Source organism: Vigna umbellata, chromosome 4, assembly GCF_029865625.1.
Source record: "Vigna umbellata cultivar VRB3 chromosome 4, Vumbellata_1.0, whole genome shotgun sequence".
Lineage (NCBI taxonomy): Eukaryota > Viridiplantae > Streptophyta > Magnoliopsida > Fabales > Fabaceae > Vigna > Vigna umbellata.
Window position 1 is genome coordinate 44,191,275 of NC_142168.1, and position 144,179 is coordinate 44,335,453.

At 38.7% G+C, this 144,179-nt stretch overlaps 7 protein-coding genes, 1 non-coding gene and 2 pseudogenes across 8 annotated transcripts; 6 read left to right on the forward strand and 4 right to left on the reverse strand.

Annotated features, from left to right (window-relative positions):
- The first annotated feature begins 22,510 nt into the window (after positions 1 to 22,510).
- On the forward strand, positions 22,511 to 24,520 carry LOC148200331 (pentatricopeptide repeat-containing protein At2g44880 pseudogene; annotated as a pseudogene).
- Positions 24,473 to 37,922, forward strand: LOC148200332 (DEAD-box ATP-dependent RNA helicase 36-like). Its single transcript, XM_088112536.1, has 6 exons — positions 24,473 to 24,611; positions 26,040 to 26,243; positions 26,330 to 26,411; positions 36,763 to 36,861; positions 37,031 to 37,198; positions 37,295 to 37,922. The coding sequence occupies exons 2-6, from the start codon at positions 26,062 to 26,064 to the stop codon at positions 37,466 to 37,468; spliced, it is 705 nt and encodes a 234-aa protein (XP_087968662.1). The 5' UTR covers positions 24,473 to 24,611; positions 26,040 to 26,061; the 3' UTR covers positions 37,469 to 37,922.
- Positions 37,923 to 52,328: 14,406 nt separating this feature from the next.
- LOC148200333 (uncharacterized) lies at positions 52,329 to 56,345 on the forward strand. Its single transcript, XM_088113479.1, has one exon. The coding sequence runs from the start codon at positions 52,329 to 52,331 to the stop codon at positions 53,877 to 53,879; it is 1,551 nt and encodes a 516-aa protein (XP_087969605.1). The 3' UTR covers positions 53,880 to 56,345.
- Positions 56,346 to 75,344: 18,999 nt separating this feature from the next.
- Positions 75,345 to 76,196, reverse strand: LOC148200334 (uncharacterized). Its single transcript, XM_088112903.1, has one exon. It carries the CDS (start codon positions 76,194 to 76,196, stop codon positions 75,345 to 75,347), a length of 852 nt encoding a protein of 283 aa, XP_087969029.1.
- Positions 76,197 to 76,268: 72 nt separating this feature from the next.
- Positions 76,269 to 77,768, reverse strand: LOC148200335 (uncharacterized). The gene has a single exon (XM_088112904.1). The coding sequence runs from the start codon at positions 77,766 to 77,768 to the stop codon at positions 76,269 to 76,271; it is 1,500 nt and encodes a 499-aa protein (XP_087969030.1).
- On the forward strand, positions 77,092 to 77,194 carry LOC148200336 (small nucleolar RNA R71). Its single transcript, XR_015786450.1, has one exon. It is a non-coding gene; the product is annotated as a small nucleolar RNA R71 (small nucleolar RNA).
- Positions 77,769 to 84,749: 6,981 nt separating the features above from the next.
- On the forward strand, positions 84,750 to 88,145 carry LOC148200337 (uncharacterized). The gene is made up of 4 exons (XM_088112905.1): positions 84,750 to 86,752; positions 86,832 to 87,055; positions 87,127 to 87,384; positions 87,465 to 88,145. Exons 1-4 carry the CDS (start codon positions 84,872 to 84,874, stop codon positions 88,033 to 88,035), a joined length of 2,934 nt encoding a protein of 977 aa, XP_087969031.1. The 5' UTR covers positions 84,750 to 84,871; the 3' UTR covers positions 88,036 to 88,145.
- A 1,306-nt stretch (positions 88,146 to 89,451) lies between these two features.
- On the reverse strand, positions 89,452 to 89,992 carry LOC148200338 (uncharacterized). The gene is made up of 2 exons (XM_088112448.1): positions 89,801 to 89,992; positions 89,452 to 89,724 (listed from the first exon to the last, which is right to left on the reverse strand). Exons 1-2 carry the CDS (start codon positions 89,990 to 89,992, stop codon positions 89,452 to 89,454), a joined length of 465 nt encoding a protein of 154 aa, XP_087968574.1.
- Positions 89,993 to 94,745: 4,753 nt separating this feature from the next.
- On the reverse strand, positions 94,746 to 95,318 carry LOC148200339 (pentatricopeptide repeat-containing protein At5g47360 pseudogene; annotated as a pseudogene).
- Positions 95,319 to 131,337: 36,019 nt separating this feature from the next.
- Positions 131,338 to 132,794, forward strand: LOC124835657 (BAG family molecular chaperone regulator 2). Its single transcript, XM_047310623.2, has 2 exons — positions 131,338 to 131,684; positions 132,318 to 132,794. Exons 1-2 carry the CDS (start codon positions 131,435 to 131,437, stop codon positions 132,542 to 132,544), a joined length of 477 nt encoding a protein of 158 aa, XP_047166579.1. The 5' UTR covers positions 131,338 to 131,434; the 3' UTR covers positions 132,545 to 132,794.
- Positions 132,795 to 144,179: the final 11,385 nt, after the last annotated feature.

Genomic DNA, 144,179 nt, shown 5'->3' on the forward strand with positions numbered 1-144,179 from the left:
CCATGCAAACTCAGTTCTGGATCGTGCGTTGTTTTTCCTTCGTAATAGTAGGAGATCTGATAGTGTTGGGTGTCGCTTGTTGTAGTTTGGATTAACAAGCGTTGGCAGTAGGTGAATCTGTGGTTGAGAAGTTGTGTCTCTACGTTGAGAACGTTCGGTCATTTTAGAGGTAAGGGAAGCTTATTTAATTTAACTGGTTTGATGTATGTTGTGTGAACGTTCGTTATTTGACTGCATGAGTATGATGCATGATATTTGATGTGATTGAAGTGCATGAACGTTCATTGATTTGGTGAAATGATATATATGAATGTACATGATATGGATGGTATGAAATGTGGAAGTTGGTGTTGATATGAACGAACGAAACTATGATATTGTATGATGAGAAATGAACTGGAGAATAAATGAATATTGAATAAGAATTTTCCCTATGATGGTATGCGTTCGTAGCTGAATGGTCATTGACCGTTCGGTTTTATTGGTAAATATAATAGAAATGGGATTCTGTCATCTGGGTAGAATCCTGGTCGAGGACGAGCGTCCTCATGCTGAAATACTTTGCTTGAGCGTTCGGCCAAGCACTGTTGTATCTGGTATTTTTTATAAACTCCATTCTTTTGTAATTATATATATATATATATATATATATATATATATATATATATATATATATATGTGATAGTATACCTTCTCATTCGTAAACATTGCTTCGGAAGTCCCTTAGTATATTTATTAAAGTCTGTTATTTTTAAGGCTATTAACGTTCGGTCTCACACCTAACGTTCGTACTGAGTAGCGTTCGGTCTCACACCAGCGCTCGTACTGAGGAGTGTTCGGTCTTATACCTAGCGCTCGCTCTAAATGGTGCTCGATCTTATACTGAGCGCTCGCACTCATTAGTCTTATAAAAGAACGTACGTCCAACTTCAGATTTACCACGCTCGGTCATTGACTGGCAGTGGTTTCAGTATGAGAATTACTATAAAAACGTTTCCTTGAAGTCTTTATATGTTCACGTTTGATGTATTCGGCCTAGGGCCTCCACACTAAAATTATTCTTGAAATATTGGTTTGAATTCCCGAGAGTCAGTTCATTCAACTGATTTTCAGGGTAAATAACGTTCGTCCAATGAAACAGGATATTTCTTGATTATTCCCGAACGAAATCGTGACTCTGGTATTCGGATCTGAACGGGCGTCTTTTGGTCCCGTTCACAGCGTTCGTCCTCGGTCTTATTGGGGACAGAACGTTCGGTTTTTGATGGTCTTCAAAGTAATGAGGAAAATGAATATAAAATGATAAATGATAAATGTTGAGGAATATATGAGATGGAAAGAAAGTTGTGACTTTTGAACGAGCGTTCCGGGTAGGAACGACTCATAGATGAATATGGAATGATGAATAGTGAATGATTGAGAATCTATGAGATGGAATGAAAGTTATGATTATTGAACGAGCGTTCCAGGTAGGAACGACTCAGATGAATGTTGGAATTTGTAAAGTATGACTGTGGGAAGTTAATGCTGGCTGTTCGATCCTGATGTTCCGTGAGTGATCGTCCTCAAGTAGAGGGCGCACGTCATGCGTGGGAACGGCAGGAGGTCCTCGTCCTTAGGGGTACTTTGGACGGAACGGACTAACCTCAGGTGGCAGCTGATGAGGATGCCAGTTACCATACCACTCGGGTGCGTGAGCGCCTGTAACTACGCAGAATTCATACAGTCCGGACGGTCAGTCTAGTGTTGAGTTTTATTTAGTACGTACGTAAATTGTGTTGATGTGTGATGAATTGTTATATTACTTGATATGTTGATGCATGAGTTAAATTACATAAGCTTACCCTGCGTTTTCCTTGTGTTGTCTCATTTTGTACGTTCGTCCTGTCATTGCAATGATCATCCGTGTGGATGTGAGCAGAGGGAGACGAGCGTTTGGAAGATGCGCTGAATGAAGAGAATTTAGTGGAAGTTGAAGTTAAGACCGAGCAGTGAGACGCTCGGCTAGTAGTGTAGGTTTGTGACTGAGTGGTCGTTCGACTGCCTCGTCCTTTTATTCTAGTTGTGTTCGACCGTTCGGTATTTTCCTGTGTAAACCGTTCGGTCAGGTTTTTATTTTACATTCGGCCTTAATTTGTAACTCTTATTTAAAGACGCGCGACTTTGCCCGTTTGTTCGTTATGTTGTAAGACTGTACTCAAGGACGTTCGTCCTTGAGCGTTCGTTCGTGTTGTTTTTAGTTGGAAAACTGTACTGGATTATTATCAAAAGTGATTTTCTAATTATATGGTTTATGACTGTATTTTTGGGACGTCACATAAAACAACAATTGCAAAAATAAACACAAATAAGTAGACATATCAAACATAGATAAGGAACAATTATTTCAAACATAAAGAAAAAGTAAAAGAAACTCACATGCAATTATTCTAAATATCAAACATAGATAAGGAAAAAGGAAATAAAAACACAAAGAAAAACCACATCGAATTCGCTTATCTAATTAAATGGCCTGACTCTCTGGCTTCCCTAGTGGAGTCGCCATCTGTCGCAACCGGAAATCGCGACGGGACGACGATCCGAAAAAATAACGAAATGCGTTTTTGAAAAAGAGACTTTGGAGTCGCCACCATAGTTTATTCTGGAAAACTACGGAAAAACCATAAAATGATAAAGCATGGTCTGCAAAAATGAGATTCTTGGTTCGGGAGTCGGTTACGCGTAGGGAAGGTATTAGCACCCTACAACGCCTGCCTGAAGGCAGTACCTTTAATTAAACGTGCAAAGTCGATGTGGTTTTCAAAATGATTATTATTCCCCGAATATAAGATTACAAGATGATGCAAAGAAAAATATATTTTTTATTTTTTAGGAAGCCCGACAAGGATTGACCTTGCTCCTACGTATTCTCATGTGACAAATCAGGGGTACGTAGTTCTTTTAGAATTTTCTTGAAAACTTTGTTTGGGAAATTGCTTGGAGATTTGTTTGGAAAATGATTTTGGATTTTTGGGAAAATGAACCTGACAAGGGCTAGCCCTGCCCCTACGTATCTCCACTTCTAGTGGAGAATCAAGGATCACGTAGTTCTGGCCAGGCGATATTGATTGTTGTTTGAAATTGTTGATATTTTTTTGGTTTTCGAAGATTTTATATTTTTTTGTATTTTTCTTGTAATATTTTGATTTTTTGCGTAATGAGCACTAGGCTGATGCATACGATCGCACGAGCACTCACACGGCTTTTTTCTGTTTTACGTAATAAGCACTGGGCTGATGCGTACGATCGCACGAGTACTTATACGGCTTTTCTGTTTATTTTTATTTTGGGTAATGAGTACTAGGCTGATGCGTACGATCGCACAAGTACTCATACCAATATTTACATTATATGTTTTTTAAAGTTTTTTATGTTTTATTTATTATTTTTTTTTCTTTTGTAACTTTATGCAAAACAAAGACACAAATCTAATAGATATAAATAAAGCAAAGGGGTTACATACAGCAGAATCTAATAAAAAGAATAAAAGCAAAAATTTATTAAGAATAGGAATGCAGAGATAAAAACCAGGAGTTGCGCGCGGAGTTAATATTTAAGCTCTTTAGTTGCCAAAATCCCTCTTTTCTGTTTTGTATCTGCCGGGTGAAAAATGGAGGTACATCCTGTTCAGGCCCAATTGAACGTAAGGGTCCAATGGTCAATTTGGGGTGCTGCTGGTGAATGTTGGCCGAAAACCGAGGCCCATTTCTTTTCTCTCCCCTTTTGTTTTTCTTTTCATTGTTTGCATAGGCTTAAGCCCAAATAAAAGAGGTGCCATTTGGAGTTGTGCGGATGTGCAAAAGGATTTTACGTTCCCAGAAAGATGATTTAGCCCACAGCCGGGCCCGAGACTTTTTTCAGAACACTTTCAGAATTCTCACTCTCTTCATTGAAACACCAAAGCCTATAGTTTTTTTTAGCAACCAGCAGAGGAACCCCCCCTCCAGTCACGCACACACGCCACTGTCAGCCAAAACCGACCTCTACCAGCTGCAGTCCAGGTCCAAACGATAATTTGGTCTATGAATGAAACATAAAGATGCATGAAAAATGGGGCCAAACATATCATGAATTATAGGGGTGTCCATAGAGAGATGAGTTAGAAACGAAAATGGGCCACGACCCAACCCTTTTTTTCAGATTTTTTAGGAGCCAAAACGGGCTCAAGGCCCAAGCTCCCTCTTTCAGTGTTTTTTCTCCTTTGAGTGAAACGAAAGGGAGCAAACTCCCTTCTTCCCAGACCTGGGCAGCCATAGCGTGGGGAAGCCCTTTCCTCCATGGCCGCCGCGGTGCAGCTCGCGATGAGGAAGTGATGGGCGGACATTGAAGAATACGAGGGAGGCGAGAAGAAGATGGCGACTACGGAACAGTGGTAGCGGTGCCCTCCATAATCGGTAGTTGTCGACGAAGATGGCAGCAGTGGAGAATGGCGACGGCGAACACCATGGCGCCGGCGAGGGCTTTGAGGTGGAGAATGGAGGTTTCCGGATCTGGAATGTGCTGATGATGGGTCCTCATTAGGAGTGGCAGGGATGTTGGTCCAGTGGCAGGAGCCGGAGTTGACGATGAACGGCGGTGATCGAGGTGGACCTGGCGGTAGTTGTTGGTGGTGATTTGGGAAAAGGGTTGGGTTGTTTCTTGTATTTCTTGCAGGTTTGGTGTGATTCACGGTGGTTGCTTGGTAACGGGTGAATGTTGAGGGCGGAGAGAAAGGTCCTAAGTTGGCCGTGGATGTGCAAGGAATGAGGAGATGATGATGCTGGAGATGGTGGAGAAGAAGACATTGTGGTGGAAGTGTGTCGGGAGTGATGAGCCGAGGAAGGTGAATGTTGTTGAAGGGGAAGGGCCATGAGGTAAGGTGAAGGTGATGATGTTAGGTTGATGGCTTTTGCACCAAAGTAGGCAAATATGCCTCTAATATTACCAAAATGGGCAAATTCAAACCATATTATGAAAATGGGGAAGTCGTGGGGGGCCCAAACGACTTCAATTGAAGAAGTCGTGCCCCCCTTGCACGACTTCACATTGTTGATATGAACAGTGTTGAAGTCGTGCACCCAAAAACGACTTCTGACGACAGTAATCGATTACAACGTAACGGTAATCGATTACAGAGTGTTGAAATCGTGACCACCCTACACGACGCCCGGGCGCGAGCTTCTCGAAAAAATTGGCGCCCGGCGCCCTTCTTTTAGTTGGACGAGCATCCTCGCTTGCGTCCACAGGGCGAGCGTTCTCTTTTCGCTGGACGAGCGTCCTCTCGTGCGTCTTCGCTGGACGAGCGTCCACTTCTGCTTGCAGGACGAGCGTCCACTGCGCGTCTTTGCTGGACTAGCGTCCTCTTCTGCTCGCTTGACGAGCGTCCACTGCTCGCTCAGATCGTAGAGTGCTTCTTGCTACACAATCAAGCTGGTAATCGATTACCGAAATGTCGTAATCGATTACCAGTACGTTTTCTGCCTGGTCACCATTTCAACCCTCTGTAATCGATTACCAAATCAATGTAATCGATTACAGGACCCAGAAGTCGTTTTTGGGGTGCACGACTTCAACACTGTACCTATGAACAGTGTGAAGTCGTGCAGGGGGGCACGACCTCTTCTTTTGAAGTCGTTTTGGCCCCCACGACTTCACTTTCGGTCAAATTTTGCCTATTTTGGTAATAAAGAAGGCATATTTGCCTACTTTGGTGTAAAAGCCTAGGTTGATGGAGGGGAATAGAAGTTGGAAAATGATGAGAGTCAGATGATGATGGCCTCAAGTAGCCATGGGTATCCCCCCTTTGCAGTGAAGATGATGGGCTCCTTAAATTGGCAGAAGGGGTGCCATTGCCGGCAGCTATGATTAGAGGATGTAGAAATTATTGGGTTGGTGGAAGATTGTAGGCAGACATAAGTGGAGGGTTGGTAGTAGTGGAAAAATTTGTTAACTGTCTACATCCGATGACGTCACACGGCCCAACCTTTTTCAGTTTTTTATTTATTTATTAAAAATAAAGTAAAAGCATATACGAACGTCTCATCCTACTAGGTCGAACGTTTACTAATATGACCGAACGCTACGTTGACAAATATTTAAGAACGAGCGCTAAACTACGAGACTGAAGAGTCGAACGTCCGTGAAGAGAGGAACGCCGAACGTCAACGAGACCGAATGGCTGAACAGATGAGGACGAACGACCGAATGTCTTTGAGGTCGAATGGTTTGAGGCCGAGCGGACGAACGCGATTGAAGTCGAACGTCCGTGAGGCTGAAAGTGTGGACGCGTGAGACACTGCATGGACGAGCGGTAAATGAGGAGGAGTGATCTGCCCGAGCGAGCTGTAGATGAGCGAGCGTCCTCAGACAATTTTAAAACACAAACAGCACGACCATTTTGGACGAACGCCTGAACACGTTGTTTGCTGCTAGGCCGAATGCACAAACCGAACGCTGGAAGAAAATGACCGAACGGTTGAGGCTAGGAAAGGCCGAACGTCCTAAAGGACCGAAAGGCCGAACGGGCCAATAGTGGAACGCATGAGGATGACCGAACGGTTGAGCATGAGCGGCCGAGCGTCATTGAGGTCGAATGGCCGAGCATCAGTGGGGAAGGAGCCGAACGGCTCACGGTAGAGGACGAACGGTCTCATGCAGGGGAAGGAGCCGAACGCGCTCGGTGGAGGAAGAACGTTTTCTTTTGTTTTATTATTATTATTTTTTTTCATTTTTTTTATTTTTTATTTATTCTACACTCATGATGAAAATAAAACAAATCTATTAGTCAACCCGGACGAAATTGGGTGTTGACAATTCCGATGATTTGTTCTTCAGTATTCTCTCTTTTCTCCTGAGCTAACATCACATAGCAAGTAGCTCCATCTTTGATATCTTTCGCAATGACCCGAGTTGAGCTCAGTTCTAAATCATTCAAATTTAGAAACTCTATCTTTTGTTTCCCGCAATCAATAAGAACGTGATTGGCAGTCAACCAATCCATTCCCAAAATATTGTCTAGATTTTGAAGGGGTAAGCAGATCAAGTTCACTTTGAACTTGCGTCCTGCAATTTGGATCGGGCATCCGACACAGACTGAACTGGTCGTAACTGGTCCCGATGCTGGTGTAGAAACTACTAATTCACACCCTAGATCACGCATCGGTAATCTGAGTCTTTCTAAACATGTTAGGAATATAAAGGAGTGTGTAGCTCCAGAATCAAACAAAACATATACGCATTCTCCTAACAACATACAGATGTGTAAGATTAATGTACCTGGCTTAGTAGCCTCTTCTGCATACATTGCGAATACTCTTCCTGTTGCACGGGGCTTTATTTCAGCAGAATCTTGTTGTTGTGGTTCACCCACTTTCTTTTTCTGTGGACAAACATTAGCAAAGTGTCCCGGATCATTGCAGATGAAACATCTCTTCCCTTCAACTTTTTCCCCAATAAGTTTAGGGCAGTCACGTTTGAAATGTGCTCCTCCACACTCAAAACACTTCACTGTTCCTCGATAGGATAATTGCGGTTTTTCATAAGGCTTTTTGTTGAATTTCATTGAAGATTCTCCCTTTGCATGTCTGGATACTCTATTTGGATCAAACTCCAACAATTCTATCATTCTGGCTTTCTCTACCAATGTTGGAAACTCTTGTATTTCCAATGGTATAAGTACCTTCTTCAGTTCATGCCTTAGTCCTCCCTCAAATTTTTGACATCTCCATTCTTCTGTAATATTCTGAGTATAAAATCTTGAGAGATAGCTAAATTTTACCACGTACTCTTGCACTGATAGCCTTCTTTGTTGTAAGGTCAGAAACTCCGCCTCCCTTGAAAATTTTGCACTGTTTGGAAAATATTTTTCCAAGAACCTTATCTTAAAGTTCTCCCAATTCACAGCCTCACCACGAACCGTCATCAACTGTTGCGTACTTTCCCACCAATATTCAGCCTCACCCACTAAAAGAAATGATGCATAAGATAATTTTTGTTCTTCTGAGCAAGTTATTACTCGAAACTCGAAATGATTTAAGCTAGAATGATTTTGAGGTACTTGATCAACTTGTTGTTGCTGCATCTTTGTCGAGTTTTAAATGATTTCTTCAAAAAGATAATAATACAATTTAGCATATGATATGAATTTCTTCAAATCGTCATTTTCATCATAGACCATTAATAGTTTTACTAAGAATAGTAATTTCACTCCCCACTGTCCCAAAATAATTTCGAAAACCATTGCTCTGATACCACAATGTAACACCCAAATAATTTAAAGGGTATTACTGGTAGTAAAGACTAAATTAATTTAATATCTGATTTAAACAATCAAACTTTATTTCAATCCTTTCAAAGTACAATTTCCAAACTTACAAACTTTAAATAATATAGTCTTTACCACTTAACATAAATTCGAAATTAAACTTATAAGTCTTACACAACATATTTTTTTCAATGCAAACTTATTCTATTTACAAAAAATCCCTGAAAGTTTTTCCCGCATCTCTCTCATCATCTCTAAGCTTTTTCAACCGTATCTGTAACATTATCTGCTCACATATAACATGAGTTATATGATCATAGCACAAACAAATAAGGGTAAGCTAACCATATCATACAATCATTAAACTTACTTACAATATAAATGTTTCAATCATGTATTTCTGCAATTTATAAATACCATTATCCCGATGTCATTAATTCATCATTTTTTTTTCTTAACTTCTTTAAAATCATCTTTCCCATTTTCATAAACCTTACAAGTATACCATGCTTACTCACGAAGCCTTATGGTCAGACTGTTCTCTGCCTGCTTCCTTAAGCCTTACGTGTATACTATGTCTTACTTTCTGAAGCCTTATGGTCAGACCTCTCTCTGCCTGCTTCTATAAAACTTACGAATCATATGTTTATGTCAAAGCCTTATGGTCAGACCACTTTCTGCCTGCTTTCATAAACCTCGGGTGTTACTTTGTTCATATCAAGCTCTCATGGTATAAACCGAACATACTACTCCCAGTAGTAAACATCATTTCATAAGTAATGATTTCTCATATCCAATCCAACATTTCATAAAATCAACAAGTCATACCCTCTTATCCACCTAACTCAATCATGTTCATTCTTTAATTATAAATTGACAATAACCTGTTTTGATGTCAATACCCAAAATAAAGTAAACATATTACCAGATATATAACTTCATATTATAAACTCATTTGTTTTTAAAACGAGTATAACTCAACATATTTTCACCAATCAAAGATCATAGATCAGCCAAAATACATCAACATGTCTTAGGAACTACATATTAAAGTTTGGGCTCAATGTAGCGGTAAATGAAATATATATGAAGTTTTTACCATGATAACTTTATGCATCTTCAATCAACTTGTATTATTTTATTTTCATCCTAGTAGAGATCTTTCTTTACCCCAATTGGTCACCGGAGAGGACCCATATGTCTGAACGCATCAAACTCACCTTCGACGCCAGCACATATGACTAGTCACAACTGGCTGGACCAGGCCAGGGCTGCTCTATGATCAGGGATGTGCCAACTCAGGTTTTTAAGGTTCCTCTATCCTACCAACAAAGAAAGGCCCTCAATAATTAACAATTAATTTATTTAAATTATCTACCCTGTTCTCTTATGCTCTAAATCTGAAATGCCTAATTTTAATATTTTGACTTACTCTCACAGCAACCTCAAACAATACCTGTACATTTATTTAATACCCATATACAAGCTATTCCAGAACCCTTACTCCAGACCTTCCAACAAGATCAATTTCAGCCAACAAACTCATTCAAAACAGATTAAATTCATCACATCACAACATGTACAATTTTACAGTTTCAGTTATAACACCCAATATAATAAAAGTCATAAAACAGTTTCACAAGAGCACACCAATTCAACATTCATATGCATATATTTTTATAAAATAAATTCATACAAAAATAATTAGCTCCCCCTTACCATCAAAATAATCTTAATATAAAATTCAGGGGAAACAAGAAGTTGAATCTGGCAGAGCCGGTTAGACAACTTCTCATCCTTCCAGAAAGAAGGAATAAAAAAAAATAGATAAAATAATAAAATTTCTGGGGAAACAAGAAGTTGAATCTGGTAGAGCCGGTTAGACAACTTCTAATCCTTCCAAAAATACAATGTAATTAAATAATAAGAACAATAACAGGTCTGGGGAAATAAGAAGTTGAATCTGGCAGAGCCGGTTAGACAACTTCTAATCCTTCCAAAAATAAAACGAATAAGGAAAACAATAAAAAGTATGGGGAAACAAGAAGTTGAATCTGGCAGAGCCGGTTAGACAACTTCTAATCCATCCAAAAATAAACAACTAATAACATACAAATGGCATAACATAATCCACATCACATTTTACAACTATCACACTTGGATCTAAACACAGAAGCATGTTCTCATTCAAAATTCAAGATCATACAGAAACAAGATACTTCATATTCAAGATTTAAGATCAGACAAGAGAAAAATATTGCATATTCAAGACTCAAGATAATACAAAACGAAATACTCAAGGTTAGCTCCCCTTACCTCTATTACAGACTTAATCTCCTCGTTCCCCGAAAACTTCCAGAATGTCCCCTTTGCAACTAGAAATTCTTCCAACTCTCTTCTCTCAAAATTTTTCTAAGTTTTTGGTGTAAATTTTCAGCCTTCTCCCCTTGGCTATTTATAGCAAAAAAATTTACTATTCATTTTGACTATTCATTTTTCTATTCATTTTACTATTACAAAAATAATTTTTTATTCACAATTTGATGAATTCTGATCTCTTATGACTCAAGAAAACGTGGAATACTTATCCCTTCCACAAATTAATTTTTTTTTTACTATTCACTTTTTACTATTCACATTTTACTATTCATATTTTTTTTTATAATATAGTATCTGAATTAAAAATATTTTCAAGGGTCTTACAATTCTCGCCATAAAGTATGGAGACAACCTCACACTGAGCCCTAATCGGAGAACCCTCTGGTGCCTCAGCCTGGTTGTCGCTCCCCCTTTTCTTAACAAATGTGGGAGAACAATCTGAATAGGAAAAAGAGTTCATGAGTTACCTGTGTGCAAATGTCAAAGGAAATGCTAAAGAAGGAGAAGTGAAGAAGTTTGTCGAGGAAATGGGGTAGAAATGACGGTTGCGCTAACCAGGGTTCCTCAAAAAATCCTTTCACATTAACGAGGGGAAAACTGATATAACCGCCAATCGTTTCTCTCCGTAGGATCAGAAAGAATCCAACGGTCCCACTTTCGAGACTCTACCACTACCCAGAGGCGGGAAAATCAAAACCCAAAATGGTGCGTAACACGAAGCCCTCATAACAAAAACCACCTTACAGTCCTATAGTTAACCCAAATACATAAGACGAACGGTTAACTCGGACTTTGGGGGCATTATGTACGGTATGATATTATTGGTCAATACCACTTGGGCCACTATTAAGCCCGCGATCGTATAACTAAGCTAATGAATCCAGCGAAGGATAAAACGTTCGCATATGACGCAATTAAAATCTAAGCGGTTAGGATAAGTTTATATTTTATTCTGTTTATATTTTTATTCTGTTTATATTTTATTGGGCTTATGCCAACTTAATGTCCATAAAACAACTTATAAATACAAAGCCAGGACCGCAAGGCCAGGTAAGTCCTATTCACGCTCATATTTACATCAATAGATTGTTTACAGCCAAAAAGTATTCAATCAAGAACTACGGTTCGTTTAAAATTCGCCTAACTTGAGCGTCGGAGTACCTTTGCAGGTACCTCCCCCCTCGGTTGGATATTGGAAAGTTGTTGAACGATCGAAGTGCAGAAGGAGCGAGCGTTAAAAGATAAAGGACACCGAATGATCAGAAATACGGAGAGAGCGAGCGTCCGGTTCAGTGTCAAAGTTGCATCTGCCAGGTTAGTATCTCGGTCCCACTAAATTCATACCGAAACAACTACTGTTCTTGATGTTATGTGTTGTATGTTTGGTGACTCTGTAATCTTGATTTTTTTCCTTTAATTCTGTGTTCTTGATCGATGATGTGCGAGCATTTCTTGTGTGTGTTGATTTGAAAATGAGTTGAACTCGTAGCTCTGCACATTGTAATTCCTTTTTGGAATTAAACGACCCCAAGGTGGGCGTGCATGACCGAGATGTCTTCTCGAGTCAGAGTTGAGTTCAACGATTAAAAAAAATATTGTTTTTAGCTTTTGTAAATTCTTAAAAAAATCTGATTTAGACTATGTGACTCCACATAGTTGAAATTCCTTAGGGAATTACATGACTCCATAGTGAGCATGACATACCGAGATTTCTTCTTGAGTTTGGAGATGAGTCTAATGAAAGAAAAAAAAATACTGTATGTTTTAGAGTAGATTGCATATGTTAGTAAGTTTCCATCTCTGACATTGATTAGAAGCATGAATTGGATTTAGATTCATTGTGATTTAGATGAACTGAGTGATGATTATTGACCTTGTGATGGGCTTATTTTACCAGGATGTCTTCCTGATATATGATCAATCACTCTGTACACTGAATCTATATAAATTTGATTCCAGTTCTTGAATCTAACCAATTTTCCTTGCTGATTCTTTGATTTTTAAGATTCCTTTTGATTTTAATGTTCTGCTAGTTGATTTGCATCTATGATAGTTTGATTTGGTATTGTTTTAAATCTGCATATTTCATTTAGTTGTTGATTTCAGTTTTAGTTGATAGTAATAGCATGATTGTTTTGATTAATTCTGTTTGGAGTATAGGATTTGATGTTTACTTTAGATTTTAGGTCTTACCTTTTGATTCAGATTTTATGCTTAGTTTAGGTGTATCTCTTGATTGTTAATGCATTCTTTTAGAATTAGGGTTAACTTCTGTTATGCAGTTTTGCTTCAAAGAGTTTCTTTCCTTATTTTTTATCATTTGAGTTCTGTTTAGATTGTATGATATTTGTTCTGTTTAGATTGTAGGAAGTTGTAGTAAGTAGATTTTGTTGCTGTTTTGATAGTGTAATTTTCTTCTATTTCATTACATTTCAAATTCTTTATTCTTTTAAGCAGATGTTAGTTTAGATTAGTTTCAATTCTTTTATTTTAGTTTCATTCATTTAAAATGTCCCCACCTGTTTAGTAGTTAGTAAGTAAATAATTAGTAAATAACTACAAGACCTTAACCATACACTTTAATCTTAATTAGCTGAGTTCTAGGATTCATACCTAGGTTGTCCCTATACTTCATTAGTGGGGAAACTTAGTTTGTTCTGATTTTGTGCGACCAAATATCAGTTTAACAAATGACGCCGTTGTCGGGGACTCGACGAGTTAAGTTTTAGAGTGTTAGGTTAGTCTTGTCTAGTTTGTTTCTTTTTTTTGATAGATTTTTGCTTGAGTTCTGTATTAGAAATTTTAGAGGTTGATTGGTGTTCTTCCATTGAGCCTTTGGTAAGCATGAATTACTACTCTACATATGATAATTGCTATTTACCTTATAATGCTCAACCACCACAATTTATCTTGTTCTGTGAGCCTTTTAGTGAGTAACCTCCCTGTTTTCAACCTTATTGTGAGCAGCCACCCTGGCCTGTTCAACAAGAGTTGTCTCATTGGGACCAGTATGCTGAACCTGAGCAGGAGAATTATCAGTCGCTGCAGCCATGGCAGGACCAACTCTATGACCAATTGCAGCAGGGAAATCCAGCTTCTGAACTTCAAGGGATGACCAATCAAGTAGCTCAGTTGGTAGCTGCTGTCCACAAGCTGACAGGGAGATCTGAAGAGGAAGAGGGCACACTTGCTGCCATTGAGTTTCAAACTTTTGAGAGTCAAACCACTTCAGCCATTGTGAGCTCCACACCACAGTTTTATCAAGACTCAGGTCAACCTTGGCAACCTCAATTTGGTGAATCAGAGCAACAAGATGCATACTCTCCAAATTGTATGGCACACATGTGGAAGGTAGCAGCAAAGTTTGCTAGGAATGAACCTGAAAAGGTAGCTGGTGAATCAAGAAAACAGGTTTTCTCTGAACTGAATATTCAAATTAATATTGATGAGGTTCAAATTCATTTTAATGCTTTTGATCTAGTTAAAGTTGAACCCATAAAACCTGCCATTGATACTGCTGTTTTTGATGCCTGCACACACTCACATTTTAGATTCAGTCTTTCACATAGAACACATTGATATACCTGATGCTGTTTATGATGTGTGCACTGAGCCTGATCACAGTTTTGATGATAATTTTGTGCAATGTGCTGACTCAATTGATTCCGTTGTTGTTGCTGAAGACAATTTCTATGAGTCAATACAGGTTTATTCTAACCTTGAAACTCCCACTACCACATCTGAATTTCCTATGCCATTTGATGCATTTGATTGTATGTGCTTAGATCTTATAGAGCTTGTTGTTAACACTGCTGAACTTATTGCCTCTAAGGTTATTAAAGCAACATTTGAAATTGAGCATATTGATGTGTCTATTGTTGTTACAGAGTTATACACTGATTTTGACACTATTTCAATTGATGGTAGCTGTGCAGAATGTGATGTTGTGGCCACTGAATCCTCTCATACTAGTGAGGTTGTCTTTGATGAATTAGTCCAGGTTAACTCTGAATTTGATATTGCTACTGGTATAGCTGAAATGCACACTATTTTTAATCCTTTACTTGAGTTACCTGTTGTGCTTGATGCTCCTTATAATTCTGAATTGGTAGAAATAATATTTGCTGTGAGTTATATAAATGCATCTACTGATGAGTGCTTTGATTCTGATGCTTATATTCTGGATGATCTGTTAAATGATTCTGATTTTTCCTGTGACAGTTTTGCACAATGGGATGATTCAATTGTTCATATTAACTTTGATCTGGATGTTGCTGATGATATACTTAGTGCAGGTACTAATATTGAGGAGGTTGCATACACTGAAGGCACAAAGGTTATGTTAGGACTTGGAGGGTTTATGAGAGGCGAAAGGTGCTTGGAGGGTTTATGAGAGGCGAAAGGTGAGGCAGAGCACTTAACTGTAAACAGTTAAGTGGGGCAGGAAAAAGGTCTCTATAAAAGGACCTCTGTTATTGTTTTCAGTTAGACAGTTTTTTACTCTTGAGTTACAGACCAGTTTAGACTTGGTGAGGGAGGTTAAGCTCCTGGTTTCCTAATTGTATTGTTGATTCTTTGATGTGAATACAAATCATTTCTTTTACAATTGCTTTGTGTTAGAGACTGAGGTGTGAGAGTAAGGGAGATAGATATGATTCTTACAAAGGTTCCTAACAAAGTTGTCCGACCTGTCGGATCCAAATCGAAGAGAGAACGCGATGGAAGGGAAGTTACATGCTCTGGAGAACAGAATTGAAGGAAAAATGAACGTAGTTGAAGGACGAATGGAACACCTGGAGATGGCAATAGACGGGTTGAAGGCGGAGTCAGCGGCAAACCGGCAAGACTCGATAGCGATGCGTAAAGACATCCAAGAACTGTTACGGTTGATGGGTGTGCGAAGCAAGCCAAACGGGGAGAGCTCTAACGGGAGCCATGGGTCAGTCAATGATAATGGCGGTGGCTGGCGCGATGAAGCCGAAGGAGAAAGAGAAGGGGAACGATCAGAGAACCAACCAAATTGGAGGCGATGGGTGGAGTTACCAGCGTTTGAAGGAGCCGATCCTTTGAATTGGATTAATAGAGCCGAAAAATTCTTTGAGATACAGAAGGTGGAGGAGGTGGAGAAGATCGAATTGGCTCACATCAGTGTGGAGGGAAGCGCCGGTTATTGGTTTAAATTTTGGAAGGAAAAGGCGAGCGACCGAACATGGGAGGGGCTCAAGGAAGCGTTGTTGATCAGATTCGAGAGTCGATACCGGGGCGGCATTTTTGAGAGGATGGCGGCGATCAAGCAAACAACCACGGTGGAGGAATATGTGAAGGAATTTGAAGCTCTGGCCGAACAGACGAAAGCGTTTTCGGACGACCAGTTGTTTGGATACTTCCTGGCGGGCTTACGGGAGGAATTGCGATGCCAGGTGAGACCCCACGACCCACAAAACTTGATGACGACAATGAAACTAGCGCGAGACGTCGAAGAGGCTCTACGCGGGCTAGGTCTGATGGGGTGGACGACATCCAAGAATCCCCCATCATGGGGACGAACGACAGGAGGAGGAGCGGGGGTGGTAAGAACCGATCCGCCGAGGAGCCAGTCGATGCGAACGACCCCAACCGAGAGCGTCGGGTCCGTCAGACGTGACAGTGCTACGGCAGGCGGTCTGGTGAGAGGTGGAATGCACGGAGGAAGTGATAGCCGTGGAAGAAGTTCAAGAAACCTGCCTTACCCGGAGTTTCTGAAACGCAGAGAAGAAGGAAGGTGTTTCCGATGTGGGGGGCCATTTAGCCCAGGGCACCAGTGCCTGGAGAAGAGTTTACGGGTGGTGATACTGGCTGAAGACGAAGAAGAGGATGTTGAAGGGGAAGAGGTAGAGTTGGAGCCCCCCTACATGGAGTTATCGGAGTTCTTGGCCGGTGGGTTGACGCAACCTGTGACATCCCAAAAATACAGTCACAAACCATATAATTAGAAAATCACTTTTAATAATAATCCAGTACAGTTTTCCAACTAAAAACAACACGAACGAACGCTCAAGGACGAACGTCCTTGAGTACAGTCTTACAACATAACGAACGAACGGGCAAAGCCGCGCGTCTTTAACTAAGAGTTACAAATTAATACCGAACGTAAAATAAAAACCTGACCGAACGGTTTACACAGGAAAATACCGAACGGTCGAACACAACTAGAATAAAAGGACGAGGCGGTCGAACGACCACTCAGTCACAAACCTACAGTGCTAGCCGAGCGTCTCATTGCTCGGTCTTCACTTCAACTTCCACCAAATTCTCTTCATTCAGCGCATCTTCCAATCGCTCGTCTCCCTCTGCTCACATCCACACGGATGATCATTGCAACGACAGGACGAACGTACAAAACGAGACAACACAAGGAAAACGCAGGGTAAGCTTATGTAATTTAACTCATGCATCAACATATCAAGTAATATAACAATTCATCACACATCAACACAATTTAACATACGTACTAAATAAAACTCAACACTAGACTGACCGTCCGGACTGTATGAATTCTGCGTAGTTACAGGCGTTCACGCACCCGAGTGGTGTGGTAACTGGCATCCTCATCAGCTGCCACCCGAGGTTAGTCCGTTGCGTCCAAAGTACCCCTAAGGACGAGGACCTCCTGCCGTTCCCACGCATGACGTGCGCCCTCTACTTGAGGACGATCACTCACGGAACATCAGGATCGAACAGCCAGCATTAACTTTCCACAGTCATACTTTACAAATTCCAACATTCATCTGAGTCGTTCCTACCTGGAACGCTCGTTCAATAATCATAACTTTCATTCCATCTCATAAATTCTCAATCATTCACTATTCATCCTTCCATATTCATCTATGAGTCGTTCCTACCCGGAACGCTCGTTCAAAAGTCACAACTTTCTTTCCATCTCATATATTCCTCAACATTTATCATTTATCATTTTATATTCATTTTCATCATTACTTTGAAGACCATCAAAAACCGAACGTTCTGTCCCCAATAAGACCGAGGACGAACGCTGTGAACGGGACCAAAAGACGCCCGTTAAGATCCGAATACCAGAGTCACGATTTCGTTCGGGAATAATCAAGAAATATCCTGTTTCATTGGCGAACGTTATTTACCCTGAAAATCAGTTGAATGAACTGACTCTCGTGAATTCAAACCAATATTTCAAGAATAATTTAAGTGTGGAGGCTCTAGGCCGAATACATCAAACGTGAACATATCAAGACTTCAAGGAAACGTTTTTATAGTAATTCTCATACTGAAACCACTGCCAGTCAATGACCGAGCGTGGTAAATCTGAAGTTGGACGTACGTTCTTTTATAAGACTAATAAGTGCGAGCGCTCAGTATAAGACCGAGCAACATTTAGAGCGAGCGCTAGGTATAAGACCGAACACTCCTTAGTACGAGCGCTGGTGTGAGACCAAACGCTACTCAGTACGAACGTTAGGTGTGAGACCGAACGTTAATAGCCTTAAAAATAACAGACTTTAATAAATATACTAAGGGACTTCCGAAGCAATGTTTACGAACGAGAAGGTATACTATCACATATATATATATATATATATATATATATATATATATATATATATATAATTACAAAAGAATGGAGTTTATCAAAAATACCAGATACAACAGTGCTTGGCCGAACGCTCAAGCAAAGTATTTCAGCATGAGGACGCTCGTCCTCGACCAGGATTCTACCCAGATGACAGAATCCCATTTCTATTATATTTACCAATAAAACCGAACGGTCAATGACCGTTCAGCTACGAACGCATACCATCATAGGGAAAATTCTTATTCAATATTCATTTATTCTCCAGTTCATTTCTCATCATACAATATCATAGTTTCGTTCGTTCATATCAACACCAACTTCCACATTTCATACCATCCATATCATGTACATTCATATATATCATTTCACCAAATCAGCGAACGTTCATGCACTTCAATCACATCAAATATCATGCATCATACTCATGTAGTCAAATAACGAACGTTCACACAACATACATCAAACCAGTTAAATTAAATAAGCTTCCCTTACCTCTAAAATGACCGAACGTTCTCAACGTAGAGACACAACTTCTCAACCACAGATTCACCTACTGCCAACGCTCGTTAATCCAAACTACAACAAGCGACACCCAACACTATCAGATCTCCTACTATTACGAAGGAAAAACAACGCACGATCTAGAACTGAGTTTGCATGGCTGGAAAACGAACGACAAAGAGCGGGGAACACTTACCAGTCCAGCTTCACAAACCGAACGGTTCTTCTGGAAACTCTTGACGTCGTGCGTCCTTCAGCGGTGCCGGAAATACTGATGGAGGAGATAAAATGGGTGCACACTTAGAGAGAAGGCACAGGGAACGTAGATAGAAGGAGGAGAGAATTGAACTCTCAGGAATGAAGCAGGGAGGTGGGTGCAGAGAGAGTGGGGAATAAGTTCAGAAGTCTCAGTTTTGTTCCCCATTCTCGTCGAGCGCACGTCCACTCTGGCAGCCACGTTCCCATTCTGCCAGCGCACTCCACTACGTTTCTAACAGCCCATACCGGACGGTCGTCCACTCTGAGGTCGCCACGTGTTTTCCACTACCGCCGAACGCACGTCTACTCTGGCCAACACGCTACTCTCCACTATCGGTTCTGACTGCCCATGCCGGACGTCCACTCCCAGGCGGACACGTGTATTCCACTACCGGTTTCCACTACCGGTTCTGACTCAGCTCGACATGCGATAGCTGGCGTCCGTTAGTGGTTGTCAGGTGCTGCTGTCTCCACGTGCATTGCTGATGTGGCACGTTCTCCAGCTGCCACGTGGACTCCACCAACGCTCGTCATTTTCGAGGCCTGACACAACCTAAAACATTGAAGTTGCAGGGGAAAGTGGGAGGAAAAGACGTGCTAATATTGGTGGACAACGGCGCAAGCCACAACTTCGTCAGTAAGAAATTGGTGGAGGAACTAAAGCTCAGAATAGAAGACACTCTTCCATATCACATAAGCTTAGGGGACGGTCATAAGAAGAAGACCCGAGGATGTTGTCCGAGGGTGGTGGTCGACATGGGGGGAGTTGAGATTGAAGAAAAGTTCTATTTGTTTGAGGTGGGAGGAGTAGGCATGATCCTCGGAGTTGAGTGGTTGGCCAAATTGGGGGAGATCACGCTGGATTGGGGGAAATCCACCATGTCGTTCCGACAAGCGGGGAAGAAGATTGTCATAAAAGGGGATCCGACGTTGGAGAGAAGGGTGATTGAACCCGAAAAGTTGTTGAAAATAAATGAGGCCGAGACATGGGCTCTAGTTTGGAGCTTGGAAGGTAGACGAGCGGGACGAGAGGAGGATAGAGAGGAAGAGGGGCTGACGGTGGAACAGAAGGAGGAAATGACGAGCGTATTGAAGCAGTATGAGGGGGTATTTAAGGAACCCCGTGGACTGCCTCCTGACAGGGACGAGCGACATCAGATCATTTTAAAAGATGAGGTCAACGTACGTCCATACTGCTATCCACATGTCATGAAAGAGGAGATCGAACGCCAGGTGGCAGAAATGTTGCATGCAGGGATTATTCGACCAAGTACAAGTCCTACTCCAGCCCAGTGATTCTCGTAAAGAAGAAAGACGGAAGCTGACGATTCTGCATAGATTACCGAGCGCTCAACCGAGCGACCGTCCCCAACAAGTTTCCCATGGTGTTTTTGTGTTTCAAGTAGGTGATGGTGGCGCAGTGTGGCCTGAAATGGTGGGGCCAGAGAAGAAGTTGATGAAGAAGAGGTTGGTGAGACCCACTATGGCGTCGTCAATAGCGACTCTATCGCCGTCAAACTCTGGCGTGTTGCAGTTGACGGAGGAGAGCAGTGATGGAGGAAGGAGCTCGTCGTCTTCATCAACTAGGTCGTGTGGGAGTAGTAACGGTGGTTTCTCATTGTTCTTTGGCAAATTCATGACTTCACTTATGAAAATCGATTTTTAACTTGTTTCAATTAATGAAACTACTGTTTTCATGAGATTTCAACTTTGAATATTGTCCTGGATTGTAGCGCAGTCCTGTATCTCAACTTTCTGTATATCTTGTATAGTTATTTGATCTCTTGGGAATTATTTATCTTAAGTTGTCTTCAAGTAGTATGAACAAAATAGCTCAATGGTTATCCGTTTCTATTCCTCTGTCTATCTATCCATCTATCTATCTATATATACATATCTATCTACATATATATATATATACATATATATATATATATATATATATATATATATATATATATATATATATATATATATAAAGATTAAGGCAGAGCACAGTAGCACCTTGGATTCTCTGATTCAATAATACCATCTCACCATTAGACATCATATGGTAGGCAAAGTACAGATAGAAATGTAACTATATCTTTCTTTAAAATATCGGAGATTCTCTGCAACAGGACTTCTTTATTTACTACCACTTTCTAACATTAAATCTACCCCTGGGCTTCAAAACTAGTGTGAAATGAATTTGGCATGCCAGAGAGGCCCAAAAGATCGGCAAACATTGAGCAGGCTGGCCACTGAAATAGTAAAGCCACATTGTTTGAGATTGCAACTCCAAATTCCTATGCTTCATCCTTTAAAAAGTGGGAGGAGAGAGTATTTAAAAGTAAAAGAAAAGTAGAAGCGAAAAAGAAACTGACAAAAACCTGTATTGTACATAAAAATAGAAAAAATTAGAAGAGAAAGAAAAATAGTTACCGTCGTCGTTTGTACAGATCTAACAGAAGGGATTTCATTGATATAAATTCTATTAAGTGAGGACTTAATTGATACACTTTTTAAAGGTTAGATTAATTTGACATTTAGAGCGAAACTAGAGACAAAATAACATATTAAACCATTTTTTTTACTCAATTGAATTATTATTATTATTTTTTAAAAAGTTGAACAATGTTGAATTCAATTTACTTGTAATTTATTTTATTTTATTTATTAAAAAGTATTGCAAAATATACTATTTATTTTATAAAATTGATTTCTTCCTTACCAGAAACTAATTCATCTTGTATTGTGTGATTACTGTGTTGTTTAAAATAAAAAAAAGTTTATTTTCTGTGTTGTTGTTTGGAAATGTATAAAGTTGTTTTTGTTCTTTACATGAGTGGAAGTAATAAACGAATGTTGGAAGAGAATTTAGAAGGCAAAAAGGGTGCAAGAGGAAAATTTGCATGTGTCATAAAGAACTATATCTTGATTTTAAAGAAGAAGAACTTGAAGAAGACACGTTGAAATTTAAATAACCTATGATAAAGTTGAAAAATAAACATTTGGAAGAACATATTTTCTCGAGGCTCACGATACTCCATAAAAATTGAAATTCAAGGAATATAAAAATCATAGTTTGAAGCATAATTATACAATAGTTTAAACAATTAAAAATATTTATAATTCTTTTAAATACAAACAATTTGTTTTCATATTTTTTAAATTTAAAGTTATTTTTAGACTTAATGTCTTTATCTCCTTTCTTTATGTCTCCTTATTATAAAAGAAGGAGATCTTTAACAAATTACAAAATCTTACTCCAAAAAATATGAGCATTGAATAGTATGTCCAAGAAATGGAAAGTCACTTTGATGAAAATCAATGTAGAAGAAACATCTATGGCTATAATGACTAGACTCTTGAATGAATTAAATAGGAAGATTCAAGATGCGGTAGAAATTCACCATTTTTTATATTTATTTGATTATTTTTTATTTTTTGAAAAATATAAAAAAATATTTTTTTATATATGTGAAATGTAAATGTTTTCACCTTATTTTTATCCTTGTTTTTAAGATGTAAAATGGAAGAGTTGAGGAAGAAGTAGAAGAAGGAAAAATAATGGGAGATGAATACCAACTTCCACAAAGAACCCTATGGAGCAACGCAGAGAGAAGATGCTTAAACCTTCTCCAATGCAAGACAAAGAGCGTTACCACCCTTCTTCAAATCCACGCCTTTATGCTCCGACATTCTTTCCACAACAACCTCAACCTCCTCACCGCTTTCATCACCACCTGCGCCTCCCTCGCCGTCGTCTCCCCTACGCGCCATCACGCGCTCGTACAACACGCGCGCTCCTTCTTCGACCTCGTCCGCATCCGCGACACCTTCCTCTGCAACTCCATGATCGCTACTCACTTCGCGGCTCGCCAGTTCTCCGAGCCTTTCACCCTCTTCCGAGACCTTCGCCGCAAAACGCCGCCTTTTACGCCTGATGGGTACACCTTCACCTCGCTCGTGAAGGGTTGCTCGGGTCGTGTGGCCAGGCGGGAGGGTTCGCAGCTTCACGGGGTGGTTTTAAGAAACGGGCTTTGCTTTGATTTGTACGTGTCAACTGCTTTGGTGGATATGTATGTGAAGTTTCGGATTTTGGATGATGCCAAGAAGGTGTTTGATGAAATGTCTGTAAAGAGCATGGTTTCGTGGACCGCGGTTATTGTGGGGTATGCGAGGTGTGGGAATATGGGTGAGGCTAGGAGGCTTTTCGATGAGATGGAGGATCGGGACGTTGTTGCTTTCAACGCAATGATTGATGGGTATGTAAAGACGGGATGTGTGGATTTGGCGAGGGAGTTGTTTGATGAGATGGAGGAGAGGAACGTGGTTTCTTGGACTAGTATGATTTCTGGGTATTGTGGTAATGGTGATGTTGAAAATGCTAGGTTGATGTTTGACGTTATGCCGGAAAAAATTTGTTTACTTGGAATGCCATGATTGGAGGCTATTGCCAGAATAGAAGGTCTCATGAAGCGTTGGAGTTGTTTCGTGAAATGCCGACGGTATTGGTGGAGCCAGATGAGGTAACTGTTTTGTGTGTTCTTCCCGCTGCGGCTGATTTGGGTGCGTTGGATTTGGGGGGCTGGATTCACAGGTTTGCCCAAAGGAAAAAGTTTGATAGGTCTGTTCGTGTTGGCACTGCTTTGATTGATATGTACGCAAAATGTGGTGAAATTATGAAAGCGAAATTGGTTTTTGAGGAGATGAATGAGAGGGAAACGGCTTCGTGGAATGCTTTGATAAATGGTTTTGCAGTCAATGGCTGTGCCAAGGAAGCATTGGAGGTGTTTGCTAGGATGATGGAAGAAGGGTTTGGACCAAATGAGGTAACTATGATTAGTGTACTATCTGCTTGCAACCATTGTGGTTTGGTGGAGGAAGGAAGAAGATGGTTCAACGAAATGGAGAGATTTGGAATTGTGCCTGAGATTGAGCATTATGGTTGTGTGGTTGACCTTCTAGGAAGAGCTGGATGCCTGGATGAGGCTGAAAAATTAATTCAAGCCATGCCTTATGATGCTAACGGGATAATACTGAGTTCTTTTCTCTTTGCTTGTGTTTACTTCAATGATGTATCGAGGGCAGAGAAAGTTCTTAAAGAGGTGGTGAAAATGGATGAGGATGTTGCGGGAAACTATGTGATGTTGAGAAACATGTATGCTACGGAGCAAAGGTGGAGAGATGTGGAGGGTGTTAAACAAATGATGAAGAAAAGAGGAACAAGTAAAGAGGTGGCTTGCAGTGTTATTGAGGTGGATGGAAGCTTTAGAGAATTTGTGGCTGGTGATTACTTGCATTCACATATGGAGGCTATTCAGTTAACCTTGGGGCAGTTAAGCAAGCACATGAAAGTTGAATTAGTCGGTTGACAATGGAAACACAGAAAGCTGAAAGGAAAGGTCAAAAGGAAGTAAATGAAAATTGAAAGAGTCACAACATGTGTATTTCTGTATCCCTTTCATAATTTGTTGTCCATTTGATAATCAGGCTGCTGACTCAAGTAAATGGTGCGCAAGTTGGAAACACACCCGGAATTTTATTATCAGGAGGCAACTCCAAAAGTAACAAACAATAGCATGTGTTAATTCCAGTCAACAGTTCAGATAGAATCCTGAGGTAAAACTACAAATCTATATAGAGAAGAATACAAACAGTACCTATAGTACTTTCTCCATAAAATTGCAATTACTATCAAGCACCAGATACATACATTACACTAGATGATTCCAACTCAGATTCATGAAGAGTCTCCTTTGATTCATTAAGCTCAGGTGGTTGAATTTCCTGCAACGGTTGACAGTGATAAGTGCGGCCTGTTTTTCTCAAAATTTTGGGTTTCATTAAAATTGCAAGGATGATCATCGGCAGGCTTGCTTGAAGGATTGCACCTCTATTCCAGCAAATTGATCGGCCCAGTGTTAAAAAACTACTAATCTTAAATAGAAACATCTAAAACAGTGGATGAATAAAACAAACTTGACACCTTCGTATCATCAGAAGCTAATAGAGATTCAGATTTTACTGGTGAACCAATAAAAAAATCATCTTCATCCATCGGACACATGTCATCATCGTTGTCGTCTGCTCTCACATAGGAATCTCATATAGGAATCTGCTTTATGATACACAGTTGAGAACTATATGCTATGTATACAAGGAATGAAAAATGGCCCCTATAATTTGTATATATAAATAATTGCTTGCTTTGCTTTCACTTTTGGTGTGTAACTCCCCACACCAACCGATGTTTAGCATGGCTTTGTTGACAATCCAAGCTGTTTTTGTTCTACTAAGCTAAATTTAGGCCTTTATGTGTGCAAAATATAATTTGATTGTTATTAAATTTTGAAAGCGGTTATTATTTCAACTAGGTAAATAATTATTAGGCATTTGTTGCCATCCTCTTTTTCCTCCAACAATAGCTTATATAGACATCTTTAGTTGAATAATGAGAGGCATACCTGATTCACATGCATTTCATTATTTCATTTATTTGGAACTGTTTAACTGTGACCAAATCTTAGTGCTCAGGTGTTTGCAATGTAAATGAACAATGTTCTGCTATCATGAATTTGACAGGACTCTGAAAATGAGGTCATTGACTCTGTTGGCTATTTTTGTTTTCTTTATAGAAAGGCTATTTTGTTTCTAAATTCGTATTCAGATATCCCAAGTTAAAAAATGGCAGCAGTTACGTTCATCTTTTATTCCTGTTGAAATATGATATTAGATAATGAAGGAGGTAAATAGGTTCTTGAATTTATATAGTGTATCCTGATGTGATGTCATAAAACAATGCTCACGCACTTATGCCTTTTATACTTCAAGTTAGATTGCATACTGAAATGCTAACCCTAATCAAAGGGTCAATTAACTTGCTGTAATTGGCTAAAGAAAATCCCTTTGAATAAGGATCCTAAATGATAGAATTTCTGAAAGTTAGGTAGCACAATGATAAGTAAAATAATAAAAGTGATCCTACCCTACTATTGTCATTCTCTTGTAAATAGTTTTTAGATGTTCCTAAATGTTTCCAAATTTCAGAGATTGTCATCGTTTAAGTTTAATGCTGGAAGTTCTTGATCAAGAAGCAACAGCTCTTTATTCATTCAAATCACAAACTCAGAGGCTTGAAGCTCTTCATCAATTTAAATCAGGAAAGGTTTCTGTACTGCTAGCAACTGATGTTGCCAGTCGTGGATTGGATATTCCTACAGTTGACCTTGTTATCAACTATGATGTTCCAAGGTTACCTTTTCTTGTGCCAATTTCTTTACCTTCTTAATAGACATTTGAAGCATTTCAATTAGCATATTGCAACTATTCATCTCCAGGTTTCCACGGGATTATATTCATCGGGTTGGTCGAACGGCAAGAGCCGGTAGAGGTGGACTGGCTTTGAGCCTTGTCACCCAGGTTAGCACATGTTATATTTAAGGCTTAATTACCTACTTAGTCCCCATGTTCGGAGGTAATTTGCTGTTTAGTACCCGATTTTAAAAATGTAGGCATTTGATACCTATGTTTTGAAATTTGTATCAATTGAATCCTACCCACTTAACGCCGTTATAAATCTAACGTTTTTCTGACATCAACTTTGAATTGTGGACGAGCGGTAGTGGACGAGCGTCCGAGCACCGTTGGACGAGCGTCCTCTTCTGTTGGACGAGCGTCCTCCACTGTTGGACGAGCGTCCTCCACTGTTGGACGAGCGTCCTCCTCTTTTTGGACGAGCGTCCTCCACTGTTGGACGAGCGTCCTCCACTGTTGGACGAGCGTCCTCCTCTGTTTGGACGAGCGTCCCTCACTGTTGGACGAGCGTCCTCCACTGTTGGACGAGCGTCCTCCTCTGTTTGGACGAGCGTCCCTCACTGTTGGACGAGCGTCCTCCACTGTTGGACGAGCGTCCTCCTCTGTTTGGACGAGCGTCCTCCACTTTTGGACGAGCGTCCTCCACTGTTGGACGAGCGTCCTCCTCTGTTTGGACGATCGTCCACAACCGCTCGTCCACAATTCAAAGTTGATGTCAGAAAAACGTTAGATTTATAACGGCGTTAAGTGGGTAGGATTCAATTGATACAAATTTCAAAACATAGGTATCAAATGCCTACATTTTTAAAACCGGGTACTAAACAGCAAATTACCTCCGAACATGGGGACTAAGTAGGTAATTAAGCCTATATTTAATATTAAAGCTTGTATATTTGTTTGTTATTTGAATTGAAGTTTGCAAGTATTGAATTTGTACCTAATACCTAAGAATTTTTGTTTGTAATAAATTGTTAAATTTGAGAGGCCTGTTGCTTATGCAACATCACACTTGAGTGTTGATGTGGCGACTAAACTCATTTAATACTATAGTCGAGAGATACAACTTGTTATTCTGGGTAAAACCTAGGATTAGCACGTCATTCATTTTGAGTGAGCCATGGAAATGGGCATGACACAACCCTCCTCATTTGCCCAAGCTTGAAATCAACAATGTTACCATAGACAGTTATATAATTCAACAATTAAATTGATAAATTTTTGCATCTCTGAAAGTTATTAAAGGTGTCATTTCACTAATTTGACACTTAATGACCATTACCATCTAAATTTAGCTTAAAGGGGATATTATGAATCTAACCAACTAAACTATAATACCTGCTATGGTTGACGTGAATTGGTTTCTGAGATTTATAGGGGGACCATAGGTGATGGAAGCATCCTTGCAATTCAATCACAAGAACTTCCAAAACCAGAGAAGGCAGCGGTTAGTTGGATGACGATGAGGTACGGTAAGTGTTTGATGAATGTTTCAATGAAGGTGTATGAGTAGATCAAGGAATCTCAAGCTCCGAAAGCCTTCCAATAGGGAAGGAAGCTAGAGGAGAACGTGCAGAATAGGCACAAAGTGTTTGAACTCTGAAAGAATGTCTGGAGAAATCTCAACAGCATATCATTATCAATTCAAAGTTGATTTTACAAAGGATGAAGCCCCCTATTTATAGATGAAGGAGAACTTCTAAGACGTGTGATGCAAGCTATTCTAAAGGCACGTGATGCAATGAAAAGAAGCTTGGGAAGCAAGCTAAGTTTGCCAGCTAAGCAGAACTGCAGAGGAAGATGGAGTTGCTGTCTGCAGTGTTCATGCATCTGAGCGTAACAGCAACATCTTCAATTTTATCTCCTTTGCTTTTCCTTGCTTGGTTACTCCTCCAAGTGTTTTGCCAAGCTTTATTTAATGACCTACAAAACAATGTAAAGTTATTTAAAGAGGAAGAAGATTTTAGTAATTAATACTCCATAAGAGCAAAGTAGTTAGTGCTCCCTCTTCCTCTTGGATTCTCTTAGACATGGCTCTTGTTAAAGGTCCTATGTTGAGCTTGGATGGTCCTCCATCAGTCCCTCCCTCTTGAAAAAGATCTGTCCCCAGATCTTGGGAACCCTGTTGGGCATCTCCTATGAAAGGAATTAGATCACAAATGTTAAAAGTAGGACTGACGCTATAACTTTCAGGAAGGTCTAACTGATATGCATTATCATTTATTGTCTTGATCACTTTGAAAGGACCATCACCTCTAGGGCTTAATTTGGATTTGCGTTGAGAAGGAAATCTATCCTTTCTCAAGTGAAGCCAAACTAAGTCTCCTTCTTTTAAGAGTACTTGTTTTCTCCCTTTGTTGTTGTATTCAGAATACTTTTGAGTTTGTTTTTCAATATGTGTTTTAACCTTTTCATGCAACTTTTTGATGAACTCCGCTTTAGAAAGACCTTCTTTATGAAGAAAAGAAGATGTTTCTGGAAGGGGAAGTAGATCAAGAGGTGTGAGAGGGTTAAAACCATAAACAACCTCAAAAGGAGAAAGTTTAGTAGTTTTGTGAACTACTCTATTATAAGCAAACTCTATATGAGGTAGATGATCATCCCAATTTTTAATATTGCCCTTCAACATTACCCGTAATAGAGTAGATAGAGACCTATTTACTACTTCTGTTTGCCCATCAGTTTGTGGGTGACATGTAGTAGAAAATAGTAGTTTAGTTCCTAGCTTGGCCCAAAGTGTTTTCCAAAAGTAGCTAAGAAACTTAACATCTCTATCAGAAACTATAGTTTTGGGTAAACCATGCAATTTAACAACTTCTTTAAAGAAGAGTTTTGCTATATAGCTAGCATCATCTACTTTGTGGCAAGGTATAAAATGAGCCATTTTACTAAATCGATCAACCACCACAAAGATAGAATCAAAGCCCTTTTGAGTTCTGGGTAGACCTAAGACAAAATCCATACTAATGTCTTCCCAAGGGGTACTAGCTATGGGAAGAGGAAGATAGAGTCCATGAGGCATTACTTTAGACTTAGCTTGTAAACAAACTATGCAACTAGAACAATGCTTTTGGACATCTATTCTCATGTGTGGCCAATAAAATTTGCATTTCAAAGTATGAAGAGTTTTATCAACTCCATGATGACCCATGAGTCCTCCACCATGACTTTCTTTGATAAGAAGCTTTCGAATAGATCCTTGGGGTATGCATAGTTTTCCTTTATTAAAAAGATACCCCTCAGAAATATAAAATCCATCGAATGGCTTCTTAAGACAAGATGCATAAGTAGATGCAAAGGTAGGATCAGATTCATAAAGTTGTTTAATGTCATCAAAACCTAGTATTTGGGATCCTAGAGTAACTAGCAATGCATGTCGTCTAGATAAAGCATCCGCAACAACATTAGTACTCCCCTTTTTATGTTTGATGACGTATTGAAACTGCTCAAGGTACTCAATCCACTTTGCATGTCGCTTGTTCAACTTTCCTTGCCCTTTAAGATACTTGAGAGATTCATGGTCAGTGTTTATTATAAACTCTTGAGACACTAAGTAATGCTCCCAAGTTTTCAATGCTCGAATGAGGGCATAAAGTTCTTTGTCATAGGTAGGATAGTTCAAAGTAGGTCCCCTAAGTTTTTCACTAAAATAAGCTATTGGATGACCTTCTTGTATAAGAACAGCGCCTATTCCTACCCCAGAAGCATCACATTCTACTTGAAAAGCTTTGGAAAAATTAGGTAAATGTAGAATGGGTGCATGTGTTAACTTATGCTTTAAGGTCTCAAAAGCTAGACTTTGTTTCTCATCCCATTTGAATGACATATCCTTCTTCAAAAGTTCATTAAGGGGAGCAGCAATAGTAGAAAAATTTTCTACAAAGCGTCTATAGAAACCTGCTAGACCTAGAAAACTTCTTACTTCTCCCACTGTTTTGAGGATAGGCCATTCTTGGATAGCTTTGATTTTGCTAGGATCAACATGTACTCCTTCTTTCCCAACTTTGAAGCCTAGAAAAGTAACACTCTCTTGACAAAAGGTACATTTGTCAAAGTTGGCAAATAAATGGTGTTGTCTAAGCAAAATCAATACTTTCCTCACATGATGAAGATGTTCTTTAAGACCTTTGCTATAAATTAAAATATCATCAAAGTAGACTACAACAAAGCTGCCTATGTATTCCTGAAGGACATGATTCATTAATCGCATGAAGGTACTAGGAGCATTGGTTAAGCCAAAAGGCATGACTAACCATTCATAAAGGCCAAATTTGGTCTTAAAAGCGGTTTTCCATTCATCTCCTTCTTTAATTCTTATTTGATGATACCCACTTTTAAGATCAATCTTGGTGAACATGTTTGCTCCATGTAATTCATCTAGCATATCGTCCAATCGAGGAATAGGGTGCCTATACTTGACTGTAATGTTGTTAATAGCCCTGCAATCTATACACATTCTCCAAGATCCATCTTTCTTAGGTACTAACAACACTGGCACCGCACAAGGGCTAAGGCTTTTCTGTATCCACCCTTTTCCCAATAAATCATTAACCTGCTTCTCTATCTCTTTGGTTTCTGTGGGGTTAGTCCTATAGGCTGGCCTATTAGGAAGACTGGCTCCTGGAATTAAATCAATTTGATGTTCAATTCCCCGAAGAGGTGGTAAACCACTTGGAACCTCTTTAGGAAATAAATCATCAAACTCTTTCAAAAGCTTTTGTAACCCCTTTGGATGAGAATCAAGTGGATGATTTATGGAAAGAAGTGCCTCCTTACAATAGAGGAGAAAGTGAGGTTGTCCAAGGAAAAGATTTTTGGAAGTGTGTGGTGGAACAACTTCATTGGTTGAGGCACTTTCAACCAAACTCAACTTCTTCTCTTTGGAAACTTTATTAGAGTAAAGTTTCTTCTCACCATCCAACTTCTTCTTAAGTATTATTTGATCCTCTCGCACTTGTGATGGTGTAAGAGGACTCAAGATAATCTTTTTGCCTTTATGTTGAATGGTGATCTTGTTGGTGACTCCATCATGCAAAGCCTGTTTGTCAAATTGCCAAGGTCGTCCAAGTAAAATGTGACCCGCTTCCATTGGAACAATATCACAAATGATTTGGTCTTCATACTTGCCTATGGAAATGGGAACACTTACTTGTTCCTTAACAACTATTCCTTCATCCTCTTTTATCCATTGAAGTTTGTAAGGGTTAGGATGAGGAGTAGGAGTTAAGCCTAGCTTTTCAACCATTCTAGTGCTACAACAATTACAACAAGAACCACTATCCACAATCATAGAACATGTTTTATCAAGAACTTTGCAGCGAGTGTGAAATAGGTTTTCTCGTTGAGTTTGTTCTAACTCAACATGCTTTGCCTCAAGGAGTCTCCTAACCATGAGAAGATCTCCATCGCAAGGTGGAGCTTCATGTTCCTCTTCAGATGAGGACAACTCAGACACACTAGAGGATGACTCCTCACTATTACTTTTATGTTCAAGGATATAGGTTGACTTTTTAAAGTGACACTCAGTTGAATAGTGTCCTCTGGCCCCACATTTGAAACATCTAGTCTCCCTACCTCTGGTATCTCTGGGTGGTTCTCTTGGAATTCTTTGATCTTTTCCTTTAGAGCTTTCTTTTTCCCTTTTTAGCTCTCTATCTTTACTTTTGAACTTATCTTGTGTCCTTTCTTGCTCTCTCTCCTTTGTTTCCTCATATCTGGGAAAGCTACCCTCCCTCTTAAGATCTCTCCTATATGATGATGTGGTAGGGTAGGTTCTTTTTGTGGAAGCTTTTCTCCTGTTTTGTTCTTCCACTCTCACACATAGCTGGACAAAATCATTTAGATCTAAGTAAGGTAAGAGTTCTACCTTATCTCTAATCTCATAGTTTAAACCACTCTGGAATCTAGCTATGGTGAATCTCTCCTCCTCTTTGATTCCCGCTCGCAACATGAGTAACTCTAATTTTTGCCTATATTCTTCAACACTCATGTTTCTTTGTTGAAGTCTATGGAGCTTGTCCATGACTTCTCTAGCATAATAGGCTGGGACATGTCGCCTGTGTAAGGCTGCTTTCAACTCATTCCAATATTGGATTTTGTAGTCGCCATTCATCCTTTGGTCCCTTATGATGGATGTCCACCAATAAAGGGCTGCACCTTGAAAGGTTAAGGTGGCTAGGGTCACTCTCCTCCTATCATCTATGTTGTAGCATTCAAAAATTTGTTCAACCTTCATCTCCCACTCAAAGTATTCTTCAACATTATCTCTACCATAGAAAGGAGGAAGGTCAAGCTTAGGTTCTCCATGATGTTCTCTATGGTTGTGATGTCGCCTAGGAGGGTGTTGATAGTGATCATAAGGTTGGTAAGTATGGTGATCACTATGGTGGGAATGATCATCGTGATCATAATTTTGCCTATGAGAGTGAGTTCCCTGTGTGTGCCTGCTTTGATTGATAGTAAGAGTGGCGACTATTTGCCTTAGCTCATTCAACTCAGTCTTGGTTCTATTGAGCTCTTCTCGCAACTCTATGTTCTCTTGATCTTGAGTGACATTACCTTGAACACTAGAGTGACTCATGCTTGTGAAGTAGAGAAATTGTTTTCACAATGATTTGAAAACCTTGCACAAGTATGAATCAAAACTTTTGAAAAGAGAATTTGAGGTGTTTTTGGTAAATGACTTCTATAGAGATTCTAAAGGTGATGAAACCGAATAGCTCCCAGGAAGGAGAGGTGAGTCACAATGGACAAGCTTAGAAACCTTGTCCTTCCTTAGCCAGAGTGTCTCCTGACGCTTCTCACCCAAGTTTCTAGATAGAAGTCATTCAAAACCTTTTTGGAATGCAAAGATGTTATGCTCCTAGAAACCAAACGAAGGTTTAACTATGTGAAACGCGTTCCTAAGTATCACGGAGACTTAAAACATAAAAGACAATCAAGCAAGAAAATAAATGAATGGAAATGGAAGACAATGATAACCGGCCCTATGTGAAAGTGCAAGTGACACTTGGAGCCCCTTGACACACTTTCACTCTAATAAGTGGGAACTAACTATTACAATGTTGCTTAGTAGACTTGGAATTGCTTGGATAGCATTTTTCCAAGTTACTTTAAGTTTGAGAAATGTAAAGCAATTAAACTCCAAAGGTTCCGTGATACAAAGCTGAAAATTGGAGAAAAATGAGCTATTCTATTATACAAGGAAGGCTACCAAATCTGAATGTAGTGTAGCTCCAAAAGTATGTGAATTTTTTTTTTTTTTTTTTTTTTTTTGGTGTGAAGGGTGGGGAAATGCTGCTGAAACTGCACAAGAATGCAGCTTGGAGACAACCTTTGTAGCCAATTCTACAAACTCTCCACTTCCTAGTATGCTACCCTCTTGGAGGAAACTTGTTGGAACTTGGATCACCTCAAAATGAAGTCACACTCCACTGTCAAACACTGAAACCGTGAGGTGATGTAAAATCTGTTGCACTAGAAATTAGTTAACCAAAAACCACTAGAAATTAGTTAACCAAAAACCAGTTTTTAAACATAGTTTGGAAGCCAAAAATGATGAATGCAAGTGATATACGGCTAGAACAACAGGTAGCACTCAAAAGGAACCTAGGATAGGGTCTAGAACAGATTATAAAAGCAAGAAAAGACTCAAAACAGTGAGGAAAATCTGTGCTGTAAAACTGTTTGATGTAATTTCCAAACTGTTTGTCAAAATGCCACAAAGAACTGTAGAACTTGTGTTTTCTGGTTTTTGATGTGTAAACTGGATTGCAGTGATTTAATTGCCTTTTTCAGATTGGTTTACACCTGTGTATGGATTTAATTGTGTTTGGGACAAGATCCCCAGCTTTTGCCAAACCAGTTTACAATTTGAATATGAGATGGTGGCTAAAAATATGACAACAGCAGTATGGAATTTGAATGGCAGTGAAGTCAACTGCTCAATGACACTTCAAGCAGCTTTAGATCATCTTAATAGGTGTGTCCAAGCACTCAATCAGCAAAGAAATTGACTGCTGTAAAAGATGACAAGTGCACTAATTAAACATGAGGAAAATTTGGTGATGCAGCAAGTCAATACCAATTTGGCTCAAAATTTACCATATGAACAGTAACCAACCAATTTCAATTCACCAAAAATGACTCCAAACTCAATGAAACTGATCTAAAACAGACAAGATCTCAATATGAGGTGTGCACTTGCATATTTCAAGTAAAATGATGGTTCAAGATGTGAAATGATACCTTGGCTATGAAAAGAGCAATTGGACAGTGCAAACAGGTTTTAAATGATCAAATGAATGTGTTCAAACAGTGGCAATGCACAGAAACATTCACATGCTCGAAATCATAGTCAGAGTTGCTAATTATGCAGCAAAAAAAAACTAGAAATCTGCATTAGAATTGAAACAAAATTGCATAGAATCAAGGCTGGCTGGATCAAAAAAGATAGAAGAATGGTCCTATGCACTAGATCTAGCTTAGAAAAGATGAGCTAGAAGATTAAAATGGCCTAAGACAGATCAATTAAATCAGCACGGTGCAGAAAGCTTTGGAACAACTGTGACAGCACTAGAATCCAGATTTAAATCAACTCAACTACTGATTTTACAATTCTGTGAGTATTGTGAGTTGTTATACTTCTAGCAATGCTTAAGAACATCACAAAAACTCGTACAAAGCTTAAGAATCAATAAATCTGAATCAAAACAGATTACAAAATATAAACCTAGAACTTGACTTTTTTTTGCAGAATTTGTAACCAATAACAGTGTGCACTGCTGTTAACTCAAATGATCAAGCTGATTTGATGTCATTGCTTTATAGGATCAACATAGAGCTTAGTAGATGCACACGACTCAAAGAAAACGGAAAAAAAAAACGAAGCTGAAAACAGTAGCAATTACTTGACAGAATTAAAACTGCAGTAATTTTCTGCACATGACCGTGAGACAAAACGGAAATGATGAATTTAGATGAATTGGATTCAATTAAAAGAATTGCACCGATTAAAATGAAGAACAAACACTAACGAACAGTGAATAGAATCAAACATTCACTCAAACACATAATCAAACCAGAAAAACAAAATGGAACAGTGACATATATGAACAGTACAAGACGGGAAAAAAAAACAGAGGAATGGATACGAGACACTTAGCTCTTGAAGCGTGACTGAAACGACTGGCTCTTGATGCCAAATGATGGAAGCATCCTTGCAATTCAATCACAAGAACTTCCAAAACCAGAGAAGGCAGCGGTTAGTTGGATGACGATGAGGTACGGTAAGTGTTTGATGAATGTTTCAATGAAGGTGTATGAGTAGATCAAGGAATCTCAAGCTCCGAAAGCCTTCCAATAGGGAAGGAAGCTAGAGGAGAACGTGCAGAATAGGCACAAAGTGTTTGAACTCTGAAAGAATGTCTGGAGAAATCTCAACAGCATATCATTATCAATTCAAAGTTGATTTTACAAAGGATGAAGCCCCCTATTTATAGATGAAGGAGAACTTCTAAGACGTGTGATGCAAGCTATTCTAAAGGCACGTGATGCAATGAAAAGAAGCTTGGGAAGCAAGCTAAGTTTGCCAGCTAAGCAGAACTGCAGAGGAAGATGGAGTTGCTGTCTGCAGTGTTCATGCATCTGAGCGTAACAGCAACATCTTCAATTTTATCTCCTTTGCTTTTCCTTGCTTGGTTACTCCTCCAAGTGTTTTGCCAAGCTTTATTTAATGACCTACAAAACAATGTAAAGTTATTTAAAGAGGAAGAAGATTTTAGTAATTAATACTCCATAAGAGCAAAGTAGTTAGTGCTCCCTCTTCCTCTTGGATTCTCTTAGACATGGCTCTTGTTAAAGGTCCTATGTTGAGCTTGGATGGTCCTCCATCAATAGGTACTTTTAAACTGCATGGATCCTGGGTTAATGCCCTAGGTTCTTCCTTTTTGAATTATGTTAGTAACTAAATCGGTACAATCTGTATCCCAGACATACCGATGTAAGTCTGTACTTTTAAACTTGATTGTGGGTGTTGTGCAAACCTTAGAAAAATGAGTTCATACTCTAGATAATTGCCTGCTTGTCTTGTGGATGGCAGTGTCTAGGATATCTTGATGTATAACCATTTTTAAGTGTGATGACATAGGTTGTGTGGCCTCTGAATATTCATACTCTAGATAATTGCCTGCTTGTCTTGTGGATGGCAGTGTCTAGGATATCTTGATGTATAACCAATTTTAAGTGTGATGACATAGGTTGTGTGGCCTCTGAATATAAATAATTCCATTCTATTGGGAGGAGTTATTACTCAAACATATTCAGAAAATATTTGTTGATCTGTGGTTTTGCTGTGTTTTTTCGGAGGAAGTGTCTTAGTTTTTTCAATTGTTACTCATGTTCGTATAAATGAAATCATTTTAGGATTCTGATGTTGAACTTATTTGTTTGACATTTTCAGAATGATGTTGAAATTATTCATGAAATAGAAGCACTTATTGAGAAACAACTTGAAATGATTGAATACAAAGAAAGTGAGGCGCTTTCTCTCATGAAGAAGGTATGTTTTTGCTAGGCGATTTTTTGTTCTAACTATTGAATTATATATTTAATTTGTTTCCTTTTCTGTGTCTAAATAATTTTTGCATTTTCAATTATGAGCTATGTAAAGGTTTGGTTTTTTTGTTCTAAATTTCTATTTGACTTCTTAATTCTATGATGTATTGTAGGTTTTCAGTGCTAAGAATGTAGCAGAAATGAGAATCATAGATGATGGCTTTGAGGAGAAAGCTAAAGAGCAGAAAAAACAGAAACTGAAAATGCTTGCAGAGAAAGGACTGTTGAAGAAAAATAAAAGGAGAAAAAAAAATAAAGAATTCTCAGAGCAAGGGAAAGAGGTATAAAACACCGAATATCTTCTTTCTCTTCCCGTTATTGACTTGCATAATTGGCCATTTTTCCAATCGACTTGTTTACTTTGATGTATTGTGTAGGTTTTCGGTGCGAAGAATGTCGAGGAAATGAAGATGGGTAGCATTGAGAGGGAAACAAAAACTAGTGCTAAAAGAAAAAGGTTTGTTAATGAAAAAAAGTTAAATCAAAGAAGTAAAGAATTTGCACAGGGGAAGGAAAAAAACAGAAAAAAAGAGAATAGAGGCATCAGCTGATATAGCAAACTCCAAAGAAAAGGGGTAAGAAGTACATTAGTATATTTGAGTAAACGATGATTTCTAATTATGGAAAGAAAAGAGCTTAAAATCAAAAGCCGAAAGAAAAGAGAGGTATCCCGGTGGACGTAGAGAAGCTAAAGGTATTTTGGTAAATGGTTTGTTATTGTATTCGTGTCTTCCTGACTGTTTGTAGAGGTGAGATTAAACACATCTAGGCAATATTCTTCCTTTGATTTTGAGCTCTGATTTTGCCTCTTTATTTGTTTAATTTGAAGTGAAAAAACCAAACAACTGAATTTGAACCTGATGAACATTCCTAGCCGTTGAGAAGCAGGGTGTCATCAATCAATTTTGTAGCCAATTAAATACGTTGCTGATTTAGCTTCAGAAAATTGTACAGGTGGAACAAAATTGTCATATTTTGTGAATTCAATTGTTTTATTAATGTGTTGATCCTTTGTATTTGGCTTTTTTAAGAAAGTTCGTAAGTTCAAGTTTGTGAATGGAAAAACGTGAGATGGTGGACATTTTATCAAAGGTTTTTCTCAGCATTATATCATTTTCCTATCATTTATTGCAGATTTTGGGAGGATGAGGTGAAAACAATGAATAGGATGGCTAATAGTAAAAGTGACTAAAATAATCTATCCATTGAAGTGCGGGAGGCCAAGGGACGAAAGACATTAAATGACTTGTAAAGTGTTTTTATGATAATTAATGTTTTAGAAAAATGGTAAATGATGATTATGTTCCAAGGGAAGTTTTTGTATTTGGAATCAAGAAAAATCGTTTATGAATTAATACAGATTTAGTATTTCGAATTTATAATTCAAAATGTATTATTTATTTTGTAAAAGGAGAATAGAGGGGGAGAAAAAATAAAGAGATTCTGGTGGTGAGCTTGAAGAAGAAGAGGCTTGATAGAGAAGGGACACCAGTGGAGGAAGAAGGAAAAGAGAGGTGTGCCTATAGAAGAGGAAAACATTGAAAAACAAAAATAGAATATGATTTCAATTTTGACACAAAATTAGAATTGATTTTGTCTCAAGTTTTGATATATATTAATTTAAAATTTAATAAATAAATGAATATAGTTTTTTTTTAATTTAATTATATAATTTTTTTTTGACATGTTAAATATGTATTATGTTAAATTTAACTTTTAATTTGTTTATGACATTAAATTAAAAAGATTATATTAATTTATTTTTAAAGTTTGGAGATGTCAGACCTCGTAAATATATATACCCAAAACCCCTTGTGTCAGACCTTAGACACGCAAACCAAAACCTCTCCTGTCAGCTCATTAAAAACGCACCCAAAATTCTCTGCACTGACGTCAGGTGTCAAGAAACGAGGATCTGAAATTAGATAGTGGGATGCAGGTGTCAGCAGAAAAGCGGACGCTCATTTTACGTGGAAAGAAAAATGATTTTCGGAAACCTTCTTCCCACTCTCTCTGCATGCACCCTTCTTCTTCCAAAAATCTGATCTTTCATTTTCTCCTCCTTCTCACTAGAAATCCTATCTTCTCTCTAAGAAAACTAACCTTTTCTCTTCTCCGATCATCATTCAGAAACCGTAGAAGTGTTCCCGGCGACCCAAGCTTCATCTTGAACTGAACAAGTTTCAAGTTTGAGCTGGTAAGTTTTCTCCCCTTAGTCGTTCGATCTTTTGTTACATGCGAAACCAAGTTCTGGTTGCATGCAGGGGTGTAGTCTAAGTTATTTTTGATTTTTATGTGGTTCGGTTTAGTTGGAAGAGTTAAGTGATCGTTGAGGGTAGAAAGCTGTAGTCGGGCGAACCAAAAACCTACTTTTAGACCGTTCAATCACGTATCCAGGTAAGGGAAGCTTATTTAATTTAATTTGATTTGTTTGCTGTTGAACTGTCTGAACGTTCGTTTATTGGATGAGATAAAATGAAATATGAATGAATTAGGTCATAATGTATGAAATATATGAAACTTATATGATATGTGCTGTATGAGATATAAAGATTGATTATGATAGGAATTTTATAAAGTTATGAAGTTATGAAGTTATAAGTTAAGAAAAATGAGTTGGAATGTGATGAGAGGGTCGCACCTCCCACAAAAGTTGTGCATAGAAGAATGTAGTACAGTGCTAGGAACTGACTCCTAGGTCGTCTCTCAGGGACCAAATGTGGTTCAGTCTCGAGTCAAACACGTAGTGGAGGGTTTGATGGTTTTGGTTGCGCATAAAATTAAAAAGCGTTGAAATAAAATTCAAAACAGTAAAACAAAATTAAAACAGTAAAAACGAAATTGCTACAGTAAAAACGAAATTACAGCAACATAAAACAATAAAAATAAATCTGGAATATAAAACAAAAATACAGAAAACTGCAGTACAGAAAACGAAAATACAGAAATAGTAAATACAGAAAACAGTAAAATTCAAATATGGAAACAGAATTAAAATTACAGCAGCAGAATACAACAAACAAAAATACAGAAAATCATTTCAACATAAAATATAAAATATTTAAAGGCAAAAGAAATCAAAGAAAATAAAACTTATCTACCATGACCCATTCATCTACCAAAAGGAATTAAATTTTTAAATGCTTATAAAAATGACTCTTTGGCCGTGAACTCTTCATTAATTCCCTTTAAAGAAAATTAAAAAATGAATTCTTCCTTTGATGGCTCTTTGGCCGTGAGAATTTCATGAGGTGCATCCAAAGGAAAATAATGGTAACTCTTCTTCCTTCTTAGCAAAAATGCACTTCAACATAAAATGATATTTTAATCACCATAGGCTCCACTCACTTCCTAAAAGCAATTCAAAACCATGAAATGGAAAGCAATCAACGTGCACTACTCCTACTAAAGTCACCATCCTAAATAATTAAAACCCTCCATATGTTACAACACACCTCTTTCTCCTTACTAAACCGTGACACCACATCTCCTTCAACATACTTCACTTCTTTTCCCAATTAAAAATTTCACACCTCTTCATTCAATGATTAATTAAAAAGAATAAAACTTTCTAGCCTCTTGAAAGTGCTAATCACCGCATGTCTCCTTCCCCAAAACATCCCTATTACTAAATGCAAGAAAATTTAAATATACTCTTCATGCAACTAGAAGCCAACGTTGGAAGCATAGCATGTGCAGCAAGAACGCATTTCAATTCCCATTAGCTTAAATCCACTAAAATGCAATACATAGAAATAAGATAATGCATGACATATCATATACCAATTCACGTAACCACTAAGATAGATTAAAGAAGCATTATGATTCATTTCTTTGAGATTAAAAACATAACTATTGAAAACTTTTGTCCTTTTTTAATGAAACCAACACTTAACTTCTTCCCATAATAATCACCATCTATTCCAAAAGAAAGCAAAACCGGTGCTGCACCTCCTCTTCAATCCATTTACGTTTCTCTTGATGTTAAAAAGAAAACAAAGTAAAAAGGTGTAAAAGGGGCTGCTGCTGGATCCAATTATCTGTACATCATATAAAAGAAAGGCTAATAAACAAAGCATGTTCATGGCAAAATGGAAACAAGAGTGTCCTCTAATAGGACCGTCCCACTCTTAAAAGCAAAATAAAAGTGCATTTGCTGAAATCAAAATCACATCACCGTGCAAACAAGCTAATTGAATTGAAAGCATGATATACTACTACTACATGGACCACTTTTTCCGTGAAAATCATGTGCTGGTGGACCAAGGCTGCACTTCTTCAAATTGCAAAAAGGAATCACAAAATTCTAGCTACTGTGACCGAGAATCACACCTCCATATTCATCTACTTCTTCAAGAGTTTTCTCCAAGTAAATCACCGTGCTCAATTCCTCTAAAGCCCATCACATATGCGTCTCTCTTCACCAAGACAGCAGCTTCTTCTCTTCATCTCCAGCTCAGTTCATGCATCTCAAGAAAAGAAAGAAAAGTGTACTTGCTAAATTCTGCTCCACTTCAGCTGTGACAGCAGCTTTTCCTCCTCATCTCCACGCTCAGTTCATACCAGAAGTCATCCTCTATCTATTCTCTATGGAAGAAAAGAAAAGATCGATCCCCCTCAAAACTGCCGAGAAGAAGGAGTTAAGAGACCTCCAAAATCAGCATGTGTGTTGTCTCTTTGTGTCCATAGAGTAGCGGCTGGTCTCCCCCCTAGCAGCTAGCTTCCTCCTTTTCTTCAATCAATCCCCTCTTTTCTGCTTCCTGCTCCCTACTCCTGTTGTGTGCTTGGACGTTTCCAGCCAGCTGGACACACGGATGTTTGCTGCCACCTATGCTATCATGGATTTGGCACTTCATCTTAGGTTCACGTGGTGTTTGTTGTTGCTGTGTGCACCAAAACTTCAATCCGTGCATTTCCATTAGAAGTTTCAATTGGAAATTAATAATTGCTGGCTTCTTTCCCTTTGCAAAATAAAATTCATCTTTGTTTCTCACTTAAGTTTAAAAATCAAATTGCTTAAGTTTAAAATTAAATTGCTGAGAAATTTATCTTTCAGTCCTAAAAAATTATCCAATAATTTCCCTACACTCAATAATGTAAATAATTAGTCTCAGACAATTCAAATTAATTAAAATAAGAATTTCTGATCGAATCAAGTACAATTCAGAAAAATGGGAAAATACTGGATATTTGAGCACACTTTCCTGATTAACTCTAGTACAATAAACTAAGTACAGTGTAGAAAATAATGACTCATCAAAATAGACCACACTTAGTCTTTTGCACTCCTGGGCAAAATCTAGACGAAAAAACAAGGAACTACTCAAACATCATGAAGGTGACACATACTCGACAGACAGACAACAAAAACTCCAAAACAGAAACACACTTTCATAATTCTCACAAAATTTGGACAGTAAAAGGTATAATCAGAATCCCACACAGAATCAATGAAAACAAATACTCAAAGAATCATCCAAACAGTTCAGTACAAGGGAAACAGTCAATCAGTTCAAGAGATGAAACAACAGCAACAGAGCCTCACAGATGTACACAATCAGTGTTTCTCTCCAGTGTTTAAGGTAAATCAATGTCACTCAATGCACTCAAGAAAGCAAACACAAATAGGCTTGGCAAGCTTCTAATATCATACTCAAGCAGATACACATGTTCAAATCAAAAGGTCTTTTTATGGTTATGATGGGGTCAAGGACAAGGGAGGATATATCTGCATAAAAAGGTACAAACCATAAGGAATAGATGAGCGATGGGGAACAAGTATAAACATATTTAAATACACCCACAACTTCTAATTCCATCCTCTAATTGACTCCATTATTCACCATTTTTTTTTCCTTTTTTTTTTCATCAAAATTACCTGTCTCTTTTCTTTACTCTGTTCAGCACACAATTTCAAGAGACAAGATACACCACATATTTACAAAAACACTATAAAAAGAGGACTTAGTAGCCAATTCATCAGAAACTCCTAGGAGACCACACTTATTCCCAAAACAATTCCAAAGCTCCAAAATTCCCTCATGCTAAGGTAGTAATGATTTTTCACTCAGGGCTGATGTATGAGCTTCAAAACAAAGAAATGGGGAAAAACATAGGCTCAAAAGGGCTATCAATGGATCAAAACAGGGTAGGCTCATTTGGCTCTAGAGGGTCAACAACAAAATGCCTTTATCCCCTTCAAATATGCGTATTAGTCAAGAATCATCAAAAAGAGTCGAGCCAAGACATATGTACAAGCAATAAAAAGACATCACACACAAGAAAGATCATCAAATGGCTCAAATCTCACACAGGTAATATGGTCACCACAATTTAGCTCTCAAACATCATGATCATCTTCCAAGCAAAGAAAAGCAAGGAATTCAACAATTCAGTGTAGAAAATAATGACTCATCAGAATGTAAAAGATTCTGTATATGAGATTTCACTATGATAAAGTACGTTCGTCACTGAATGGTCATTGACCGTTCGGTTTTCCTGGTAAACCTAGTTGAAAAGGGATTCTTTCATTTGGAGAGAATCCTAGTTTAGGACGAGCGACTTCATGTGGTAATACTATGCTTGAGCGTTCGGCCAAGTATAGTGGGGCCTGAATCTAATACGATAAACCTAATATATGTATATGTACTTGTATATTATTGTTGTTCGTAAACACCACTTCAATAGTAACATAATATAACTATCAACCCTTTTATTATAAGTTTATTAGTGCTCGGTCTCACACCCAGCGTTCGTAAGGAGTAGTGCTCGATCTTATACCAAGCGCTTGTACCCAATTCTCGTATAATCAATCTTGATGAAATAGCGTTCGTCCAAATTTCAGTAACATATCCTTACCGTGTTCGGTCACTGACCGACATCCGATTTCTGTATATTATTGATTCTAAACTATGGTTATTTAACGTTCTGATGTGTCCACGTTCATGGAATCCGGCTTAGAGCCTCTGTACTTGAATTATTGTTGGAGTATGGGTCTGAACTTCCGAGGGTCAGTTCATTTAACTGATTCACGATGTAAATGACTTCGTTACATATTATATATATTTTACCCGGGATTATTCTTGAATCTAAAAGTAACTCTCTTGGTCTTATTCTATTATGGAACTGGAGACATATCCGTCTCGTCTCTAGTGTTCGTCCTCGTTCTGAGTGAGGACTAACGTTCGGTATTTGATGTCTTTTATAAACTTTTGATCAAAGAGGAAATTGAAATGATTGATAATGAAAGATGAAACTAAGGTGATTGGTAATGAAAGACAAACTTGAGATGATTGATAATGAATGATGAAGAAAATATGAGATGAATGGAATATTGTGGATTTGAACGAGCGTTCCGGGGAGGAACGACTCAGGGTTGAGAATTGAGATTGGTAAAGTATGAATGTGGAAAAGGCTTGGCTGGCGATTCATCCTGATGTTCCGTGAGTACTCGTCCTCATGTAGAGGGGGTACGTCATGTGTGGGAACGGCAGGAGGTCCTAGTCCTTAGGGGTACTTTGGACGGAACGGACTAACCTCGGGTGGCAGCTGATGAGAATTCCAGTTACTACATCACCCGGGTGCACGAACGTCGTAGCTACAAAAAATTCATACAGTCCGGACAGTCGGTCTAGTATCAGGGTTTGATTGAATTGTTTATTGGAATGTATTTGAATGTGCTTGCATATGAAAATGTATGTTATTACTTGAATTAAATTACATAAGCTTACCCTGTGTTTTTCCTTGTGTTGTCTCGTCTGTACGTCCGTCCTTGTCTTTGCAATGATCATCCATGTGGATGTGAGCAGAAGGAGACGCGCTACTGGAAGAGGCGTTGGAAGAGCAATATTTGGAGGAAGAGAACTTAGTCGAAGTCGATGTGAAAACCGAACAATAGGACGTTCGGCTTGTAGTTGGTCATTTTGGTTAGGTGGCCGTTCGTTCACCTTTTTCTTTAAGTTTTGTATGACCGCTCGGTGTTGGCTTTGTAAACCGTTCGGTCAAATACTGTTTTTATTGTACAGATTAAGTTGTGGTTCTTGTAAGGCCGTTCGACCACAGTAGTATACTCTTTTAATGTTAAAACTGACCTGTGTTATTATTAATCGTAATTATTCTATTATATGGTTTTATTACTGTATTTTTGGGATGTTACATTAGTGGTATCAGAGTAGTTTTGTTCTCTTAAGGACACTGTAGGTTATGAGTGCACTATGTTTTTGCTGTGTGCTTAATGTGTGTTTGATGAGTTATTTTAAACTCTTTGAACACGACTAATGGTCGTTTTCTTTGCTTCTCAGAGAACTAATGGCACCAAGACCTCCTCCTCCACCACAATCCACCGAACGTGATGTGTTCGACAACACCAGGTTGTTGGAATCAGTGAACGAAAGGCTACAGCAGCAGAACGCTGTCTTGATGCAGCAGAACGCGGCTGCTTTACAGAGTCTGGAGGCCGCACGCGCCAAATCTGAAACAATGCAACGTCAGTTGATGAAGATTATTGCCACGACAAGGAACACGGCCGGAGCGTCAACGTCCAATGCAACTCATCCGACCGAGTGGAGCTTGGAGAGTTTTCTTCAGCACCACCCAGCCAAGTTCAATGGGAAAGGTTTACCGGATGAGGCTGACCAGTGGTTGAGGGACATGGAGAGAATTTATGATGCCAAGAGGTGCCCGGACGAAAATCGCTTGGCATTCACGGAGTATCTGCTAACCGGGGAAGCAAGCCACTGGTGGACTAGCATGAAGGCTATTTTGGCAGACGCTCACAGTCCCATCTCTTGGGAATTTTTCAGAAGTAAATTCTATGAAGAATATTCCCCAGACAGCGTTCGTTTCGCCAAGGAAGTGGAGTTCCTTCAATTGGTACAAGGTGGGAAGTCTGTATCGGAGTATACCAACACGTTCAAGCACTTAGTGAGGTTCAATACTATGGCTACCAGTGAAGAGTGGCAGTGTCGGAAATTCGAGAATGGGTTAAGGAGTGATCTAAAAGTGCTGATATCCAGCCTTTGTATTAAATCGTTTCCTACAATGGTTGAGAGGACCAAAGTATTGGAAAAGAATGTGGCTGAAGTGGAGCAGCAGAAGAAGCAGCAACAAGCAACTAGGGGACCGATTCTGTCCAGAACAAATCTGAATCGAAGTAGGACGTCGTATGCTCGTCCAGCGCAGCCATCGAATTCAAGTGGGTCTCAGGCTATGGTGGTTGCCAGACAGTCTGGACAACATGGGGTAGTAAGATGTTTTCAATGTGGAGGACCCCATTTCAAGTCATCCTGTCCCCAGTTGGTTGGAGGGAAGTATTGCAATCGTTGTAGAAGAAGTGGTCACTGGGAGAGCGAGTGCAATATGGGAGGACGAGCGGTAATGAGGCCGCCAAATACTAGAAGAGCGCAACAGGGTCGGGGTGGACGAGCGTAGGCGGTCGGGCGAGTCTACGGGATATCGGGCGCTGAAGCTGCCAGTTCAGGTACACTCATCATCAGCACTTGCTTATTGTTTGGAAAGCCTTGCTGTGTACTGTATGATTCGGGGGCGACCCACTCCTTCATCTCGAAGGCGTGCGTTGAAAAACTGGGTTTGACAGAGAGTGAGATGCAGTTCGACTTGGTGGTGTCAACCCCAACGGCTGGTGAGGTTAGGACGTCTACCGTTTGTATTAGATGTCCTATAGAGGTCGAGGGGCATAGGTATAAGGTCAACCTAATATGTTTACCTCTAAAGGAATTAGAAGTGATTTTAGGAATGGATTGGTTGGCTACCAATCACATTCTTATCGATTGTGGTGAAAAGAAGTTAGTTTTTCCGAGCGAAGATGAAGAAGAGTTCTCAGTGACGCTCGGTCAACTGAAGGAAGATATCATGGAGGGCGCCAGTTGCTTTTTGATTATGACGCACGCAGATGAAGAGATTGAAGGTTCAAGCTGTGAACGATCGGTCGATAATAAGTTGAGTGGAGGACGATCGGTAGTAGATGATTTTCCAGACGTATTTCCAGACGAAGTACCTGGACTACCTCCTCCTCGCGAGGTAGAATTCACGATAGATTTGGTGTCGACGGCAGGACCTATTTCGGTGGCACCTTACCGAATGTCACCAACTGAGTTGGTCGAACTTAAGGAGCAAATTGAAGATCTGATGGATAAGAAGTTTATCAGGCCGAGCGCATCACCCTGGGGAGCGCCTGTACTCTTGGTGAAGAAGAAAGATGGCAGCTCTCGGCTATGCATTGATTATAGGCAGTTGAATAAGCTGACCATCAAGAATAAGTACCCCTTGCCGAGGATTGACGACCTACTGGACCAACTACATGGTGCGAGCGTATTCTCGAAGATTGACTTACGATCGGGATACCATCAAATTCGGGTTAAGGAAGGGGATATCCAGAAGACTGCTTTCCGATCTCGCTACGGACACTACGAATATGTAGTGATGCCGTTCGGTGTTACTAATGCACCAGTGATCTTCATGGACTACATGAATAGCATTTTTCGACCGTACCTGGACAAGTTCGTAGTCATTTTCATTGACGACATCCTCATCTACTCCAAGAGTTGTGACGAGCATGAGGAACACTTGAGGATCGTACTTGGCGTCCTGAGGGAAAAGGAGTTATACGCCAAGCTATCCAAGTGTGAATTTTGGATGAAGAAAGTACAATTCTTGGGGCACGTTGTATCTGCTAGAGGGATCTCAGTGGATCCGGCTAAAGTACGAGCGGTACTAGATTGGGAGAGTCCACGTTCGGTCACTGAAGTCCGAAGTTTCGTGGGACTAGCGGGCTACTATAGGCGTTTTATTGAGGGATTTTCTAAGATAGTAGCTCCGCTAACTCAGCTGACCAGAAAAGATCAACCGTTCGCTTGGACCGATCGGTGCGAAGAGAGTTTCCAAGAACTGAAGAAAAAGTTGACGAGCGCTCCAGTCCTAGTTATCCCTGACACGGCCAAACCGTTCGAGGTATACTGCCATGCTTCTCACCAAGGTTTGGGCTGTGTACTTATGCAAGAGAAGAGAGCGGTCGCGTACGCTTCTCATCAATTCAAGATCCACGAGAAGAACTATCCGACGCACGACCTGGAATTAGCAGCGGTCGTCTTCGCCCTGAAGATTTGGAGACACCATCTGTATGGATCTACGTTCCACATCTTCAGTGATCATAAGAGTCTCAAGTACCTCTTTGATCAGAAAGAATTGAACATGAGGCAGAGGCATTGGCTGGAGTTCTTAAAAGATTATGATTTTGAACTGCTCTATCATCCGGGAAAGGCTAACGTGGTGGCGGATGCCTTAAGCAGAAAAGCAGTTCATGTCTCGGTTATGATGGTAAAAGAACTCAGTTTGGTGGAGAGCTTTAGAGATCTAAGGTTACAGTTCGACTTGGAACCGAACAGTATCAAATGTTGTAACCTTAGAATATCCAGTAATGTATTCGACCGAATCAGAGAGAAACAAGCAGAGGATGAAGATCTAGCGAAGATCTTGAGCACGCTCGGTACGGATCAGACCAAGGAATTCAACACTGGAACGAACGGTCTCTTACGCTACATGGACAGGACGTGCATTCCTAATGACGGAGAGCTGAAGAGGATTATCCTGGAAGAAGGACACCAAAGTTGTCTTAGCATGCACCCTGGCATGACTAAGATGTACCAAGATCTCAAGAAATCCTTCTGGTGGCCAGGAATGAAGAATGATGTCGCTCGTTTCGTGGCGTCATGCTTAACTTGTCAGCGAGCGAAGGCTGAACACCAAAGGCCGGGCGGTTTACTGCAACAGCTTGAGATTCCCGAATGGAAATGGGACAACATTTCCATGGATTTTGTGACTCACTTGCCCCGCACAGTCAAGAATCACGACTCCATCTGGGTTATAGTGGATCGATTAACAAAGAGCGCCCACTTCCTAGCGGTCAATTTGAAGATGTCCATGACGAAGCTTGCTCAGCTCTACATCAACGAGATCGTTCGTTTACATGGAGTCCCATCCAGCATCATTTCGGACCCAAACACAAGATTTACATCTGGGTTCTGGCAGTCCTTGTAGAGCAAGCTGGGTAGCAAACTTCAAATGAGTTCGGCGTATCACCCACAGACGAACGACCAATCCGAGAGAACCATCCAGACGCTTGAAGACTTACTGAGGACGTGCGTCCTAGATCACATGGGCGTCTAGGATGAAGTCTTGCCTTTAGTGGAGTTCACCTACAACAATAGTTTCCAGTCCAGCATTGGAATGGCTCCCTTTGAAGCCCTCTACGAAAGGAAGTGTCGCATGCCGTTATGTTGGTTTCAAGAAGGAGAGAAAGTGCTGACCGGACCTGAGCTTATTCAACAGACGACCGAGAAGGTGAAATTGATACAAGAAAGGTTGAAGACGTCTCGGAGCAGACAAAAATCTTACGCAGATAAGAGAAGAAGGCCGTTGGAGTTCGCTGCAGGAGATCACATTTTCCTTAGGCTAAATCCGACCACGGGAGTAGGCAGAGCCATGCGACCCAAGAAGTTATCCGTAAAATTCGTCGGACCTTATCAAATATTGAGGAAGATCGGACTAGTGGCGTACGAGTTATCCTTACCTCCTCAACTGTCCAACCTCCATCCAGTCTTCCACGTTTCCCAACTCCGAAAGTACATAGCCGACCCCTCTCACATACTGGAGTTGGAAGACGTTCGTCTTCGTCAAGACCGAACGCTGGAGATGCAGCCAGTTCGCGTTGAAGACAGTGACACCAAGTACTACAAAAGGAAAGCTATCAGAATGGTGAAAGTGGTGTGGGACGAAAAGACGGGCGACTCTACATGGGAAGTGGAGGATGCCATGAAGGACTTGTACCCTCACCTATTTCCGGGTAAGTTTTAATTTTCGAGGACGAAAATTTTTGTAGTTAGGGGGAATGTCAGACCTCGTAACTATATATACCCAAAACCCCTAGTGTCAGATCTCGGACACGCAAACCAAAACCCCTCCTGTCAGCTCATTAAAAACGCACCCAAAACCCTCTGCACTGACGCCAGGTGTCAAGAAACGAGGATCTGAAATCAGATAGTGGGATGCAGGTGTCAGCAAAAGAGCGGACGCTAGTTTTACGTGGGAAGAAAAATGATTTTCTGAAACCTTCTTCCCACTCTCTCTGCATGCACCATTCTTCTTCCAAAAATCTGCTTTTTCATTTTCTCCTCCTTCTCACTAGAAATCATATCTTCTCTCTAAGAAAACTAACCTTTTCTCTTCTCCGATCATCATTCAGAAACCATAGAAGTGTTCCCAGCGACCCAAGCTTCATCTTGAACCGAACAAGTTTCAAGTTTGAGCTGGTAAGTTTTCTCCCCTTAGTCGTTCGATCTTTTGTTACATGCGAAACCAAGTTCTGGTTGCATGCAGGGGTGTAGTCTAAGTTATTTTTGATTTTTATGTGGTTCGGTTTAGTTGGAAGAGTTAAGTGATCGTTGACGGTAGAAAGCTATAGTCGGGCGAACCAAAAACCTACTTTTAGACCGTTCAATCACGTATCCAGGTAAGGGAAGCTTATTTAATTTAATTTGATTTGTTTGTTGTTGAACTCTTTGAACGTTCGTTTATTGGATGAGATGAAATGAAATATGAATGAATTAGGTCATAATGTTGATAGGTGTAAACTTTACTTGTTTTTGTTGCTTAAATTGTTGTGCTTTTGAGTAAGTTTTAGTGTTAATTCTCATGAAAAGTATATAATTGTTGATATAAGTATAATTTTGACTGTTTAAATGTTTTTTTAATGATTTTGTTGTTTATTTTGATGAAAAATAAGGATTGGATACCATCAAAGACTTGGACCACACTCATGGGCGCAGTTCTACCGAGAATTTCATGCCCGGGCGTGAGAAAAATGGCGCCGGGCGCGACTTTACAGAGAGTTTCACGCCCAGGCGCGAGAAAAAGGGCGCCGGGCGCGAATTTACAGAGAGGTTCGCGCCTGGGCGCGAGAAAATGGGCGCCGGGCGCGACTTAGAAGGATGCGCGGACGCTCGTCGAAGATTAAGCGGACGCTCGTCACAAAGCGAGCGCGACGCTCGTTCAGGGCGCTCGTCCGGATTCTCGTCCAGAGCAGAGGACGCTCGTCCAGCAGAGGAAGCAGAGGATGCTCGTCCAGAAGAGGACGCTCGCCAGCAGAGGGCGCTCGTCCAGCAGAGGAAGCAGAGGACGCTCGTTCAGCAAAGGACGCTCGTCCAGAAGAGGGCGCTCGTCCAGGACACTCGTCCACGCTCGTCTAGCAGGACGCTCGCCCAGTAGAGGACGCTCGTCCAGCAGAGGGCGCTCGTCCAGCAGAGGGCGCTCGTCCAGCAGCTCGTTCAGCAGAGGACGCTCGTCAGCGCTCGTCTTGAAAGTGGACGCTTGTCCAGAAATTGGACGCTCGTCCAGAAAGAACCCGTGACTCAATTATTGGAGCTTCTCTTTTAAAACCAGATCCGGAATTCGTGGGAGGCAGATCTGGAAGGAGAGGAAACCAGAGGACGCTGCAGCAGTTGCTCCAAGTGCTTCCATGGTGGAAAATCACCAATTTCCACCATCCAATCCACCATTTCTCTCTTCTATGATGTATATGTGTAGCTAAAACTCCATTTCACTAGGGTTGAAAGTAAATTTCTGAACTTCTATGTAATGTTTTTATTAATGCATGAACTTGTTTGAATTATGTGTTCTATCCTTATTATTCATGCTTTTGATGGGAATCTGAGCTGTTTGAACGGTTAAATCATTGGGAAATGTATGAGACCGCGGACCTAGGATAGAACTGCTAAAGCATTTCGAGTCCTAGATATAGGAGGGAATTTTTAGTCATCTGTGACATTGTGTTTAAGGCAAATCTGATAACTGAATTAGCTAAGGGATTAGTAATTTAGTTTGAATGATTATGAACTGTCATCTGAGGGATCAGGGACTGCATGCGCCTAGAATGTCGATGCTTAATTTTGAGGAATTGTGTTAGTAGAAGATTATCGGAGTGATGAACTTGAATTTCAACCCCAGTGAACTTTAATTCAACTGTTTTTTCCACTTTAATTTCATCTGTATGCCAATCTTAATTGTGTTATAAAAAAATACGTTTATTAATCACTAAATTAGTAAACTTTAATCAATCTGTGAATCAAAACAAATCTCTTGGGAAAACGATTTCCGGACTTACTGGTTTATTACTTGAACGATCCGGTACACTTGCCGAGGTCTCAAAAGGTTTTTGGCGCCGCTGCTGGGGATTTGTTTTTGTTTTCGTTGATTGTTTGTTGTTTATCTGGTTTAGTTGATTTTAGCTATCTTTTGTTTAAGTGTTTATTGTGATCTTATTTGAACTTTTGTGCATATTTGTTATTATCTGTAGAAATTGTGTCTTTTTGGATTGTTTCTTTTTAGTTTGTGTTTTGTATGAGAAGCAGAGAACAGGTTGAAAATCTACTTTTTGATCCGGAAATTGAAAGAACTGCTCGAAGGAACAACAGCAGAAGGAGAAGACAAAGTAGAGAATCCAGAGAAGCCTCTACTATTTTTGAAGAAACTCTTAACTCTTCATCTGATCAAGAAAAAGAAGAAATGGAAGACAATCGTACTGGAGAAGGTTCTGGGCAAGGAAGACGTACTCTTGCAGATTATAATACTTTCTCGGGACCTCTGCACTTCAACAGTATTGCAAGACCAGTGGTGAATGCTGCTAACATGGAGATGAAGCCAGCTCTTATTCATCTGGTGCAGAACAATCAATTTCATGGATTATCCCACGAGAATCCATACACTCACTTGGCTACTTTCATGGAGATCTGTAATACAGTGAGGATTCACCAGGTTCTAGATGAAGCAATCCGACTCAGCTTATTTCCATTCTCATTGGCTGGTAATGCAAAAATGTGGTTGAATTCCTTTCCAAAGAATAGTCTGACAGTCTGGGATGATGTGGTCGCTAAATTTCTGAATAAGTTCTTCCCTCAATCCAAAGTCAATAAGGGAAAGCAAGAGATCTCGTCTTTCCAACAAGATGCTGATGAAACTCTAGGTCAAGCATGGGATAGATTCAAAGGCCTATTGAGAAAAACCCCTACTCATGGATTTGATGAGCCTACAATGTTAAATCTGTTTCTTGGAGGGCTGAAATCTCAAACAAAGTTAATGTTAGATGCATCAGCTGGAGGTAATATCAAATGGAAGACGCCTGAAGAAGCACATGATCTGATTGAAAATATGGCTGCAAATGATAATGAAGTTCAGAGTGAGAGAGCTCAATTTCAACAAAAAGGTGTTCTTCAGCTTCAATCTCAAGATGCTTTACTAGCTCAGAACAAGATTATGACTCAGCAACTTGAGACATTAATGAAGAAGTTATCTCAGCTACCTAAAGAACTGCAGAATGTTTCTCAATTTCAACATCAGATGGTTCAGAGTTGTCAATTGTGCGGAGGAGATCATAATAATGGTCAATGTGTACTGCAAAGCATGTCTCATGAAGAAGTACATTATATGGGAAATCAAGGTCTTCAGACAAACTATGATCAACGTCAAAGTTTTAATCAAGGATGGAGACCTCATCCGAGTATGGGACAAGCTGTTCCTTTCAATAGACCACCTCCACAGAACTTTCAGCAACAAACTTCTCTGACAGAAAGAACTTCAAAACTGGAAGAAACTCTTCAGCAGTTTATGCAGGTATCAATTTCCAACCATAAAAGTACAGAAGCCTCACTTAGGAATTTGGAGATTCAGGTGGGTCAATTAGCTAAAAAGTTGGAAGAAAAACCAGAGAAAGACTTTGGGGCAAACACTGAAGTAAATCCAAAGGCAGAATGCAATGTTATTACTACAAGATCAGGAAGAATTATGGAAGAAAGAAAGAATGAGAAAAAAGTGAGTGTAGAAAAAAATGAGATGAGTAAAAAAAATAGAAAGAAAAGTAAAAAAAATGTCAACACCCAATTTCGTCCGGATTGACTACTAGATTAATTTTATTTTTATTTTCATCAGGAGTGTAAAAAAAAATAATAATAATAATAAAATAAAAAAAAATAAAAAAATAAAAGAAGAAAAAATAGAAAGAAAAGTAAAAATAAAATAAAATATAAATAAAAAAGGAAAGAAAACGTTCGTCCTCCACTGAGCGCGTTCGGCTCCTTCCATTGCATGGACCGTTCGTCCTTGACCGTTTAACCTCTTATTAACCGCTCGGTCATCCATGATCAGCTTTCAGCCATTCAACCTCAATGACGTTTGGACGCTCGTTCTAAACCGTTCGGTCATTCGACCTCAATGACGTTCGAACGCTAATGCTCAACTGTTCGGTCATCTTCATGCGTTCCACTATTCGACCGTTCGGCTTTTCAGATCTTTAGGACGTTCGACGTTTCCCAGCCTCAACCGTTCGGTCATTTTCTTCCAGTGTTCGGTTTGTGCGTTCGTCCCAGCAGCAAGCAACGTTCGGCAAATAGCGTGTTTAAGCACTCGTCGAAACAGTAATAGTTTTTAAAATGCTCGCTCAGCTCGCTCGTTTCCCGGTCGTCCAGGTCGCTCACCCCTCATATACCGCTCGTCCTAATCACTCCCGCCTTTCTGCCGCTCGTCCTGACTCTTCTACTCATCTACCGCTCGTCCATCATTCCCACTTTCTAACGCTCGTCCATATTTTCCGTTTCTACCGCTCGTCCATCACCTCCCCTTTCTACCGCTCGTCCTGACTCTCTTACTCGTCTACCGCTCGTCCATGATTTCCCCTCATCTACCGCTCGTCCATCATTCCTACTTTCTACCGCTCGTCTTGATCACCCGTCGCTCCTGGGCCCCTGTATTGATTCGCACAATCTTCCAACGGTCCACTTGTACCTTCCCTCACTTCACCAACCCTCTAATTATTCCCCACCAATTATTCCCAGAATCTGTCACCAACCCAATAATTTCTGCAGCCCTCCAATCACAGCTACCGACACTCCTCATCCTCCAATCAAAGCTGCCGACAATGGCACCCTTCTGCCAATTTAAAGGTCATCATCTTCACCTTACCGGAAGAGATAGCCGAGAGATACCATTGCCGAACTCCAAACTCTGGACAGACCTTCATCTCCAACCCCCTTTCCTTTTCATCCTCATCTCCAACACCTCTTTATCCTCTCAATGATCAATTCGTGCTATCCTCCGTGTTGCTTCATCACCTTTCCATCCTTTTGTTCCATCCATCAAGCAACCATTCGAAACCAATATAAACCAATATTTCTTGAACCTGCAACCAGAGAGCATCAACATCCATAAGAAACTTACGAGAATAGAGAAAAATGAAAGCTAATGATCGTAACACTCTTTTCAGAATCAGATTCAAGGTTTCTTTCATTTTCAGTTTCTTGTAACTCAATTAGGAATGAAAACACAAGGCAGTATCTACTCTCGTCCTTTTCAATTTCGTCCATCGACCAGCCCCTCTCAGATTTCCACCCTTTCTGTTCTAGAATTCATCAAATTCATCCCCATTTCTCTCACTGGATCACCACGCACCCATGGACAAACCCACCACCGAAAGCATCATCATCCTGCCTCCACCGTGACCCAATCACGCCTCACCTTCTTCTTCCATTTTCATCACCCAACAACATCCTCTCATCACCTGCACTTCTAACAGAACAACACAATACTCATTTCCCCTACCATCTTCACAAGAAAGAAATCATTTCCCCAACTCGAAAGAGAAAAGTCGGAGTTAGCATTCCAACCCGTTGGTGGTGGAATCAGAGCGGTTGCCGGCGTGGGTCGCGTGCACCGGCAGTGAATCGGGGCTGTGCGTGAAGAAATAAGGGAGAGAACCTGGCACTGTGGCAGACAGTGGTGGCCTCCAGGACACGGCGGCTGGCTGAGACCGCGATGACGACCCGCATCGCCGGCGGCAAGGTCGCGAGGTGGGAGTTGGCTATCAACGTTGGAATCGGCAGAGGCTGCAACGTGGGTGTGCATCAGAGTTGGGTTTCATCAAATGGAGTAGAGAATTTTTGAAACAAAGCAAACCCTTGGTCCTATTTGCTGGGCCGGTTTCTTTTCTAAACAAAAATATAAAAAATAAAATAAAAAATAACCTTTTCTGCCTGCCACACGTATTTTCCATCCACACCCCATTCTGTTAAAGGTTAAGTCCATGTGTTTATGTCTAATTAAAAAAGAAAAAAGAAAAGAAATGGGCCTCGGTATTGGGCCAACATTCACCAGCGGCACCCCAAATTCCATCCTCACACCTGGACAGATACAAAATTGAAGAAAAATGATGTTGACCCAAACTAAGGAGCCTCAAGTTTATTCTGCACTTCGTTGGGTTTGTTTCTCTTGCGTTTATCTTTATTTTTTTTTATTTTTATTTTATTTTGTTTTATTATTATGCTTTGTTCTTTATTTTTATTTGTTTGGTTATTAACTTTTATTATGTAACCCATTTGTATGATAGCCCCTACCCCTCCTTTGTTTTCTTTGTATCTATTGAATTTTTTTGTTTTGTTTTACATAAAATATATATATATATATATATATATATATATATATATATATATATATATATATATATATATAAAATAAAATAAAATAATAAACAAAACAAAGTCGTGTGAGTGCTCGTGCGATCGTACGCATCAACCTAGCGCTCATTACGCAAACAATAAGAAAAAAAGCCGTGTGAGTACTCGGGCGATCGTATGCATCAGCCTAGTGCTCATTACGCAAAAATCTAAATATTTTATAAAAATACCAAAAATATTTTAAAGGTTAAGCACATGTGTGATCGCATGCATCGTCTTTGTGCTGAAAACATTTTCTGTTTATTTTATAAAAATACCAAAAAAATACAAAATCTTCCAAAACCCAAAAACATCTATTTTTCAAACTACAAACAATATCGCCTTGCCAGAACTACGTGATCCTTGATTCTCCACCAAGAGTGGAGATACGTAGGAGCAAGGTCAATCCTTGTCGGGCCCAAAAAACTAAAAAAAAATATTGTTTGTTTCTTTGGAGTTTTATTTTAAGGGAAAGTTAAACATTTTGAAAACCACATCCATATTCGCGCATTTAGTTAAAGGTACTGCCTTAGGGCAGGCGTTGTAGGGTGCTAATACCTTCCCTACGCGTAACCGACTCCCGAACCAAGAATCTCGATTTCGCAGACCATGCCTTATCATTTTATGGTTTTTCCGTAGTTTTCCAGAATAAACTATGGTGGCGACTCCAAAATCTCTTTTTTTCAAATTTATTTATCTTTTACGGATCGTCGTCCCGTCGCGATTTTCGGTTGCGACAATGAAGATACATGCTTTCAAATTGATGAACTTGAGGAAGTCTGCATGATTGCACAGAAGACGAAGCATATATCCTCACCTCTTAATCTGGATGTTTTAAAGGAGATTCCATCTGAGGAAGAAGAGAAAAGAGAACAGAAGTTGCACTTGAAGTTGCTACCTTCACTTCTGAATGATGTCAAACCCTTGGATCAACCACAGAGTGCTTCTTAGTGTCAAGCTAAAGACGTTAAACAAGCGCTTACTGGGAGGCAACCTAGCTTTCTAACTTTATCTATTTATGTTTTCAGTTCTTTTGATTGTGAGGATTGAATCTGTTTGGTTGTGTGGATTAAATTATGTTTCTGCAATGATTTGATTGTGAATTGTGTGTTTTAAGTTTGAATTTGAATTTGGAATTCTGTCCATGATAACTGGCATGATTGTGAGATTGTTATTGAAAAATCTGAGTTTTAGAACTTGTGTTATGATTATATATGATTTGTTCTTGAATCTGATTGATTGTGACCCAGAAGTTGAATATCTGAGTGTACTGAGAAAGCTTTGAGAGCAAGTGAGAAGTTGTTATTGCTATGAATTTGGTTTTTGCATAATTCTTATTAACACAGATACATTCTGGTTTAGAAATGAGAAAGGCAGTTTTGTTTGACGAAATTAGCTACTTGGCCAGATGACTACCCATATGTGAATATTAATCCTTTGTTATCCTGTTTGAGCCTTATATATATTTTTGTGTACCCTCAGCATATTACAGAACAATCTACCTTATCCAACACTCTAGAAGAAGAGAACAAGAAACACAATTGTCAAGAGATAGGTAGAAATTAAGTTTGGGGGAAATCATAATCAGTTGAATCTTAAACTGATGAAAAAAAATGGGGGGTTATTGTATCATGTAAATATGAAAAAGTATCAAAGTTAGAGAAAAATTCAGAAAATGTGTTATGTGATGAATGAAGAGGTAGTTGATGAATAAAGTTTCAATGTTGCTATGTTCTTGTTCTCCTCTTCTTTAGTGTTGTTTTGTTTCCTTGTAAAACCATGTTCCTTCTAGCCAAGCCAAGTTATAATATGAGAAAGTCCTTTTGATTTAAATCAGAATGTTTGAAGTGTATATGAGATGACTTGCAAAAGTTGATGAAGTAGTTGATGACAATCTGAGTATGAATTGGAGTTGTAAACACTTGCAGGTTGAGATAAACACAGATTGAGCATTGTGGTTTTATTCTTTTTCTGGTTGTCTTAATTATCATTTTGGATTCAAGAATTTGTCAATATAGAAGTTATAACATTTGATCTGAATATTTGGAGGTGTAGGTACAATCTTTACTTTTGTGACAGATATTATGTGATGGAATACTAACTGCTTTGTTGGGTTCGTTTTTCTGTTGTTTTTGTTTATTTTCATGAGGACATGAAAATATATAAGTTTGGGGGAGTCCAACTCGGATCATCGGCAAAGAATTTACAAGATCTGGGAATGATCCCAAGGTTCGCACCAACTTGGTCATACTCCTTTAGAGCTGCTTCCATTTCTGTCGCAACGCTAGTATCATTAACAATTTCATATGATGTTAGTAGTGGGTTTTAAGCCTAACTCAACCCCACAAAACTGGCTTGTAGGGTGAGGTTTGCATCCACTTATAAACTAAGAATTGACCTTATCTCTAGTCGATGTGGGACTTCCAACACACCCCCTTCACGCCGAGTGATAGGCCGTCGTTGAAGCTATCAAATTAATACTACTTTTCAAGGCAACTTCAGTATTGCCAAGTAGTATTCAAGAAAGTAGACAGGGTTGAAGTAACCCTGAGTCGTCTCCCAACGAACACGGAATTGCTTTTGAATATCTGTGACTCTTACGAATGTTATGCAATGCTTATGAATAAAAGTAATGGTTGAAGAGTGTTTAAAGAATAAATAAGAAACTTAAAAACAGTTACGATGAAATAGGCTAATTCCACTGATTTTCCAAGATAGATTCATCATCGGTTATTCACGGATAATTGTTTAATTGATTATTGTTTAAGTTTCAAATTAATTAAAGTACATTCTTAATCAATTTGAGGGCGATCATGCATTTAACCAAAGTAAATTCTCAATCAAATGCAAAACCTTTCTAGATTATTCACAATAAATTCAACCAAAGTACATTCTCAATCAAATTCTATTGAGTTTAATCATGTCTATTCTTAAATCTCCTAACCAAGTTAAAAGTTAATCAATCAAAGTAAATTCTCAATTAATTATAGTTGAAATTATTACTACCAACCAAAGTACATTCTCAATTGATAGTAAAAACTATTAAATCATATGAAAGTTCCTAAATTAAATCAAAGTAGATTCTCAATTTAAACCTAGAAACCCTAAAACTCATATAATCAATATGCATGTAGATTGAAACATATTATGATGCAAAAATCTTTTCTTTTAACAAGATAGAGAGATGAAAGACATAGAGAGAGAACAACTTAAATCAGTAATCAAAATAAACAATTGCATTAACTTAACGTAACCTCAGAATCCATCAGGGAATTACAGCAGAATAGCCCTAGATGCTTAGCTCTCCATGAATGGAGTTGAATACAAGATGAAAGAAAAGTGAGAGGAGTCTGAGAGAATTAATGAAGTGAAGTCCTTGGTCTCTTTATATAGGGCTTGATTGGGCTTGGACTCTGATTATTCAGTTGATAGAATCTTTTATCTTATATCTTTCAAATAACTAAAAGATTTAGATAATTATAACATTATTTGGAAGATATTTTCGGTTGATATTCCCAAATTAAATTAATTCAACAACTGAATTTTATCTTTTAGCTTTTCTGAATTTCAAAAATTGCACAAATGCCCTGAAATTTCCTCTATCTGCACTTTAGCCCCTTCTGAGTTTCTGAAATTGCAAGAAAGCCCCTCAGTTGACCAGACTTTGACCAGAGAAGGCTTATTGACCAGCTTTGACCAGAGGAGGACGCACCAATGGGAGCTCGACACGTGTCAGGCTCCTTCCTACCCAAAATTAGGGTTCAGAATTGGGGAAAGGGCTTCCCCCTCCGCCTCTGCCTGCGTCTGTTTGGGTTTTTCTTTTGAATTGCAGGTTCGAAGATGGATGGCAGCGGCAAGGAGGTGAGCACGGCGACTGTGCGTGCCGGAGGCGATGATGCTGCGGCGTTGCCGTTAATGGCGCGATGAAGGTGGATGTTGCGGCCTTGCGATTGACGAAGGAGAGAGTGTTATCGCGGCAGCTGGCGGTGCCCATGGTACCGTGGTGTGGTTGATTGTTGCAGGTCCGGTGGCGAAGAAGCTTGAATCGCGAATAGGAAGGCGCGATTTTGGGGTTGATGGTGGTGGAGAAGAGGACGGTGACTCTGTGCGACGGCGGCGAGATGTTGGTGATGCGAAGACGAACTCGCGGATGGCGGTCGTGGTGGCTTCGAACCCTTGCGCGAAGGAGAAGGAAGGTGGCGGCGGTCTTGGTTGAGGCACCGTGGTGGTCCGTTGATGCACCGGTGGTGATGGTTGATGGTGGCTGTCCGGCGGGAAAGGAGGGAGAAGAAGTTGGTGTCGCGGCGGCCATGGATGTCGTGCTTTGGTTTCGAGAAGGGAGAAGATGAACGGAGGCCGCGGCGTGGTGGTGACGGCGGCACGGTAGTGGCGTTGGGCTTGCGGCGGCGGCACGGCAATGGCTGTCCGATGACGGAGCGGAGCGGCGGGAAGGTGGTGGCGGCTAGGGTTCTGTTGGAGAAGGTGGAAGATGATGCTCATGGGTTAGGGCTGAGGTGGCGAGATGCGGTTGGCTAGATCTGTGTGGGGAGGATTTGGACATGTGGCATGATATGGTGGAGTCTAGCTTAGGAGGGGTGTGTATAGGAAACTTAGGGAGGTGTAGTAGAAATGACTTAGTGTTTGGGCTTGGTCTTTGGCCTGTTTCAGAAATAGGAGTGTATGTAGGGATTTTAGGGGATGCAAGGGTAAAGCTTGTCTGTTTGGTCCATCTGTACATTATTTTCCAAATAAAACCTGATTTTGGGCCTTGAATTGCCATTTGGACCAATAAAACTTATATTCTCAGCTGCATAAATAAACATTAGAACATCCAAGAATAATTTATGCGCAAAAACTTACTTTTTACGTCTCTTTATTTCCCAAACCCAATCATCACAAATTCACTTAAAATCAATCATTTAAACACAATTATCCCATCAAAATTTTAATTTTCAAACATAAATGTGGACATAAATATGCACTCATCACCGAGGTATAGACATCTCGTGCGTGATAGTAGAAATTGGGTGGTCCGATAACGGCCCGATAGCGGGTGGAATAGAAGAATAGAATGCCCACTTAGAACTCGCTAGGATAGACTCTAACCATGGCTCTGATACCATGTTAGTAGTGGGTTTTAAGCCTAACTCAACCCCACAAAACCGGCTTGTAGGGTGAGGTTTGCATCCACTTATAAACTAAGAATTGACCTTATCTCTTGTCGATGTGGGACTTCCAACATATGAACTCGTGCTTAAAGCATCTGCGTAGTGTTGCTCCCTCTTAGAGTCATTTTGGAAAAGTTCCAAGGCAGGTCCCTGCATGCATGCCAAGGATAAAGGCAGTAAAAACTACATTTTGGCAGCAAACATGCATATCACATCCTAATAAAGATGCTATTTTATCTTCTTCATTTCATATTTATTTCTTTGTCATTTCTTATTAAAAATATAACATGCCAATCAACCCAACATGTACTTAAACTAAAGGAGAGATTTGTACCTCTGACAGCGCTTTCTTTGAAGCAAGCAATGGTAAGTGTTTCAGTATAAAAGTTGGGACCGAAATACGAACCTGATGAATCGCGCCCTCTCCTCCTAGAGTGCTTTTATCTTTGCGTCTGTTTCTCTTTCAGCGTGTTTCCGGGAGAATTGGGTGGGCACCTGCGAAGGCACTCCGACGCCCAAGTTAGAAAGAAGGATCTCTTTTTGGTGTTCTTTTTTTTCAATCATAGAAGGAAATCATACCTTATTCCACCTCTCCTTTTCATATTTATCTTCCTAATGAAGACAAATCGTTTTTCTTAAAATCCGGTAAGTTGAGCTTTTTGTCTTTCCGAAAAAGACAAGCGTTAAATCGTAGTTGATACTGGGCCAGCTAATCCCGTGATTTGTGGCACTAACTATTTGTTCTTTTGCTTATTGGGATTTAGTATGTTCAACTTGACTAAATTTGACCAAACGTATGGCTTTGCCAACTGATTACTGCAATCGAAACATGCGATCGCCATATTACGACTGCAATGTATCTCAGATTCTTAATGGTCGGCCGGGTTACCAGTTGACCGTTGGTGAACTTAGGCTACACGTCCCCTTAAGGATCGTTCGTATCATTGAACTGTCGCGACATCGCTCGACAACTTGTTTATTGCCGTCGACACATGCGACCGCTATGTTACGATCGTAACACGTCCCCTTAAAGGTCGCTTGTATCATTGAACTGTCGCGACATCGCTCGACAACTTGTTTATTGTCGTCGACACATGCGATCGCTATGTTACGATCGTAACACGTCCCCTTAAAGGTCGCTCGTATCATTGAACTGTCGCGACATCGCTCGACAACTTGTTTATTGCCGTCGACACATGCGATCGCTATAATATGATCGTTTTATCGATTGATGTTCAAGGGGTAAGTTGCGGGTCGACGTTGGCCTTTGATACGCTCGACATATATATATACGATCGCCATCTTACGATCGTAAGATAGTCTGTCATTGCGCGGGGTTATTAGTCGATTATCGATGTATTCTGGTCGCCCGATTTACCAGTCGACAGTTGGAGTGTTCAGGTATCCTACGATACATAAGATGGTCTGTCATTGCGCGGGGTTATCAGTCGATTATCGATGTATTCTGGTCGCCTGGTTTACCGATCGACAATTGGACTGTTCAGGTATCCTACGATAGAGTAAGTGTTTCATACATAAGTCCAGATACAAAGTACTAGTTATGTGGGCATGTTTATTGATGGACAAATTTATGAACACCAAAATATGATGTCACAAACTTGTTTTTCAATCGGCAAGTATGACCGAATCGTTCAAGTAATAAACTTGGTAAGACCAAGTATCGTTCTTCCCAAAGGACTCACGGCCTAGTTTAGTTATGTGATTTGTTGATTAGCTAAGACTTACAAACGAAATAATTGAGATCTTATATGCAAAAGACGAAAATTAAATATGTATGCATGAAGTTTTGATCAATGGCTAAAACAAAAGACACACACTTTCAATGGAATATATTAATGAATATGTTGTTGGGGGTCAATTTCATCTTATCCACTCTCATATATTTTAGGAATTCAACATTCAAATCATCATTGTTAATGCCACTCTCTAAAGTACCTTTCTAGAAGGCTTCTCCCCAATCACGAGTTCATACAATTCCTAGCATTCCTAATGATCAGTTCATAAGTGCAGGAGCTTAACGACAACCAATATCATATTGGGAGAAATTCCCCAGATCTAGACTTCCCCGTACGTTCCCGTATCGACAAAACCAATAATCATGCATCGAATGAGTTAAACAATGCAAGCATTAAGCAAAGAGGAAAAACCCTAACTAATGATGAAAGAAAGCATAAATCTTAGATTAAGATGCAAGCATAAATTCCATATATGAGAGCTTCAAGAGATTACATTGATTCCCCAACAAACATACAGAGTTTAGTTCACCATATTCATGGTGAACCTAGATGAACAATAATGAAAGTATGAAAGAATAAACCCTAAAAAGGTGAAGAGGTAGCCTGAGCATCCAAGATCCTCCTTCAAAGGGGTGGAAGAGAGAGTGTTTGCCTCGTTTCTGCCAAAGATACAAACCCTAGGACGTCCTAAAGCTTATATACTATTCTAAAATTACAAAAAATCTAAGCCCAAGCCCATAAGTGTGCCGCTCAGCGGTAAAGTACCGCTCAACGGTGAGTGCGCGTCTCTTTTCTTCCCCTCAGCGGCCATTTTGCCCCTCAGCGGACCTCCCGTGACCTTCTGAGTACCGCTCAGCGGTAAAGTGCCGCTGAGCGATGCCTTCGGCTTCTCCTTTTGCACTCTTTGATTCCTTTTCTGATTCCATCTCTCTCATTCTTCACTTCTTTCACTAAATTCACCTTAAAACCTGCACAAAAACACTGAAATCAAGCATAAACCTGTCCAACTCTCTTATTTATGAAAATATGGATAAAAGTATGATTTCAAGCTAGTTTCTAAGTCTAAAGGTTGCTTTTAGTTTCAATTTTAAGCATGAAAATAACAGTTTTTCAACTGTTATCACAACCCCAAACTTAGAACTTTGCTTGTCCTCAAGCAAACAAAATGTAACTCAATCTCCAACCAATTCATATGATGGTTCACTCATTCACAAATCCTCTTTTTCAAGATAAATAACAACTTCACTCAAACTTATGACCAAGAGTTCATTCAAGATGTGCACATGCTTTAATGTTCACAAAGTCATTTAATTTCCAACAAATGCTATTTTTCATGAATGATCAATCAATTAAGCATGGATGTTCATGTGCTTATGGACTATTTCCTCACTAGGTAAAGTGTTTCACTCAACACACAAGTGTATAAGAGGTAAAGTGTTTCACTCCTTCACTCTACTATCACAATGTCGCATGAATCAACTTTGCCTTTCATTTTACCACAATCAAAAACATTCACAAGCATGCATCATCACAAGGACTTTTCAATGGCTTATAATGTGGTTGGGCTAACAAGAAAATTGGTTTTTCTGGCTCACAAAATCCTTGAGTTAAGAGAATCATAACAACACAATCATCTTATTTATTCCAAACTTTCTTTTACCTTTGCATTTGCATTGAGCTTTACTTCTTTTTCTTTTCTTTTCTTTTTCTTTTTCTTTGCATATTCTTACTTTTTAGCTCTTAGCTCAATGATTTTCTTTTCATGTTTTCCCAACAACCCTAAACTTGAACATTTAACAATACCATACAAGATCTTCTACTTAACTCAAGGTAAAGATTTTCAATCAAAGGTTTTCAGTGTATGTTCAAGGCTAAGGGTTCAAAGGATAGAACACAACGTGTTCTCTTTTAGTAGGCTAACTTTATGAATTTGGCCAATAAAAAAAGGGTTCCAACAAATGGCCTTGATCACATGATGCAAAACAAGCAATTGATTCAATCATAGAAAACCTGGGCAAAATCATTCATGCTTTCAAAGTAATAGCATTCAATCATACCACAAACTCTGGAGCTCAAAACCTCACATATAAGCTCATTCACATTTGACATACACATCCTGCTTGATCTCACAATCACAATCATAATATCATGCATTTGTTCACAAAGCTTGTGAATCACCTGTATAAGCATTTTAATGTGCACATATATCTCAACATCAATCAATCAATAAGCATCATCAATCAGTACTTATCACACAATCACAGTTAATAGCAAACCATCATAACAAACCAGGTGTTCAATAGAGTACATCAAACCCTAATCTAGAACAAAAACAAATAAGTTCAGAAAACTTAAACCACAAACGCATAATCATATGATAGCATTCATCAGTAAATGCTATCTCAGCTCATCATCAGTCTGAGCTGTCCTCTGTATCTTCCTCTTCCTCCTCATCTTCATCATCTTCAAATGCATCCTCCTCATCAGCTTCATCTTCTTCCATATCTCTAGCTGAAGCTTCAGCTGCTCCAGCTCCTCCTCCATGCACTGGTTCTTCTGGCCAAGCTACTACATTATGGAATTCATCCATAGTCCACCTGTGGGCTGGAGGTGTATCATACATCCCCACTATCATCTCAGCAGTGGCCACCTGCCCTCTGTGAATGGACTGCAACTGAGCACCTATAAGAGACATATACATGTCCCTCATCTGGAATGGTTCTGCTTCATGTGTATCAGCAGATGTCTGGCTCTGTGCTGGCCCTCTCTCTCTACGAGCCCGGCATGGTGGAACTGGCTGAGCTACATCCTCACCTCCACAGTACTGTCTATAATAAGCCTCATCAATAGCTTTTCTTGGCCTCTCAAATGGTGGAACAGAAGTGTCCACCCCAGCTAGCTTGCAAAGGTGAGTGATCAAAGAAGGATGTCCTAGTGGTGCTTTGTTGTTTGAGGTGTTAGCACATACACTAATTTCATCAGCTATCACCTGCCCAATATTAACATTTAAATTTCTGATAGCACAGTAGATGAATAGTGCCCTGCTGAGAGTAATATCTGACACATGTGAACATGGCTGAATGTTGGCATGAGAAAATGCCATCCAATACTTTGCAAGAGGAGTTAAATCCGTCCTCCTAATGTTAACCACTGAGCCAGATCTATTTCTTTGGAAGTGTCCTCCAGGTATACACAACACTCTCTCCACATCCTCATAATCAGCACCTTCCTCCATGCAAAGAGCAAACTGACATTGCTCACCAGCCCACACAGTATCCAGGAAGTTGTTGATAGAATCAGGATCATACCTGATAGCATGGCCTCTGACATACCCCAAATAATTCTCAGTTGGATACTCACCAATCTTCTTTGCATTGGTGTAAAATTCCTTCACCACAGCTATGTTGGCAGGTGCAGGATAAGTGGCTAGCTTTCCCCAATCATTCCCTAACACTTGCTCTCCAAATTGAGGAGCAAAGTTAGGTATCATTCCAACCTTTCTCTCCATCAGAAGTCTCCTGTCCTGAACCACCCTAAAGTGCTTCTCATGTTTCCTAGAGAGGAACCTGCCAGAATGGGGTTGCTCTGGTTCCTTTTCCTTTCTCTTGGTTGCCATGGTTTTCAATCTTTTTCCTAATGAAGATGCCATTCCTACATTCAAATCACAAACAAAACCACAGAACATGATGATAATCATTAGTAAAACACAGAACACAACTCCTTTCGAAGCTAAACCACCGCTGAGGGCCAGAATTTCCCCTCAGCGCCACCAGTGCCACAGTCCAACACACAAAAACTCAGAAAAACCAAATCTGGCAGAGTGCCGCTCAGTGGCAGATTACCCCTCAGCGGTAACTCTGCAGATTTTTTGAAAAACCTATTTTAAAGCTGTCCTAACTCCACCCAAATGCAATTTTCAGTTTTCCAGTTCATGATCATGCAGTTTAATCGGTTCAAACATCAAATATATCATCAAATCATGCATAGAAATCAAAACCCCTAAATATTCATGCTTTGACAATCACATTCAAATTCAAGAACCCTAGAATGAACAAAATGCATTTTACTTACTTGGGTGGAGATGCTAGATGCAATGAGAATGCTTCCAAGCTAGAATGCTCTCTTCCAACCCCAAACTTTGATGGCACACTAGTGAAAAGGTGAATGGAAGAGATTTTTTTTTTTTTCTTAAGAGGTAAGAGTGAAAAGATGTGGAAAACCTAAGAGAAGATGTGTGGAAGTGTTTGTGCAGAGAAAAGCCAGAAAGTATAAGACTTTGCGCAGCTTAGGGTTTAAAAATACCCTAATGGGCTCGGGTCCCGCTAAGGGGAACTAAAGCCTAATCTGCGAGAGTACCGCTCAGCGGTAAAATACCGCTCAGCGGTAAAATACCGCTCAGCGGCACTTTCGTGATGTGCTCCTCTCCTTCTTTTCTTAACCTACTTGTCTTCCCTACATGCCCCTCATGGGTTCCCTGCAATTCAATGTTAAAAATGCGTATGCAAATCCTAACTAAAATAAACAAACAGAAACAATCAATCAACTGGGTTGCCTCCCAGGTAGTGCTTGTTTAACGTCACGAGCCTGACCCAAAATCCACCAACACCCATCAGTAGGTGTTTCAAACCTAGTATCCTTTAGTAGATACTTAACCACCTAGCATCCTTCAGTAGATGCTGGATCCCACAAAATATTTACAAGATAATGTCCACAGGTTAAAAATTATAAAACTAAAATCAAAATCAAAAGTTTGTCAATCACTGGGTTGCCTCCCAGCAAGCGCTCTTTTAACGTCATTAGCTTGACCCAATAAAGTTCAAGTTCCATCTTCTTTATAGTTGATGTTATCATTCCACCAACTTCTCAACTGCTTCCTTTGGACTGTCTTGGTTCTTCTCGAATATGGAGACTCTACTCTATCATCTCCTTCTCTTTAAAGCCCTTCACAACCCACAACTTGTTCTTGATTCTTACTGGTGTGCCAAGTTGGAGTCTTCTTTTCTTCCAGTCTCTAGGAATTTCTTCTCCTCTTCCAATCTCCTCTTCCTTGGGTACCTGAAACAACAAACAATGGTTACCTGAAACCTCAAGATCTTCATCTTTATGTCTAGTCATGGGTGCATCTCGAAATGCAGCTTTATAACTAGCCTCTTCCTCCTTTGCTTGCGTCTCATCTTTGAAGACATCCACCACCACTCTCTCCTCTCTGTCCTGGAGCACTACTATACCTTCATTTACATCTATGATGGCCCTGGCCGTTTTCATAAACGGTCTTCCAAGTATGATAGGTATTCTCTCGGTCTCCATTTTCATCACCACAAAGTCTGCCAAGAACTGAAGTTTGCCAACACAAACTACAATGTCTTCTGCAATCCCACATGACTCCTTTGAAGATCCATCGGCCATTACTAAATTAACCTTTACAGGTTTCATTTTAACCTCGCCAATTTGCTCCAATAAGGAATAAGGCATCAAGTTAACACTTGAACCTAAATCAAGGAGAGCTTTCTTTACCTTTTTCTTCCCTATAGCACAAGGGATAGAAAAACTACCTGGATCTGGTGCTTTAGGAGGGAATGACTCTTTCTTAACAGTTATACACTTGTTTTCCTCATCATCTCTACGTCTCTTCTTTGTAGAGGTTCCTTCATCTGATTTTGTGTAAACTGCAATTTTCTGTAGAATTTGTTCCCAAGGTGCTTCATTATCCACCATTCTGAATAATTCTGTGAAGTCCATTTGTTTCTCTTGATTTGTTGGAAAAAGAAAAGTGTTCTCTCTTTCTACTTCTCTTCTTTCTTCTGTTTCTCCTTCTAACTCAGTTATCTCTTCATTAACACTCTTTACCACTTTGCATTCTTCTCTGGGGTTAACCTCAGTATTAGCCCCAAAATTTCTATTTGGCCTTTCTTCCAATTGCTTGGTAATCTGACCCATTTGAATCTCCCAATTCTTTATAGCAGCTTCAGTGCTCTTTTGAGAAGATTCTGTTTTCTGTATAAATTGCTGAAGAGTTTCTTCCAACCTTGTTGTTCTTTCATTAAGCATAGATAACTGTTGCCACAAGGTTGGTTGCTGCTGCTGCTTATTATATTGATTAGCTTGCCCAGTTTGTCCTTGGCCAATGCTTGGATGTGGTTTCCACCCTTGATTGTAATTCCCTTGACGGTATGGAAATTGATTAGCCATGAAATTAACATCCTCCACGGCTTCCACTGGAAAAGCACACTGACCATTGACATGATCACCTCCACATAATTCGCACAACTGGGTTTGTACCTGTGCAGCAGATTTCAACTCTTTAGGTAATTTAGCCAAAGTTTTAGTCAGAGTCTCCAGCTGTTGAGTTAGAATTTTATTCTGAGCTAGCAAGGCATCATGTGTTTGTAATTGAAGAACCCCTTTTTGTTGCATAGGAGCTCCTCTCTCACTGTGCAGCTCATTATCACTAGTAGTCATGTTTTCTATAATTTCAGTTGCTTCCTCTGGAGTCTTCCATTTAATATTGCCTCTTGCTGAGGCGTCCAGCATCATCTTGGTTTGTGAACCAAGCCCTCCAAGGAAAGTTAAGACTACTTCTTGATCTTCAAAACCATGCGTGGGAGTTTTACGTAACAAGCTTTTATACCTGTCCCATGCATGCCCCAGTGATTCTTCCATGCCCTGCTTGAATGAAGAAATCTCTTGCTTGCCTTTGGTCACCTTAGATTGTGGGAAGTACTTGTTTAAAAATTTTGTGACCACTGCTTCCCACTCTGTGAAACTTTCTTCTGGAAAAGAATTCAACCAAAGCTTAGCATTGCCTCCCAATGAGAAAGGAAACAAGCTAAGTTTGATAGCTTCGTCTGGCACCCCATTAATCTTGACTGTGTTGCAAATCTCATTAAAGGTAGTAAGGTGCTCATATGGGCTTTCATGAGATAACCCATTAAATTGATTACTCTTCACCAGTTGAATTAGTGCTGGTTTGACCTCCATATTGGCTGCATTGACTCTAGGTCTAGCTATGCTGTTAAAGTGCTGAGGTCCAGCAATATTAGTGTAATCTGCAAGAGTTCTTCTAGCATTATTGTTCTCCATACTTCCTGTGCTATGAACAGAACCTTGTGGTGATGATTGTAGGAGAGTTTCTGGAGAAGGGAAAAGTTCTCTAGACATTCTGATTCTTCTCCTCCTTCTACTCTCGTCTAGACCTTCAAGAAGAGGTTCTGTTGTTTTCTTACTCCTAGTTCGAATTGCCTCCTGCATACACAAGAAAACAAAACCCTAGAAAATATTTGTTAGCACAAAAAGATATAGAAGATATATATTCAGAAGATAAAAAAAAATTCAGAAGATAGAATAAAATAAGATAGAATAAAAATAAAATCTAACCTAATCTAAAAGATAAAAATAAAATCTAATCAAATAAAATAAAATCAAATCTAATCTAATCAAATAAGATAAAATAAAATAAAAACAGAAAAATAAAAACAGAAATTCAAAATTAAAGTCAAAGATAATCAATAATCACACAAATTAACCAGTTAAACCACGAGTCCCCGGCAACGGCGCCAAAAACTTGATGGACAAATTTATGAAGTTTTGATCAATGGCTAAAACAAAAGACACACACTTTCAATGGAATATATTAATGAATATGTTGTTGGGGGTCAATTTCATCTTATCCACTCTCATATATTTTAGGAATTCAACATTCAAATCATCATTGTTAATGCCACTCTCTAAAGTACCTTTCTAGAAGGCTTCTCCCCAATCACGAGTTCATACAATTCCTAGCATTCATAATGATCAGTTCATAAGTGCAGGAGCTTAACGACAACCAATATCATATTGGGAGAAATTCCCCGGATCTAGACTTCCCCGTACGTTCCCGTATCGACAAAACCAATAATCATGCATCGAATGAGTTAAACAATGCAAGCATTAAGCAAAGAGGAAAAACCCTAACTAATGATGAAAGAAAGCATAAATCTTAGATTAAGATGCAAGCATAAATTCCATATATGAGAGCTTCAAGAGATTACATTGATTCCCCAACAAACATACAGAGTTTAGTTCACCATATTCATGGTGAACCTAGATGAACAATAATGAAAGTATGAAAGAATAAACCCTAAAAAGGTGAAGAGGTAGCCTGAGCATCCAAGATCCTCCTTCAAAGGGGTGGAAGAGAGAGTGTTTGCCTCGTTTCTGCCAAAGATACAAACCCTAGGACGTCCTAAAGCTTATATACTATTCTAAAATTACAAAAAATCTAAGCCCAAGCCCATAAGTGTGCCGCTCAGCGGTAAAGTACCGCTCAGCGGTGAGTGCGCGTCTCTTTTCTTCCCCTCAGCGGCCATTTTGCCCCTCAGCGGACCTCCCGTGACCTTCTGAGTGCCGCTCAGCGGTAAAGTGCCGCTGAGCGGTGCCTTCGGCTTCTCCTTTTGCACTCTTTGATTCCTTTTCTGATTCCATCTCTCTCATTCTTCACTTCTTTCACTAAATTCACCTTAAAACCTGCACAAAAACACTGAAATCAAGCATAAACCTGTCCAGCTCTCTTATTTATGAAAATATGGATAAAGTATGATTTCAAGCTAGTTTCTAAGTCTAAAGGTTGCTTTTAGTTTCAATTTTAAGCATGAAAATAACAGTTTTTCAACTGTTATCATTTATATTTCTCATGTTTAAAGCACATACCTGACATAGCTCGACATAATGTTTATATATCTCACTGCTTTCATCTTCTCGTATTCTGTATTAGGAAGAAGACATAATCGAATTTGAAGTTTAAAGAAAGTAGATGATTATACCCTGTAAGGTAGACCGGTCAGTTGAAGATGCTCGAATGAGAAGGATTGTTCCTAGAGAGCGCTTCTGAGAATAACCATCCGTAGCCCAGGAGAACTTCCTAGCATACGTTAATGACCGTGTGTGGCCCATAAGTTCTTGAAGAACATCCTAGTAGACGAAATCTGTACGGCCGAATTGTTGAATGCCTGAACTCTTGACGCCTTGAAGGACGGACGATTGAGGCCTGAAGGCCGAGTACCTGTGTGGCCGAACGGTCGAGTTCTTGTGAGGCCGAATGGCCGAATACCTAAATGTTGAGGCCACAGAAGGCCAAACAGTAGAGGTCGAGCGACCAGACACCTGCAAGGCCGAACGGCCGAACCAAATGCATGGGAGGCAGAATTGCCGAAGGCATGTGAGGCCGAATGGCCGAAATGAATGCGTGAAAGGCTGAATGGCCAAATTAATGGGGCGTCAAATGGACGAAGGTATGTGGGGCCCGGGAGACCGAACGGTTGAACTCGTGAGGCCAAACGGCCGAATGGTAGAGGTCGAACACGTACCTTGGAGGCTGTTGAGACCTCGGCAAGCGTACCGAATCGTACAAGTAATAAACCGGTAAATCCGGAATATCGTTTCCCAAGAGATTTGTTTTGATTCACAGATTGATTAAAGTTTACTAATTTAGCGATTAATTTTACAACACAATTAAGATTTGCATACAGATGAAATTAAAGTGGTAAAAACAGATAAATTAAAGTTCACTGGGGTTGAAATTCAAGTTCATCACTCTGGTAATCTTCTACTAACACAATTCCTCAAAATTAAGCATCGACATTCTAGGCGCATGCAGTCCCTGATCCCTCAGATGACAGTTCATAATCACTCAAACTAAATTACTAATCCCTTAGCTAATTCAGTTATCAGATTTGCCTTAAACACAATGTCACAAATGACTAAAAATTCCCTCCTATGTCTAGGACTCGAAATCCTTTAGCAGTTCTATCCTAGGTCCGCGGTCTCATACATTTCCCAATGATTTAACCGTTCAAATAGCTCAGATTCCCATCAAAAGCATGAATAATAAGGATAGAACACATAATTCAAACAAGTTCATGCATTAATAGAAAAATTACATAGAAGTTCAGAAACTTACTCTCAACCCCAGTGAAATGGAGTTTTAGCTACACATATACATCATAGAAGAGAGAAATGATGGATTGGATGGTGGAAATTGGTGGTTTTCCACCATGGAAGCACTTGGAGCAGCTGCTGCAGCGTCTCCCGTGGTCTCCTCTCCGTCCAGATCTGACTCTGCAACTCCTCTGAATCAGCTTTTAAAGAGAAGGGTTCAATAATTGAGTCACGGGCCATTTTCTGGACGAGCGTCCCAATTCTGTGCGAGCGGTATGGACGAGCGACCACTTCTGCGAGCTGGACGAGCATCCTTTCTTGGCGACAGCTGGACGAGCGTCCTCTGCAGCGCTGGACGAACGTCCTCTGCCAGCTGGGCGAGCGTTTTGCTTGACGATCGTGGACGAGCGCCCTCTTATGGACGAGCGTCCTCTGCTTCCTCTGCTGGACGAGCGTCCTATTTTCTGGACGAGAATCCGGAAGAGCGCCCTGGACGAGCGTCGCGCTCGCTATGTGACGAGCGTCCGCTTAATCTTCGACGAGCGTCCGCGCATCCCTCTAAGTCGCGCCCGGCGCCTATTTTATCTCGCGCCCGGCGCCCTTTTTTCTCACTCCCGGGCGTGAAACTCTCGGTAAAACTGCGCCCATGAGTGTGGTCCAAGTCTTTGATGGTATCCAATCCTTATTTTTCATCAAAATAAACAACAAAAACATCAAAAACATTTAAACAGTCAAAATTATACTTATATCAACAATTATATATTTTTCATGAGAATTAACACTAAAATTTACTCAAAAGCACAACAATTTAAGCAACAAAAACAAGTAAAGTTTACACCTATCAAACTCCCCCAAGCTTATATATTTTCATGTCCTCATGAAAATAAACAAAAACAATAGAAAAACGAACCCAGCAAAGCAGTTAATATTCCATCACATAATATCTGTCACAAGAGTAAAGATTGTACCTACACCTCCAAATATTCAGATCAAATGTTATAACTCCTATATTGACAAGTTCTTGAATCCAAAATGATAAGACAACCAGAAAAAGAATAAAACCACAATGCTCAATCTGTGTTTATCTCAACCTGCAAGTGTTTACAATTTAATTCACGCTCAGAGTGTCATAAACTACTTCATCAACTTTTGCAAGTCATCTCATACACAATTCACACATTCTGATTTAAATTAAAAGGACTTTCTCAGGTTATAACTTGGCTTGGCTAGAAGAAACATGGTTTTACAGGGAAACAAAACAACACTAAAGAAGAGGAGAACAAGAACATAGCAACATTGAAACTTTATTCATCAACTACCTCTTCATTCATCACATAACACATTTTCTGAATTTTTCTCTAACTTTGATACTTTTTCATATTTACATGATACAATAACTTCTTTTTTTTTTCAGTTTAAGATTCAACTGAATATGATTTCCCCCAAACTTAATTTCTACCTATCTCTTGACAATTATGTTTCTTGTTCTCTTCTTCTAGAGTGTTGGATAAGGTAGATTGTTCTGTAATATGCTGAGGGTACACAAAAATATATATAAAGCTCAAACAGGATAACAAAGGATTAATATTCACATATGGGTAGTCATCTGGCCAAGTAGCTAATTTCATCAAACAAAACTGCCTTTCTCATTTCTAAACCAGAATGTATCTGTGTTAATAAGAATTATGCAAAAACCAAATTCATAGCAATAACAACTTCTCACTTGCTCTCAAAGCTTTCTCAGTACACTCAGATATTCAACTTCTGGGTCACAATCAATCAGATTCAAGAACAAATCATATATAATCATAACACAAGTTCTAAAACTCAGATTCTGCAATAACAATCTCACAATCATGCCAGTTATCTTGGACAGAATTCCAAATTCAAATTCAAACTTCAAACACACAATTCACAATCAAATCATTGCAGAAACATAATTCAATCCACACAACCAAAAGAATTGAAAACATAAATAGATAGAGTTAGAAAGCTGGGTTGCCTCCCAGTAAGCGCTTGTTTAACGTCTTTAGCTTGACACTAAGAAGCACTCTGTGGTTGATCCAAGGGTTTGACATCATTCAGAAGTGAAGGTAGCAACTTCAAGTGCAACTTCTGTTCTCTTTTCTCTTCTTCCTCAGATGGAATCTCCTTTAAAACATCCAGATTAAGAGGTGAGGATATATGCTTCGTCTTCTGTGCAATCATGCAGACTTCTTCAAGTTCATCAATTTGAAAGCATGTATCTTCATCATTTGGGTGAGACATTGCTTCAAAGACATTGAAATTTACTTCTTCATCCTCAACTCTCACTTTGAGCTTTCCCTCATCAACATCGATCAACACTCGAGCAGTCTTCATGAATGGCCTTCCCAGAATCAGAGGAATTTCTGTATCTTCTTTCATTTCCATGACAACAAAATCCACCGGAAATAAGAATTTATCTACCTTTACCAGAACATCTTCTACTACTCCCTGCGGATATTTGATCGATCTGTCTGCTAATTGTAGAGTCATGCGTGTGGGCTTCAACTCTAATTCTCCAATCTTCTTAAACATTGACAGAGGCATAAGATTGATACTGGCTCCAAGATCAATTAACGCATTCCCAATAGCCAGTTCACCAATGGTGCATGGAATTGTAAAACTACCTGGATCTTTAAACTTTGGAGGAAGCAACTTCTGAATGATAGCACTGCATTGGCCCTGTACTTCTATAGTTTCTTCCTTAATATACTTCTTCTTCTTCTTAGTGAGCAAATCTTTCATGAATCTTGAATAAGCAGGTATTTGTTTCAGTGCTTCTGAGAAAGGCATCTTGATTTCCAATTTCTTGAAAATATCAATGAAACTCTGGAACTGTCTTTCCTTATCCTTTCTAGAGACAACCATTGGATATGGAAGAGGTTTCTCGTACACATGTTCTTTCTTTTTCTCTCCCTCTCTCTCTTTTTCTTCATCTCCCTATTTACTCATCTCATCTTTTTCTTCACTCACTTTTTTCTCAATCCCTCTTTCTTCCAGAATTCTTCCTGATCTTGTAGTAATAACATTGCAGTCTGCCTTTGGATTTACTTCAGTGTTTGCCCCAAAGTCCTTCTCTGGTTTTTCTTCCAACTTCTTAGCTAATTGACCCACCTGAATCTCCAAATTCCTAAGTGAGGCTTCTGTACTTTTATGGTTGGAAATTGATACCTGCATAAACTGCTGAAGAGTTTCTTCCAGTTTTGAAGTTCTTTCTGTCAGAGAAGGTTGTTGCTGAAAGTTCTGTGGAGGTGGTCTATTGAAAGGAACAGCTTGTCCCATACTCGGATGAGGTCTCCATCCTTGATTAAAACTTTGACGTTGATCATAATTCGTCTGAAGACCTTGATTTCCCATATAGTGTACTTCTTCATGAGACATGATTTGCACTGCACATTGACCATTATTATGATTTCCTCCGCACAATTGATAACTCTGAACCATCTGATGTTGAAATTGAGAAACATTTTGCAGTTCTTTAGGTAGCTGAGATAACTTCTTCATTAATGTCTCAAGTTGTTGAGTCATAATCTTGTTCTGAGCTAGTAAAGCATCTTGAGTTTGAAGTTGAAGAACACCTTTTTGTTGAAATTGAGCTCTTTCACTCTGAACTTCATTATCATTTGCAGCCATATTTTCAATCAGATCATGTGCTTCTTCAGGTGTCTTCCATCTGATATTACCTCCAGCTGATGCATCTAACATTAACTTTGTTTGAGATTTCAGCCCTCCAAGAAACAGATTTAACATTGTAGGCTCATCAAATCCATGAGTAGGGGTTTTTCTCAGTAGGCCTTTGAATCTATCCCATGCTTGACCTAGAGTTTCATCAGCATCTTGTTGGAAAGAAGAGATCTCCTGCTTTCCCTTATTGACTTTGGACTGAGGGAAGAACTTATTCAAATATTTTGCAACTACATCATCCCAGACTGTCAGACTATTCTCTAGAAAGGAATTCAGCCACATTTTTGCATTACCAGCCAATGAGAATGGAAATAAGCTGAGTCGGATTGCTTCATCTGGAACCTGATGAATCCTCACTGTATTATAGATCTCCATGAAAGTAGCCAAGTGAGTGTATGGATTCTCGTGAGATAATCCATGAAACTGATTGTTCTGCACCAGATGAATAAGAGCTGGCTTCATCTCCATGTTGGCAGCATTCACCACTGGTCTTGCAATACTGTTGAAGTGCAGAGGTCCTGAGAAAGTGTTATAATCTGCAAGAGTACGTCTTCCTTGCCCAGAACCTTCTCCAGTGCGATTATCTTCCATTTCTTCTTTTCTTTGACCAGATGATGAGTCCAGAATTTCTTCAGAAATAGCAGAGGCTTCTCTGGATTCTCTACTTTGTCTCCTTCTTCTGCTGTTGTTTCTTCGAGCAGTTCTTTCAATTTCCGAATCAAAAAGTAGATTTTCAACCTGTTCTCTACTTCTCATACAAAACACAAACCAAAAAGAAACAATCCAAAAATACACAATGTCTACAGATGATAAGAATTATGCACAAGAATTCAAATATAATCACAATACACACTTACACAACAGATAGCTAAAATCAACTAAACCAGATAAACAACAAACAACCAACGAAAACAAAAACAAATCCTCGGCAACGGCGCCAAAAACTTGTTGAGAGCTCGGCAAGCGTACCGAATCATACAAGTAATAAACCGATAAGTCCGGAATATTGTTTCCCAAGAGATTTGTTTTGATTCACAGATTGATTAAAGTTTACTAATTTAGCGATTAATTTTACAACACAATTAAGATTTGCATACAGATGAAATTAAAGTGCTAAAAACAGATGAATTAAAGTTCATTGGGGTTGAAATTCAAGTTCATCACTCCGGTAATCTTCTACTAACACAATTCCTCAAAATTAAGCATCGACATTCTAGGCGCATGCAGTCCCTGATCCCTCAGATGACAGTTCATAATCACTCAAACTAAATTACTAATCCCTTAGCTAATTCAGTTATCAGATTTGCCTTAAACACAATGTCACAGATGACTAAAAATTCCCTCCTATGTCTAGGACTCGAAATCCTTTAGCAGTTCTATCCTAGGTCCGCGGTCTCATACATTTCCCAATGATTTAACCGTTCAAATAGCTCAGATTCCCATCAAAAGCATGAATAATAAGGATAGAACACATAATTCATTTAAGTTCATGCATTAATAGAAAAATTACATAGAAGTTCAGAAATTTACTCTCAACCCCAGTGAAATGGAGTTTTAGCTACACATATACATCATAGAAGAGAGAAATGATGGATTGGATGGTGGAAATTGGTGGTTTTCCACCATGGAAGCACTTGGAGCAGTTGCTGCAACGTCTCCCGTGGTCTCCTCTCCGTCCAGATCTGACTCTGCAACTCCTTTGAATCAGCTTTTAAAGAGAAGGGTTCAATAATTGAGTCACGGGCCATTTTCTGGACGAGCGTCCAATTTTCTGGACGAGCGTCCCAATTCTGAACGAGCGTCCGGACGAGCGGCCACTTTCTGGACGAGCGTCCACTTTTGCGAGCATTCTGGACGAGCGGCCACTTCTGCGAGATGGACGAGCGGCCACTTCTGCGAGCTGGACGAGCGTCCTTTCTTGGCGACAGCTGGACGAGCGTCCTCTGCAGCGCTGGACGAATGTCCTCTACCAGCTGGGCGAGCGTTTTGCTTGACGATCGTGGACGAGCGCCCTCTTCTGGACGAGCGTCCTCTGCATCCTCTGCTGGACGAGCGTCCTATTTTCTGGACGAGAATCCGACGAGCGCCCTGGACGAGCGTCGCGCTCGCTATGTGACGAGCGTCCGCTTAATCTTCGATGAGCGTCCGCGCATCCCTCTAAGTCGCGCCCGGGCACCTCTCGGTAAATTCGCGCCCGGCGCCCTTTCTTCTCACGCCCGGGCGTGAAACTCTCGGTAAAACTGCGCCCATGAGTGTGGTCCAAGTCTTTGATGGTATCCAATCCTTATTTTTCATCAAAATAAACAACAAAAACATCAAAAATATTTAAATAGTCAAAATTATACTTATATCAACAATTATATATTTTTCATGAGAATTAACACTAAAATTTACTCAAAAGCACAATGTTTCAGTAGGGATGTGGAGACCAAGATTTGGACTTAACAACTCTGGACTGCTTCTTCTTTGTACTGCTATCACTGTGCTATTTCTCTCTGTCTTCTCTGCTTCTCTGAGTAAAGATGGGCTGGGTACCTGCAAAGGTACTCCGATGCTCGAGTCAGAAAGGAATCTGATGAATTAGTTCAAGAAAAATCTTTCTTAATCTTTTCTCGGGGGAAAAACGTACCTTTTTTCTCCTGTCTTTCGTATATTTAAAACAGTAGAATAAATTGTTACCTGAAAATTCGGACAGTTACCGAAGTGGGCTATGTAGAAGTTGTAACTGCTAGGTTGTGTATTGATACTGAGTCAATTATTTCCGTGTCTCACGGCGTTGGTTAGGTAACATGTGTAACCGCTTATCTGTAACCGCTAAACCGCATGCTACAATATCGCACGCTGTATGTCGATCGTCATGTGTGTCGTCGACATGGATAGGCGACTTGTCGTATGAACGATACATGTCGCGACATTACTGTTTGGTTGTCGAGCACCAAGTGGTCGATTGACAATGTGCGATCATACGACATTACGACATCTGTCGTCAGGTCGCCCGGGTTATCGGTCGACCGTTGGAGGATCAGGTATCCTATAGTACACACAACAATTTAAGCAACAAAAACAAGTAAAGTTTACACCTATCAGAGGCCAAATGGCCTGATGGTTGATGTCGGACGATCGAGTAACTTTGGACGAACGACCAAGAGGTTGAGGCCGGACGGTTTGATGTTGGACGACCGATTAACTTTGGACGAACGACCAAGAGGTTGAGGCCGGACGGTCGAATGTTGAATGCCAAATTTGGCTAAGTACCTAAGGCCGAACGACCGAATGGTAGAGGTCGAGCACGTACCTTGGAGGCCAAATGGCTGGATGGTTGATGTCGAACGACCGAGTAACTTTGGACGAACGACCAAGAGGTTGAGGCCGGACGGTCAAATGTTGAATGCCAAATTTGGCTAAGTACCTAAGGCCGAACGGCCGAATGGTAGAGGTCGAACACGTACCTTGGAGGCCAAATGGTCGGATGGTTGATGTCGGACGACCGAGTAACTTTGGACGAACGACCAAGAGGTTGAGGCCGGACGGTCGAATGTTGAATGCCAAATTTGGCTAAGTACCTAAGGCCGAATGGCCGAATGGTAGAGGTCGAACATGTACCTTGGAGGCCAAATGGCCGGATGGCGGATACCAAATTTGGTTGAGGCCGGACGGCCGAGAGTTGAGGCCGAACGGCCGGGAGACTGAGTTGTTGGGTTGATGTAGCCGAGTGCAAAGGGGTGAACGGTGGAAGTTGACGTGCTTTTGAGGTGCCCCTCGTTGCTCATTGGTTCCTTGTGTCTACAATGGGGAATACCCACTCGGCCCCACGGTGGGCGCCAAATGTTTCGGCCGGTGTTGAGAGGGTCGCACCTCCCACAAAAGTTGTGCATAAAAGAATGCAATATAGTACTAGGAAGTGACTCCTAGGTCGTCTCTCAAGGACCAATTTGGGTTCAGTCTCAGATCAACACGTAGTGGGGGGGGGGGGTTGAAAGTGTTTTTGAATGCAATTGAACTAAACTAAACATAAAATTAAACATAACAGTAAGGTCGAACGGTAAAAGATAGTAAAACCAGAGAATGCAGAATTCATCAGGATTTGAAAATAAAACTCTGAAAAAGTAAACGCGCAGAAAACGTAACAGCAACCTAATTGAAATGCACCAAATGAACTTAAAGTCTAAACGCAACAATAGAAATATCAGTAAAAGCAAACCGAGATTGAACAGTAAAATGCAGCAGAAAATAAAGAAACGCTTCTAATGCTATTCAAATGTATCATTAAGCTAAAACATTAAATGCGCAATGTAACTTGGAAGTAAAATTAAATGCTCAAGTTGCATGATAAATTAAAACATGTGGAGCTCCAAAGTGAATAAAAGGTAATGTGCTCTCCTAGCAATCCCCTGTCCAAGATGTAATAAAATGAGATGTGCTCTTCATTGCAAATTGTGACGTGACTACTCCCTGTCACCGTACTACTATTCTTTCTAGCAAAACTAATGAGCTATTCCTACCTAAAAGCAATTTAAAAATACTCTCCCAAAATCAAGCACGGCATATGCTCTTCTCCCAATGAATCAACATTTTAGTCTCCTCCTCGGTGGCAGCTCTCCAATAATGAAGCACTTCTTCCAGCAAAATAAAGAAAAGAAATTAAACCATTCCATCATCACCTTACCTTACACGTACACCTACATATTCCACTTCTTTTTATTCTATTCTAATCTACCGTGGCACCACTTCTACTCATGCTTTCTTCTCCAAAGTCAATCACGCTCTCTTCCTCAACCGTAACAGCACCTTGCATTTAACGAAAAAAAATAAAAACCAATCCTAATCATTCCAATCTCAATATAATAAAATAAAATCTGCTCTCTAAGGTGGCTCTTTCCAAAATAGCCAAGTCATTCTCTCCCCTCCGTTTCAGCTGCTGCGTGCTCTCCTTTCTCTCGGTGGTTCTCCCTCTCTTTTCTACTGTGGCGGCTAGAGCCTTTACTTTTTAAGCACACATGTTCCTCCTCCAGCCATCCAACCTACTGGACGTTCAATACCTTCACTTCTAATCATCATTGGGCTCTCTTCTCCCATGCAAGACCGTGAGCTGCTTGGACGCTGGATTTCTGGACGCTGTTGTGCTTCTTCTTTTTGCCACTTCTGCTCTCCGTGTCAACACTTCTTGCTTGCTCGTGCTTGGAAGTGTGGCCCGTGTTGTTGGAAAATGCTGGATGCCACCCCCGGTACTAACGTGGTTGCCCCTTGCTGGACCACTTCTTTTGTTGGACGCCCTTCTGCTGGACCAACCGAGAGCTTCCTAATCATCTCGTCCGTGGGCTCCCTTGTGCGTGGACGTGTCACTTCCTCCCATGCCGTGAGCTTCCCTTCCCAGCCTGCTGGATGCATGAAGTCTTCTCTCTGCTGGACCGAGGTTGCTGGGTGCTACCTGGACCGTGAACTGCTGCTGGAAAAATGAAGATGTGGGCCGTGTACGTGGACGTGTGCTGCACCGAGAGGAAGCTCCTGGACGCGTGCTTTTGATGGACGTCACCCCTCCAAGCTGCTTCACTTCTTCAATTAAAACCAATCAGCCCTTTAATTTGCTGGACGTGCACTTCCAAATGGGACCGTGAGTGCTGTACGTGCCAAGTTGGACTCCCGTGTTGGACACACCCCCTGTGCTTCCCATTCTCCGCGTGTTGTTGCTTCTTTCTTGTGGGCCGTGTGCTGCAACTTCAAAACGTGTCAACCTTGGGCCGTGTTGCTGCTGCTGGACCAACTTTTGTGTTGCTTTCTTTCTTCCAGCACCCCCTTCTTCATCTTAAAAGAAAACAAAAGAAGCTTCTCCAAGCCCAAATGAAAAAATGAAATGCAAGTGGGGTGGTAGTTACACCTCATTTAACCTCCAAATGTCCGAAATTGTATTTCCAAAATTTTTCCTGCAATCAATGATGAAAATAATTAGCTCAAATAATTCAAATTAATTAAAATAAGAATTTTTGGTCAAATTAAGCACAATTAAGAAAAATGGGAAAATACTAGACATTTAAGCACAATTCCCTGATTAAATTCGGTACAATAAGCTAAGTGAAATTGAGAAAATATTGACTCATCAGTCGGATCTGGTGGGACCCTATTAAAACACTCATGAACGGTAAAGACTGGCGGACGAATGATATCTCATGCTACGGATCGGACGGACGCTTGGTGACGAACGGACGCCTTTTGACGAGCTCTTGGTTGAGAGCTGGATGCGTTGGGAAGGGCCGAACGGGCTCTCGTCTTCAAGTCCTGGTTGTAGTATTCGTCCTCTCCGTCCTCGCTCTCCAAGCCGGGCGGTCGTGCACCTGTCAAAGGCACTCCGACGCTTAAGTCAGTAACATACCAAGTGGTCTGTAATGCATATGTATATTGCATTCTAAGCAATCCGTCCAGAACTCATACCAAAAACTGAAATTAGATAGATCCTAATATGAAAAGCACAAGTGTTTTTACTTGGAAATGCAGGAAGCACTCGTTCAAATTGGGCGGCAGCACCAGAGAAGAAACTAAAAATGACTAAGAAAATGAGTGCCGAGATTTTCAGGCCCTTCATCTATCTTAGATTTATTTCTCCAATAGCAATACCCAAATGTAATGAAGTTAAAAGTGAAAAAGAGTGATATTATTCATAGTAACCCATTACAGAAACATCTTTCCTTTCTCTCTTTTACAATGTATTAGCAGATAAAATCTTCCAATTATGAACGTGTTAGCCTCGGCCTCAGGCTCCTTTTCATTTTCTGATTGAAATTCTCTGGCCACTTTTCCGTTCTAAATTCGCAGCTTAATTACACCAAAGAACTATTCTGGGTTGAGAAATATCACCATATTGCTCCTTCTTAATAATGATTTATCCCACCTGATACAAGGAACTGCACAAGTCTCTACCACAACCACACAAGGAACAAAACCAACACCTTTAGTCCCTGCTCTTTCTTCAAACAAATAGCAAAAAAGTTCGGTTGCAAAAGATGGTACTCCTCTCCTCTATCCTTCTTATTGGCTATTTATTTAGTCATTCAGTTATAAGATTTAGGTTTAATCATTCACTTAGTCCCTATTTTCGCATGGAATCTCAATTTCGTCCCTTTCTTTCTGAAAATATCAATTGGGTCCCAATTTTATGAAAATTGCAACAAATCGATCCTTTCCGTTAAATACTGTCAAACGGCGTTACGGTGTGTTTGACGTGGCACGCTGCGTTGGACGTGTTATGTGACGTGGTTGAACAGAGCAGGAGCAGTGGGGCACGTGGATATTGAATATCAAATAAGTAAAAAGAAAAGAATTGTTTTATAAGTAAAAAGCACGTGGATATCGAATTAGGGATTCTTCTCTCTCAGTGCTTCTAGGGTTGGGTTCGTCCAAAGTTGGTTTCATTTCAGAAAATTGGGGTATCAATTTGGGTATTTAGGGTTGAATCGAGGTTGACCTTCAGAGAGTGTGCAGTTGTCGTCGTCCTCATCGGAGTTGTGGGACCTTCTTCAGTTGCAATCAGGAGTGGCCAGGTCAGTAAAAGTTTGGTTTTGTTAGAAACCTTTATGTTGCGATGTTGGGTGGTGGTCCCCGTCTATGTATTGTGTTTTATTTTTGATTGCAATGTTGTGGTCCCGTTGGTCGGATTGTGTTCCATTTTTTATAGCAATGTTGTGGTCCCGTTGGTCGGATTGTGTTCCATTTTTTATTGCAATGTTGTGGTCCCCCCATGCCCCCCATGTTTAAAGTGATAATTTTCTGTGTGTGTGAGTGTGTTTTGGTTACGGTTTTAATACATGTTTTGTCGTGAATTGATTATATTATAGGTGTACAAATACTTATATATAGTGTTTTGCATCATGGACGAGGATATTGAGGTTGTCTTTCACCATGGAGGGAAATTAGTTAACGATGGGAAGCTTAAGTATGAAGGGGGGGAGACATCTAGGTTTATGTTTGACCCAGATGTTTGGAGTTATTTCGTGATTGTTAGTGTAGTGAAGTCTTTGGGATACGATGGGCTTAAAGATATGTGGTACTCTGTAGGAGGGGGTTCAATTTTGGATGATAAGTTAGAGCGTCTGTGTGATGACACTGGTGCCATGCATATGGTTAATTTAGCTAGGCTGAATGGTGAGGTCCATGTGTTTTTGATACACCCTGTTTCTGAACCCGAAGTCATACATATGCTGGAACATGTTGGTAATGATGAAGGAGAAGTTGAAGACAGGGGTGAAGAAGTGGAAGTTGAGGCTGTAATGGAGGAAGAGGTTGATGGACTTCAACAAGTTGAGGAAGTTGGTGGTGATGGTGAAGAAGTGGAAGTTGAGGCTGTTATGGAGGAAGAGGTTGTTGGAGTTGAACAAGTTGGTTGTGTGTTGGAAGAGATGGGTGAACAAGTTGAAGTTGAGGCTGTTATGGAGGAAGAGGTTGTTGTAGATGAACAAGTTCAGGAAATTGGTGGGGATGGTGAAGAAGTGCAAGTTGAGGCTGTTATGGAGGAAGAGGTTGATGGTGATGGTGAACATGAAGGTGTAGAACAGCATGAAGTTGAAGCAGATGTGGAAATTCGAAGTTGGAATTCCTCTTTTGAGAATGGTAGTGGTGATGGAAATAATGAGTGGTTGGAGGGGCTTGTTGATATCAATGTTGGTTGTGATATAGATGATGATATACATGCAGAGTTGGAGGGAACTGTGGAAGTCGAAGTCCAAAGTATGTCAAATGACTCTAGTGGACCATTAATTAGTGGAGCAGAAAGTGGAGCAGAAAGTATGTCAAATGTTGGTTGTGATAGAGGTTTGTCAGATGATGAGTGGGAATCTGAACAATTAATTAGTGGAGCAGAAAGTGACTCTAGTGGACCATGTTCTAGTGTAGAGGGTTATGGGAGTTTTCCAACATTTGTGTTGCCAAAAAGTATGGTTGACTTTAAATGGGAAGTTGGGATATATTTTGCTGAAAAGCAAGACATTATGGAGGCTATAAAAGATTATGCGTTGGATAATGGAAGAAATATACACTTTGTTAAGAATGATAAAGAAAGAATCAGGTTGAAGTGTGTGGGTGCAAAAGGTGAATGCCCTTGGAAGTTATATTTTGGTTATATGAAGGCAGTGAAAACATGGCAGTTGAGAACAATGGTGGACAACCATACCTGTAGCAGGGAGTTCAACCTTAAATTAATTGATGCCAAGTGCTTGAGCAAAAAGATACACAAAACTATTAGAGATAATCCTACAGTTAAGGGTGTGGATATAAGGGAAAAACTTCAAAGGAAATGGAACATTGGTATTTCTAGGTGTATGGCCTATAGGGCCAAAAACATAGCAACAGAGCAAATTGATGGCTCTTTCAAAGAACAGTATAAAAGGTTATATGATTATGCGCATGAGTTGGTGGCCAAAAATCCTGGGTCAACAGTGAAACTAAAGGTTGAGGATGTGGGGGGTAAAGTCATTTTCAAGAGATTCTATGTATGTTTAAAGGCTTGCAAAGACAGTTTTATGTCATGCAGGCCAATTATTGGTTTAGATGGAGCATTTTTGAAAGGTAAGTACGGTGGTGAGTTGTTAACAGCTGTGGGCCGAGATGGGAATGAGCAGATGTTGCCAATTGCATACTGTGTTGTTGAAGTTGAGAACAAGGAGTCATGGAAGTGGTTCCTGGAACTGTTGGTAGATGACCTTGGAGGGGCTGAATTTTGTTCCACATTTACCTTTATATCAGACCAGCAGAAGGTAATATTCATTTGTACATTTTAATTTGAGGTTGTTAAGTATTTGTTGCCTGTATTCATTACTTGTATATTGTTTGCAGGGTCTACTTCACGCAATAGATGAATTGCTTCCTGGAGTTGATCAAAGGTTTTGTGTGAGGCATATGTATGCCAACTTCAGGAAGAAATACCCTGGTAAAAACCTCAAGCGTTTAATGTGGAGGGCAGCTACAGCCACACATCCACAAACATGGGAGATGGAAATGAGAAACATAAGAGCAGTAAACGAAGATGCTTATAAGCATTTGATTGCCATCCCTCCAAGGTTAGTGTTCAAAAGTATAACATAATTCCTTATTCATATAATGTTAATAATAATTGTATTATTTGTTGTAGGTATTGGTCAAGATCAAGGTTCACTGAAAGAGCTAAATCTGACACCTTAGTAAACAATATGAGTGAGGGCTTCAACAGTGTCCTCGTTTCTGCCAGGAGTAAACCCATCATTACGATGTTGGAGACGATACGACTTTACCTCATGCAAAGATGGGCAAAGAACAGGTCAAGCCTATCATCATTTACTGGATCCATCTGTCCCAAGATTCTATCCAGATTTAGAAAGGAATGTCATTTAACTCAAAATTGGATTCCAAGGTAAATTTCAGTAATCACTTCTATGTTATATATTAATTTACTACTGTGCCTAATAATTATTGTTGTCTTCTTCTACACAGTTGGTCAGGCAACAAGCTATTCGAAGTTCGTCACATGTCTAACAATGGAGATAAGTTTGTAGTCAACCTAGATGAGTCCTCATGCACATGCAGAACTTGGATGATGACTGGAATCCCGTGTTGTCATTCATTGGCTGCAATGAAGTTCCTCAACATTGATGGACAACAATTTATTGAGTCTTGCTACATGAAGTCCAAATATGAGGAGACATATTCAACAATCATATATCCCTTAAATGGAGCCAACATGTGGAACATTACTCCATATCCTGATGTGTCTCCACCACACAAAAGAGTAATGCCTGGACGACCAAAGAGAAAACGAAGGCTAGAGCAATGGGAAATGAGGAAGGATGAATCAAGAATGACCAAATCTGGCTTGCAAAAGAGATGTGGCATATGTAGAGAACATGGCCATAACAGAACTCGTTGCCCATCTGCAACCCAACCAGGAACTGTGCCCAGTACATCAGCAACCCAAGCAACTCCATCCACTCAACAATCTGAAATATTGTGTACATCAGCACATCAGCCCACTACATCAGCATATCACTCTGGGAATCAACCGTAGTAGACAGTAGGAATTAACTGATGCAAATTTGTAATATTTCTGGTACTGCAGTTGATATTAACTGATGGAACTTCATGTTGATATTTCTGGTCTGTATGACAGCACTTTTATGTAGGAACTTCAGCTTAATTAAAGAACTGTTTTGGTTCATTTGGTTCCATTTATCTGTTGTGTGCATTGATGTTATGTTGATATTAAAGAACTGTTTTGGTGTGCATTGATGTACTACTTCAGCTTAATTAAAGAACTGTTTTGCTGTGGGCATGACTCAGAAATAACAACACAGAACGAACGCTTTAAGATTCAACCCAAATTAAAACCGAACGCTAGATACGGACGCTCGCTAACTGAGAAAACATGCAAAATGAACATCACATATAAGGAAGGAACGCCTTCAAGTTACTCCAGTCTGGCGAACGTTACAATCACTAGTATAACAAAACGCCAAAACCGAACGCTCAGAAACACTACCACACATACCGAACGCTTTAACATTGAACCCAAATTCAAACCGAACGGACGCTCGCTAACTCAGAAAACATGCAAAATGAACATCACATATAAGGAACGAACGCCTTCAGGTTACTCCAGTCTGGCGAACGTTACAATCACTAGTATAACACAACGCCAAAACCGAACGCTCAGAAACACTACCACACAGACCGAACGCTTTAACATTCAACCCAAATTAAAACCGAACGGACGCTCGCTAACTCAGAAAACATGCAAAATGAACATGACATATAAGGAACGAACGCCTTCAGGTTACTCCAGTCTGGCGAACGTTACAATCACTAGTATAACACAACGCCAAAACCGAACGCTCAGAAACACTACCACACAGACCGAACGCTTTAACATTCAACCCAAATTAAAACCGAACGGACGCTCGCTAACTCAGAAAACATGCAAAATGAACATGACATATAAGGAACGAACGCCTTCAGGTTACTCCAGTCTGGCGAACGTTACAATCACTAGTATAACAAAACGCCAAAACCGAACGCTCAGAAACACTACCACACAGACCGAACGCTTTAACATTCAACCCAAATTAAAACCGAACGGACGCTCGCTAACTGAGAAAACATGCAAAATGAACATCACATATAAGGAACGAACGCCTTCAGGTTACTCCAGTCTGCCGAACGTTACAATCACTACTATAACAAAACGCCAAAACCGAACGCTCACAAACACTACCACACACACCGAACGCTTTAAGATTCAACCCAAATTAAAGGCGAACGGACGCTCGCTAACTGAGAAAACATGCAAAATCAACATGAAGTACATTCCATCATAAGAACGAGCGTCACATATATGACCAAAAATTACAAACAATACAAACTTTTATAGTCAAAATAACTTTGGTTCATTGCATTCTAAGTACATTCCATCATAACTACAATGAAATCATGGTGATGGTGAACGAAAAAACACTATTGTAAGTACAATAATGTTCACCACAACAAGAACACAGACAATCCCTAACAGTACATTAAGCCTATTTCCCAATTTCTTCACAGAGCAGTCCAAATCACTTATAATCTTCCATCCACCTTCCATTGCTTCTCTGTTCAGCAAACACTCACACTTGCCTTCACACTTTGCACTGGTTTCCGTTTCAATAACCCCATGATCTGCACACCATGTGAAATAATTGCAACCACCATCTTCACCACCATTCTGTACAACAAAACACCAATCAGGGCACCCTGGAACTGAATATAAGATGAACGAAAAACCCAACAAAAAACCTTACCTTGAACTTAGGGCAGCCCCAAAATTGCTTGCCTCTGTTCTTGACTGTTCTTGCAGTTCTCATAACACATTTCATCCCACAATAGCACAACGGACTACCATTGCTGTTCTTAACTCCTCGAGCACCACCACAGACCACATTACTATCTTGCTTCCGCCACCCGCTGCATGACGAAGACGAGCAGGGATGCATCTTCAACCGCAACTTCGATTAAACCGTAGAACTACTCAGAAGAATTTGATCTGCACGAAACATCAACCCCTAATTCGATCTGCACGAACCCAACCCTAGAAGTACTGAGAGAGAAGAATCCCTAATTCGATCTTGGACGAACCCAACCCTAGAAGCACTGAGAGAGAAGAATCCCTAATTCGATATCCACGTGCTTTTTACTTATAAAACAATTCTTTTCTTTTTACTTATTTGATATTCAATATCCACGTGCCCCACTGCTCCTGCTCTGTTCAACCACGTCACATAACACGTCCAACGCAGCGTGCCACGTCAAACACACCGTAACGCCGTTTGACAGTATTTAACGGAAAGGATCGATTTGTTGCAATTTTCATAAAATTGGGACCCAATTGATATTTTCAGAAAGAAAGGGACGAAATTGAGATTCCATGCGAAAATAGGGACTAAGTGAATGATTAAACCTAAGATTTATAATTCACAGCAAAAGACAAAAACTTAGGAGAATTGTAACATCCCGATTATATAATAACCAATATTATATAATAAAGACGTCAACATTCAAATATAGAGAACAGTCAGAATATGACGTGTAATTTAAGTGCGAAATTACAGTCATCCAAATAAAAGGAGTGAAAATTTAAACATAACAGTTTAGATTATTGAACACTACAAGTGTTCGAATAGGAAAATTCCTAACAGTCTAAGCCGCAACCTCGGTATCCTCTAGCTCTTGCTCCAAGGGAATCTCCTCGACAACATCTGCTCCCATCCAAGTGGATGATCATCGCCAACGAAACATACCCAAACGGCACACAACACAAACAATGCAAGGGTGAGCTAGATATAAAAAGCATGTTATACATATATCATAGTTGATTCATGTCATCATACATAGATACATATAAAGGAACAATTAAAACATGCTCGTTAAACCACAACTCACACATCTTTACGCTTGCACAGTTCTGCTGGCACTCCCCAACACTATGCAAGGTAAATCCACGACACACGACTCCTCTTTACACTTGCATAGTTCTGCTGGCACTCTCCAACACTATGCAAGGTAAATCCACAACACACAACTCATCCGGATTTGTATAACTGTCGAACTAACAGTCGTCTTTACACTTGCATAGTTCTGCTGGCACTCTCCAACACTAGCAAGGTAAATCCCCAACCTGCCTATATCTGCCATTAAAGGCTATAGACGAGGACCTCCCTCTACTCTCACCACTGACACTGTTCTTCTCTATGTGAGCATGAACAATGCTTTGAGTGTAGGGATAGACAGACCGATCCTAAGTTCACTACAGTTATACAGAACAACCACAACACCACATAACCACTTATAGTCATCTCTCCCTGAGATGTCCACTTCATACTCACATACATCATTTACATTTACAATCATATCATCACCGTAATTTATCATATTTCATACATTCACATATTTTCACATACATCACATCCCAGTATATATTCCGAACATTTGTACACATGATTCAATTCAAGAGAAAATTCACTTAGACTCAACACTATTTGTAGAATACTATTTGGATGAGCATTATTCACCGAACACTGCTAGACGAACGCTACTGAACGAACGCTATTTTCCAAACACCAGGCCAAACGCTATTTGGATGGACGTTATCGGATCCTACCACATCATGCCGAACACTAAAAACCGAGCACCACACTGGATTGAACACCATTCGGCTGAACGCTATAACCGAACACTTCACTTAAATCGAATACTGCCTGGACGAACGTTAAGATCAAACTCATAGGCTCGACACTAAAACATCAAACGTTATTAGACCGAATACTTTATGACCGAACACTATTCGAACGAACGCTAAGCTTAAGCACTATTTTCCGAGCACTATTTACGAACGGTCGTTTCCTGAAATATGCATCATCCAGACCGATCACTCCCTATTAACGATTGCTATGAGACGAAACACTCTGAGGCCGAACGCTAAGGTCGAAATCCATTTAACAGAACAATATTAAATCAACACCTGACCGAACGGTACTAAATCCATTCTGACCGTTCGGTACTAAATCAAATCCTGAGAATACTAATTTAATCCGAATACTACAATTTCGAACGTTCAATATCAAATTAAAGAATATCAATTTACAACCAAACGTTCAACATCCAAGTTTACGAATATAAATTTAAAACCGAACGCAGACTAATACATCAAAACCGAACGTTCAAGATTCAATCTTATGAATATCAGATGAAGGCCGAACGCTACAATTACTAATACACGAAGACCGATTGTTCGAACGCTCAAGATTGAAACCTAAGTGTACCAATTTAACAACGAACGCTCAAATTCAATTATACACCCAGACGAACGCTCTAGATCACCATTGGAGACTACCGAATTAAAATCGAACACTACAATCACTAATACATCAAAACCGACCGTTAAGATCCAAACCTAAGAATTTTAGATGAATACCGCACGCTCATGATTCAAACCTAAGAATACTTGTCGAAGGCCGAACGCTCAGAATTGAAACCCCTGAATATCAATATAAGAACGAACATTCAAGATTGAAACCTAAAATACCAAATTGGGAACGAGCGCTCATAATCATTAATCTACCTAGACCGAACGCTACAGATTGCTTTATGAGAATGCTAAACTAAGGACGAACGCCTAACATTACTAATTCATTGGATACTGTTTGGACGAACGTCTAGTATATTACTTACTTTGCCTAAGGACGAACGTGAACGCTCGTTACCTTAGAACACAAAACCGAACGCTCATGGTATTTTTGCCGACCACTAATTGGTCGAGCAAATTGGACGAACGCCCCATTTTTACTGACCAAAATTGAACGTACGCGCGTTCTGCAGAATTCTGCAGAATCGCACCAGATTTTCCAGAAAACCCAGAAACCCCATTCTTCATCCCCTTCTTCCCAGATTTGCATCAAATACAGTATATTTCAACAATCAAACAAAAGATCTAACTCCCCTTACAATCAAACAAAAGATCTAGCTCCCCTTACAATCAAACAAAAGATCTAGCTCCCCTTGAAGACTTCCTTTGATCTAGAAATGCAGTGTCTTGATCTCCTTGCAACTCCAAAAGTTCTCCACTTCACCTCTCCCAGATTTGCAGCAAGCCTTACACTCCTCCAGATGCAGCACCGAACACCCCTCTTGAATCAATCTCCTCCAAGACTTGCAATCCAAGGCCTCCTTGCACTTCAGCAGCTCCCCACTTCACCCTCTCACAGATATGGCAGCAAGAATTCCACTCCTCCAGAATTTCAGAACCAGCACCCCTTGAATCCAATGGGTTCTTCTCTTAAAAGGAAAGAAGACTCTGCACTCCACTGTTGGTGCCAGCTTGGACGATCCTCAGCCGTCCCTTCCACTCCTCAGTGCCAAGCCCACTACGAAGGTAATGATGGTGTCTCCCTTGGTGGCTGAAGCACTTCCAGGTAGAGAGACCCACCACTCACATCTGCTACTGAACAAAGCCAAAACAGTGGTACTTCCACTTTTGCTGAACGTGCAGCCACCCACATGAGGCCCACCCCCACCACATTTTCTTTTCTAAAATAAAAGAACGTGCGGTCCTTACAAGAATGGTTAACAATTAAATCTGTAGGGATTCTGAATCTTAACAATCACGAGCAAAAAATAAATTTAGAATTGGATAAAATGAAAGAGCAGTAACAATCACTTGCCAATAAATTTGATTCGTTTAGTAGCAGGTTAATTTACTAAGCAATTAATTCATTTTTTAGATACTTTACTAGCATTGTTCCTTTATCCACTCGATGTCTTCCTCTATATTAATGAGTTTGCTGTATAGTGATCAGTAGGCAGCAACATTATAAGCCATATAGAACAATTATCAAATTCGAATGGTGTTCAGGCGAGCCATGTTATGATTAACTGAAAATGCAAAGGGTGTGCAATAAATAATTAGAATTCATAACTGAGTTTGCAAAATATAAACCAAAAATTTTATGATGGCCTTCACTTCAACAAAATGTTTCGCTGGCTATATTCATCATCTTTAAATTCGAATTACTAGTTAATTGTCTTGTCTTTGTGTTGACTTAGAACGCTAATGGGGTCAGCGGTTCTAGTCTAATTAGCCAGCTTATCTCAATTTTATTATTCCAATAGTTCACTTCTCACTTTTCCCACTATCTTATTGTTACCGAATCTTAGTAATTACTTTATTTTAAATCGGTTAAATCTATGATCACCAGTTAAAATTTGCAATTCAATTATTAAGTTCATTTAGTTTGCTTGCAAAACCCCTTAAACTCAATTACTGATGACTCCCTCTTTGTGTAAGATGAGAGGCCAAGCCTTCCATGCAGAGAACAAGTGTTGGACTGATCAAACAGAGTGACGAATGCAACGAAAATAAGGATGGATGGATGAACGAATTCAGTGACTATGGTGCGGTGTGTGATGCGAATTGGATTAAAAGAGCATTTTGTATGAGGAAAATGGGCTTGCCAACTTATCGATATTAAAAGGAATCTACAGGAGAATGGGTTTAGCATTCACAGATAAAGACAAGCATATTGTTTCTCAAGAATACACTGTCTCCTACAAGGGGAAGAAATGAACAAAGTACCAGCAGACTACATCACAGAAACCAATTCTTACTGTTGCTGTTATACAATGCAAACTTATGATATGACCAGAGGCAGCAGAGAACAATGGACGTGACCTCCTTCATACGACCTTTTATCATCAAAGTCCCTTACGAATGCCAGTCAAATGATTCACAAGATCTTTTTCTCCAGATTCTATTAGGACATCGATTGCACCCTCTTTGTATGGAGATTGCAGCGGAACTGATTTTTTAAGCATTATCTTGGCCAGCTTTGTGGCCTCGGTCAGGTGGCTTCTTTGACAAAGGCCAAATAAAAGAATAGAATAAATATCAGAGTCAATGGCAGACAAACATCCCTTGTTCTCAATTGCTTCAAGCAAGTAGAATCCATCCAATACCCGGTCCTTCATACAGAGCTCCTTTAGCACAAGGCTAGATGCCAAAGTATCAGGTCTGGCATCACCAGAAAGCATTTCCATGAAGAGCTTCATTGCTTCGTCCAGCTTTTTAATCCTTATCAATGAAATCACAAGTGAACTGCAACAATCACCATAAGAAACACCATGTTCCACCACAAACTTATCAATCAACTTGTAAGCTTCTCTTACACGACCCTCAACACAAAGGCTATCAACCAAAGTAAAAACAATAACATGATTTGCATGGCACCCCGAAGCTTTCATTCTATCCAGAATATCCAATGCTTTCATCCACTGACCTCTACGTTTCAGTCACAAATCCGGGTAAGGGAAGCTTATTTAATTTAATTGATACTTATGTGTTGTATGAACGTCCATTATTGACTGAATGTATGAGATATATGCTGAGTGATTATGTATGATGATGGTTGATATGTATGCATGTGAATATGGATAATTATTGTAGAGTATGAATTGTTAATATGAATACTATAAAGTATATGAATTGATGATTGATATGAAATTTTAAGATATGAACTGTATGAGAAATGTTGAGTTAGAAATAGATGAAAAATCTGAATATGACTTTCTTAATATGATAATGTACGCTCGTCATTGAACGGTCTTATACCGTTCGGTTTTCTAGTAAACGGTTTAAAATGGAATTCTTTCATTTAGAAAGAACTCTGATCGAGAACGAGCGTCCTCCTGTGAAATGCTATGTTTGAGCGTTCAGTTCAGCCTAGCGGTATCCGAGTCTCTGAAATAAAATAATGATATTTATACCCTCGTACTTTAAAAGGAGTAACGCTCGGTCTTACACCTAGCGTTCGAAATAAGTAGCGCTCGGTATTATACCTACCGTTCGTCCTAAGTAGTGTTCGATCTTATACCGAACGCTCATCCTTACCTTTGATTACCAAACGGGCATAAATAGTGTTCGTCCAAATATTTTAGTAAATGTGTATTACCACGTTCGGTCATTGACTGGCAGTCGATCTCTTTAACTGATTTGTCCTCAGTATAGTTAATTACTCGTCTTGTTGTATCTTTATCCATTTTGATTCGGCCTAGAGCCTTTGTACTTAAATTATTCTGAATATTGATTTGGATCGTTCTAGAGTCAGTTCATTCAACTGATTCGAGTGGCAATGACGTTCGTCAAATAATTATGTGTCGACTTTATTCTGATTGGTAACGAGTCTTTCTAGGTCCCGTCTTTAACGTTCGTCCTCGTCCTTCAGAGGGCTGAGCGTTCGTTATTTTAGGTATTTGAAACTAAAGATGAAAATGAAAATAAAGTACAAGATTTTAAAGGGTGAACGTGATATGGAATGATTATACTATTATGGATTTTGGACGAGCGTTCCGGGGAGGAATGACTCATATATATTTGAATATTGGATTTGGTAAAGTATGACTGTGGTTATGCTAATGCTGGCAGTCCATCCTGATGTTCCGTGAGTACTCATCCTCACGTAGAGGGGGTAGGTCATGTGTGGGAACGGCAGGAGGTCCTAGTCCTTAGGGGTACTTTGGATAGGGCTAACCTCGAGTGGCAGTTGTTGAGTGTATCCTAGTTACTACATCACTCGGGTGCAAGGACGCCTGTAGCTACACAGATTCATACAGTCCGGACGGTCTGTCTAGTAATATATTTCGTATGATGTTATATATTGAACTATGTGATTGTGTGGATTGAAATGTTTATTTTAGGTTTAATCCTTTTCGACATCCTTATTTGTGTAGGAATGTCTGAGATAGGTCCTCGTTTTCTAAAGTGTATCAAAATGGTCCTTAATTTTGAATATTGATATCAATTGAGTCCTTTCCGATAAGTTGGCATGACGGCGTTAAAAAAATTGATGAGTGGGATGCTGAGATGACGAACGAACGCTTGTCCAACAGCGAACGAACGCTCGTCCAACAGCGAACGAACGCTCGTCCAACAACGAACGAACGCTCGTCCAACAGCGAACGAACGCTCGTCGACCTCTTACTGCTGGACGACCGTTCGTTCCACACTGGACGACCGTTCGTTCGGTGGTTGACGAGCGTTCGTTCACTGGTGAACGAGCGTTCGTTCACTGGTGGACGAGCATTCGTTCGTCATCTCAGCATCCCACTCATCAATTTTTTTAACGCCGTCCAGCCAATTTAACGGAAAGGACTCAATTGATATCAATTTTCAAAATTAAGGACCATTTTGATACACTTTAGAAAACGAGGACCTATCTCAGACATTCCTACACAAATAGGGATGTCGAAAAGGATTAAACCTTTATTTTATATGTTGATGTGTGAATTAAATTACATAAGCTTAGCCTTCGTTTTTCCTTGTGTTGTCTCTCGTCCTTGTACGTCCGTCCTGTCATTGCAATGATCATCCGTGTGGATGTGAGCAGAAGGTGAGGTATTGCTGGAAGACGTTATTGAAGAGGAGAATCTCGTAGAAGTGGAAGTTAAAGCCGAGCCCTAGAGAGTTCGTTTATTTTTAGATATTAGATGTTTCGTTTTTGAACGTTCGGTTATGGTTTTGTAAAATTGTTCGTCCCTGACTCTATATTTTTAATTACTGTATGGGATTCTGTAATTTAAAGCCTTTTGGTTTATGAACTCTAATCTTAGTGTAAGACTGCCTTGTTTTACTGTTAATTATAATTAATTCTATTATATGGTGATTACTGTATTTTGGGATGTTATGTAGGCAAAATCTGAATTTTGTATTCCAGGCTGTTAGGATCAGTTTAGGTAACTTGGGTAAGTTAATTGTGACTCATTAGGAGTGTTAAAAGTGTTAAAAATAATTTATAAGTGGTAGATTCAGAATTGAGTACCTAGGTAGATGAAATTGAGGGTTTAGAGTTTAAATCAACATTAAATCACTAGATAATAAGATTAGGAAGTATTAGAATCAGTTGTACAAGTTTATTTCGTCATATAGATCAAGTTTGGAGTGTTAGGAACTCATTAAAGTGTCTAAGATGCACCAAAACCAGAAAAATCACGTTGCTGTCAAAAACTGATAAGCATAATCGATTATCTCACTTGATAATCGATTATTTTAGTCAGAGAGTTGTATCCTCTTCAAAGCTCTCGCAAATAATCGATTATCACATATGATAATCGATTATTATCGTCGAAAAATCATTCAGGACAGTTTTGGGTGGTTTTCGGGGTTCCGGACGTCCGTTTTGGATGTTTTTTAGGTCGTTTTGGGGGTTTTGGACCTTTCCGAAACTGTTGGTCATGGTTTCAAAGTTTTTTTCCTTGTCTAAGTATGAGTTTAAGGGGTTTTGTGTTGTTTAGTGGTTCTTCTTGGACTGTTATTGCCTATTAATGTACAGGGAATGGTTTCATGTGATTTTTGATGACTTATTAAGTTGTTTGTGGTCTTTTGAAGTATAATTAGTATTATATCTATGTTTGTATGCAATGTAAAAGTGAAAGTATGTGGTTTTTGAAAAGTATGATGGATTGACGTAATTCCATGATCTTCAAGGAGAAGATTCATGGTGGTGCAGTAGTGTTTAGAATGATCTACAGGGAAGCTCAGTCTTGGGGGTTATCCTGACGCTCCAATGGTCTTTCATTCTCAAGTAGAGAGGATTGAACCATGTGGTGAGGAGTAGCAGGAGGTCTTAGTCTTGGGGGCTTCCAGTATGCACTAGTAAAAAAACTGCTTTTTAACTCGCGTTATAGGCCTCGGTTTAGGTGCAACCGAAGTCTATCAAACTTATACGCCTCGGTTCAAAATCAACCGAAGCATATAAGTCATATTACCTCGGTTAAAGTAATGACCGAAGCCTAAAAGCTCACCTACCCCTTGACAGTCTCTGAAATTTCTAAAATTTGAAATAAGTGCAGAGCCTATGGCTTCGGTTCGTTCAGAACCAGTGTAGAATAGTGTTTATGCCTCGGTTTAAACGCAAACCGAGGTATATAATCATTTCATATTTTTTTTTCTAAGAACTATAGGCCTCGGTCAGGTGTAGAACCGAGACCTATACGTATGTATGGCTTCGGGCCAGCAGAGAACCGAGACCTATTCATTTTCCAGATCTCCCTCGCTCTCGCTACCTCAGTCTCCCTCCTTCTCACTCGTTCTCCCTCACTCTCCCTCCCTCCACTAGTGCAGCGAGGGGCTTTTACCGCGGTTGATTTTCACTATACGTCGCGGTTCTTGAACCGCGGCATATTCAACCGCGGTAGTAAGTCAGACACTTTATGCCGCGGTTCTAACCGCGGTATATAGGCGGCGGAATATGCCGCGGTTGTCTAGGGAACCGCTGCCTAAATTCATTTTTTTAAAAAAAAAATTCAAAAAAAATAATTAAAAAATGCACTATATGCCGCGGTTCAACCGCGGCATATAGGCCGACGAGTATGCCGCGGTTAGTGTCAAAATCGCGGCCATATGTCTCGTTTTTAAAAAAAAAAACGAAGCACTATATGCCGCGGTTGTGGTTAGAACCGCGGCATATTCCCCTTATATGCCGCGGTTGTGGTTAGAACCGCGGCATATTCCCCTGCAGTTTTTTAAAATTGCAGGTCTGTTTTTGTGATATCCACTACCACAAAAACAGACCTGCATATAAAAACATTTACAGAAATTCAATTTCAACATAACAAACACATGTTCAAATGTATTTCAACATCAAATAAAGTAGAGAGTCTAAGAAAATTCTATCTAATCAAATGCATTGTTTAAATCTAAATCTAAGAGCTATTGTATAATCTAACTATATACTTCGCAGCAGCGTTCCTAATGAATAGTAGTGACTTCTCAGGAACTGGTGTAGTAGTCTTGAATCTCTGCAAAAGACAATTCATTTTAATTAGTGTATATGAATTCAACATTTGTTAAAAAATCAAAATTTGTTAAAGTTAAATATTACCGTTTCCCAGCTTCTTGTGATGTGAGAACGAACAATATGGGTCATCCAATACATTACATAGTATCCACACTCATATGACCCATTTTGTCTGTTACACTACAATATATCATCACAGTTGATAATAGTTAGTGAATAACATTTGTTATAAAACAATTATAACAAAGTATGACTTTAGCATATGTCAAACCTTGAGAGAAATCCAAGCAATCTTTCTACTCTTAGCAATTGATCTCCCGTCCATCATCATACTTGCTGGAATAGAACTGTATATAAAAAAATGTTTTAGCATTCAGTTATATAACAAAGAAAGTCCAAACATTGAGGTTCTTACCAATCAATTGCTTGTCTGAGTTGTGTGGGAGGAGGCCTGTGCAATGAGCAGAACCACAAAGCATAGTTGTCTTGCACAGACATAACAAGAAGTTGCCAATGGCGCCTGAAATTCATAATAACGTAACTATTAAATATTAAAATCACATATGGAACATTATTATGTTAACAAAGTTCACTTACCCGGATATATAAGGCAAAAAGTATATTTTCTTGCCCCTTCGAAAACTGCTTATCATTCTCATGTTGATATGATCAAAATCATTTGATTCATGAATGTCTTGGGGATCAATGAATCCATAATCATCAGAACGCCCCAACTTATTAGTGACCCCAGACATATACCTGAAATCAAAAATTAACTTTGATATAAGGATACTTGATATATAAATCAATTTTATATATAAATAATTGGTCATAGACTTACATCGTCCATAGTTGAATAATTGAAATATTCAACTCTTGTGTTCCCGACGCAAGCTCACGGACATCTTGGCTATTAAGGTATATTGGGACCTCAGAGCCATGCCCAAATACATTAGCATCATACTGAACCTCCAAAGGCTTATCATCAAGGATGTCAGCAAGTAGATGCAATGAAGAAAGAGGGTCATCCTCAGATAGAGGAATCTTCTGTTGTTCCTGCGTCTGTTGTTACATGAAAAGATAAGATAAGTTTTGACATCAAAAACCTTTAAAATTGAGAAGTGTAAAGAAGAATTTCATACCGAGGGGTCAGAAACTGGTTTAACCAAAAATTTAGGCCAAGTGATAAACGACTTATATGCTTGTTCCACAGTGAAAATCTCTTCCGTGGACAGTGGAACCGAGGCATCTGGCATGATCATTTCATCCACTGAGACCTTCACCTCATCCTCTAATAGTTGCATACCATGACATACAGTCGCTGACCTAAACTCTGTTCCACGAGCTACCAGCACCATCTCATCTTCTTCTAAAATGTATAGCAGACATGGACTACCATCGTCCATGTCATCCTCTGGGATGGCTGATGCGGAACAACTTCCTTTGCCGCTTCTCCCTGTCAGAGTAAATGTTAGATTATACAAGAGATAGAAATAATTGCACATAAATGTTTATTAAGTTTACCTGTGGGAGGGGGAGGGACCACATGTTCCTCTATAGGAGACTGCATCGGGCGCATGCTCTGAAACTGCTCCTGGTAGAGCATCTGGAATTCAGCCCTCACCTCGGCCCTGATCTCCTGCATAAGGTCATGTCGGACCTTTTTTGTGATCTCTTCTGTCATCCTTTGTGTATCGCTGTACGAATATGAAGGCTGACGAGAAGAGCTCCCAAAATAATCCGTAATGCCTACTCCAGGACCTGCAGCACGTACGCGTCCAGGGTGCTCAGGTCGTCCAATTGCAGCAGCAAGAATATCCTGGCGACCCTCTGGAGTGAATTGGCCTTGGGAGCTCTGCTCAACCAAGGCGTCCTGTAACATTACAAAACACCATTATTCTTTAAATAGTTTAATGTAGTATGTATAATGACAATATTTATTATTTTAGGAACAGTGATAACTTACAATTTTTTCAGAAATCTCTCGTGCAGTGTCGGAAGAGTAGGTGCCCGATGGTCGCATACGGGCCAACTTCCATTTCTCATGTCTAGACGGTGGAGAAGGAGGCTGAGGAGGGCTACCACTCTGAGATGGTGGTATAGCATCTGCCTTTTGCTTGAGGATTTTCTCCTCAAGCTTCCTATACCCACCACGAGATAATAGGTGGGGGTTTTTGTTCTTAGCACTTGTTCCTTGTGCTTTGCTTCTAATTGCCTGTCACATACACATTAATTAATGAGTTCATATGATATATATTTGTTAATGAGGAATTGAATAATATGAACTACACTAACCTGCCATTCCTCTGACATCCGACTCTCTTTAAAAACCCGCCAAGTCTCCTCATCAATGGACTTATATGCATTACATGGAGTTTTATGTTTAAGGTGTCCAAAGATGTACCTTGATGTCAACTTGCTTTTAAAGTTTCTGAAATTTTCTGCAACAGTTGACAAACACTTATTTCTAAGTGTTGGGACATTTGGAATGTCAAATGTCATCTGAAAAAAACATAATAAAGTTGTATTAGTACAAAATTATCAATATAAACAAATTATAATTCAAATGCTATTAACTAACTTACCAATATATCTTGCCAAATAATGTTCCGATCACCCTCGGACACATGATCAAAAGATGGAATGAGAATGCTAATCTTATCACGTGCCACTACTCCAAGGTATGATCGGAAGTCATCTGCATTGGGGCCAGTTGCCACACCCGTGGTGACATTCACATTCACCGGAGTTCTTTCACCACTATTTTTCCTGATTAATAGTTGTTTCATCCTAGTGGGTCCTCTAGTGGATCTGGGTGGGGGAGCCTCATCCCCTGAAGAATGTGGATGATCAACCATATATCTGTCAAAATAAATAACAACATTAAATTTTCTTTCAAGACTTATGTAATATCATATAAATTAACAAAACATGTAATAGTATCCAAATTGAAAATTCATACATAAAGATATGGATTCATCATATGTATATTCCCTCATCATGATCTGACCGAATTGCATGTACATCATCGTCAACTACAGATTGGTCATCCAACTTTGTTGTAGTTTGAAATGAATGGTTGTCAGCAATATCAATATTAATTAGATTGTCTTCGTTAACTTCAATTTGTTTTTTGCCTTGAAGAGCAACATACCAATGGTCAGACGAAGGATCTTTGACATAAAAAACTTGAGATGGTTGATGTACCATGATAAACGGTTCGTCTCGATAACCCACCTTGCGAAAATCAACCAGTGTCATACCCGAGTCATCTATTTTCACACCACTCTTATTGTCAAACCACTTACACTTGAACAATGGAACGGAAAACTTGGTGTAATCAACCTCCCATATCTCTTCTATTATACCATAATATCTCATTGATCCAAGTACAGGAGATTGATCTTTTGATGTGGAAAATTGAAGTGACTCAGCTTCTAAACTGACTCCACTATTTTGTACTGTGCTTTTATCATCCAAAGTCTTCGTATAGAATGTGCAATTATTGACTTCATAACCTGTACAACACACGACATCAAACTTCAAACCATTTGCAAGCCACAATAAAGTTTCAGAAGAATGTGGCTCTTTGTCAATTTCAGATTTGAACCAAGACATAAATGTTTTGTTATGCTCCATCAATTGCCATTTCTCTGATTGTCTTGGATTTTTATTCTTAACAATGGTTTTGTGTGCTTCCAAAAAAGGGATCACCTCATCTGTGTTGTTCAATATATAAAGATGCGCTTGCAACAATTCTTCGCGATCTTTTGTCACCACATTGACACCTCGGATGCTTTTACTTGTAGAAAATTTATTCAACCATGCTGTGCGAGGAACTCCTATTGGATTCGTTGATGTCATGTAATCTGAACAAAACTCGATACTTTCTTCAGCAATATACCTTTCAATCATCGAACCTTCAGGATGATATGGATTTTTAACGTACCCTTTCAAAATCTTCATATAACGCTCAATAGGATACATCCATCTTAAGTATACCGGTCCGCACAACTTGATTTCTCTAACCAAATGAACAAGTAAATGTACCATGATGTCAAAAAAAGATAGAGGGAAAAACATCTCTAGTTGACACAAGATGATAACAATCTCGCCTTGAAGTTCATCTAACTTTGTAGGATCGATGGCTTTACTACATATTGACGAGAAAAATGAACACAACCTGTTTATGGTGTGCCTAACATTTTTGGGCAAAATTCCACGAATAGCCACCGGTAACAACTGTTGCATTAAGACGTGACAATCGTGAGACTTCATGCCAACAAGCTTTAAGTCCTGCATTGACACTAAACTCTTGATATTTGAAGAGTATCCTTGTGGTACTTTGATACTCTTTAAACATACACAAAAACTTATCTTCTCTTGTCTAGACATTGTGTAACATGCAGGGGGCAAATAAATACGTTTACCAATCTCCTTCGGTGCCAACTCTTCTCGGATATTCATGTCAACCAAATCCAAACGAGCATTCACTCCATCTTTTGTCTTTCCCTGAATGTTGAGTAATGTACCAATCAAGCTATCACACACATTCTTTTCTACATGCATCACATCTATGCAATGTCGAACATCTAACTTTGACCAATATGGAAGATCAAAGAATATTGATTTCTTCTTCCAAGGGGTCGTTACAGATGACTTCTTCGATGTTTTCCCAAATACATGATGTATTTTATTAACTTTTTGAAGAACTTCAAGGCCAGTAAGTGGATTTGGTGCTTCGTCCCTCTCTTGATCTCCATTGAATGCTTTTTTTAACCTTCGATATGGATGATTACGTTTTAGAAATCTCCGATGACGCAGATACACCGTCTTTCTTCCATGTTTCAATTGATGAGCTGCAGTGTTTTCTTCACATATAGGACACGCTTTATGACCCTTGACACTGTATCCTGACAAATTACCATAAGCAGGAAAGTCATTAATGGTGCAAAATAACATTGCACGCATCATAAAAGTCTCTGAAGCGAATGCATCAAATATTTCAACCCCGTCAACCCACAAAACCTTCAAGTCTTCAACTAGTAGGCTTAGATAAACATCTATGTCATTTCCAGGCTGCTTTGGACCAGATATCATCATAGACAACATCATGTACTTCCTCTTCATGCACAATGCAGGAGATAAGTTGTAAATTATCAATATAACTGGCCAACAACTGTGATTGGTACTCAGATTACCAAATGGGTTCATTCCATCAGTGGCTAAACCAAGCCTAAGATTTCTACACTCTTTACCAAATTCGGGGAATTGTCGATCAATATTTTTCCATTGCTTTGAATCAGCTGGATGACGAAGCAGCCCGTCAATTTTTCTCTCATCTGCATGCCATCTAAGATTTTTAGCATCTTTGGGATTCGCAAACAAACGCTTAAGTCTGGGCACTATTGGAAGGTACCAAACTACTTTCAAAGCAGATCCATTTTTTTCTATCTGACCATTATCTTCACTATTGTTTTTTGACTTGTATCGTGATAAGCCACATTTTGGACACTTTGTCAAAAATTCAAACTCTTTCCTATACAAAATGCAGTCATTGGGACAAGCATGTATCCTTTTATACTCCATACCCATTGGACAAAGAATTTTCTTCGCATCATAATTACGAGTGGGCAGTGTATTTCCATCTGGCAACATTTCATTCAACAACGTCAACAGTTCTGTAAAACTCTTATCAGTCCATCCATTGCTCGCCTTCAAATTCATGAGCCTTAACACCGCTGACAAACGTGTGAACTTAGTTGAACCGACATACAAAGGTGTTTCTGCATCAGTCGACATCGTCTCATACACATGAGCTTTGGCAAAATTTTCTGCTCCAACATCGCGGATCATGTCCTCCAATTTGTCTTCATCCGGTCGATCTTCTTCCATGGTGGAATCAGTAACATTTACACTTTGAGAGTCAGTGGGAAAATCCATTTCTTCGCCGTGCCAGATCCATGTTGTATAGCATCTTAGAAAACCATCACATATAAGATGTTCTCTAATTTGAGTTGCGTTCAACTTTCTCCCATTCAAACAGTTCACACAAGGACATCTAAACTTCACTTCATCATCAGTTCTCCCCTCATTACGTTGCGCAAATTGTATAAATTCCTCTACACCTCTCTCGTACTCAGCACTAATACGTGGTAAATTAATCCAATTTCGATCCATATTCCTAAATATTACATAAAACGATAAGCTACTAAAAATCAAACTTGCAATTTCATACATATCATTGAAACTTAGTGAATAATATTTTAAGGTTTATAAATAATACAAGAACTACAACACACATTACCAAAACTATAGCAAAAACCATACCATACATTACCAAAACTATAACAATTTCATGCATTATCAAAATTAAAGCAAAAATTATACCATACATTACCAAAACTATAACAATTTCATGCATTATCAAACTAATGAAGAAATCACGTTAAGAATGCAAAAGGGCATAAATACCTCGAAGACGAACAACAAAAACGCTTGGTGCAAAGAAAACGAAATCGCACCGGAGAGGGAATGACGCGTTTCAAACGATTTTGATCGGCTAAAACTGTTTTTTCTCGTCAAAAATGAATAATGACCGAACAATATAAGGTTTAAACGGTGAAAAATGAGCAAACGGAGATGAACAGAGTCGGAGGGAGCGAAAACGCGAAACAGAGACGCGAGGAAGACGACACTGTTCCAAGTTTTAATTTTTAACTCTGAACGGGGGAATCTACCGCGGTTCACCACTTACCCGCGGTATAAGAGGGGTATATGCCGCGGTTTAACCCCCAACCGCGGCATATACTAATTTAAAAAATTATCAGAAATGGCATTTTTGAAATTATTTTCAAACTATATGCCGCGGTTGCCCGCTGAACCGCGGCATATACCTCGAAATATTTCAAATAAACATTAAATTAATTTCATATATGAGAATATGTCGCGGTTCCCCAGAGAACCGCGGCATATACCCCTGAAACGTGTTCAACACAACTGTCTCCCCAACTGCATTTCAGAGAATTTGAAAAGTTACAGGGGGTATATGCCGCGGTTCCCCAGAGAACCGCGGCATATACCCCCTGTAACTTCTGAAATTCTCTGACTGGCAGAGAAGTTGAGACGTTACAGGGGTATATGCCGCGGTTCCCCAGAGAACCGCGGCATATACCCCCTGTAACTTTTCAAATTCTCTGACCCAGTCAGCACCTGCAATAAATTGGCAGGGGATATGCCGCGGTTGTGCAGAGAACCGCGGCATATACTCTGCTATTTAATTTTTTATTCATACGTGGCGTCAAAGGCAATGGTTGACTGGGGTATATGCCGCGGTTCCCAGGTGAACCGCAGCATATATGTTCGTTTTATTTACAAAACTGCCACCGCGCACCATTATGCTGCGGTTTTCGTTGAACCGTGGCATAATGTGCGCTGTAAAAACCCGATTTTTTACTAGTGCTCTCACTCTTTCTGCCTCACTCTCCCTCCCTCTCCCTCCTCGGTTGCTCTCTCCCTCCGTCAATCTCTCACTCCCCTGGCTCTCGCCTCGCCATCCCTCCCCTGGCTCTCGCCTCCCTCCCCAGGCGCTTCTTCCTTACCCCCACGAACCTCCCACAACTAAACCACACCACACCGCCCAGATCTACCATCGTTTCCGTAAAGAGCACCCGATGAAGAGGAAGGAAAGGCATCGCGCAGTCGGCGGCGGCGGAGGAAGAATATCGGAGAAGAACGGTGCGGGGATGGGGGCCTTGTGGCGGAGGCAGATGTGGAGGCTGCGGGGGTGAATGCGGAGGGCGCGGAGGGTGCGGAGGGCGCGGAGGGCGCGGAGGGCGCGGAGGGCGCGGAGGGCGCGGAGGGCGCGGAGGGCGCGGAGGCCACGGAGGGCGCGGAGGCGAATGCAGAGGATGTGGCGGAGGAGGAGGAGAAGCGACAGAGGCAGCGGTGATGGCAGAGGCGGAGGCGGATGCGGCGATTGAGGTTGCGGAGGCGAATCCAGAAGCGTTTTTCTCCAGATTTCTTTTATTTTTGTTTTGAATTGAATCTGAGATTGAATTTGACTTTACTTGTTAAATTGATTGCTTGAATTGAATCTGAGATTGAGATTGATTTGTTGAATTGAATCTGAGATTGATTTGTTGAATTGAATCTGAGAAGCTTGAGGCACCAAAATGATTTTTGTCAAGAAGCTTGAGCAATACAGAAGCTTGAGGCGTGATACGAGTGGCTAAAGAAGAAAAAAAAAATAAAAAATGGACCATACTGCCTCGGTTCAGGCTCCAACCGAGGCAGTAAAGGGAGTGAAACGATTTCGATTGTTAGAACCGAGGCCTAATCGTATCATTATATGTCCCGTTTCAAAAACCGAGGCATAAAGTCCACCGCTTTTTACCTCGCCCGAATATGCCTCGGTTCAGGAACCGAGGCCTATTAGCGAAAATAACCGTTGTCGTATCCCTTAAATGTACTAGTGATGCCTCAAGACCCGGAACAGGCTAACCTCGTAAGTGTGGTAGGGTGGGGAACCCAAGTTTCATAAGCCACCACGAGTGCATGACCTGCCATAGCTCGGTAATCATTCTAAGTCCGGACGAGTCAAGTCTAGTTTATGACGTGTTTCTTGGTATGATTTAACTTGCTTGGCGTAAAGTATGTATTTGATGAATTGTTTACTCTAATATAGTATGCTTGTTTGTAAAACTAGCTCACCCTTGCTTGTTTGTGTGCTTGTTGTATGTGTTTTCTTTTGCAATGATCATCCAATTGGATGTGAGCAGATGAAGAGGAGGTCTCTGTGGAACTAGCGCTGGAAGACGGTGATGTTGTAGCTTAGTATGCTTAGGGTTTTGATTAATAGAATTGTTATGGAGAAATTTTCCAGTAGTCCTCTGTGTTCACGAGACCAACTCTGATTTTAATTTGGATGACTGTAACTCTTATAGTCTACCTTATGTCTCTAACTGCTTTCCAATATTATGACTGAATGACGTCTTTATCATATATGCATGCTGTATATTTTGGGATGTCACATTAAAAAACTATTTGGATTTGTTCTTTAATTTTTTTTATTCTTGTTTTCCTAAGAATCTAGTATTATTGATTTTTATAATACAGGAGTAAAATTGCATAAGTATTTTTGTTAATTTATTTGTTTAACATGGTAAATTATTCATTATGAATACATAACATTTTCAGTTATTCTTATTTTAAAAAAAAACTAACTTTAAAACCATGAAATAAAATTTTGTATCATACTACAAACAAAATGGTAAAAAAGTCCCAAAAAATTGGCATACCATTGAAATAATAGAAAATAAAAATGTTTTTCGAAGTTTAAGTCCATAATTTGGGTGAAATATAATATTAATTAGTATGATTTTGGTTTCATTCAGTTCTTAAATACATGTGCATTTACGAAACCTAGTTTTAGTCTTGGCACACACAATCTATGTAATTAAGCATTAAAAAAGAGCGTGCAATTATGATTATGAATATCTATTAATGCATTCAGCTTTATTTGCATTTAAATAAAGGAATAATATCTATGGGTACCACAATTATTTGATTCGTGCATATTCTCATATGAGAACCCATGATATAAAAACCCACCATATCTGGATTCATTTAAAAGGGATTAATAATTTTATACTAAGTTTTTTTTTCTTAATATTAATGTCGGTACGTGGCATTATTGGTACAATCTCATAGAAGATTGATCCACATAAAACATTACATGTGAAAATCAGGTATGATATTATAGACCAACAAGAACCTGAAAATGAAATAATGTGATGTGTGATTTGTGAAAAAGTGGGACATGTCTACACTAAACTCCAAGTGAATATAACGTTAGCCCATACCAAATGGACAGAGAAATACTGAAAAAGATTATAATAAAAGAGAAAATAGAACTATAATTTGGAATGCTTGCACTGTTGTCCCACAAAAACATGTGCAGTTTCCAAAGTTCTTTTTTTTTTTGATAGAATTTCGTTTTCTATTTTAGTAGTTTTCTTTTGCTTTCTGGGGAAATTCTTACCAAAAAATTATACCTTTTGTTTGGAGAAATTTCTCCTTCTTTTGTGATTTTGGAAGCGTGCAATTTTTTTATTACAACAAAATAAAACTTGAACTAACGAAATTTTTTGCAAAATATCAAAGTTGTTCATCATTTGACAGACCCGATTGGAATTTCTTTTGAAGAGAGTGTTTGTTTAAATTGTTACATTCGTAAATTACATTTTCAAAACTCTTATAATTAGGAATTTCTGAGCATATTTAAATATATGTTTGATTAGTTTTAATATTTATAGAAATACTTTTCAATTTAAAAATAATAAAAATAAAAGCTATAGAGTTACAACAATTACTTCTCGTGCTCATAATATACAACTTTCCTAGTCTCTTTATACGATCATAATGCATGGGAACAAAATGCATATTCTCGAAAATAAAAGACATTAAAAAAATCTTATGTGTTAACTTTCCAAGGAACATATTGTAAGTGATCAGAGAAACGAGAAAGAGAAAACCAGAAAGAACAAACTGAAAATGAATTGTATTGAAAAGTTGCAGAATAAACAACAAAACAAAGTATTTATACAGAAAAAATAAAGAAACAACTAAGACAAGTAGAACGCAGATCGAGCAGCTTCCTAGACCGATCGTCCTAGAGAGAAGACGATCGGTAGTGAGAAGACAACAGAACCAGTAACGAGAAGTAAACAAAACCTGACGAACGGTACACCCGATCGTCTGAGAGTCCTTACCGATCAGTGGTGACGATCGTTAAGGACGATCGGTAATTTAAAAGGCCTCTATCACCCTCCCTCAAGATGAACATGGATATTATGCATGTTTAGCTTGGAAGTAACAGTATTAAAAGGAGAAGGATAGAGAGATTTAGTGAAAACATCTGCAACTTGATTGGTAGAAGAAACATGAAGAAGTTTGATAAGACCATCTTGAAGCTTTTGTCTAGTAACGTGACAGTCTATATCAATATGCTTGGTTCTTTCATGAAAGGTGGGATTTTTGGCAATGTGGATAGTAGAATTGTTGTCACAGTAAACAGAATAAGGGGTCGGACACGGTATATGCAAATCTTTTAAAAGATATTGCAGCCATTGTAATTCACAAGTTAAGGAAGCTAAAGACCTGTATTCGGCTTCAGAAGAAGACTTGGAAACGGTAGTTTGTTTCTTTGATTTCCAGGGGATAAGAGCAGTTCCAAGAAAAACGCAAAAACCAGAGATGGATCTTCTAGTGGTAGCACAGGTAGCCCAATCAGAGTCAGAATATGCATGAATGCGGAAGGAGTTATTTGTGGCATATAATAGACCAGAACCAGGAGCATTCTTTAAGTATTTAATAATCCTCATTGCTTGTTGCATGTGAGGTTGACGAGGAGTGGAGATAAACTGACTAAGTTGTTGTACGGCAAAAGTGATGTCAGGTCGTGTATGAGTGAGATAAAGAAGACGACCAATGAGACGCCGATAAGAAGAAGGATCAGTGAGAAGAGGGCCGTCATCAGCATGAAGTTTGATAGAAGGATCAGCAGGGGTAGAAGCAGGTTTACAGCCTAACATACCAGCTTCAGAAATTAATTCAAGACAATATTTTCTTTGATTAATACATATCCCAGCTTGAGATCTAGCAATTTCAAAACCCAGAAAAAATTTGAGATCTCCAAGATTTTTAATGTGAAACTTGCTGTGTAGATGATCTTTGACGGTGGTAATTTCAGACAGATTATTTCCAGAAAGAAGTATATCGTCAACATATACCAGAATAATAGTGATAGCAGAAGGAGAATGTTTGATAAAAAGAGAGTGGTCGGCAGAGCTTGGTTTAAAACCAAGAGAAAACAACTCAGATGTGAGTTTATGATTCCAGTTTCTGCTAGCTTGTTTTAAACCATAAAGAGACTTTTGAAGTTTGCAGACGAGATTAGGAGTAGATGAACAGAGACCAGGAGGAGGCTTCATGTATATTTCTTCAGATAAATCACCATGAAGAAAAGCATTGTCGACATCCAATTGATGAAGAAACCATTTATTGATGGCAGCAAGAGCAAGAACAAGTCGAACCATGGTGATTTTAACAACAGGTGAGAAAGTTTCATAGTAATCCAATCCTTCAGTTTGAGTGAAACCTCTTGCCACTAAACGAGTTTTATATTTGTCAATAGAGCCATCTGGCTTATGCTTGATACGATATACCCAACGACAACTGATAGGTTTCTTACCAGTAGGAAGATTCACCAAAGTCCATGTTTGATTTCTTTCAAGAGCAGCAAGTTCAGAATTCATAGCCTGTTGCCAACATTCAAACTTGCTAGCTTCTTTAAAAGAAAAAGGTTCAACTTGAGCAGAAATATTATGACAAAAGAAAGTGTGGTTAGAGGAACAATTATTATAAGAAAGAAACAAATGCATGGGATACGGGGTAGTATGGGTTGGTTGAATGACAGAAGTAGTACCACAGTAGTAATGATCTAGATATGTAGGTCGAGTTTTGTTTCTAAGAGAAATTCGTTGTTCAACAGTGGGAATAATGATACTATCAGAAGTAGGATGAGAAATGTTACTAGGAGAAGAATTTGGAGCAGTGGAAATAGGTAGAACGGTAGGAAAATCAAAGAAAATAACATCAGAATTATCATCATGTGTAGGAGAGGAAGGTGAAGTTAAACAATTTTTATAGGGAAAAATATATTCATGAAAAATGTCATTTCGTGAAAGGATGATAGAATGTGAATGCAAATCATACAGCACAAACCCTTTGGTTCCAGATTTGTATCCAAGAAAAATGCATTTAGTACTTCTGGAATCAAGTTTTGTACGTCCTGCAGTAGCAGAGCTGGAGTATGATAAGCATCCAAAAACTTTCAGATTTGAAAAATCAGGTTTGATAGAATAAACTAATTCATAAGGAGATTTATTGTGAAGAAAAGGTGTTAGAAGTCTATTAATAATGTGAATGGCAAGTTTTATAGCATAAGACCAAAAAATGTTAGGAACTTTAGATTGAAAAAGGAGAGAACGACAAACATTGAGAATATGTTGATGCTTCCTTTCAACAATGCCATTTTGTTGAGGAGTAGCAACACAAGTAGTTTCATGAAAAATACCTTTAGTAGAATAAAAATCATTAAGAAGAAATTCTTTGCCATTGTCAGATCTTAGAATTTTAAGTGTACAGGAAAACTGGTTTTCAGTTAAAAGAATAAATTTTGGAAGTAAGGTTTTAACATCAGATTTGTGTTTCAAAAGAAGAATCCATGTGAAACGACTATAATCATCAACAATAGTTAAAAAATATTTGTATCCATCAATAGAAGAAATAGAAAGGGGGCCCCAAATGTCAACATGAATGAGATGAAAGAAATAAGGAGATTTAGTTTTGCTAACAGAAAATTGAAGACGTTTTTGTTTAGCAAAAGCACAAGCATCACAATCATCAATAGATTGAAAGGAAATATCAGTATATTGAGAAGCTAAAGTTTTAAAAACTTTATTTGAAGGATGTCCAAGTTTCATGTGCCACAGATTACAAGAATCACTAGAACTATTATGAAAAGATGAATGAAAAAAATTTAATTCAGAAGTAGTTGTTGGATTATTACTAAGAAGATTATAAAGGCCCTTGTATTTCTTAGCTACTCCAATCGTCTGGTAAGTATCCATCTGCACAATGAGACAGCTATTTTGATGAAAAACAATGAGGAAATTATTGGAATGTAACAGTTTAGAAATAGAAATAAGATGAACAAAGAAATTGGGAACAAAAAGAGTATTATGCAAAATCAAATTGTCTAAAATGACAGTGCCAGAAAATTTAGCAGTAACAAAACTGTGATTTGGTAAACATATCGAAATAGGAGTGATGGGATGTAAAGAATGAAAAAGAAATTTTGAAGAACATATATGATCAGTAGCGCCACTATCTATAATCCAAGAGGAAAAATTAAGTAAAGAAAAAGAACCTGATGACTGTGGAGTGCATTGATTAACACTGGCCTCCCTACTAGTAGGAGATTGAGACTGTTTCAATAAACCAAGAATGGCGTCATACTGATCTTGAGAAAAAGTGCATTGAATTTGAGTTTTATCAGCGGAAGAATCAGTGGAGGTGTGTGAAACACCATCAGTCAGGTTGGCAGAAGGATTGGAGATGGCAGAATTAGGTTTGATGATGGGTTTATAACCTTGAGGAAGGCCATATTTGATCCAGCAATTATAAGAAGTATGATTGGTTCTTTTGCAATGATCGCAGTATTTGGAACGACCACCAAATTTTGAAATGCGTCCTCGTCCACGACCAGAAAAAGCACCAGGACGATCGGTCTTATAAGGCTTGTACTGAGGATCGTGAGAATTGAAATTAGCCATGGAATCTTGTGGAATTTGTGAGGAAGAATTGTGAAATTCGCGTTCTTGTTGAAGGATCAAAGAAAAAGTTTTGGTAAGAGTCGGCATGGGTTCCATCAGCATGATTTGAGAACGTACAGAAGAGAATTCATCGTTTAACCCACGTAAAAACTTGATTACAGAATCATCACTACGATCTTGTTGAATCTTGATCAATAATCCACAATTGCAAGGAGAATGACAGGTACAGACAAGAATGGTTTGATACAGAGAAAGCTCTTTCCAAATTATTTGAAGACGAGTATAATACTGAGATACAGTGGAATCACCTTGTTTGCAAGAATGAAGAGCTTCTTGAAGATCAACAATACGAAATTTATCACCATGAGAAAAACGTTGAAGGAGATCAGTCCAAATTTCGTAGGCAGATTCCATCCACATAACGGATTGTTTTATGGGAAGCGTCATGGATCGCGTCAACCAGGAAATCACCATCTTGTTGCAGCGTTTCCAGGCTTGGTGAAGGATATCATCAGTAGGAGGGTAAGAAACAGTACCAAGAACAAATTGTTCTTTATTCTTGGTTTCAAGAGCAACAAGCATATCATGCCGCCATTGTTGATAGTTGTTGTCAGAAAGGAGAGGAGTGACAAGAACAAGAGCTGGGTTCTCACCGGGATGGAGAAACAGAGGATTAGCAGGGTTAGAAAGATAATCGGTGGTGGAAATGGAGAAAGCCATGAGAATAGAACAGAAAGTATTTGTCTTCTGATACCATGTAAGTGATCAGAGAAACGAGAAAGAGAAAACCAGAAAGAACAAACTGAAAATCAAAACGATAATAATATTGTTTTTCATCTTTTATCTTTTCTCTTTATCTCTCTTTCCTTTGCCCCATTCGTTCCTTATACGTTTCATACTCCAATCTTTCTAAAGCTCGAGACAAACAGGACAATTATTTGTTGTGGAGAAAGTTCATGCTACCATTCGAGGACTTCAACTTCAATCCTTTCTTGATGGATCTTCCTTCCCTTTGAAGTTTTTTTCACACCAAACACGAGGCAAATTGCACTGTTAATCCTGTCTTCATGAATTTTGAGCTGAAACATTAGCTAATCATTGCATGGCTGATAGTGGCGCTTCCCACCAATCACCCATGACTCTTCTTCTTTTACAACCAAACAAGCCTATCAAGGATATGAAGTTGTCGAAATAGGTAACGGTGCAGGTTTGCCCCTTCATCATATGGATATTGTTGTTTGCCCTATACTACACACACAAACCACTCTTTCTGTTCATCATTTACTACATGTCCCACAAATAACGAAAAAACTGACGAGTGTTCCAAGTTTTCAGCGGGGGCCAATGGGAAGGAGAGCACGCGGATGAGGTTAGGATTTCAGGAAGGGTCAATGACAAGGAGGCCCACAGTGAAAGCTAGGGTTTCAGGTGACGACCAATACAGAACAGACGAGCACGGTGCAATAACCAATTTGAATAAAGGAAACTTTTTTATTGAACGGTTAAAAAATAGTATAGTTTTTGTTCTTAACGTGATTTTAGCAGCGAAAAATGAAGTGAAAAATGAAAGAGATGAGTGACAGAATCGAGGAGCATAGTCGGAATAATAGATGTGTTTTACAGGGCATGTGCGTGTGGTTGTTTCATTTCTAAATCTGAATTGTTACCAGTTGTTGCAGTTCAATGCGGAAAGATACATGTCTTGTCGTTTGGGTTGACGTCGACTGTTCAACAATAACCATATAAACTTTCAAGTTCGGATTTATAATGTTTCAGATTTAGCATATACCAATGTTTTATTCCGGTCTCTGATTGAGCTTAAACCATGGAATCTAAAAGTTGTGGAACCGAGAGATCAAATGTGTGAAACGGATAAGGATAAAATGATTTATAATGTTCATCCGACATCCAAATTTCCAATTTCAAGAGAATTTAGTTAATAAAATGATTTATGTCTAATCAACACAACTTGTATAAAATTATCAATCAATTATTAATATCAATTGATGTTTAACTTACGTCTAGAAAAATGATCACGAACTACGTTTCTAAAAGCTTAATTGTTTACAAGTTTTTAACAAAACAATCAAAATACAAGTTATAAAGAATTTAAAAGTTAGAAGAATAAAAAAATTTAAATATGCAACCAGAAAAGAATAAAAAAATCAAAGAAATTATAAAGTAAGAATGAATTCGAAATCTAATCCAATGCACGTGCCTCCTATATTAATGTCGGACATACATTCAATGATTTGATTTTGAAGCATGTAAAAATATAGTCAAATTTGAGAACTTTGAATCTGTTATTCGGTAAATCATTACAGAACATAGCATTTGACGTGCATGAAATAGGTTGGTAGCAACCTCTCAAAAGCCATCATTCATTGGTAGTACTCACAAACAGTAATCACTTCACAAACCACAAACTCAACTCAGCCACAAGTTTAATCAATTCATCCTTGGATAAATATTCATTCTCTGAATCTGACTCAGAAAATATTGTTCGTTTGAAACCTCTCTTCCTTCCTTTTACAGTTTGAGATTGAGAATCCAAAATGGAACTTGATTCCTCTGTTTTATCTGCAAATTTAGCTTGTCCGGCCTGTTCAAAATTCTTGGCCTTTTCATTTGCTTTATCAGGGTTATCATTTGTAGAATCTTCAATATCCATATTCTTCCATTTTTCCTTGTCATTAGTTTCACTTGAAGTTGATGAAGGAAACCCACATCTTGGAGTTGATGCCAGAAGGCTACAGAGTCTAACAAGAAGAAGGCCATCGTGGCTGTGGAGCGCCAACGGAAGTGGTGGTGGCTGCGCAGAGATGGCGATGCCAGGCTGGCTTCTCTCGTTGAGTTTCTCGAGGTGGAACGACGGTGCGGCAACGGTGCGGAACTTGAAGGAATGGTGATAGATTCCTCAAGGAACCACCACCGAGCTTTGTTTTCCGACGAGAGGGTCTTCCTCCGTCGAGCATCGACGACAAGAAGTCTCGAACACAAACACTGTCATTCCCAATTTGATTTCATCAATGGTCAAGTTTTGATTTTAGATTTTAGAAAACCTTTTTTCTTATTTAATTAAACATTTTTTAATCTAAGACTATCCGGGTATGCCACTTCTTAAAATTAAAATTACTCCAACTCACACTGACAATTCATGAGAAAGTTAATCCCATTAACCCAACTCACAGTGACAATTCATGAGAAAGTTAATCCCATTAACCCAATATAAGAATAGGGAGTCAATTGCTTCAATTTAACTTAGAAAATAACTATTATGTATATGACATTGAAAAACTTCAAACTCTAACGTTTTATAACTCGTGAAATCCTTGGTTTTTTCCTCTTTCTCTATCCCTATCTCATAGGTAGAGCGTTTGAATCAATAGAGAATCATTTCTTCTCTATTTGGATGAATCGATCTTATTACATTCCAATTCCTTCCCGATACTTCAGAACCGAACTGAATCCAAAATTGACGGGTCAGTGTGAGCTTATCAATGCGGTTATGCACCCTTCTAATAAGAATCTATTTTTTGAAAGATCATAGCTTTCGTGCATTGGTGGGTCTTCGAGATCCTTTTGTGACCTCTGAAACTAGGGCATTTGACGTCATACGTGGGTACATTTTTACCTTTGCACATTTTCATGTATTTTCTCAATATGATGTCAGAAATTGAGAATTTCGATGTCTAATGAGCATATGACATCGAAAAAATATAAATTTTGATGTCAAAATTGAACATTTATTTACAAAAATGTCACTGATAATTTTTAACGTTGACTTTTTTGTATTCTGACGTTGAACGTGAGACATGGAAGGCTTATTCACACTAGTGAGTGCTATCATTACCATTGAGATACTAGTGGTTGAAATGTTTTCAATTGAGGTGAAGTATAACAATGAGAAAGGGATTCACCTTAAAGGAGAAATTATTTGCAATTCAAGTATGAGTCTAATTCCTACATTGAGTAGATATGAGAAAATTTAGCACCATATAAACATATTGTCCCAATGTTTTGGGTTGAAGATATTATTAAGTCTCTTATATGGTTTGACTTAGGTTTCATTCACATTGTGTCTCATAGTAAATTTTTTTCTAAAAGATCCATAAAACATGTAAGAAAGAAAGGAATTCAAATATTTACAATGAAGAAGGAAGAAGTGTAACCTTTATACATATAAGTTGTAGGGTGAAAGTTAAGATAAACATGATTAAAAATTAAGGATGATTAAGTTAACAATATATCTTTAGGAATAAATAAAAATAATAAGTTGCTTAATATAACTTACATTATAATTATTTACATAAATTTCTGAAAATCTCAAAAAAAGTATAGATTTAGAGATTACAATTCTTGGTATAAAACATATAATAGATAGTAAGAAATGGATAAGAAAAATAAGGAGCATAAAATAGATAATAAGAAAGAGAAAATGGATGTAGACGTAGTGAAAAGAATCGAAGAAGGATCTTTATAAGAAAAGAATATTATTTGTTTTTTTGTATTTAAAGTAACATTTTATGAATATCGGGTGTTTGCAGTAAAATCAAGGAAGACAAAGATAAATTGAAGTGTTTTAAATTGATGAAATAGTTTATTGATAAGTAGATCGATTTATCGAAGTACAGAATCAAAATTGTTAGCTAAAACAACTATGTTAAAGAATATTATAATCTAACAAGGAATGGGTAGAACTTTAAACTTAATAAAAATCATAAAGAAAAAAGAAAAATTATTATTGTTTCGACCGGATCTGGAAGACCCTGTTAAAACACACAAGTTTGTCGAAGACCGGGCGGACAATCACGAACGGTAAAGGCTGGCGGGCGAGCGATGAAGCTGCTATGGACCGGGCGGACGGTTACCTCTTGGCCGAGGGTGGGACGCGCTGGGATGGGTTTCTCCTTATGCACTCCAGGTGGTCATCCTCCTACTCCAAGCCGGGCGGTCGGGTACCTGCCAAAGGCACTCCGACGCTCAAGTCAGTGATATGACAGAGCGCTCTGTAATATATGTATATATTGCGCTGTAAGCAAAAAACTCCCCAGAACTCATACCTGGAACCTTTATTTATACTGATTGTAATGGGCTTTTACCTTTCGTGGGCCTGAAAACGGCCCAATCATACCTTAATCTTCATTAAGGGCTTTAATGAGTCATTAGTATTTAACCGCGTAGTCGACACAGTGAGGGACAGTTGGGAAGGACGGTCGGCCAGGGATGTCAATCTGGGCGGGCGACCATCTGGTTCCGCTGTCCGGTCACATTGGGCGCACGGTCCTGATTGCCGACCTGGATGGACGTTCGATTCTTGAATGGTCGGCCATGGAGGGTCACTTGGTCCATGTGTGGTCGGGCAGCGTTAACATGGACGTTCGGCATTGTCGGTCATCATAGATGGACGACCTTGGAGATCTGCTCGTTCTATGTACGATTGGCCAATACGTCACCCAGATCGGACGTGCGGTCTTGATTGTGGCCGGGTGGGCGGCTTTGGAGGACCGTTCGGTCTATGAACGCTCGGACAACGTTCGCTAGGACGCTCGGTCTCGATTGTGATCTGGATGAGCGGCATTGGGTTATCCACTCGCTCGGCCTAGGTGTCGGGAGGACCGGTAGGTACAATTATTAAAAAAAAGAAAGGAAAACTGCATTTAAAACAAATGTAAATTAAAGAAAACGGGATGAATTATAAGAAGGGAATTGTCGTTCCATTACAAAATCCAGAGTACAGGTTATAAAACATAAAGTCCAAACTAATAAATAATTAGACTAGAAACCCTAATTCCTGTAAGAACACTATTTATAAAATAATATAAAATATAGATGTATCTAGAAATATCTTTTCACTTTAATAGCACTCTTCAAGAATTTATGCTTCAATTTTATAAAAACCGAAACATAAAAAGACGCGGTGACATTTCTGTAATAATAGCAAAGTTATATACCTCGGTTCAAAAAAAATCGTAGCAGAAAGATAATATTGCCTTGGTTTTAAAACTAACTGATGTCTATACCCTGCCGAAAGCATCTAGACATGTAGTAGATTGGTAAAAACCTCAATGTTTCAACTTTCTTTGTTATATAAATGTATGCTAAAGAATTTTTTTTAATAGTTCCCTTACAACACATATGATGTTATCTGGGAGATCTACTGCTACAGCTAAAAAGCTTGCATGGGTTCTCCTTAAGGTTTAGTATTTTAGTCCATACTTTTTTACATTTTGTTCCATTCCAATGATGTTACTTAACATTTTATAATTATGATGATATATTGTAGTGTAATAGACAAACGGGATCATATGAATGTGGTTACTACGTCATGTTTTGGATGATGACCATTATTCGTGCACATTACACCAATAAATGGCAAACGGTAATATTTAGGTTTGAATTCTATTTTCTCTATAGTTTAGATTTCATATACACTAATTAAAATCATTGTGTTTTATGCAGAGATTCAATATGACTGCTCCAATTCCAGAGAAGTCACTTAAACTCGTGAGGAAAGCACTGACTAAATATGTAATTCAATTGTATAATAGTATGTAGTAGATATTAGGATATAGTAAGTTCTAAGTTTATGTTTCTAAGTTGTTTTATGTTTTTGTACATTATTATTAGTTTAACTTTGTACATTACGTTGATTTATGCTTCAAAGTTGATTTATGATTACATTGGATTGATTTATGCTTCTAAGAAGTTGATTTATGATTACATTGAATGTATTTATGTTTTAATATAATTTTCATTCAAAATATACGCTTTTGGATTATTCTGAACTGTTCTGGCTGTAAAATTATATGTAGGTCTGTTTCTGCAGTTGGGAATGTAGCAGAAACAGACCTGATTTAAAAAAAACAGGGAAATATGTCTCGGTTGAGACCATAATCGAAGTAGAAAACATCCTTATGGCATCGGTTAACGTCACAACCGAGACACAAATGTTGGTGGATGAAGCAAAAAAAAAAACAAAACAAAAAAGGACCCTACTGCCTCGGTTAAGATGTAAACCGAAGCAGTAGAGTGAGACATACTACCTCGGTTCAAAGGGAACCGAGGTATAAAGTCCTGTGAAAAAAAAATTATAAAAATAAAAAACCCTACTGCTTTGGTTAACTTTGAACCGAGGCAAAATATTCCTACCCTTTTATGCCTCGGTTCTGAACCGAGGCAAAAAGTTTACCACTTTTTGCCTCGCTCGGATATGCCTCGGTTCGGGAACCACACTGCCTATGGGCGAAAATAACCGCTGTCGTTTCCCTTGACTACACTAGTGCTGTTTTAAATTTAATTTTTTTTATTCTTAAATATAAAATACATAAAAATAGACTATAAAAAGTAGTGTTGTCAAAATGGGTCACCCGGTCTAGCTCATCACAGGTTGATCACTTAGTGAGTCAACCCAATTCGACTCATTTTTTAGTGAGCCAAAAAAATGTAAACTCAGTCCAGTCCATTACGAGTTGGTGAATTAAACATGTTGTCTCATTTTTTCACTTAATTACAAATTTATTTTAATTAAAAAATTTATAATGTTTTTGTAATTATAATATAAATAAATTTCACTATAAGATGATGTTAAACTTCAAAGATAATTAAAAAAAAAGTGACATACAACTCAAATGTAATCCAAAAGTAAACTAAAAAAAGGAACAAAAAGTTTCTAATATTGATAATTTTTATCTCATTTATTCATTTATAACATAAGAGTCTTGAATGGATAAATCTATAATATTTTGTTCTTTTGAAACATCTTTTTTTTTGTTCTTGTTTACAATACAATAAAAAAATGTTAACTAATATTATTGAAACACAAAATAATAAATATAAAAATTAAACTAGGTAGATTGGTGAATCAATCCAACTCACCACCGATTCAATCTTGATGAACCGAATTCTAAGTAGACCGAATTAAAAATTAATCCATATAAAAAAATTACATATTTTTAAAATCCAACTTAATCCAAACCTATAATAAATCGGATTGACGTATACCTTTTAATTTTAATGGTACTTAAAAAAGGAGTTTAAAAATAAGAAAATCAAATTATATGTGATTTATATGGTCGGTCCCATTGACTCGCTTTTATTTTAGACAAAAAAGAAAAAAAAAAGCTGGAATACATAATCTTATCGGCATCTAATCTTTTAAACTAATTAAATCAGTTGGAGTCAGCATTTGTATTATTACACATTAATTTATCTTTTGTAGAAAGGAATGAGATAATTTATATAACATCTCATTCATACTGTATAACCGAGATCTGTGGAAGATGTTGTGGTACATGATATTTTTTTTAATTTTAACTTCACATGATTAATATAAAACTCAGTATATAAATACTCTCTTCGTCCCTATTTATAAAACAAATTCAACTATTAACATAATTTAAAAGTTAGTTAAACAAGATAAGAATAATTTATTCAATAGTTTGTATTATAATTTCAAAACTATTTTTATTATATTTAAATTTAAATTATTTGAATATAAGTTTATATCTTTTATGTATTTGTATTCTCAAATTAAAGAAAGAAAGAAAAAATATATACCTTCATTTTAAATATTTGTTATTTAAAACGTGTCAATTTATTAAAGACGTTTAAAAGAATTAATACATTATTCAATCATGAAGGATTAATAATATTTTTAAAAGTCTTATCAATAATTACTGTAATACAGTATTTTGTCGTCTTACATATTGGATAACTCAATAGTTTTCTTCCTCCAGATAATTTAACTGCTAGATGGCATTGTCATGTTTCGTTAAAATATACTTGGTTTCAGAAGAAAAATTAAACTATAATAGAAGAAGAATAAACTAAGAAGTTTCAGAAGATGATTAAGAGAAAAGGGTAAAGGACAAAATGAGAAGAAAGTTTTCAGTTTTTATTTCATATATATATATATATATATATATATATATATATATATATATATATATATATATATATATATATATATATATATATATATATATATATGTTTCGGTAGATACTTTTGGGATCGAGAGACTAACCTGGTGACGTGTCTGGGCCGCTCGCTCGCTTCCAAACTCCTGCTATTGGCCGATCAGTGTTGACACAAACCGATCGGTCTCCTTCTTGACGTGGGAGGATGTATCTACAAAAGATACTCCGACGCTCAAGTTAGGCGTTTGATTTGGAGAGCCTCGACTCTTAGTCGAATATTTAGTGAATGATTATCACTATTGAGTATTTGAGAGTAGCGTAGAGGGAATAATGCGTAAGTGGAACGTACCTGGCTTTCGGCTCTGGCTTTGTATTTATAACTTACCTCATGGATCTTGATCTGATATCAGCCCAATAAAATATAAATAAGATATAAACAAATTACCTGAAAATCCGGTTGTTTGTTTCTAACAATCTTAACCGCTTAAAATATCTAAGATATCTTATCCAATAAATATCTTACTATACATAATGCCCCCAAGTCTGAGTTAAGCGTTCGGCTTTAGGCGTGGTTAACTATAGGACTTGAGTTTGAGGGAGGTTGTGTTTGCTGTATTGGAAAGCTTTTGCCACGTAAAGACAAACCGAGGACGTTTTGCCGCTCGTCCTTCAACATGAACCGAGAGAGATTTACCTCTCGGTCTTCAACATTAACCGAGGGCGTTTTATCGCTCGACCTTCGACATTAACCGAGATGGATTTACCGCTCGTCCTTCAACATTAATCGATGGCGTTTTACCGCTCGACCTTCGACATTAACAGAGAGGAATTTACCGCTCGTCCTTCAACATGAACCGAGAGAGATTTACCTCTCGGCCTTCGACATTAACCGAGAGGGATTTACCGCTCGACCTTCGAAATTAACCGAGAGGATTTTACCGCTCGACCTTCAACATGAACCAAGAGGGATTTACCTCTCGGCCTTCGACATTAACCGAGAGGGATTTACCGCTCGACCTTCGAAATTAACCGAGAGGAATTTACCGCTCAACCTTCAACATGAACCGAGAGGGATTTACCGTTCGGCTTTGAGAGGGCTTTACCTCTCCGCTTTGAGCTAGGAGTGCTTCTTAGTGAACGGGCTTTACTGTTTGGTTTTGAGAGGGCTTTACCTCTCCGCTTTGAGCTAGGAGTGCTTCCTAGTGAACAGGTTTTACAGTTCGGTTTTGGGAGGGCTTTACCTCTGCTTTGAGCTAGGAGTGCTTCCTAGTGAACGAGTTTTACCGTTCGGTTTTGAGAGGGTTTTACCGTTCGGCTTTGAGAGGGCTTTACCTCTCCGCTTTGAGCTAGGAGTGCTTCCTAGTGAACGGGTTTTACCGTTCGATTTTGGGAGGGCTTTACCTCTGCTTTGAGCTAGGAGTGCTTCCCAGTGAACGGGTTTTACCGTTCGGTTTTGAGAGGGCTTTACCTCTCCGCTTTGAGCTAGGAGTGCTTCCTAGTGAACGGGTTTTACCGTTCGGTTTTGGGAGGGCTTTACCTCTGCTTCGAGCTAGGAGTGCTTCCTAGTGAAGGGGTTTTATCGTTCGGCTCTAAGTTTTAGTGTTGACTACGAAATTCTTGAACGAAATTGGTAACCAATGTCCGAGCGTGAATTGTCGGTTTTATTTATTTCATAATGAAAGTTTAAGAAAATAACAAAAGTCTAAATCAATAATTTAAATATGACATTAATAGAGTTTTGGATTCCTCTCTTCAGTTTATAACTCCACGAACCGATCGTTCACGATGACGACTGGGACTGCGACTATAGTTTCGCCTTCGTTCGTTCTTCCGATACGTTCGTTCGGGACTTCTTGTTTCTTGTATGTATTTACGGAGGTGTCCTGCTCGAATGAGACTTTCTATTTCGTTTTTCAGCGTAATGCATTCTTTAGTAGTATGTCCATGATTCTGATGGAAATGACAGCTCTTCCTTTCATCTGCGTTTCTTGGAGATGGTTTCGTTTGGAGTGTGAGAAGTTTAGCGTTTAGAGCTTCTTCAAGAACTTTTGCCCTAGGCGTGTTGAGGGTTGTATAATGATGAAACTTAAACGTTCGGGGAGACTCCCCGGTTTTACCATTATTGTCGAACGGTCGCTTACCGTCCTTTCTACCTCCACTTGCCTCAGCTTCTTGTTGTCGCTTTCTTTGTGAGATTCTCATATCTTCCATGCGGATGAATTCAGTTATTCGTTCTTGGAGCTCCTCCATAGTTTTTGGCGGTCGTGCATATAATTTTTCAGTAAAATACCCTGGTCTTAGACATGAAGGCAAATTGGTGATGATAAAAGACTGATTTACCTCTTTAACTCGCCGTGCTGTTTCAATATACCTTTTCATAAAGGCCTTCAAAGTTTCTCCTTTGTCCTGTTTAGTATTTACCAATTCCGCTGGTGTTACTTCCTGATTACGATTGGAGGCGTATTGCTTTCTAAACAGGGTTTCCACCGTGGCGAAGCAATCCACTGTGTTTGGGGGAAGAGTGTTATATCACTCTAATGCTTCGTTCTTGAGTGATAAGGAGAAGGCTCTGCACATAATCGGATCACTATCCGTGTAGAACACCATTGCATTGGTGAAAAGCCGGAGATGATTGTCGGGATCTGTCGAGCCATCATACTTATCCAATACAGGAGGATTCTTCTCGGGCATTGGAGTTTGCATGATGGTCGCCGTAAAAGGGAGTAGATTAGAGGGCCGATCGGTTCGTAGGGGGGATGATTCTCTCCTTCCCCGACCGTTCGGGTCAGTATGTCGAGCTGGCTGCTGATTATGACTTCCATCGTTATCATTGTGATGGTTGTTACCCCGATCGGCTGTGGACTCCGAGTGTTGAGCTGACAGTTCGGCACGACCTCGCTCTGCTCTCAATATTGCAATCTCCTTCGCGTGCCTTCGTTGCATCTCTTGTTATGCTTGTGTCTGTGCCTGTATGGTTCTTGCTTGTGCCTGTATCTGCGCTTGCATCTGCGCTATCAAATCTCTGGTGTTCTGTTCTTCCTCCATGCTCCTCGTGGTCACCATTGGGTTTGCCGCTCGGCCCCACGGTGGGCGCCAAAATGTTTCGGTAGATACTTTTGGGATCGAGAGACTAACCTGCTGACGTGTCTGCGCCGCTCGCTCGCTTCCAAACTCCTGCTATTGGTCGATCAGTGTTGACACAAACCGATCGGTCTCCTTCTTGACGTGGGAGGATGTACCTACAAAAGATACTCCGACGCTCAAGTTAGGCGTGTGATTTGGAGAGCCTCGGCTCTTAGTCGAATATTTAGTGAATGATTATCACTATTGAGTATTTGAGAGTAGCGTAGAGGGAATAATGCGTAAGTGGAACGTACCTGACTTTCGTGTTGTCGGACACATCACGTTCGGTGGTTTGAGATGGAGGAGGAGGTCTGGGTGCCATTTGTTCTCTCTGAAAATCAGAGAAAACAATCATTAGTTAAACTTAAGGAGTTTGAATCACGCATCAAACGAACGTTGAGCACACAGCACAAGCATAGTATGCTCATAACCTACAGTGTTCCTTAAAAGAACAAAACTGCTTTGATACCACTAATGTAACATCCCAAAATATAGTAATAACCATATAATAGAATTAAGGTTTAATGTCTCAATAGGTCCCTATTTTTGTTCAGAATTTGAAATAGGTCCCTTTATTTTTTGGCGTCTCAATTAGGTCCTTATTTTTGTTAATTTGATGCAAATAAATCCTTTCCGTCAATTTCATCAAACGGCGTTAATGAATGTGTGACGTGGCCTTACACGTGTCAATACTGTCCTCAGGCCACGTCACACATTCATTAACGTCGTTTGATGAAATTGACGGAAATGATTTATTTGCATCAAATTAACAAAAATAAGGACCCAATTGAGACGCCAAAAAATAAAGGGACCTATTTCAAATTCTGAACAAAAATAGGGACCTATTGAGACATTAAACCTAGAATTAATTACATTTCATAATTAAACAGTGCAGTCTTACACTAAAATTAACGCTCAAAAGCCGAACGGCTTTAAGTACAGAGGTAAATTACAATATATATTACAGAAATAAGGAAGCGTTAGTATCGAACGGTTTGCAAAAGAAATACCGAACGATCACTACAAAACACTGATGCCAAATAAAGCTGGACGTCCTAAGGTTCTGCCTTAACTTCAACGTCCACCAAATTCTCCTCTTCGATCACGTCTTCTAACAATGCCTCGCCTTCTGCTCACATCCACATGGATGATCATTGCAATGACAAGACGGACGTACAAGGACGAGACAACCCAAGGAAAAACACAGGGTAAGCTTATGTAATTTAATTCATACATCATCATTTAAAATAAACATTCCAAATAACACAAGAATATAGTTCAATATATATATATATATATATATATATATATATATATATATATATATATATATATATATATATATATATAACCATACAGAAACTATCTCTAGACGGACCGTCCGGACTGTATGAATCTGTGTAGTTACAGGCGTTCATGCACCCGGGTGATGTAGTAACTGGAATACTCTCATCAGCTGCCACCCGAGGTTAGTCCTATTCATCCAAAGTACCCCTAAGGACGGGACCTCCTGCCGTTTCCACACATGACCTACCCTCCTCTACGTGAGGACGAGTACTCACGAAACAATAGGATGAACTGCCAGCACTAGCATAACCACAGTCATACTTTACAATTCCAATAGTCATCCAAGAGTCGTTCCTCCCCGGAACGCTCGTTCAAAAGCCACAACGTTCTTTTCATCTCATATACTCATCATCATTTATGATTCACTATTCCACATTCATTTTTATCATCAATAGGAAGAACATCAAATACCGAACGTTCTGTCCACACTAAGAACGAGGACGAACATTGTGGACGGGAACAGGAAGACGCCCGTTCCAGATCAGAATACGACCAATAGAGTTACGATTACGTTTGGGAATAACCGAGTAATGTCCTGTTTCATTGGACGAACGTTATTTACCATGTGAATCAGTTAAATGAACTAACTCTCGTGAATTTAAACCAATATTCCGAGAATAATTTAAGTGTGAAGGCCCTAGGCCGAATACATCGAATGTAGACATCTCAAGACGTTAACGAACCATATTTAGGATAGTTCTCATACTGAAATCCACTGCCAATCAATGACCGAACGTGGTAAGGGAAAATTCTACTGAAGTTGGACGTACGCTATTTCATTAAGACTAATTTTACAAGAATGAGTACGAGCGCTCAGTGTAAGACCGAGCACCATTTAGAGCGAGCGCTAGGTGTAAGACCGAGCACTTATCCATACGAGCGCTAGGTGTAAGACCGAGCACTACTCAGTACGAGCGCTTGGTATAAGACCGAGCACCAATAACCTTAAAATAACGGACTTTGATAAATATACTAAGAGACTGTCGAAGTAGTGTTTATGAACGACGAAATCTACCATTACACGTATATATATAAAAAGGGAGTTTAGCAAGGATACCCAGATATAACTGTGCTTGGCCGAACGCTCAAGCATAGTGTTTTAACACGAGGACGCTCATCCTCAACTAGGGTTCTATCCAAATGAAAGAATCCCATTTTAACTATTTTCACCAGGAAAACCGAACGGTCAAGGACCGTTCAGCAACGAACGTACATTATCATTGGGAAGGTTTATATTCAGTTTTCATTTACATTCCAGTTCATTTCTCATCATACAGTTTCATAATTCCATTCGTTCATATCAACATCAACTTTCACATTTCATACAACTCATATCATGTAAATTCATATATTTCATTCCCACTCATAAATCAACGAATGTTCATGCCATTCAATCACATCAAACATCATGCATTATACTCGTGCAGTAAAATAACGAACGTTCATACAAAGCACAACATACGAATTAAATCAAATAAGCTTCCCTTACCTCTAGTGTGAACGTACGTCCTTCTGACTAAAATTCAGTTTGCAGTAATAAGATTTCTTCTACCCTCAACGCTCAACCAAACTCTTCAAACTAAAACAATTTACAGAAAACCAAGATTGGTTCAGATAAGGTGACTTCATGCAACCAGAGCTAGGCTTGCATGTTCATACGGACGAACAGCTAAAGATGAGAAACTTACCCGTTTCAAAATCCAGAACTGTTCGGTTTAAGTAGAAGCTTGGGACGCCGGAAATGCTCCTACGGTGCCAGAATGATGATCGGAGAAGAGGAAGGGTGAGTTTTCTTAGAGAGAAGATAGGGTTTCTAGAGAGAAGAAGGAGGAAGATGGAAGATCAGATTTTGGAAAGAGAGTGCATGCAGAGGAGAGTGGAGTGTTTTTCTGAAAATCAAAGTTTTGCTCCACAGTCGAGAACGAACGTCCCCTCTTCAGTCGACACCTGTTTTCCACTAACTGATTTCCGGTTCTCCTTTGCTTGACACCTGGCGTTCGTCATCTGAGTGTCAAGCTCCCATCTTGACACGTGAATTCCATTAACGACACGTGCTTGGATTTTACTGGTTCCTGACTTTTGATTTTTCTGGTTCTGACACTATACTCTTTATATATATATATATATATATATAAAAGGTTTAGTATTTAAGATGCTATATTTTTGTCCAATAAGTCTAATATAATTTTACTCTCATCCAGCCACAAAGTATCCTTGTGAGTTTCAAAATAATTATCATAAAAATTAATAAATTTACTGTGCGATAGTTTATGATGATAGGATGATGGTTTAACTTTTTTTTTTCTTTACCAAGTATTAAGTTTCATTTCTTTCATTTAAGATTATATATAACAAATGAATAAAAATAAAACATTTTGATTTTTAAAGTGCATTGTATTTTTTGAAAATACTAATTTCATTTTGTTTTGATTTTTCATCTATGTATATATATAACACACATATTAAAATGTGTAATTAATATATAAAAGAATTGTATTTTCAATAAATCTTTTTTTCTTGTATACATTTTATCATGCTCTTTTATAGAAGTGTAAAATTAAACAATCATCAATTAAATGTCATCTTACATTTTCGTAATGATTGATAATTAAAAATATCATTTTTTTCTGCAAAAGGTTTGAACATAAGATATTATAAAATATCATTTTTACTTAACAATTTTGGCATGACAGGGCTAAAAAAATCATGTAGTGAATACGTTCTTCTTATAAAATACTCTGAGTTTCGTAATTCTCGACATGTAAACTTTATTAGTTACAAGATACCTGGTATCAAGTATCAGTATAAGATATCCTATGTTTGGTTAATCAATCATGTTAATGTCATATAGAGGTGAAAGACTTTCAACTATAGTACAAAAATATATATTATTTGGATAATAAATCAACAGTTTTACATATTATAAAAAAACAGAAAGGTAAAGTGATAAAATTAATATTAGTTTATTTTTTTAATACTATATCCATTTAAAGGATTATATAAAGAAGAATAATTTTAAGAAAAAAATAAATTAAAACATTAATATATTGAATAAGAAAGAAAAAATTTAAAACCAAAACTTAAAAAATTTTAAACTAAATAGAAATATCAATATATTAAAAATATAAATTTATACTTTTTTATCATATTACTAATTATATATATATAATTTAATTTTAATAATATAAAATATATAAATTTATTTTTATCAAACTTCTTGTTAATTAGCACTAACAAGAAAAGGTTATCATAAAAGTTTAATTAAAAATAGATCGTACATATTCTTATCTTAATGAACATTTAATGACTCTTTTAAGCAATTTAATGAGTTAATTCATTCGAATTATGATTTCCAATAAAAGAATTTATTGAGTGATTACGTAACTCTTTGTGATTCTTTAAGAGGTGTAGTTAGAGTGATGAGACTTATGACACTTGTTCAGCATTAATTAAGGTACACTGATTGTTTTGAGCCAAGAAGAGAAAGAAAAAAATAAAAGAACCAAATTGAAAGGCATTGTTGATTTTGGCCCACCAATCAAGCAATTAAATGAATATGTTGCTAAGCACCCACTAACTCCCCATGTGCCCTAGAAAAGACAATTTGCCCATATTGTCCAATGTCTCCCCATGTGTTCCTTCAACTCTTGCTTTTTTGCAACACTAGGGCGGCTTCTATTTTATTCATGTTCTTCTTTCTGCCTTTTCAACACTTTCCCTCTATTATATAAGTGCCTAACCTCATCACCTTCTCTTTGCTCCTTCACTTTCCAAACCAAAAAAGAGATCAAAGAGTGTGAGAAAGATGATGAAGTTGAGGTCAAAGAGGTTTTCAAGAAGCAGCTCCAAGCTTGGCAACAAAGGAACAGCATCATCCCCAGAAAAGGATGCCAAAAACAACGGTGAAATCAAGTGGGAACTTAGGCCTGGTGGCATGCTTGTTCAGAAGAGGGAGAGTAATAATAACCAAAGTTCTGGAGAGGGAGTCATTGCTGTTAGAGTCTCCACTGTCTCACAATGGCATGACATTTCCATTGATGCCACTTCAACTTTTGGTAATGCTCTTCTAATGAAATATGATTTTAGTTACAAATACTTTTATTGAGTTTGGTTTCACATTATATATATAAGAAAAAAGATTCAAACATCTGTTACTTCAAAGTTTTGGGTTTAAAAAATGTATTAATTAAGTTTCTTTTATATAAAATGTTTTTAGTTTATTGGTCAACAATCTCCTTAAAGTTTTCCCTAATGAAATTTGTTTTTTCTTATAAATTTGTTGTTCGTGCATACCCTTTTCAAAGTCTACTCCAAATTTTCATTTTGAGTTAAAAGGGTGTTTTTATTAATAAAAAAGATTCAAAATTTTGGTTTATAATGTTGACTTTGAAATCATTAGTTTTTTTCTTTTTGGTATTTCTCTTTAAAATACTTGACCTTTAATCCTTTACCCCTTTCAGACAAAGGTAATTAATGTATGGTGATTAATGATATATATAACATTCTAAAAGTTGGAGACCAAAACAAAAATTCATAAGGGTGGATAGAGGGATGAATCATTAAATCAGATAAGATACTGAGAATAAGTTCTCTAAATCAGAGATCAGAAATTATTAAACTTCATTTCTTGAAAATTGGAGAGACCACATAGATTTTGATACTAATTTGTGAATGATAAAAACTTGCAGGGGAACTAAAACTGATTTTGTCACTGGTGACAAATTTGGATCCCAGAGAGCAGAGGCTTCTGTTCAAGGGCAAGGAGAGGGAGGACAGTGAATTCCTTCACATGGTTGGGGTGAGAGACAAGGACAAGGTCCTAATGCTTGAGGATCCTGCAACAAAGGAGATGAAGCTTCTTGGCATGGCAAGAGGCCAACCCATTAACAATACTTGCTGTACCATCGCTGTATGAACACCCTTTGATTTCATCAAACTTCTTGTTAATTAGCACTAACCAGAAAAGAAAAAAAAAACAAAAAGTGAAGTAAAGTTTAATGTAATGATATGGTCTTTCTTCACTTTTGTTTGTCTTAGAATAGAAACTTAATTATGTACTTATCTGTTGGGTAGAACCTCCCTTCATTTAAAAATGTACAACATGATGCAATGCCATGTCATTTTGCAGAGGTTTCTCTTGTAATTCAAGTATCCATTCTCTCGTATGTTTTTTGTACTCTACTTCTCTAGTGTTTTTAAAATATATTTATTTTGATACATTAAAAAAGTTTTTAATATGCTTTAAAATATAAAAATTAATATAAGTTAATGTATTTTTAAGGTTCATTATATAAACAACACAAAAAATATAATTAAGAATCAAAATTGTTTCATCAACATTGTACAATCTTTTGTTTTTTGTTTTTTTTTCGTGTAATAATTTTTGTTGTACTAGCGGATAAAAAACACATAATACAAAATCAAAACATAGTGTTGTACAACCTTTTTGTTCTTTGTTTTTTTTTATTTTATTTTTTTTCTTGTGATGGTTTTGGTGTGTCTCCTTTGTTCAATTATATAAAACCCATGCGTGCACGCCGACAAGAAAGAAAAAAGATTAACAATGCTAGAAGTAGGGTGGAAGCTTTGCTAAGGTATAGGTTGTAAAGTTCGAGATGTTTGGGTCAAAGATGGTATTCAAATCGAGGGTCTACATTTTAAATTTCTTAAATAATTAGAAGAAAAAAGTGCTAATCTCAATTCAAAAAGAATGGTTTTATGTCATTAAAAGTTTATGTAAGTGGTGAGTTATTATTTTCTTAAATAAGTTATGCAAATTTGGAATCAATAAGTTCCTGTTCTTTTGAGTGGATTTGAGAGGATGGATTTGAGGGGATTTGAGAGGATTTGAAGATAATTTTTTTTATCGTTTATTTGAGTTAATTTGGAGGTAAATGATAGTGAATTTGAAAATAAATTTTGTGAGAATTAGTATAGAATTGTATTGACATGACAAATTAAAAAAAATTATTTCCAAATTCACTCTCATTTACCTTCAAATTCACTCAAATAAACGATAAAAAAAATTATCTTCAAATCCTCTCAAATCCCCTCAAATTCATCCTCTCAAATCCACTCAAAAGAACAGGGCCTAAGTGAGTTATCATTATCCTTGGGTACCATGTTTATAAATGGCATATGAATTTTAAGTGTCTTTAAACTTGAACAAAAGTTATTAATTGAACATTAATGCTATCATTACATTTTAAATATTATTAGTTTGAATTCATTAAAATCTAAAATTAATAAAGGAATTTGTAGCTTTTAATAAATTTTAGAAAACCTTAAAAAGTGTTATCAGCATTCCTCTTAATTCTTTATTCAACCCAAATGTACAAATCATATAATTGTAAAAAGAGAAGTTTTACTTAAAACTTTGGTTAAATTATAACTTCGAATTCCTTTTAGTTATTGATTGTAATTTTAATCCCCTATTTTCTCAGAATTTTAGTCCAAATATTTTACAAAATTAAAAAATTATCAAAATGATAGTTTTTAAGGTATGTAAGACAAAAATCGTAATGATAATAATTAATAACCAAAGTCTATATAAAAAAATAGAAGAGACAGAAATCTTATTTTGAGTAAATATTTATCATTCTTCAATGTTTTTGACCTAATTATTTTTCTACAAATACTTATTATTTTAAGTGTACATAGAATAATGATAGAAGGGTGTTAACAAAACTTAATAATAAATAGTAATGATGTGAAAAGGGAAAGTGGTGGTACTGTAGAAGGTGTAAGTGGGAGGCAAAAGAGGTCCATGACAGGCATGGAGTTCTCTTATCTAAGAAGCAATTTCAATGAATTCAGCACAATCATTTTTGGGTACTCATCATGCACTTTATTTTCGTACTTTTCTACATTCTAAGTATTTCTCCCTACGCATAGAAATGAGACTGGGTGGGATACTCTGTTGGATATCCGTATATTTTTCAATTTTAAAACTTTTGGATATTCATAAATATTTAAAAATATTTAAAAAGAGATAATTTATATACTTTTAGAATAAAGTCTAAAATAAAATTAAAAAAATATATAAAATATATAAATTTAATTAAATATAAATTAAATTTTATTTCAATTAAAATTTAACTTAATAAAATATAAATTAAATATTCATTTTAATTAAAATTTAACTTAATAAAATAGTATAATATTCATATCCGATTTGTTTATAAACAGATGTTAAATTGTTCTTTATTCACGAGTATCCGTTTAAAGTATATATTTACTATCTATAATGAATTTTATCCGTAGATACTTAGGTATATAAGTATTTTCTTAATAACTTAACTTTGACCCTAATTGAATTATGTTTCTATCTAAAACTTTAATACATTTTAGTCATTTAACTTTAAAAATGAGTGGATGTAGTCTTTTTAACCCAATCATATTAAATATTTTTTACGTATCAAAGTGTTTTTAGCATACATTAAAGTGGAAACATGTCAAAGGTGTAAACAACTCAAATACTAGCATAATATGCATTTGATACATTAAAAAAACATAATGTAATTCGGATAAAAGCACAATATCAATTCTTTTTAAAGTTTGGGGACTTCATTTTTAAAGTTTAGGGACCAAAATGTATCAAAGTTTCGAATAATGACGAATTTCAATTTCACTTCAAAGTTAAGGGACTTAAACATTAACAAGGTCTATTCTATTGCATTTTTATTAGTTATAAGAGATTGACTAGTCTTGATTCTTTTTCTTTTATAAGGGGATTGTTGAGGATCATAGGTTTACCACCATTTTCTTCAAGAAAAACATATTTAAGATGTGATGACAATTTCTTTAACTATAATTATTACCGCGGTTGTTCCTATGCTTTGTTTCTTAGGCTGGGCACCAGCTTTGGAGAGTCTAGAACAGAGGAAATTTTTGTGCCCTGATCATATCTTCCAAACACTTTTTAATGATCTCACCCTCTTTATCAATCCACCTTCAAGTTGATTTGTCACAACTTTTTCTAGGGGTCAATCATTGGAACTTTTCCTTTAATTTTCCAACATACCTTATATAGTATAAATTATGAAGCAATCCTTTGGTCATTAGGATGCTTCACGACTTCAAACACATTAAAATTGACTTCATCATCTTAGACACATGTTTTTAACTTGCCATTGTCAACATCTATGTTGATCTTGACTGTCTTCATGAAAGGTCTTTCTAGAATGAGAGGTACTTTAACATTTTCCTCAATATCCATAACTACAAAGTACACTGGGAAGAATAATTTATCTACCTTCACTAGTGATAATGACATATTTTACCATGAATTCAATAATGAATTAAGAGAAAATGTCAACCCTTCCTTAACTTGCCTTGTAAATCCTAGTTTTCTTTTAGTTTGTTAAGTGGTTGCACTTTAAGCTTTAATGAGATATTTTGATCACTAATCACTGCTTTCATGTGCTTAAAGTAGTTGGAAGAAGTCTATGCATCAAATGAAGACACTGGAAAGCAAGGAAAGCAAGAAAAACAACAAAAATGAAGAACCAGAATTCTACTGAAGCTAGCCCGGGCGCCCCTGGTCTATAGGGGCTTGAGCGCCTGTGCATCAGGACTGTCATGCGCCTGAGCCCCCTCTTTCTGGGGGCTTGAGCGCCAACTTTGCTGACATGACAGATTTGCCCTGTTTAACTCAGAGGCGCGAAGAGCTTGACATCTTTTGACACCTAGACGCGTTTTCTCTCATTTGGAGCACTTGGAGGTGAGCTAGGAGCTGTGGAAACAAGGCATCTTCTTCCTTGGGTCTTCTTCCTTCTTCCATTTCCACCATTGTTGTAAGCTCATGGAGAGCTAGTTTCATTGTTGTTGGAGAATTGATGTAGCCACTGAAATCTTATGTAAACTACTTTGTTTTGAATGAATATATGCATCTTCCATTGATTGTGAGTGTTTAATTCCTTTTCTTAATGCTTGTTGTGAAGTAGCTACTCATGACACGATTTTAGGGTTTGCTTGATATTGGGAAATGTTGGGTAAATCTGGACTTGGATTAAACACCTAAAGGAAATAGTATCTAGGGACAGAACTAGACTTTTGGTTGTCTTAAATCTCAAATCTTAATGCGGAAATAATTGTTAGGTCTTCCAAGGGATGAGAGCCTAATAAAGAAGTCTAGGCTCTCTCTACCAAGGGATTGGGTTTGAGTAATTTAGTAGATTGACATCGGCATATTAATGAAGAGGAAGTGATTTTCTTTACATAAGAGTGAAGTAGGTGAAATCATACCCCGACCATATCATTCCATACCATTTCAAATCTTACCATTTCCAAGTGTTTGAGTATCAAATATCACTTTTATCATTTACTTTGCATGTTTACTTTAATTGCACAAAAAAACCCAAATTATGAAGCATTCTTTAGTCTAAGTTAGTTGGAAATTATACGATTGTTTGGTGACACAAGTCTCTTGGGAAACAATATCCGGTCTTACCGGTTTTATTACTTGAAACGATTTGGTACACTTGCCAAAGTCTCAACAACTAGCAAGGCTTCCACAACTCCATATGGATACTTAATAGATCTATCATCCAATTGAATTGTCATTCTGGTTGGCTAAATCTCCACATCTTCAATTCTTCTCAAAATAGATAAAGGCATTAAATTGAATGGTTGAGAAGAACGGTTGAGGCTGAATAGTCCAACTAAATTTTTAAGACTGCAAATTCGATAGAGAAATCGAGGTTGAGAGATTGAGGCAGAATAGTTGAGCACAAATGGTTGAGGCTAAATGGTTGAGACCAAATGGCATACCATAACGATTGAGGCTGAATAGTTGAGATGAAAGATTCATTCTTACACAAAGGTTCAAGAATATTTCTGAAGAATGTGAGGAGACCTATAGTGAAAGTGATGCCATAGAAGTCCATCACTTAAACTAAGGAGGATCATGGATTGGATTTTTCAATGTCTACTCTAGATATAATAAAATAGATTTGATATATAATCAAATTTAATTTATCCAATTAAAAAATATATTGATTAAAATCTAAATCCATTTTAACTAAATCAACTAAATTAGGAATTTATCAATCCAATTTAAGTTGGATTTGACCTATGTCGCAACCGAAATCGCGACGGGACGACGATCCAAAAAGAAACGGGTTTCGAAAAGAGATTTGGAGTTGCCACCATAGTTTATTCTGGAAAACTACGGAAAAACCATAAAAAGGATAAGGCATGGTCTACAAGAACCAGATTCTGTGTTCGGGAGTCGGTTACGTGTAGGGAAGGTGTTAGCACCCTACAACGCCTGCCCTAAGGCAGTACCTTTAACTAAATGCACGAATTTAATGTGGTTTGCTAAATGTTTAATTATCCCTCAAATAAAAATTAAAGAAACAAAAATATATTTTTTTAGTTTTTCTGGGCCCGACAAGGATTGACCTTGCTCCTACGTATTCTCATTCAAAATGAGAAATCAGGGTTACGTAGTTCTGGTTAAGAGATTGTTTGTTGTTTGGAAAAGCAGATGTTTTTAATTTTTGGAGATTTTATGTTTTTAATATTTTCGAGAAAAAGAAGGTAATGAGTACTAGGCCAACGCGAACGGTCGCACGAGTACTCATACCTTTAAAACGATATTTAAATATTTTTAATTATTCTTTTAAAAGAGAGATAACGATATTAAGCACTAGGACGATGCGAACGATCACACGAGCACTCATACCGTTATCTACTTATTTAGGAAGACTTGAGAGTATTGAGTGCTAGGGTGATGCGGACGATCGCACGAGCACTCATACCCTCGTTTAATATTACGTAAATAAGAGAGAAAGGTATTGAACACTAGGACGATGCGAACGATCACACGAGTGTTCAACCTTTAAAACATATTTTTGAAATTTTATTCAAGAAAAGAAGAAAAAGGTTTTTAGCACAAGGACGACGCGAGCGGTCACACATGCGCTTAAACCTTTAAATATTTTTGTAATAATTTTTATAAGAAAGAAGAAGAGGTTTTTAGCACAAGGACGACGCGAGCGGTCACACATGCGCTTAAACCTTTAAATATTTTTGTAATAATTTTTATAAGAAAGAAGAAGAGGTTTTTAGCACAAGGACGACGCGAGCGGTCACACATGCGCTTAAACCTTTAAATACATTTTTATAATAATTTTTATAAGAAAGAAGAAGAGGTTTTTAGCACAAGGACGACGCGAGCGGTCACACGTGTGCTTAAACCTTTAAAAATAATCTTGTAAATTCTTTTATTTAAACTATGAATATTGTATTATTAAATATATATTTTAGGATAAGTAGATGTCTAAAATAAATAGATAGAACAAAATAAGATAAGAGAAAAAGATAAATAAATAAATAAAAATAAAAATAAAATAAATAAACAAAAGAAATGGAAATGGCTGAACGGACGTTAAGAATAACGAACGTTCGTAGGGGGATATAACGGACGGATGTTTAAAAATGTGAGATGAATGACGAGCGTTCGTCGAGAGAGATAACGAACGGACGTTGGGAACGAAGGCTGAATGACGAACGCTCATTGAAGACATGACGAACGGACGTTGAGAAATTGAGGTTGAGAGACGAGCGTTCGTTGGGGAGATGATTAACGGACGTTTAGTCAGGAAGCTTAATGACGAACGCTCGTTGAAGACATGACGAACGGACGTTGAGAAATTGAGGCTGAGAGACGAGCGTTCGTTGGGGAGATGACGAATGGACATTCATAAATGGAATCCTAATGACGAACACTCGTTATTGAAATGACGAACGGACGTTTAGACAGGGAAGCCTATGACGAACGCTCGTTGTTGAAATGACGAACGGACGTTCATAAATGGAAGCTTAAGGACGAACGCTCGTTATTGAAATGACGAACGGACGTTCATAAATGGAAGCTTAAGGACAAACGCTCGTTATTGACATGACGAACGGACGTTCATAAATGGAAGCTTAAGGACGAACGCTCGTTATTGACATGACGAACGAACATTCATAAATGGAAGCTTAAGGACGAACGCTCGTTATTGAAATGACAAACGGACGTTCATAAATGGAAGCTTAAGGACGAACGCTCGTTATTGACATGACGAACGGACGTTCATAAATGGAAGCTTAAGGACGAACGCTCGTTATTGAAATGACGAACGGACGTTCATAAATGAAAGCTTAAGGACGAACGCTCGTTATTGACATGACGAACGGACGTTCATAAATGGAAGCTTAAGGACGAACGCTCGTTATTGACATGACGAACGAACATTTAGACAGGGAAGCCTATGACGAACGCTCGTTATTGAAATGACGAACGGACGTTCGTTGGGGAGATGGCTATCAAATGGTCCGTCCAAGAAATGGCCGAACGGACGTTTGGATAAGAGGCTAAATAACGAGCGTTCCAAAAAAACCCAAGGTTCCCGGACGTGCGTTCAATTCTGGGCCTGGCCCAGTGGAATGATTTCTAACCTAGAATTTCCTAGGGGTTCAGGAGGTTCATCCCCATTCCTCACTCTCCAGCTCGCGCCTTCTATAGAGACCCAAGGTCTCCTACTCTGCACCATGAACTCACCATCGCCTCTGCCATAACCGGCCACCATCGCCTCAACCAGAACACGCCTTGGCCTCGTCGGCGGCAACTCGCGCCACCAGAACCACCACCAGCCACGACGCCACCGTCTCCACCTTTCTCTCTTCGAAAATGGCGATTCCCAGGGAGGGTCTTCCTCCGCCTTCATCGAAACTGTGAATCGCCGTTTGCGGCGTTGCCAATCACGACGTGCGCCACCGGAGCCATCGTCAGCCACTCGTAGCTATATACCGCCACTGTCCTTGCTGATGGTACCACCGGAACTACCAGTGTTACGCTCTTCTCCCCGCGTTTCAACTTTTATTCCATTCTTCTTGCTTTCTTTTGGTTTGGTGGTTGGAGGGTAAAGTGGAATAAGACGTTGAACTGAGTTATGTTCATGAATGAGTCATGGCTTGATAATGGTAATGGAAGTTCTGCGTGTGAACCGTATGTTTTTTTTATGTTTTGGGTGTTGAGATGGGTTGGTGTGATGGTGATAGGAACACGGTAGAGGTTAGGCAGTGAGGTTGGGATGGTTAAGGGTGAGGGGGGTCAAGGAGTTTGAGGTCAGGCCGTGGTATAAGGTGTTGGAGATGGAAATGAAGAGGAGAGGGATGAAGATGATGGACCGTGGTCATGAGGTGTATGATGGATGTGGATGGGGTGATAAGCAGGGAGAAGTCAGTACCATGAGGGGATAAAGATGATAGGCTCGTCGTGAGGTGTTTGATGAATGAAGAGTAAGGCGATGCAACAGTGAACATATACAATGTATGCAGACAAATATGCAAACAGCAAATTCAACAGAGATATGTGTAAAGGCAGCCAAATAACTCTCTAAACAGCATTACTTACCTCTCGAAGATCTACGTGCTATGATCAATATCGTGCTTCCACTGAGTACTCTTCTCCGGCTGACTTCTGTCTCTCTCTACAAATGCGAAAATGGTGAAAAAACTCCTCAGCGATGGATCCTCCAAGATGAAGAATAGAGCTGTGTCAAAACCTCCTTTTCTTCTCTCCAAAAATCTAGGAAAAATGCCTCCTCACCACCTGGTCTCCGATTTCTCCCCTCTCCTCTCCCAAAATCCTCCTGCCTTCTTGGAAAAATCCCTAACCTCCTGGTCTCCCCCCTTTTCTCTTTCTAAAAAATCTCAGAAATCTTCCCCTAACCACCTGGTCTCCCCCTTTCAGACACGTCTCCCCTACGCCACCTCCCCCACGTTTTTTATATTTATTATTTTTTTTATTTCAATTTTTTATTTTATTTTTAATTTTAATCTTATTTTTCAATTTTTCAATTATTTTGATTAATTAACTCTACTAAAACAAATTGAAGATAAGAAATAAAATAGAAATTGAATTAACCGCAAAGATCTAGATACATCAAAATAGAATAAAACAAAAAAAAGGTAAAATAAAATAAAAGGAAAATAATAAAAAACAATAAAAAACACATTTTTTACAACCCGGACAAAATTGAGTGTTGACAACCTATATTTAATTGAATTTCGTTTGGGGTTAACTCAATCAAATTTTGGCTGAGGCTAGCTTGACAAAATTTGGCTTGAGTCGGCTAGGTCGAATTTTGGCCTGGGCCGATTTGGCCAAATTTCTGTTAGAGTTGACTCGACCAATTTTTAGGCTGGGCCGACTCGGTTAAATTAGGTTGGTGTCGACCCCGTCGAGTTTCAGTTAGGGCTAACTCAATTAAATTGTGACTAGGGTCGACTCTACTGAACCAAATCTGACTTGGTTGAATTTAAGTGAGGCTAACTTGACCAAATTTCAAGCAGGTCCAACGCAACCAAATTTCATTCGAGGATGACACATGCTAAATTTTGGTCAAGGATGAGTCAGGTTAACCCTCAGCTAGGGATGGATTAGGTTGTCACTCGGGCAAGGATGACTAAGATCTTCATAGAAAAATGGAGTTTCTTATTTATGAAGTTTGTATTTTCAAACAAATGTTCAAGATTCATTTTTTAACATATGGAAGTCAAATTAAAACTTACATTATGTCAAAAATGGTTTTCTATATTGTTAATCTCTTTGGCAAGTGCACCAAATCGTTCAAGTAATAAACCGTGGTAAGACCAGGTATCGTTTTCCCAAGAGACTTGTAATACTAGAAAATTGTGCGATTAACAACTCATCTAGACTCAAGAACAACTCATCATTTAAGAATATGTGCAAAAAGATAAATTCACAAGTAATTACAAGGTTGGACTTTGGTATTGAAGGCACTTGGAAATGAAAAAGACTAGAAATGGTATGAAATGACATTGTTAAGGTTAATTTTCACCAATGCACTATTGTGTATAACCAATTTCATCTCCTCTCTATCAATTTACTAAAGTCAATCCACTAAAACACTCTAGCCCTAATCCCTCAGGTGAAAGAGCCTAGGTTTTCCTGATCAAACTCCAATCCCTTGGACAATCTAACAAGCAAACCCGCATTAAGAACTAGGATCTAAGACAACATGTGAATCATATCCCATCCCTGGCTCAATGACCCAAAGGACTCTTGTTTCAGTTCAAGATTTCATATCCCATCCTTGGCTCAATGAAACCCCAAAATCAAGTCATGAACGTCCCCATTACATGCAAGCTTTAAGATCGGAAACAAGAATACTAGTAATAGATAGAAAAGGCATTTATAAATACGAAACAATCATTCATTACACAAGAGTTCATAGGCTACATCTAACCCTAACAAGATGAATCTGGTTCTCCATTTCCATGGAGAACTCTAAAGCTTACAAACATGGAAGATGGAAGAAGAAGAAGACCCAAAGGAAGAGGAGGAGATGTTCCCACAAGCTCCTCGCGCCCTCCATGAGCTCCAGACGTGAAATCGCGCCTCCAAAGAACCAAAGACCACTTTTTTCTTTCTGCCTCGTGAGTGTATATACTGCCCGAATTCTCGCTTAAGCTAAATTATTCTCGCTTAAGCGAGAATAAACTTCTTGGAGAAGATAGTCATTCTCGCTTAAGCTAAATTATTCTCGCTTAAGCGAAATGACTTTTAAATCAATGACTTCCTGGATCACCGAGGCTCTTCAATGTAATGGACGATCTTCCTAACATCGAAATAGATCAAAAAACCAAGGGATTAGAATATTATTTACGTAATGTAGCTCAAAATATAGATAAATACTAAAACTAAATAAAAGAAAGGATTTAAGCAAGTAATAAGCTAAAGAAGAGTTGATTTTGCTACTAAAATGATGCTTAGATAATGGTAAGAATTAGCATTATCATACACCTATTAAAAATGTTTTTTATACTAGTTTTCAAGCAGGTATAAAAGTAGGGGTTATAGAAAGTTTGTCATTTTTTATACCGACTCTAGAACGGGTATAAAAAAATGGGACTTTTTATACGGGTTGTGCCTAGAACAAGTATAAAAGGTTAGACTTTTTATACCTGTTTTGGCTTTAGCCAATATAAAAAATGAGATTTTCTTTTAATATTTGATCTGTATGTCCTACTATATCTAGTCCTACATCAAATTCGATCCCAGAATATAGTGTAAATAATTAATAACGAGCAAAGTAATAAATTTTTTTATTATTATTAACACATCAAAATAGTTCCAAACCCATTGTAATATTTACCTAACAAAGTTCCTAAATATATTTACCTAATATAGTTACTTAACATATTACACATAAAATAGTTACACACAAGGAAAAACTTCATATAGCATCTGAGAAGCACAACAATAGAGGTCATAAATAACTTCATCGTATTGAACTTGACTGTTCATTTCCTGGTTGTCTCCTAATATTAATGATTGTAAAAATTGTTTGATACTCGATTCAAGTTTTTCCACGCATTATTGCACAATACTCATGGAAAGCTTTCTCGCATAAGACAACATTCATTCTCTAAGTGCATCAACTATTTCCTATAACACGAAAAAAAATTATATAAGAAAAAATACTCACTCTTTTGTCACAGCCTAGCGTAAACAGTAGAATAGACAAAAGATA

What these genes read in the sequence shown, in the direction of transcription:
- LOC148200338 (XM_088112448.1), bottom strand. Translation starts at nt 89,992, where the DNA reads ATGCATCCCTGCTCGTCTTCGTCATGCAGCGGGTGGCGGAAGCAAGAT. An exon ending in GGGGCTGCCCTAAGTTCAAG is followed by an intron (nt 89,725 to 89,800) that starts GTAAGGTTTTTT and finishes TTTGTTGTACAG; the next exon opens with AATGGTGGTGAAGATGGTGG.
- LOC148200337 (XM_088112905.1), top strand. Translation starts at nt 84,872, where the DNA reads ATGGACGAGGATATTGAGGTTGTCTTTCACCATGGAGGGAAATTAGTT. An exon ending in TTGATTGCCATCCCTCCAAG is followed by an intron (nt 87,056 to 87,126) that starts GTTAGTGTTCAA and finishes TATTTGTTGTAG; the next exon opens with GTATTGGTCAAGATCAAGGT. An exon ending in ACTCAAAATTGGATTCCAAG is followed by an intron (nt 87,385 to 87,464) that starts GTAAATTTCAGT and finishes TCTTCTACACAG; the next exon opens with TTGGTCAGGCAACAAGCTAT.
- LOC148200334 (XM_088112903.1), bottom strand. Translation starts at nt 76,196, where the DNA reads ATGGTTGTCTCTAGAAAGGATAAGGAAAGACAGTTCCAGAGTTTCATT.
- LOC148200335 (XM_088112904.1), bottom strand. Translation starts at nt 77,768, where the DNA reads ATGAGAAGTAGAGAACAGGTTGAAAATCTACTTTTTGATTCGGAAATT.
- LOC148200333 (XM_088113479.1), top strand. Translation starts at nt 52,329, where the DNA reads ATGAGAAGCAGAGAACAGGTTGAAAATCTACTTTTTGATCCGGAAATT.
- LOC124835657 (XM_047310623.2), top strand. Translation starts at nt 131,435, where the DNA reads ATGATGAAGTTGAGGTCAAAGAGGTTTTCAAGAAGCAGCTCCAAGCTT. An exon ending in TGATGCCACTTCAACTTTTG is followed by an intron (nt 131,685 to 132,317) that starts GTAATGCTCTTC and finishes AAAAACTTGCAG; the next exon opens with GGGAACTAAAACTGATTTTG.
- LOC148200332 (XM_088112536.1), top strand. Translation starts at nt 26,062, where the DNA reads ATGCTGGAAGTTCTTGATCAAGAAGCAACAGCTCTTTATTCATTCAAA. An exon ending in CTTTGAGCCTTGTCACCCAG is followed by an intron (nt 26,412 to 36,762) that starts GTTAGCACATGT and finishes TGACATTTTCAG; the next exon opens with AATGATGTTGAAATTATTCA. An exon ending in TCTCAGAGCAAGGGAAAGAG is followed by an intron (nt 37,199 to 37,294) that starts GTATAAAACACC and finishes TGTATTGTGTAG; the next exon opens with GTTTTCGGTGCGAAGAATGT.